This window comes from Manacus vitellinus, unplaced genomic scaffold, assembly GCF_001715985.3.
Source record: "Manacus vitellinus isolate BGI_N305 unplaced genomic scaffold, ASM171598v3 scaffold_34_pilon, whole genome shotgun sequence".
NCBI classification, from domain to species: domain Eukaryota; kingdom Metazoa; phylum Chordata; class Aves; order Passeriformes; family Pipridae; genus Manacus; species Manacus vitellinus.
Window position 1 is genome coordinate 1,093,012 of NW_021940488.1, and position 126,604 is coordinate 1,219,615.

A 126,604-nucleotide genomic window follows, 5' to 3' on the forward strand; every position below is an offset into this window, starting at 1 on the left:
TTAATGCACTCTGGCCTAGTAATATTCTTCTGTTAAGATATCCTTACTAGTAAGTTTACAAACATCTGAAGCTAAGAAGTAAATTTAATACAGTACCATGCCAGTTGTAACCAAGCTATCAGGAAGCATTATCACTTCTCTCATATTAACAAAAACTCATTGTAAGCTTGTTTCTACTGCATCAAAAGCACTTACACAGGTGTCCCAGAAGGCTAATTATTTTCTGTAACAACCTTCTGCATTGTTACTACTTAAAAGCCTTGATATACATTAGAATAACACTGAGGGGTATAGTATGTGTTTGGGAGAAGGGGGTTCATGTTTACTCTCCTAGCTCTACTGCTTAGAGGAGGATTTCCTCTGCAGATGATGAACAACATCTCACTGAAAGCTGTGGACTCAGTTTGACAGCAAGAATGAGCTAAGATCCCTCACACACACACTGCCTATAATCCTGTTTGAAGCTTGACTATAATGAAATCAGCTATCCCAGCTTTAGAATAGAATAGAATAGAATAGAATAGAATAGAATAGAATAGAATAGAATAGAATATTTTGGTGAGAAAGTGCTTTAAATATCACCCCCCCCTTCAATAATGGTACCACAGAGATACCCATCGTAGCAGGCTGGACCAGAAACACCTTAAATATTGCTACCCTTGAGCTTCAGTTTGACATACCTGTACACAAGTAAATGACATTTATCTGCCTAAATAAAGGTTTTGAGACCATGACCTCATTATGTACAATTGCTTAGTAACTTCTTTTTACCATTAAGGTGGCATCTGATGGCCTTTGGAAAGGATGCTCAACACGTGTGAGGGAGAAAACCAAATGCAAGAGTGTAGGATCCAGGTTTATCCTCATGTATAAGGAGAGCAGAAAGAAAATACAAAGAAAGTCAGTATTAAGTCTAGCCAGTTCAATTAAGCAGGAGCTTGAGGACTGTCAGGCTAACATAACGTGGTGTGTTTTAAATGAAAACTAATGAGAGTGAACGGCATGAAGAGGCTTTGCTCTTCAGTAAATTAGCCCGAAACATCACTTTTTAAGATGCCTCTTCTAAACAGCATCCCCCACACTCAGCAGGGATGAGAGGAGAAGGAAGGTGCTGCTGGCAGCAGCGGGCACCATCAGCCCTGTCCCTCTCATCTGGGAGCTGCCTGCATGGACTGTTCACACACTGGCCACAATGCATTCAGACTAAGCTGTTTTGTAGGCCAAAACAGAGCCACCAAGGAGCAAGGATAAGGACTCAGGACACCAGAGTTTCATTTTCATTTCTGTAATTGATTGCATTTGGCTCTGTCTGCATTGTTTGGATTTGCTACCTCCATTCCTCTAATGGGAAGGCTAATACTGATAGTGATGATTTGAACAGATCAGACATTAATAGCATCACTGATATGGTAATGTCTCCTAACTAGAAATAAGCTTTAAATATGTTGAGAAGGGGAGTGAGCACCTTTAGAGGAAAGAAATTCAACCATTTACTCTAAGCTTGTTCCGTGACTGCCATGGTAGGTCCTGAGCCAGGGAGCGAGGAGTTACCAAGGCTACTGATAAGCCTGTGTACACAGACCTTCCTCCAGCTATTTTGCATTCTATAAACTTAAAAAGAAATGTAGAAGCTGATATTTTTAATGCACGCATAAGCTACCAAGGCAAACAATCTGCAACACCCTAAATTTAAGACTGGCACCAAACAGACAGACAGAGGAACAGACAATTTTGTCAGCATGAATTTTACACACAGTATGCTTTTGACTGGAAACAAAACTGTTTTCCCCTTTGTGGGACTGGCTGTCCTGCAGAAACGGCAAGTGGCAGAGGCAAGAAGACAACACAAGTGACTGCTAGGAAAACATGCAGAGGCAGTCACTACTCCCCACCCTAACAAATCAATGTACCTATTTAAACTTCGCTGAGGTTGTTCTTCCCACATGAATTTCCAAAATAAAACCACCATAGGTCTGTGACTAAGCTTGAGCAGTAGAAAACCATGAGATAAAATGGCAGAGGGGAGAGAAAAAAAGTATATTAACTATTACCAAAGGGGGAAAATCACAGCTTTGGATGGAAGGAAATTTTTCTGCTCTCATCTTGCAGTGTTTACGCAACAGCAGAGTGCATGATGCTGTGACATTCAAGTGAAGTTCTAATGCCATTCCTCAGATGTAGAAATAGATTTGTCAGTGGTTCTATTGGATTTATAGGGGAAATTAGAGAGGTGAACTTTCTCCCTAATGAAATTCTGTTAAATGGCTCAGTTTGGTAGAAATGTTAAAGGCGTAAATCCTATGCTCCAGTGAGTCAGTGCTCTGCAGACCACGTGGCAGCTTCAATCCTTAGGTTCAGAAGTGATGTCCAGAAATGCAGGAGAGGTCTCTGCTCTGCTCTGAGTTCTGCAGGGCCCAGCTTGCCTGGCAAGGGTAGAGGCAGTGCTGGAGGGAAGGAGCAGGTACCCCCAGGCACGTGGTTTGCGGGGGCTTGAAGCAGCACGTGTCTGAGACAGACTGATAACTGCTGAATATTTCCAAACTGAGTTTTAAGAAAAGGTATGCATTGTCATCTTGTCGATAAAGATGTGAGGTGGATGAAAGCTCTTTTGTTTGCACAGAAATCAACTAAATGTTCTGTTTCTCTCATTTCTTGTCAAGGCATGGAAAGGACAACAAAAATGAACAGGGACTGCTTTTAGGAGCAGGCTTTGTGTTAGTGTCATTATGAGTCAACACTTCATTCTAAGTTTCTTTGTATTAGCTCCCACACATAATGTAAATGTATGGGTAACTCTGCTGCTTCCAGCTCCTACCAGCACACAACCAAAGAGTTGTTTTGACCAGGTTCTCAAAGATGCTGGAGGAGTGCTTCCCTCCGTGGATGTGCCCTAACACCCCCAGAGCTGCTGAGCACAGGACCTGGTCTTTGTGGCTTTGGCTCTTGGTAAAAGGGGACAAAACCCCTTCCTCATCTCTCAGAAGAATGGTCACATAAATTCAGGTCTGACTTTTAGGTGCTTGGATACCATGGCAACATTGGTTTTCCCAGTGAATAGAAAAACCTTTTGATTCAAGGAGGAAAAATCAATAAATCAGATAGCAAATTTGGAAGGCGCAAGTGGAATATCCAGGGAATCTGTGCATGTGCCCAGTGCATTCATCATCCCCTGACATCCTTAAGGAGCCCTGTTCTCGTGTTCTGCCCCGACAGTTCAGATGCATTAAGCACTGTGCCAAAGTTCTGCCACTGGTGCTAAATTAAAGCAGTATTTCTTGTATTCCCCTACCTCAAAAGTGTATTTTGGAATATGGATAATGGTTGGAGTCAATTAGAGGTCTCAGTAAGGTTCTTTTTCAACCTAAATGATTCTATGACTTTATGAAGATGAGCTACAGCTGGGTGCCCACATGAGTAGCAGCTGGAGAGGGTTTTGCTACTGAAAAGCAACAGCTTGTTGCTAGATTGCACGAGGGAACTGGAGTGAAAGGTTCAGGCCTTGCTCGAGGAGAGAGAAGGTGAGGAAAACAAAACTCATGCTCATGTGCATAAACTAAAGTGCACTTTGCTTTCCTGTTGTGGGAGATTTTGTTCTGGGGCAGTGTTCCTAAAATGGCTCAGAATTGTCAGGTGCTGCTGGGACTGTGGCAAAGCAGCTATTAACCCTTTTCTTGGCTGTTTATTTGTAAGTGTGTTGCAGGGTGTTGATGGAGCTGTTGTTAGCAGGGGCAGTGTGGCCACAGCTGAAAGCAGACTGTGCAGGCGTGTAGCTGTATGAAGGTGCCTGTCTCCCGAGTGCAGGACAGCTGGATCACTTGGGAGAGCCCCACAGCCCAGATGTGCTGACTGCCACCATGAGGGTCAATATAGTGAGTTTTAAGGAACAGACCTGCAGTTTCTAACTACTGGAAATTGCTTTGTGGACTCCTGTGCATTCAGTTTCATTTTGTATTATTTGTCTTGGAGATCTTCTCTGTAGGATTTCTTAGTGCAATTAGAAGGCATTTCTACTCAGGTCTCAAAAGGATCCACTGAAATCACAATGTGTTTTGTAAGATGTTTTGTGAGATGTTGCTTAAAAATGAAAGTCTTCTCTTTGTGCTGGGACACATTTAATTATGTGAATCCTTTCCCCAAAAGCATTACCATCTTACAAGCTGTTTTGTGGGGTGCCAAATACAACAGCTAGAACAGAGATGATTTTTCTGGGGTGTATGTGTTATAAGTCAAGCTTTGCCATAACCTTCCCAGAGGGAATACAAGAAGAAGTGTTGTGGTAGGTTTCTGGGTTTTCTGGGTGTGAGACACCTGTAATGTGTTAAGTCAAAATAAGTAGAAGAAAGAGTAGTGCATTTACAGTAATAAACTTTTTTTTTTTCTGATTTATTTCTTCTGTCTTTTCCACTTTCTTTTTATGTACTTGGTATAGATAAGGATCAAAAGCAAAATTACTGTTTACAGCCAGATTCAGCAGTCTCTGTATTCTGTAAAATGAATCCATGAATGATTAAACAGTTTTTGTGCTGCTTGGTTTATAAGTGGGAGTTGTGAAATAAAAGCAAGCCGTAGTACTGCCACATCACTGAAGCGGGCTGCACGAGTGAAGCTCACTTTGGCAGAATATGTTCTGTATTTAAAGTGCCTGTCTCTGTGTAATATGATGAGTCCCCTAAGAACTACCTTCTGCATTTGCTCTGTGAATTGCCCTCCCACTGGAGGCAAGTACATCCAGGCAAATTGGATTATTAGCTGGAGATAAATGGGCCCAGGGAGCACTTAACTGCAGGAGCAATGATGTTCATGCCCTTCAGCTAAGTATAAATGCCAGCTCTTTAAAAAGTGGGAGGTATAGAGGAAGGAGTTTTCAGTCCTGAACATTGTCTGCTTTCTTTAAGAGATTCTCTACTAGGTATAATGGGATGAATCATAAGTTTTGAAGACAATGAATTTCAGAAAATGTTACATTCTTTACAGTGATTTTGAAATAAAAGGAGTAATTTTGCTTTGTTTTTAAGACAATCTCCTTAAGGATATTGTTAGTTTAATTGTACTGTAGGTATAACATGTGTGATCAAGGCCAGCACAGAATGGTTAGCATGCTTTAAACTTCAAAACTTTGCGGTGATATTTTTAGAGTATCAGAATATGCAGGATGGAAACAGCTGGATTTATTTGTTTGCTTGCAGTGTCATGGGGGTGAGATGTGAGCCCCAACAGAGCACTGTGTGGTCAGCAAAGTCTGCAAGGAACTGAACTGTGGTGGTGGTGGCTGGCCTAAGTGGGGGGCGATGCATATAACACTCTCCAATGAGCAGAGAAAACAAGGGGGGAGGGTTGTTTGTTTGTTTATTGTGTTTTTGTTTTTTTTCTTTTTGTTTTATTCCTGGACTCCTTGTTTCAATCTGGAAAGGGGAGGGGATGCGATCTGATAGAAAATAAAAACTAAAAGCAAACATTTCCTACCTGCTGCTAACTTACTTGTTTTACGCAAGTGGTGGGTCTTTAGGGGGGAAAAAGAAAAAAGCAAATTAGAAAGAAAAATGAATTAGAAGAATAGATGGATATAAAGCTGTCTTTCCTGTGAGCAGACTTGAAATAACCCATGAAATACAGGATAAGATGGACAGAACAAAATAAGTTCTTGGGGGGAAAAAAGAAGACTACAGTAGAGGAGAACCAGCTGTTCTCATAGAAAAAAGTAAGATCACCCTCATTTGGGAGAAGAGGGACAGGATGACCTCTACAAATGGAAACATAAAACAGTCATACTTAACATCACCAATACCCCTTCTGTCATTATAGGGTCACCAGAAGTCTCAAATTTTAGTTGTTCCTTTGGTCAGTGTTTGTATATTCTCAGTTAATATTTCTAATTTAAATCCATATATAGCAAGTGAAGCTGAAAGTCCCGTTGTCTTGGCTGGGAATGAGGGAAGGCAGATCTTTATTCACATTAGTGGGAAGCTGTTCATAGTGGAGACCAGTAGTGTACGTTGCTCAAAGAGAAATGGCATTTGCTTGTTTACTTGGCTGTCTAAAAATAAGACTGAATGAACATCAAAATGCACATGCTCTCTCCAGATCCTCACCTCTGTGCAGCAGCAGAGCTGCTGTGCTGGGACAAACTGTTCCTGTGTCCAGTAGGAGCTACTGAAAGAACAAAGAAACTAAAGACAGTGCTCCTACTGATATGTTTTTATTCCAGGATGGGTGAGTGTCTATCCATCAAAAGGCAACCAGGACCTCTAAAAGAACATTTTTAAAATCTATTTTTTTAAAAAAACTGCTTTGCTCCTTTGAGCGAGGAAAACTAACTCCAAAAACAGTTTTTTACAGAACATTACTTATGAGCTGTGTGCTTGTAACTACACTTTGTCCTTTGAGGTAAAGGATGTGGCTATTGCCACTTGCTTGGCGTTTTACAGAATGAATCATATTTCCTCCCTCAGGATTCATTAGAAAGGCAAAGCATTTTTGAGACTTATCGTTGTCTGGGACTTCTTTAAAATCCTCAGGAGGAGGGCTGCACTGAAAATGCAATGTATTATGAAGAGTCATTGAAAAATACGATTTCTATCATCAATTTAAAACCATAGGAATCATCTACATAGTCATGTGTTTATGTCCTGATCTCCCTGTGTCGTGACCCATCCCCCCCAACTGCCCTTCCCCAAAGAAATGGGGAAATTAGAGTCTAAATCTATTTTTAAAAATGTTATGAGAGAAAAGTTTGAGAAATGATAAGGCTGAGGCAAGTTCAGAGACTTAATGTCTTGAACAGGGTCCCAATAATGTGATGGGTTCAGTGTAAGGTATTAGGGACTTTAGAGCTGCCTCCTCGCAATGGTTCTGGAAGAGAAATAGTGACAGCCCTGTATGTCACTTGCAAAATTGAGAGCCAAGACATGATGAGGCTGCACAAGATCCTAAGCTATGTGAAGAGGGGTCCAGGCTGTCCATGTAGAAGTGTAGTTTGTCTTGTTTCTATTTTTATATGGCCGTGGCAGTAAAAATAGGTGGCTCTGCCAGCATCCCATATGATCCTAAATTAGCTTTCCCCTCCTTTTGACTCAAAGCACCATGAGGAATCCATCTCGCCTGTTAAAATAAATCCACTACAAGTCTGGACAGGCAAAAGGTAGATAGATGACCAGCCAACGTGGAAGTGGATATAGGGAGCTCCCTGTGTCTGAAGGTCAAGACACACAGACATTCAGCACTACTCTGTTACATGGAGGAAGTGCAGTCTTTGCAGGTTCTGACATTACTGTACACAAAGGATTTAGTTTGGGGATCTTATCCCATGCTTTCCAGACAACAAAGGATACTGAAATTTCACTGCAGTAGGCAAGTGCAGCTAATGTGACCAGCTATCCTTACTAGGCACTGTACTTGTACATGTGTGATCAGCTTATGTTTGCTGTGATATCCACCTGTTCCTCAAGTACTGATCCTTAAACAAATCTCAGGTGGCTTGCCTAGTTTGGCAAATTGCTGACCAGACTGACTTGTCTTGATTAGCTCCATATTATCCTTTATGAGGTGATTGGCTCTAACATCAGGAGAGTTGAGCTCCTTGAAAAGAAGAGCCTGCTTGTGGTAAAGCTTTTGTTCACACAGCTGGCTCAAGTGGTGTTGCTGTGAGATGCTGACTGATGGAGCTGGATACCATGATGGTGCTAAAGAAAGGTTCATAAGTTCTTTGATTTGAGGCTGCAGACCCAACACTGGAAATGCTGCTTCTCTCTGCTGAACTTCCACACGGCAGACACACAAGGTGTCTGTCCTGTTTGGTCAAAACCTGTAACTGTGGTAAGAAATTTATTTTTTTTTTAGCAATGACACTGTAAATGGAACGGACAAGGCTGTACCTCCCTCCTGTTACTAGGTCTTTGGTTCTTTATTTCTTGCAATTTCTTCACAGGGCAGTGAATGTATAAAGATACTGCCATGTGCAGATCATGTTCACATCCAACCCTTGAAGTCCTACTTCTCTAACCAACACACAAACAGCAATTTCTGTAATGTAGAACCCAGAAGCAGGCAGGGGAAAAAAATGCAGCTTATGTGGATCACAGTAACAAGTTTTATATTTAGACTTTCATTTGTTTCCATCAGTCCAGATCCTCTTAACTTCTGCCTGTTATTTCCCTGCACTCAGCCCAAGGGCATGAGCAGATATTCAAGCTGGTGATCAACCCCTAATGAAGATTAGTGTCCCTGCAGCTGAGATAGAGCAGTTGCCTGGCAGTACCCAAAGATGTCAAGGTCAGAGGGGATTGTGTTGACCTAGCTAGAACATCAAAAGCATCTCTGAAAAAAAGATTTCAACAGGGGACTGTGCAATTTGGTGAAAAAGAGTAATTGCAGTTCTTGGTCAGTTGTATTCATGGTTAACAGCCCTCACTAGTGGTTCTTCTCAACTGGTTTGTCTGTGCTTATGTGTGCTTTTTATTCTGAACATCAGATTTTCTTTGTAAGTTATCTCTTTGCATTGCCCTGCTTCTGCTGGCACTTAGGATTTTCTTTGTCTTGGTGATGAGCCTGCCAACAAGAGAGGTATGTTATTTGAACACTAAAAATACTTCTGTTTAAACTTTTCCTTATCAAATTAGGTGGATTAACTTCCTGGTGCCCCTTCCTGTCAAGTATGTTTTTTTCAGTTCTTTAATTAATCACTATAGGTCTTCTGGGTACTCTACTTATCAAAATCTTTGATGGGTGAGAGATGAGAACAGCAGTGTCAGTCACTTCTAGGGATGAAATGTTGAGCTGCCCCATAACTCCTGAACAGAGAAACTGAAACCCCAAATTCACCAGACTGAGTGAAACAGCTTGTTCAATACTTGAAAGTGTAAATAATCTGTTTAATAGTAGGTTAGTTTGAGTTACTTGCTTTAAAATTGAAGTTTAAAAAAGAAACCAAAACAACAAAAACCAAACAACAACCAAACAAACAAAAAACCAAAACAACAAAACTCTGCTCTGCTCCTTAACAGTTTGAGGTTGTCTGTGCTTGCTGTAGTCTCACTGCCTGGATGATAACATCAAACGATTGTGAGAGTGGAGATAAAAGTATCACAGGTGGCCTTAATGCCCTGCTGGAGTCTTTTAAGAGAAAGTAATAAAGGCAGAAAAAGCTCTAGGATTTGGGGGTTGTGTCATTTTTTTTTTTCTTCCCAGGATTTCTTGGTCTGTCCTTCTACTTAGAAGATGATTAGAGAAATAGAAATGAGGTGAAAGATCAAGACTGAAAGGAAGAGGCATGAGTAGTTTTTGAAAGACGGAGGAGGGAAGACAAGAAGTTAAACTTCCAGTGCTGGTTTTCTTCCAGGTTATGCAAGATATTCTCTGCCTAATTACAAGGAAAATACAACTGTGGAAAGGCAGAACCAGTAGATTATACTAGCATTTTATAGGTGAATTTATTTCTGGCAAACACTGAGGCTAGGCTGGCATGAGGCCTTGGGCACAGTGTTTCCTGGGGAGATGATTTAATCCTGCAAGCATGAATAAGATATCTTTGGTTTGCTTGCACTTAATATTAGCCTTGCTTCAGCTGGGCATCCACAATGGGAATAGATGTGACTGCTAAGAAAGTGAGGGAAGAGAGATGTTTTCCTCTTTGTGTTCCATGTGGCACATAGAGTTTGATGATCAAGAACAGGGTATCCATTAACCAGAACAGTGTCTGGATGTCTTGGCCTCATGGCCCAGTGCTTTTTTACAGCACTGCTTGTAAGCTGAAGCCACGCCTGTATAAATCTCATATTTGTTCACTTTTAATAGGTCACTAGTTAAGGACCAGGTCACCATCTCAGTGTGATTTGCAGGGATGAACACAGACACGTTCACCAGTAAAAGTACTTTGAACTTGGCTTGTCAGACCCCGCTCAGGCCTGACCTATCCAAGTACATGTGATAGACGGAAGTTTGCACATCAGCAAATCATCTGAAAAACTACAAGCATTGTTTTTGCTTGGCTGAAGAGCTGCCCTGCCTTGGATTCTGTAGAGGATGTTATCTTTGGCTTCAGCACTAGTTCAACTGGGTCAACCTCATTATTGTAGAAATCCTTTTTTTTTTTTAGTAGTATTTATTTTATTAGAAATGCAGCAGGTTTCATAAGTCTGTCATTGTCCTAAAAAGTCATATTTAATCTAGTAGTATTATTATGCTGTGTTAATATTGCTTGTCTTGCTCCTCGCCCTGCCACACACACAGCAGTCCAGTTTCATACAAGCAAGAGAGAAATTGAGAGTAAAATGCTGGCCCCAATGAGCATCAAGTAATGCAAGACCATTAACTGATGGAGTAGCAGGGCTTGCTGTTCTTAAAATGCCACAGACTTATAAAGGGATGTTGTGTCCAAAGCATGTGCTCACTTAGCCTTTTAAATTTAATTTAAATTGATGGGGATGCAAATAACTAAGCTGTCCTTAGTCTGAGTCTCAGAGGTGAAATAGCTCTATTAGCTCTATATTCTGCTTCATTTCGGATGATGTGCTCTTCAATGGCAGATATATTGTTTCTCGATCCTTGAAGACAGCTCAATTGCCTGTAATTTCCAAGGTGATTTTGTCTGTTGGAAAATGTTTTGCTACATCAGAGACCTCTAGTGCATAGTCAAGGATTGTCAACAGTCAGAAACTGAGTGAGCTCAAGGAGAAAAAAATAAATACAAGTGATTCGAAGCTGGATCTCTAGATGACAAAGATCTTGAAAGTAGGCAGCATGATATTCATTCAGTGGGGGAGGGGAAAAAAGGTTCGAAGTTGATATTGAAACGTGTTAGAAGACAGATATTAATAATTTAGTATTAAGTAATCAATTACCACTCACTTTCATACTTTGATGAAAGCCTCACCTCTACTTGCTTACCATTTTAGCTTTAAAAAAATGGAAGTAATATCTATTGTGGGCTGGTTCTGTCTTCTGTGGTGGAAGAGCTGTATCAAAAATGTTAATGTCTTGCCTGTGTATGCAGACCTTTGCAGACTACTAATACCATAGTAGTTACTAGTACGTGCTTATTGAAGGTATAGGTGTTTGACCTGGCATATATTCAAAATGAAACTGAATTACAAATTCAGCTGGTTTATTAGGAAGGACAGCCAAAACCTTTCCTTCCCCTGTTAGAAGTAATCTTGACTGTAATTTGAAGAAATTATTTGGGGTACAAAGTATGCAATCAGACAGTGTGACTCTGTACCAACAAAAATTGATTGATTTAGGAATGTTTATGAATGCCTTCTGAAATGTCATTATAAACTGTCACTTAAACTCTTGTTTATTTTTCACAGACATGTTAAAACATGTGCTTTACCTGAGTTTTGATTAAAGAAAAAACAGATAAAAGCAATATGCAGGAGAATTCTTATAGGTACTAAAACCAGGTTGTCGTAGAATTACCTTTGCATTGTGCAGGGACTTTCCTCCAATGATTTTGTGTAGCTTCTTAGACATTGCTGGTTAGCAAAGGGACATCCTGCAATACAAGCAAACTCTGTCACTTTTAATGTTCAGTTTGGAAGAAGTGTCATGCTGAGGTTAGTAGCTCTCTGGAGCACCCTGCTGTGTTAGTGGGCTGATGCTGTCAAGCTGGTTCTAGTCTCCCGTCATTTAAAGGGCAAGGACTGTCTCTGAGCTGATCATGAAGGCAGCTTTGGTCAGAAGGGAAAATTTTCTGTTACACAAAGATGATTTTGTAGATGGCAGGTTTGCTAAGATAACAACCTCTTTCCTATCTGTACTCAGTTGTGAAAGTGTGATTCATCGTTTCAGTTTTGAAATGCTTCTCTGTCACCATCGTGTATAGACTGAGTCTAGAAAACAAACTTGGATTTACGTGCCTAACATCTAGGCAGTCTGAGACAGGTGAGCTGAGCCCTACCTCTCCCCTGGCAGAGCACTAGGTTTGTGCAGCACAAGACAAACTTTTTCTCCTACAAGGCTGAATTGCTGGTATCCCAGCTTCCTCCACGATATATCCATGTAATACAGGCAGACATCTCCGCTGTGGCTTGAGGCTGTTGCGTAGATCTGCTGTAACCTTTCCCTTAATGAGGGACTCAGTGGGCTGGGGGGGTGTAGCAGAGTAGTTGAGAGAAGGTTCTCAGCCAGGTACAAGAAGTAGGACACAATCATCACATGGATGATTATGATTGGATTTATTGCCAGTACAGTATATAAATATTGCCAATGCAGCATCTAAATAACAACTCTGTGATCTATGACAATGGATTACAGTGTCTAAAGGGTTATAATATGAGAAAGTTTGATTAAAAATGTACAGATTTACAGTCTTCAGTCTTGCAGAATTCACAGTTACAAAGCAACAAAGCACTTACGTAGCTAGTTCAGATTTTAGCTCTGTATTTATCGGGATCTTAGCACATTTAGTCACTCATCCAAAAGTGACTGTTCTCTGTCTTCCCTGCTAAAGGAATCCACCCAGATTGTGCTGACAGCTTCGGGACATCAGTTTACCCTGATTGGCTGGTCTCCAGCAGCATTTTATACCCTTTTGCAAGCCAGTGTGCACCAACAACAATGCAAACATCATGACTCCCCCATCTCTGGAATGCATTCATTATGTGAGCCTCCAGACAGTTTCTCCTGCAAATACCCACCTGGTGGTCTTATCTTGGGACAAACCACATTGCCCAGAAGACTGGAAAGGGAGAGACTTGTTTGGGTGTGTAGGGAAGGATGCATCAAAGACCAGACTATCTTTCCTTGACTGTCTTTCATCACCATCATGGGGGGCACAGATTAGATGGACAAGCTGCCCCTGGTTGTGTGAGTGTCTTGTGCGAGATGGGAAACAGAAAGTCAGGCTGCCAAACAGATGTACATGAGGAAGCTATGCCCCTAAGAGAGAATGATGTGAGTAAAACCAAGTGCCACTATCAGTGTGTGAATGATCTGAGAAGTCTGTGATTTGTGGGAGTGGGTTTTGCAGAAGAAAAGCATGAGGAAGTGGAACTGGTCAGGAAGCTATGACAAGGGCAAGAAAATGGGACACTTTTGAAATGGTTATGTTGATTTGGGTCAGCAAGAGATGTCATGTTTTCTTATGCATTACTTACAGGAGATAAAACTCAAGGTGCTTAATACCAGCACATTCATACCAAGTAATGGCTTAAAGCCAATAACCCTTTCAGGTGGACCTAAGTCAAAATGCATTTCTCCAAAAGCTCAGAACTGGAATACTTGGGTCATGGTAACTTTTCAGGCTAAACTGGAATTGTTGGTATCTATCAGGGAACCTGAGAGATTGAGCCTACGATTTGTGTTGGCTTTGAATTTTTTTAGTCTTCAGACTTTTTTTTATATAGGGAACATGCAATAATTAAGCAGAAGGAAACAACAGTGCTCACTTTCATAAGATGATTTTATTTCTAATGAGTTTCATGTTTCATTTCAGTTTGTCAAACTCTTTATTCTTGGTGCATTCTCTTTCAAAGTAAAGCTATCTTGAGCAAAACTCAAACCCTTGCTTTTTAAGAGAAGGAGAGGGGGAAGTAAGTACCATATACTGCAACACTGGTTCTGGTTAGCCATGACTATCAGCCAAACTCCCACCCAGCTGCTCAGGCTCTACCTCCTTTTCTCAGCAGGACTGGGGGAAGAAATGGGAGCAAAAAGAAGGAGAGAAAAATAGTGGTTTCTGCTGAAGACAGGGACATTATTTGTCAATTACTGTCACAGGCAAAACATACTCAACTTGGGGAAAAATTATTGAACTTATTGCAAATTTAAATACGGAAGTATTAACGTGGGTATTGGGAAACCAAAGGGCAAACATGGAAAAAATGTTGTTCCTCCTCCTTCCTCAGGCCCATTTCTTCACTTGCCTCTCTTCTATTTACCCTCTCCCTTCACCTTCCAAACTCTGAGTAGTGCAGGAGAATGGGGGCTTTTGGTCAGTGTTCAGTAACTTCTCTCTGCTGCCCCTTCTTTCTCACGTTTTTCCTCTGCTTCAACATCTGCTTTCTGTGGGCCACAGTTCTTCAGGAAAATCTGCTCCAACATGATCTCCCTCACAGGCTGAAGTATTTATATGTACAATGCTCTTTCAATCTATGGACCAGCTTCTGAAGTACCACTTATATCACAGGATCTCCCCGGGCACAGGGTAGTTGGAGGCTTTTGGGAATTAGATGAGCACTTTAAGAGACCAGAGTAATCCCCAAAAAATTACTCATAATTAAAAAAACCCAAAAAGTGGGACTCGGAAGGAGTTATATATAGTCATTCTTCGATTTTCCTATGCGACTAAGCATTAATAAGGCCCAGAGCTTAACGTATCACTTGATATGGTTAAATTACCTTGCAGTTCTAGAACAAACAACAACTGGGGACAAAATTGTTGTACTTCAGGGCATAAGCCAAAGACTACTGCAGATAAGAAATAGTTTTCTAGTACTTTATCTAACTCTAGGATTTTTTGCCTTGCAGTTGAAGTAATTTATTGCTGCTTACATAGAGCATAGATCACGCCTGGAGCTCACCTGAGTTCTGACTACACCTTTTCTATTCTATGTCTCTGCTGTATTGCTAATTTTTTTTGATTGATAGTCTAGGGTTTATATCTTCAAAGATAAATTCATAGAAGGGTTATTATTTTAATAAAAATGGTATTTCTCCAGTGCCATTTCTCCAGTTGATTCAAGAAAGGCATCGAGATTGTTAATCACTTAAAAGTAAAGACAGCTCTATAGTTAGCATCCATTGAGGAAAGTACTGGTTTACATCCTCTATTAATATTTAATTAACAAAGAAAATAGGATGGAACTGTTATAATACAAGTGACTTCCTGCATCTGATTACAAAAAGGATTCTCTATTTGAAGCCTGATCTATTTTAACAATATTAAATAAGTAGCCTGCAGCAGTTTATTTCTCAGTTACAATAAAATAACCAAATTTTAGTGTTCAACAGATCCGTTATAAAATTCTAGAAGAGAGTCAAAATGCTCCTCTTGGTTTGCAGTTATCTACTATTTGCAATACACTTACCCAAGGTGCCTGTATTTATTTTCCTTCTTTTGGCATGTTTTTGCTTTCATATTTATGTTTTGCTTGCTACTTTTCTTGTTCATGAAACTAATTTTGTGAAATTTTAGTGTAGTATAGATTTTGGCACTGTGATTTTATCTTTTAACAAGATGGAGTCTATTTCAGCATTGAAAAAACCGTGAAAAGCCTATTTTAAGCAGTCTAACTTGGAAGGCTAAAGTTACATGATAGCAGCCTTCTAACATTCACAAAGGTGCAATAGGGCAGATGAGATTACAATTGGAAACTCATCAAAGTAAATTGATGCCTCTTTTGGTCCTGGACATTGATGTTAGTTGTCTTCAGCTTCAGAAGTAGAAGTGGTGCTTGAAGAAAGGTGCAAGGCTCTTTTTCAGCTCAGACAAGTGATAAAATTAATTCTGCTGGAATGGATGGAAAAAATGATGACCCAACAGCTAAACCTGAGGATGAAGGAAGTGTAAGTAGGTGACTTAAGCATTCTTGATTTTATGTGCTTCTTGACACTATTAGATCTCTTGTGATCTGATTATCAAGTATTAACCTTAACATCATGGCTAGATTTGACATTTGAAAATGTCAACGTGTGTTTGCATATCTTTAGATTGCTAATAATATGAATTTTTAGACAATTGAAATAATGAACATGTCAGTGTGACAATATGAAAAGTTTATATTGGTGTCATGGCAGCAGATTTTCAACAAAGAAGTCAAATTCTAGACAAAAAGGCAACATTAAAGTAGGCAAAGTGTTTTGCTTTTCCCTGAGAAAATGCAGCAGGGGATTATTGCACAAGTGTTAACTCATGACAAAGAAGTAATTAAATAATTCAGTGTATGGTGATAGTCAAATTACAGCTTTAGATGGAAACCAATTCTAGAATACAAGAACTAAGTTGCAGTAGAGAGGAAAGGTGAATTAGGAATTATGGCCCTTACTGAGGGAAGGGAGCAGCTTAACTTTGCCTTGGTTTCCTTTCTATAAGATGTCTATGGCAGACTATTATTACCTAGGAAAATATAGATAATGTAGCCCACAGCATTCAGTATTCCTGTGAATCCTGCATAGCAGAGAACTTTACCATGCAAACTTTGATACATGAAGTGCATTTTTTTTAAAAAATGAAGTTAGAATTGCAGTAATGGCAATGAAGATGTTAGTTGTTTCAAGTTCATACTTATAGTCCAGTTATGTCAATCTAGTGCAGTTTTTAACGGCCCTTGACACAACCCAGTTTTTAAGAAGAAGTCTGACTGGTTAGGTCCATAGCTGCAAAGAGGACTGAAATGGGAAAACTTAGATATAAAATATTATTGGGGGAATCTTGATCAAAGTGGCCCAAAGTTCAGATGTCAGAGCCAAGCATTCATTGAGCTGCCTCGAGCTGTCCTATCGGACACCTGAGTGTATACAGGAACTTTACCTGACAGTGAGGAGCCTTAAACAAACCGGTAGTTTGATTTGCATTCTTAAAGAGGCCTGTACTTGATAAGGTTTTTAAAAATTATGGCAGATGGGTAAATTGAGTGGAGAACACACCAAACAAGTGCAGTTAATTAGCCAGATAGAAGATATTAGTCTGAAATCTTCCAGTTCTGTGTTTTCAGGTTTTGCTTGAGGAAATTTTAAAGGGTATTACTGGGTCTTGTTACTCGTTATTACTTATTGCCAAACTTTCTTTGGACATCCTCCATTCTGAGGTCAAAGACTGCTATCTGCTGTATTTTTGACTATGGGATCAGTAGGATATTTCTGGTGATGTTTCTTTTGCTACCTCTGTAAGGATACACAGAGCTCTCTTCTTGAGACCATTGCTAGTGCATAATATCAGAGAAATATTAGAAAAATTTATGATGAGGATTTCTGAATGTTTTTAATTTTTTTAAAAAACAGGGCTAACATCAGAGCCAACAGATTTCTTGGGACATTGATCCACTGAGTTTTGAATACCCCTAGGGATGGAGGTTCCCTGAGCTCTCTGGGCATGGCTCATATGTGTGGCCCTCATGATGAAATACATTCTTCCCCCTCCTCCACTCTAGCTGGAATTTCCCCTGCTGCTGTATGTGACTGTTGTGGCTGTCTCTTCACTGTTCTTCAGTGAGAAAAGTGTGTCTCTGTCTTTTCCATAACCCACTTTAGATAAGGAAATCTGTCATTAGGTTTACTCAGACTGTGTTTGCCTTCTTGCCTCTAACTGAACAACTCCGGGGCTCTCAACTTTTTGCTGCACATCCCTTCAGCCCCTTACTGCTTGGTGACCTTCTCCTGGAATCACACTGGATTATCTTATACTCATGGGCCAAAAACTGGACACGGATGTGGATCTTCTACTTTTGGGCAAAAGGAAAAAACCACTTATTGTGAAATAACCTACAATGCTACTTTTGCAAATGGCTAGTAGTTATGCTTGTCATCTCCTGTGTGACAAGCTCCATCAACACATGGATTTTGTAGCCACTGTATTAAACTTGACATCCCACAATGATGTCAACTTAGGAGTGAAATGCAAGTGTCTTGAAGGAAGGCCCTTGCTTTCTGACTGGAGTCTTAAACTGCTGCTAAGTTAGTTACAGTTATGTACATGCAGTAACAGGCAAATATATGTGGGAATCTCTTCTAGTTGTTGGTCCATCAATTGCTGATAGAAATGTTCCACATTTTGTCTTTCACCTTATTTTAGGTAGCCAACATTTCAGTCCAAATGGTATCTGCAGAAGATAAGTTGGCAAAGAGGATTCTGGCAAGGAAAAAACATGCCAAATTGAAGAAAAAAGATAAGTTGCTGTGGAATTTTCAAAACAAAATAATTCTCTTTACCCTCATTCTATTCATTTTAGGAGTTGTAACCTGGACATTACTGTGGCTCTTCATTGGTGAGTTCCTGAAAGCTCAAGCCAATTTCATACATCGCTATCCTCAGTAGTACTTTCAACTGTTTCTAAAAAAAACCATAGGACTTTTTGTGCGTCTTTGTTAAAGACTTAAAAAGTAATTATAAGAGCAGGCATAACTGATGGCTTTAGGGAGTGTGACTTTTTTTTTTTTTAAAGTGGCATGCAAAACATTTTTATGTGCAAGTTGATTGTGCAGACTTGATAGTTTCTAGGAGCTTGATTGCTCAGAAATTTTGCCTTTCACTGTGTTTCTTGACCTTATGAAATCCAAGTCCTTTATCTTGTATGCAAAATAGAATTAAAGAAATAAAAGGGGATTAAAAAGCACATGTCTAATTGGGCATTAAAAACCATGTTTTCCTCTTTAGACTCCTGATGCTAATACTGCCTCAGGTTCCTTAGAGATGCTTCAGAATCTGGATGTTGATACTGCCTTCATTATGCTGGCTCATTTCTATGGTGGTATCTTATCTTCTGTGTAGGGAACAGGTACTCCATAAACTATATTTTGTACACATCTATAGCAGTTTGGCTATAAAAAGTGCAGTGTTCTTTTGGTAGCTGTTTCCACTGTAAGGCCAAATAGATTCATTTGGGTTAGAAGTTAATAAAAAAACCCACCTCATTGTTATTGGGAGGAAAAAAAAAAGGTTGTCTTCTTTGTTTCTTGCAGTTCAGGCAGAAAACAAAGATGCACTGTATTTTGTTGGACTGTTTCGTGTTGCCAACATAGAGTTTCTCCCAGAATATAGGCAAAAAGAGTCAAAGGAATTCCTCTCCATGGCACAGACTGTGCAACATGTGGTAAGATGAGCGTGTTGCTTGGTTAGTAGAGATGAGAGCTGTGAACAAAAGGTGGGACATTCGGGTGCCATTGAGTCTGTTGTGGTGTTCTGCTTTCCACCTTTTCCCCCTCAGAGGACTATGTACAAAGAGTGGTTATCTGGAGGTATGAAGGAACTGTCTGCTTTCAGCTTGTTAATCACAAACTGAGGTCTGAATAAGTCTCTTTGACTTCTACATTTTACTAAAAATTTTCTGTATTTTCCCCCACAAATCAGGATCTATGAAGAGAACTCTGCAAAAGTCTTTTAAAATTTAATTACCACTTTTGAGACATTGAACTGATGAAGTCTTTTGCATTTAAATTGATATCTTCTGCCAGTCTTCTGCCTTAAAGCATCCATAATTACCCCAGAGCTCCCAAACATATTTACATTTACATTTCCTTCTGATGCTAGGTATTCTAAAGGCCATTATTTTTCCCAAATGCCTTGCATCAGTCAATGCAGAGATAGCACTCTGTTGGTAGGCAGTTAAAACTGATCCACAGTGGGAAGAAAGGGATGGGAATCTTAGTTAAAAGGGAATGTGACTTTGAAGACATTTGGTGTAGGGATCAAAAATACTTTAATGCAGCAGGAAATGCAGCACTGTCCACATAAGGATTCAAACAATGGTATGAAAACTGCTAAACAAATAACAAAGAAATGTCAGATGCAACTAAGAAATTTTTTAATAATTGCTAAGTTTTTGTCATAATATCAACTCATTTTCTCGTTTTCCCGCTCTATTTCTCCTCCCTCCCCCTAGCTGGTTCACAAAAGACTTGAAAATTGACTGTCTAGTTTTCCCAGTCCTGCATGTTAATGACTGAAGTGCTTTCAGGAGGGGTAGCAGATAACCAGTGCAGGGCACATCCTTCCCCTGCACTCCATGGAGCAGCTCTAACCTGATGTAAGCCCTGTGTCTTGCTCTTGTCCCAGAGCATCCTGCCCTTGTCACACAGAGGTGTCAGAAAGAAGGTGTTGAGCTGCCGGTGTCACCACCTCCTACTTGAATGTAACTTGAAGTCTATTTTTTATGTGTAAATTTTGCCTGAACTCACCAATGGATTTTGCAAAGCTGAAACTGAGCTTTGTGCCAACCTTTAATATTGACTTAAGTTGTTAGTAGGGAAGTGGGGGATTTGGGATTTTGTTTGGTTTTTCGCCTTGAAACATTTTTGTTCATGGTTACTGGCCCAGAGACCAAAAGTGGTAGTAGAAGAATGTCTCAAGATAGATTCCTTTTCTCTTTTGTAGTGACAGTAATATATAAAATCCCTTGTAGCGTTATCTGGAGAAAAAAATTGAAGTCCACCCATTTTATTTAGGCCATTAAAAGTATTGTTCAAACTTCCTGTGTCAAACATTAATAGGGATTTATATTGATGTGATTTTTGCTTCAAAATAACCCAAAGCCATCCCACAGCATGATCAGGCAGAGATTTTGCTTCTCCACACATTTTATGCTGTGTGTATTGGAAAGAAATACACTAGTACTGAACTGTCGATGAAGAAAATAGACACAAACTTAATCAAAATGCAAGAAATTCCACACAAACAGAGAAAAAGAGCTCTTTAGCCGTGAGGGTAATCAAACACTAAAGCAGTTTTCCAGGGAGGCTGTGGAGTCTCCATTCTTGGAGATATTCAACTGGAAACATCCCTGAGCAACGAGGTGTAGTTGACCCTGCTTTGAGCACTGAGATGGTCTCCAGAGGTCCCTTCTCTGATTCAGTGGAAAAAACCCTGTGCTGTTCATTGCACTTCAGTAGCAACACAAAGAATGATACAAGCGTGTGCACATTTCTTGAAGTTTGGCCCTAAGTTTCAGCATCAGCACAGGGAAGCCCTTTGTGTTTGGAATTTGCTGGGCAAAGAATGTGCACCTTTTTCAAAACTCATTTATTTGGAAAAAACATTGCTGTACCCTTCAGCTGGCCATGGGCAGATGATCTGATGTTTCCTGGGAATATTGGACTTGTTATAAACAGCTGGTCTTCTGCTCTGCCTGGCTTGGCTGATGTATGTCTGGAAATACTTGCATGTTGCATAGTCTTGGAGGAAAATAGGATGTTCTTAGGAAAGGCCAGACATATACCATTTCTAGATAGGACTGACTTTCAGAAATCCTAAATCTTTATACCTTCTCTTTCAGATGAACTTGGTCTACACAACCTCTTCTTTCTCCAAATTTTATAAGCAGTCCACTGTTTCAGAAGTCAGGTAAAACTGCAGTTAATGTAATTGCCTTTCTGCCAGGTAGGATATAATGTAATGAGCCCACAAGAGAAGCCTATTTTTGGTGGTTATGATATAATGTCTTTGCTATGTACTTGTACTGATAGCAAAATACGCTGATAACCTATACGAATTCACTTAACAAAAGTAAGGGCAAACTAAAGTCATATAAGCAGTTCCTTGTCTGCCAGGAGTACGATCTAAGATGAACAGAAATAATGTCTTTAAAGAGGATTGGTGATACTTTGGCCGATAGCTCACATGGAATTTTAACCAGTTAAACATGCTATTGAAGTACAACTCTGTGCTATTGACTAAGTCACACATATTTTGTAAGAAATTTATTGATATAAAACTCTTTTCTACTGACAGAAGGGGAAAATCTCTATACTGCAATAGAGTACCCTTACTCTAATATTAGGTTTGCAATTAATATTAAAAGTTTAGTTATTACCATCCTCTTGAATCAAATACAATTTTGGTTCAGGTAGAGGAGTTTCTAGGGTACATTTGTTTTAATGATTTTTCTTCCCACCTGAAGGTAAAGATTGGGGTGACTGTACATCTCTAATGTGTTACCTAAATAGTCTAGAAACTGTTTCTCATATACCACAGCACACAGTACAGGGTGAAATGCATACCAGTGCAGAGTTCTGCATTTCTGGAGATAATTCCATTTCTGTTCTACTATTTCTGTTTTGATTTTTAGGAGATAATTCAGCCCTAATTCAAGTAGATAATATCATTTCCATAGATCTCAAAAGTCAGGAGCCCTCAGGAAATCAACGTACTGAAGATTCCCAACTGGATATGAAGAGTGTGTTTTGGGCTTCTTTCCCCCTCCCCCTCCAAGAGGAAAATACACGTTCAGTGTGTTAATGTAATTAGGAAAGATGAAAATGAGCCATACACTTCTAAATTTGTACTTCAGAAGTCTGGGCGAAAAGTCTAGTCTTCAGAGAACTTTCAACATGATGATAACCTGTAGGACCTCTTTCTTTCAGTAACAACAACAATGGAGGCCTTCTTATTCATTTCTGGATCGTATTTGTGGTACCACAGGCGAAGGGCCAAGTGCTGTGTGAGGATTGTGTGGCTGCCATTTTAAAGGATTCTATTCAGACAAGTATCATTAACAGGACTTCGGTGGGAAGCCTTCAGGGCCTTGCAGTCGACATGGACTCTATTGTACTAAGTGGTTAGTATTAGCACATTCCCATATCCCAGAGGAAACACTTTGTTAAGCAAACATTTCTACCTTGGAGTAGCAAATTCTATAAATAAACTAAAAGTTTTATCCTACATTTTTAGCTTCTAATACTAAATTTATAATTAAAAAAAAAAGAGAGAGAGAGAGAAAAGGAAAATAAAACCCCAGATTTGAGGTCAAAAATTGTCCTTGTAAACAGTGATTGTAAAACTTCCTTTGAGTACTTGGAGTACTTATGTTCATAGTCAGGAGCTAAGACTGACACTTTGTAGGCAGTTCACTCTGTGACTTTAAAAGTATAAACAGATGAAGGGTTAAGGTTTCCAAATGGATCAAACTTTAGTCCCCACACTGTAAATGAGACTCTTGTCATCCCTTTATTAAAAACTAGAAAACAGATAAAAAACCTGCCCCTTCATTAAACAACTCTTGTGCAATTCCTGTCTGGGGAACAAATTAACAGTGTGAGATTCAAGTATCTGTTTGATGTATTTAGCTACCAAACGGTTTATGATTTTCAGTTCTATGAACATAGGATGGAACAGCTCTGTCCAGCTGAAAGCTGATTAAGACTTTGTGGTCAAGGATGAGGAAATGACCCCCTGGGGTACCTCTGTCTTAGTTCTTTAATTGAATATGACTGCTTAATTGACATGCAGTCTCTTCTTGCCTCAGGCACTGAGATGTCTGGGGACATGATACCTTTGAAGCTGCTTGCAGAACTTGCAGAAATAAAGGGTAGCCCCCCCTCATTGAGACATCTGTTTTGTCCTGTGTGTTTAGTGTTAGGACTGAACTGTGATTGAATTAAACCCTGAATTCTGGATTTCAGGCAAACAAGAAGACTCACACAACTCTTTTTCTATGCAGCAGGTCTTCGGTCAGATTATTGGTCGACAACAGGAACAGGTAATTCAGCATTTTGGCAACTTCCTGACAGTGGAGAGGTGGAAAACAAAGCTTTCAGTTCATGACTTAGACTCAAAGACACTGTTCAGTGTTAATTTAAGAGGGCTAAATTCAGCCTTGGTATTTAAGTCCTGACTTGCTATAAGAATGACCAAGAGTCTTACACGTGACAAATATGGAAGCTATCTACCCTTAATCTACCTGGTAAATTTTTTAGATGTACCTGGTGGCATGGTAGGAAATAAACTCAGGCATTTGTTTGCTATTCACTGTGTTGAGCAAAGGATTAACCTTTTCTAAAGTGGACAGTAATGAATATAATATGCTGAACAGTGGTAATGCTTTTGTCCACACTTTATCCTCCTTAATTCTCTTTCTCCAAGGTTAATGATGAGTTTTTCTTTTGAATTAATTTCCTAACAGTAATTAGTTTAAGCAGTCGAGTTTTGCAAGGGTTGTGGGAGACATAACTTGTATACCTGCTTGGTTTCATATTGTAAACCTCCCAGTAGGGTTCTTTGCCAGTGTGCGGAAACTTTACAAGTTCAAAAGCACAGCACATCTATCTTCACTGTTATGTGGAGTTGGAACCTAGAAAAAAATGTGCTACTAGGCTAAGCCACAGTATGCTGATCAGCTTTGATGCAGACACCTGATAGGTTTCTGTTGGGCCAGCAGTTGCCAAGCAGCTCAGTGTGTTGACCTCCCTTGCTCTTTGACAAAGACTGACTCTTCGTCTTGAGAAGTTGCATGGTTTCAGTTTTTTGAGGGCTTTACACCCTTCTATGATTGTATTTTTCTTTTCTGAGACATTAACTTTTTGCACTTCTATCTGTGATTTTCACTCCTGTTATCTTGAACTGTTTTAGCTTGCATACTTCTTCAGAATTCAACAACTGCTTTTGCCCATGCAGCCAAGTCAAGGTCTCTGAGTTCTGTGGTCCACAGGTGGACTTTGGGTCACACACCCTGGGCCATGGTTTGCAACATTTAGATTGCTATCAGCCCACGACTTCTCAAAACTCAGGTCAAGTTTGCTACAGCCTTCTCTTGTTCAAAACCTTTCCTGACTTAAATTGCAAAGCATAACAATATTGATGTTTATCACATCTCATGACATGCATTTTACTTATATAAGAAAATTTTGCATATTGGTGGTTACTTGCATAGTGATTTAATTTCCCAGTTCAGTGTTCCAGTGCAGAGGAATTAGTACATTCAAAGCTTGTGTTTCAATTTATTGCAAAGTGCAGTTCCTAAAACAGAAGAAATTAAGAGGAGGATTTCAACACAAGTATGGATGCTAAGGTTTTTTTAGGACTTATGTGGTATCTGTCACACAAAGGGAGAAGGATGTCCTGCCATATTCTAGACATCTTTCAGAGACTTGCTGTAGCCAACCACAAATGTCAGCTGGTATCTGTGGGAAGCATAGAGCTGGTATGCAATGAAGTTGCTAGGGAACAACAACATAGTAGAGAAAATCTCATATTTGTGCAATTTCATTTTCTGTGGTCCTTTAACTATGTCTGCTTAGGACTATAGAATATGGTGCAGTGGTGAAAGTGCTCATGCAACAGCATACAAGGAATGTGTATTGCCTGGTTGTATTTTGAGAGCAGTGGAGTTAATTTTGGTATGAAGATGCACCTAGTCATTGGTTCAGGCACAGCACTGGAGTGCAGATTTTTTGAAGAATCTTGTTGGAGAATATGCTTGTAGAGATTCAGCTGATGCAAGAGACTTGCATTGCCATGGCATCTGGCTGTGCAGGGTTTGCTTGGGTAAAGATTTTTATCCAGCTTTCTTTTCAAGCTAACATGCTTGCTCTACTTGTAGTTCCAGAGCTAGCTCTGAATTTTCTTCGCCCTGCTCCATACCAACAGTGAACTCATCATTACTTACTTAGTAGAAATAATGGTAGTCACATAATTCTAGAGATTATGATCAAAGCTGGTTTTGTTAAGGGTGACTAAATAAGCACAAATAACTATTATAAAAAGAACGTTATTGGGAAGAGATAAGAACAAGGAATAAGGAAGAACAATGGCCCAACCAAAGCTTTAAATAGTTATAACCGTAATTCAGTTGAACGGTATGTGACCCTTAGAGATTGTTCATAAACATTCATAGCATTAGTTTCAAGATTGTAAATTAGAAGTGGAAGTCAAACAAAGCCTGCCACTTCCTGTCTTGATTACTTGCTGGTTAAAAGACCAGCATTTAATTTGAGTCAACAATTGGTAGGAAACATTCACAGTGTTCTAATTGAGGTTCCATGATAGTAACTATTTCAGAGACTTGTCTTCTTAATAGGCAGAAATTAATGCAAATATTTACTTTGGATCTTATTCTCCCTAATTTGCATTTTCCAAAACAAAAAAATCTGTAAGATTTTTGCTGACTGTGGGTTACAATATTGAATTTTAAAAAAAGACCTCACTGTATTTGACTTGGAAGTTACAACTGTTTCAGCTTGATTGGAAAACTGGATACAAGTAGCACAGTTTCCTGGTATCCTTATCTTAATTATGACACAACTTTTTACCATCTTTTTTTAATGTAAGTGTTTTGTAGGCCAGGTTGCCTCATTAGTATTTCAAAGCACTTCTGTTTCTAACAGTGATATCTAATGCTGCAAATGTTTTCAAGACTCGACAGGACAAAGTCCTGGTTTGAATTAATTCTGATCCTGCTTTGAGCAGGACGATGAACAAGAAAGTCCTAGCAGTCCTTCCAAACTGAAGGAATTGGTGAATCCGAATTTATTGGTAGCACTTACAGCTCAAGTCACGATAAAACATTGAAAACCTTGACAGTTGAACAATAAAAAAGCTGAAGTAATACAGTCATGTGGCTGCATTTTTATTTTGTCTTTATTTTATTGATTATAAATATCCTAATGTCTGTAGGGGCAAGCAGTTGGTTTATGCCTTGAAAGTAGATGAACATTTCCCAGCAAACAGTTTTTTAAGTTATTTATCCTATAGAGACTCTGCAGAACTTTGTTAGCTGCAAATTGTACAACATGGCATTGCTTTAGTGCAAATCCACTGCAAGAACTGAGTTACAGCACTGTTGGCCATGTTCTGTACTTTTATGAATAGACTTTTCCTTGACCACAGATGTGTAACTAAGGTGAAAACAGTGAGTGGCAGAGAAAACGAGAGAGAGATTCTTTACAAGGACAAGGGGGAATGGCTTTAAGCTGGAAAAGGGTAGGTCTGGGTTTAGGGTAAGAAGAAATTCTTTAGTGTGAGGGTGGTAAGGCACTGGCACAGGTTGCCCAGAGAAGCTGTAGATTCCCCCATCCCTGGAAGTGTCCGAGGCCAGGTTAGAAGGGGCTTGGAGTGACCTGATTGAGTGGAAGGTGTCCCCTCTCCATGGCAGGAACTAGATCATCTCTTGTAACACAAACCACCTTATGATTCTGCAATTACGTTGTTTTCTGAGTTAGATATGCTTTCATATGTTACTTTAGTTTAACATATGTTTTAGGTTTTTGATTGTTTTGGGGTTTTTTTTTTTTAATGCCATGTGGATTTACGTGTTTTGGAGTGAGTGTGTCCAGTGTTGAAAATGTGACGTTTTCACAGGAACAAACTGTATGTATGATCTGTATGGTGATCGTCTACATGAGCACTTTCCTCTGGATATGCGGGCTGCCTCAGAGGGAACAATCTGCTATTTTAAGCTTATTGCATCTGTGGGCCATCTTATTCGCCTTTCAATAGTATCCCTCCAGATTGAAGCAGATAACTGCATCACTGACTCACTAACCATTTATGACTCTCTGATGCCAATCAAAGATAAGATACTGTACCGGTGAGTACAAAAGTTTCATTCATTGACTTTTTTTTTCCTTTCTTTCTTTTTTTTTCCCCCTGAAGACTTGTCATTCGTATTTTTGGTAGTTTTTGTTTTGTTACAATTATTCTGATCTTCACGTATTACTCACATGACACCTGGGAATTTTAAGTTTCTTACAAAAGTGGAAAACATGACATTAGTAATAAAAGAAATGGTAAAATATTCTTCAATTTTTTTTTTATTCTTCAACTAGAGTGCAGCTACAGAATTGTGAAAGTCACACATTACTGAGTGGAATTTTCTGTTTCTTATCAGGAAATAGATGTTAACTGAAAGTGAATGTCAAAATTTCCTCCCTTAAGCAAACTCTTCTTTTAGATAAAGATTAGTGCTCTTCATATGAAGACTGAAGTTCTAAAACTCAGTCTCATGATTTTTTACTTACTGGCACTAGTCAGTGCTTTTTTTAATCTGCTTTATTTGTTTAGAGTTAAAGCTGTGATGGGTTGAGGGATGTGGACTACTACTTTTTTCTTCTCCTTCTGTCTTTTTAATGATCCGATATGCTTGTTTAGGGACTTTTTGCTTGAAATTCCTGATAACTAATTCCACAGGGCTCTGTCAGTCCAAAAGGAGAAGACAGCATTTCCATGAAGTAGATGGAGAGCTCAGTGTTTTCACCCCTGAAATCCTTTTCTCTGACCTGTCAGTCTGTTTATAAGCTTCAAAAACAGAGCATTGGCTTTTCAGTCCTCTTTGAGAGCTGCCCTCTACTAATCTCTCTCACCAATTGACTTGTCTATGATACAGCAGATGGCGTTCACTTACATGTTAGTATCTGTAGAAGAGTGAAGATGTCTGCTAGGTAATGCATGTGGAAAGTAACTTTCTTAATGAGACTAGTTGATTGGCTCAAGTTTTTAATTTGACTTGAAGAATAACTTTCTTGTCTTTTCCACTCCCCAAAAAGTGGATAAATCTGTTGGTCTAAATAAATAAGCTTTCTCTTCTCAACCCTTTCTTTAGTATTGGCTTCATTTATTTTTACTTGGAGTGAAGGCTGAAAGTCATTATCTCCTAGAGCAAACCGTTCCATATTAGTTTTCATGTTTACAATTTCTTTTTTTGGTAAGAAGTGATTTCCAATATTGGGTTTCTAACTGGCCTTGTAACAGGTACTTTTGCGTTTAAGAGCATGGAGAATTTTACTAGATTTTCAAGTAGGTAAGATCTGAACCAGTGGAAAACTCATGCATAGAATGAGAGTAATGTGTTAGGCTTTTTACTTTTTAGCTGATTTCTTATGTGTGTGCTGTTCTCTCTTCCCCCTCAGAGCTTGTGAACCAGCTGATTCATTGGTGTCACTTGTGTCTACAAATAATCTCATGCTGGTAATGTTTAAGGCAGCACAAGTAAAGGAGCATAAGGAATTCCATGGCTATTTTGAGGTCATTACACAAGAAAGTAGGTTTGTTCTGTGTTTGGAAATGCGTTTATTGTTTCTATCTAAGATCCTGATGAGGGTGTCATGTGTCCAACTACAGATAAATGACTCCTATATTTTATATCCAGTTTTTTATAAATGTGTGTCTCTCTTCTTTGTCTCCTCTGCATTATTGAGCATCTCCCTTCCTCTTTAGTAATTTAATCTCAGCAGACTAGCTGTGAAGTGAAATATGAAAGTAAAAGGCTGAAACCAGACCTGAATTCATTTGGTGAGCACCGCGGTGTTCCAGTAGATGGAGCTGTTATTTCAGGTGTAGCACTGGCTTCTCTCCTGCGTTGCGACTCCGGGATCACGTTAAAGGTGGAGGGAGTTCAGCGCTAAAAACTGCTCTCAGAAAATAAAACTTCGGTAGCTTTGTCTGCATTTGCTATCGGTCCCTGACTCCTCATGAACACAAAGGAGTCAGTTAAGTTTGTCCATCAGGTCCATCACTTGCTTTTTATTACTTTAGTCGTTAAGAAGTGGTTAGATCATAATTACAAACAGTACAAGGAATATCACCTAGTAGCACAAGGAGAAAAATCTAATACAATCCAGTGCAAGGAAATTCAAGTTGCTCAAAAAGGTACTGCATACTTTCCATGTTGACAGTAATTAAGCATTAAAACACCATTATAAAAGCCTGTGATAAAATCTCCATCTTGAGTAACTTCAAGTTCAGGTCTGGGTGGGTTTGGTTCCTTGTTCATTTGTTTGGGTTTTGTTTGTTTAAAGTCAGATCTGGGTTTTCTTTGTTGGTTTCTCTGGATGTGCTTTGTTTTTAATGAATTCTGTAAATCCATAAAAAAGACAATTTTGACTTCAGGAGACTAGTTTAGTACATTGTCCATTCCTCTTCTCGCTGGCTGCATTTCAAGACTAAAGATCCTTGTGTACTACTGCAGTGTGGACATATTGATATGCTTGTTTGCAGCAAAATAACCAATATAAAACTTCACAATATTTTCTCCTGGTCTTGCAGAGCCCAGCAAGCACCCCTGGACTTTAAATTCCTTGTCTTCTGTGTGCATCAATGGGAAGGGTCTCTTTTTACAAGTTGAACCCAGATAAATGTAACTCCTTACCTGCTCTGCTTTGCAGTGAAAGACTTCTGATAAATGTGGATGCTTTAGCCCACTGAGTAGCTTTACTGGAAGTAAATTTTAAATTTTGCCTCCTTTTTTTTTTTTCTCCTAGGGTGTGGAAAAGCAATAGTGACAAAAGAGAAAATTGGCTACGAAGGGAGCATCACAAGTCCCTATTACCCAAGCTATTATCCTCCAAAATGTCTTTGTGCATGGAACTTTCAGGTAACATGAATATCTCTCTCCCTCAGGCACTTTTGTGTATTTTGGGCACACGGGGGTCAAGCAGAATCAATTGAGTAGGCAGTAACTACATCCTTACAAGTGTAGCAGTTTATAGAAACACCATAGCTGAATAGCTGGCTGTGCTCAGGTGTTTTGTATCAGTTTTTTCTTTTTTCTTTTTCTGTGCATTTGTTCTTAAGAGAGAGAACATAGTTCCCAAGATGTCTAGTTATAAAGGTGAAGAACTGAGATAAGTTTTGATGTTCAGCCTGCAGAATTACTTCACGTCAGCAAATATAAGACTTGACTGTTTTTAACTCTCCTCTTCCCACTCTCAGAAATTTGGATGAAACTTGTGTACAAAAAACTCCTCTAACCTTGTTATTACTGCCACTTCTCTGATGTCTTCTCATATGTCTAATATGTTTAATTTGTCTTCAGGATAGTCTGTCCTATCAGCACAATCCCACAGACTTTTTTTAACTTGGTGTCCTTTTTTCGGTGTCTTTTCAGGTACTTTCCTGAAAGCAAATTGTGAAAATTTCCATCAGTTTAAAAAGGTTTTGTCATGCCTTCTCTGTCATGAATATTTTTCTATTAGTGCTGCTAAAATTAGGGCTTGCCCTTCAGTGTTTTCTTCTCTAAGGAATATGGCAATAGATATGATGATGTCCACTATTTACTCATCTTTCTGCTTATGTTACTCATGACTTGTAAAGCTAGTGGTTGCCCACATTGAAGCACACCAATAGAAATCAAGTCCAGCTAGCCATGACCTACAGCCTTTCCTAGAATGATAAGGTGTGGTTTTTGGTTTTGGGGGATTTTTGCTAAATGTAATGTCTTTAGTTCACCTTGGACTTCTGAGGGAAAGGTTTCTAGGCGCTTAACATGGGCAACTTGCAAGAGTTATTGCTCAAACCAGTTTAATTTTCCAGTCATTCAATAACAAAACTTCCCTCCTTTGCCAAATTATGTTTTCTGCAAGAGAGGAGGAGAAAAATTTTCATTTCTGGATTTTTGCCCTGAACCAGCCCTTGTTTTTAAATGAACATTGCCTTGTCTTGCAAAAAGGTCCTGTTCCTTTTAATAGAGGAACTTCTAACTAATTATGAACACTCATGATATTGCTGGGCTTAAAAATGTTTTGTAAAGTACTAAAGAATGCTTGGCTGAGCAGGTACTAGAAGAAGACTACAGTATTGTGCTAGAGGTAACACAACACAGTTATTCCATGCAGTATCTTAGCTCTTAAAGTCCAGTGGGTCTCTGTGTCCCTACACAAGTAAACTTGGATGTGTTTGAGTGTTTTGGTCTTGATACAAATGCTGCTTTCTTTGGCCAGTGGCTTTCTGAAGATGAAAAGGCGATTGGCTAGAGGGGGAGAAAGCCTGCAGCTGTGGTGGGGCTGTGCCAGCCTTTGCTTTTACTCAAGGCTGAATAGCTGGCATGTGTCTCAAGTGCTGGCTGCTGAGCTGGCTCAGAGCTCCCAGAGTGTGGCACTGCCAAGGTCTGTGATTGCTGAGATAAGTTTATAGACTTTTGTGGTTTATGTCCACAAAAGGAAAAAGACTCCTTTCACTGTCCTTCTTGTTCACAACAGACTCCACAGAAGAGCCTTGGTATAGCTCTGAAGTTTCATAACTATACCATCAGTGAGAAGAATATTAAAGGCTGTGAGCGAGGGTGGTGGAAAATTAATGAACACATGTAAGTATTTTGATACTGTTACATTAATAATCCATGCAGAAGTAAACCTTCCCGTTACTACTGCAGCTCACTCAGAAGGTTTCCACAAAAACAGAAATAACTCACTGCCTTGTCCTAGCATTCTTTCATTTTAGCTGATGATGTAACAGAATCTTTATTTTATATATATTTATTTATTTATATATATATATATTTATTATTTTATATATATTTCTATTGAAAAGTACCAGGAACTTGAAAACAAGAGCCTTTGGTACTCTCTGGAGAGAGAGAAATTGAAAGAATTGGGTGAAGATGGATGTCCTGTGAACCCTAAAATAATTCTGGGTTTTCTGGGGTCATTGAACTGGGTCTGCTACAGACCTTTTAAGTGTAACTTAATTCTATAATTGCTCAAGAGGACGGCGAATCTAATTAACTTCTTGGTGAAAGCTGTTGCAATGAGATGATTGGGAATAGAAGAGTAACTTCTTCCTCATTCCAGTCACTGGCTCTTGAAAGAGAAACTGCACATAGGATTTTTTATATTTTTTTTAACTTTGTTCAAATGGAAACCTCTGTAAGATTATTCTTGAAACTGAGTTTCTGAACTCATTACCGAAACTAAGAAAAGTCAATTAGGCCTCTGATTATAACTGAAAGAATTGCAAAGAGGAGAAAAACTTTCTCTACTCTTTGATACCATCTTCTAATTAGACAGATAAATTTTAATTTGAAGCTCTTAAAATTGTGCCTTGGTGGAGATTGGTTGCTGGACTAGATGGGCACATAAAAACACCAGTCAAAACACAACACATTTGATGTGCTTGTGGGATTTTTTGGTGTTCTTTTTATGACGCAATTGTAAGGACTCAGGATATTTGGGAGGGCTGAGATATTAAATAAAGGCAAAAGATGGATGAGAAAATGATAATGGGTTCGTATTGTAAGGATTCTCTATCTAAAAGAGAAGTTTTTCAATAAGCCTACCAATTATACCTTCCATAGAACGAAATATCAGAGTATAACACTTAGAAGTGCACTTGTGGCTACTTTTGAAGTACTGCACAAGAGCACATGTTCCTGATTTCTGTTTTAAGTTGCTGATGATATGTGTAGACTAAGACAAGATTTCCTTTGAAAGTGTCTCTTTCACTGAAAATAGGGCTTTTGAACTTCTGACTTTCTGTTCTGTGTTTACTTCTCAAGGAAAAATAGTATGATTTACAGCATGAAATGTGTTATTTTATTTTCTTTTTTCCCCATTTTAATGGTTAATGAAATGGGGGCTGGGGGGACCCCACCTTTCAGCTCTCTGCAATTGCAGCTTATTGAATGCTGTTATCTCAGGTAAAAAAGGTTAAGAAGCTTCAGGATACTGATATTAGTAAAGACTGCTACTGAGAAGATGCTGCAGATAAGGTTCCTTCAGACCTTCAGGGACAGCTTTATCTACCCAGAGACACTGAACACAACCATACAGTTCTCCCTCATTTTTCTTCCAGTGGACATAGAGATGTTCCACTGCCTATCCAAAGAAGTTAAAGCTGATGAACTGCTTTTGCTAAAATTCTCAGGGGCAGAAATATCAATGAGTCTCTGTAAGCAAAACATTAGAGGTTTATGTGAACACAGAGTTTGACAGTGCTTTACTGTTCTTAAAACTGTTGTTCCGACATCCCGTTGTTTCTGCTACAGGATGCCTGTATCTGCTCATCCCCTGAAATAGTATCCCATTCCCTCCTTCAGCATATGGGACAGAATCCCCTTCATTAGTTTCTCTCGGTATCAACAGCACAGAGTTACAGATGGTGCGTTGCAACCTCCATTTGCCTTGGACATGGAGATATGGTTAGTAAAACTCCAGCAGAAGGCTCCTAAGGATCAGTGGCTTTGTCTTACAAATCCCATGAGCATATGGCATTTTTCACTGTGTATAGGAGATGGTTCCCTCAGTGTACCTGTTTCAACTCTTTCACAGACGGGCACAGATGTCCTCTGCTTCTGGCGAGATGAGGTTGTTTTATGTGGCTGACAAGTGGTCAGTGCAGACTGCAACTGTTTTTAAAATGGTGCTAAGGTTTGTTGGAGGGAAGGTGTCAAAGTCATTGATAGAAGGAGAAATGCAGAAAATGTCCGTGGGCTAATTGAGAGCAATGAGATGGTTAGGTGGCATTCTGCTATGTACTTTGACAAGCTGGTTTAGGTTGGGAGCATTGGTGATGGACGTTAAAATGAGTGAGAATTAGACTTCCTGTAGTAGGAAGTCTGCACTCTGAGATTAGCCCAGTTGGTTAGAGCATGGTGCTAATAACAGCAAGGTTGTGGGTTTGATTCCTCTATGGACCATTCACTTAAGAGTTGGACCTGGTGATATTTGTGGGTCCTTTCCAACTCAGAATATTCTGTGTTCAACTCATAGCCCTGCTAGATCTGGTGTTTTGGCTATGGGTTTTTTTGGCTTGGTTTTGCCTCTTCTGTTTGCTTGTTTGTTTGGTGGCTTGGTTTTTTTGTTGTTTGGGTTTTGTTTGTTTGTTGTTTTTTGTTTTTTGGATTTTTTTACAATTAATTTTTCTATAGTAGAAAGCTGTAAAAATAACTGGGTTTTTTTGCATCTGCATTCAGGATGTCTAGGAGGAGTCTACTTTTTAAATTATTTTCTTCCTTTATTTTTTTGCACTGCTGGAGCAGAATCTCCTACATCTGTTAACAGGATGTTTCATTTTTGAAATCCCACCTCACTGGGATGCACAGGACACGTAGGCAACACCCATCCACATGGAAATCACTGACCAATTTGTCTGCATTCGTTGACATGAAGAGTAGTCCTGGTGCAATGCCTGATGTGGCCAAAATACATGAGGGAAATATTTACCTCTGATTAATAGTCCGCTAGTCCATTTAACAATACAACAATCCATTTTCATGTTCTTTGTGTTTATTCTAGCAGCAATGTGTGTCCTTGCAGTGCTGTCGAGCGAGGGTGTGTGCCAAGTGTGCTAAAAATCAATACTGCTGCTTCTGCTCTGAAGTCTGTTTAGACTCATAAGTACTTTTTTTTTTTTTTTTTTTGGCAGGAATCTGAAAGATGTTCTTCTTATAAGTGCTGTATTTTTGAGGCAGTTTGAGGAGAGGGTTCTTATTTCTGCTTCTAAACAACCTGTACTGTCAATGTTCACTGGTTTAAAACTGTCTCCAATTTTTAAATAACAATCCAGCAACCTTTTCCTTGTTAAACAAACAAACAAAGCCTGTTTTCATTTTGGGGTTTTGTGGTTTTTTTGTGGTTTTGTTTGCTTGGGGTTTTTTTGTTGGGGGTTTTGTGGGGTTTTTTGTTTGTTTGTTTTGGGTTTTTTTTGTATCCCCCCCCCATCTAGAGCTGCATCAAAATGCTAGTTGCAACATCTTTGATGGGAAGGGATATTAGAATTCATTAGCAGTGGATGAATTAAATGTTTACTGATATCAGGGAACATTTAGGTTTCTCTCAACCAGGTGGTGCCTAGGCTGAAGTCCAAGGAACTTCTTTGCCAAAATGACAGCTTTAAGTAGATTATTTTTGAGACTAGTTATTTGAAGGCATGACATTCAAAGGTAAATTTCCAGAATGTTTATAGTGGAGGAAAGCTGGGTGACTACTTAAGAATATTTTCAGTTTCTGTAAATCTATTCTCCTCTGCCTTAAATGAAGTTGGACCAATTTTATGCCAATCTCTTTCTGTGCTATTCTTTAGGAGCAATCCTCAAAATCAGAGAAGCTAAATTTGCTGTCCCACTGCACTGACATTTACCCTCACACCAAACTTACTTGAGTCTTCTTAAAAAATCAAAATCCTTTGGAAACAGATATAAGAAATGGTGACAAAAGTACCCATGTTTGTTACATCTCTGTTCTTCTAGACTTTTTGGCAAAACTTTGTGCTTGCGTGCGTGTGGTCACAAAGGATTATGACCAGCATTTTGGGGAATTTGTGTACTGCTTCAGGTTTTGGTTCTTAATTAATGAATGGCAGCTGACTGTACTGCTGAATTTCAGTGTTGTTGACATTTAAATTGCATGTAAGGCAATTTTCACGTGAAGGCTGCTTAGAACTCTGCTGAACGTTTTTAGGTACTGCGGTTACTATGTTGATCACCAAACAGTCTTCCACATTACAAGTTCTGCTGTCCATGTCGAGCTTCAGTGCAGTTCGAAGGTCTCTGAGAAACCACTTCTGGTGGAGTATGGCAGCTACAACATCAGCCAGCGTAAGATGGATTTTATCTTTTCAACCCTGCTTTGCATTTCAGACCTGTGAATCATTGTTTTCTTGGGGTCCACTAGGACTTAATTAAGGAACTTACCTGTTGGGTTTTAGTTCATTTTCCTTTCTGATCTTACTACATCAGATGACTAGCAAACAAAGAGCCTTTTCTAGCTCATCAGGGCTGTGCATCTAAGGTTTGTGGGCATGTGCAGCATGCTCTGGTTTCCTGCATGTACAGTCTGCTCTCTTCTGCACAGTCCTTAAAGTTTCCTGTGTGGCTATGACCATGGTGTAGTCAACTGAAGTCTGCTGCTCCTCTTTGTTTTCATCCCCAACATTTTTTTTGTGATGTTTCTCTTACTACAAAGGCTTCCAGGTAATGAAGAGAGAGTACCAAATAATCAACTGCTTATTTCTTTTTTATTTTAAAAGGAAGCATTGATATAGTTCATACCTCAGCACCATGCAGGTTACTTATCAAAGTTGTGAAGTGCTGCAAATTTTGGTTATTGGAAGCAAGACTGTCCTTTAGAAGAAGATGGCATTCTAAGCAGTCTCACGTTGTGTCATAAAACACTGGCTGATTTGGTCCAGCCCTAGTGAGCCTGTGATACCTATTCCAGGAACAGCTGAATTGGAACTTTAAGGATGTTTTTTCCTCTTCTTCAAATCCCAGTTTTCAACATTTGAATTTAGTTTAAGCGCTGGCAATGTATACAGTTCTATTAGATTTAGATTAACGTTGTCATTCCTTGAAATAGCTTAACGACTGTAAAATGAAATGAGCTGGCAATATTTGGGAAAAGAAAATTTTGAAGTTGTTTTTTTCTTTTTTTAACCTGCAGCATGTCCACCTGGATATTTCAAGTGTTCTACTGGCTTGTGCATCCAGCAGCTACAGCGCTGTGATGGCATAAACAACTGCTTTGATGAAAGCGATGAACTCTTTTGTGGTTTGTATTCACTTACTAGAGATCTTGACTGGAAATGAATGAATTATCTTGTCTTAGGAAGGCAGCTGAAACAGGGTGAAATTTTTTAGGGGAAAAAAATAAAGATGTTTTCAGCTTCCTTTGTATGTCCAGGTACAGACTATAAGTCAGTCTCCAGTGCTTAAGTAATAGTTAATTGGCAAGAGACAAAACCAAGAATGAAGAAATATGGCACTGGAGAGCACAAGGAAGCAATTTGGATGTGCAAAACCAGCTGTAATAGACTATATTTTAGTTTTTCTTCATGTCATAAATGCTGGCAATTATTAGTTAAGTTCTGTTTCATTTTGAGATTAGTTATTTTTGTGGGGGAAGTGACAAATGGAGGTGAATAGAGTATATGAAAGTGATACTAAATGTCCATGATGAACTTGTTAGAACTTGTCCAACTCTGCCCGGGGCAATGTGTGAATTGGGGAAGTCACTGAACTCCCGCACTTTATTTATTTCCCGCACTTTATTTATTTCCCGCACTTTATTTATTTCCCGCCCTTTATTTATTTCCCGCCCTTTATTTCCCACACACATAATGTGGCACTGACCCCCATCCTTGTACCATGCAGTGAAGGTATGAAGTGGTACTCAGACATAGTCAGAAGAGTAGTGTCAGCATTGACAAGCATGCTTCTATACCTGATTTGACTTATGTTTTTAAAGTTGTCCCCGAGTGGAACTGTAACTCCAGCTTCGCAATACAGGATAATTTGGTTGCCTGCAATGGAGTAAGTGATTGTGAGAATGGAAAAGATGAGCAGAACTGCACCCACAGTAAGGCTGCTCTCTTAAATATTTTATTTTTTCTCTTCTATTATCTGTCTCCCCCTGACTTGAATTCTGGATGCTACATTCAAAGAGTTGAGAGGCACTATCAAATTTCACTCAGGCTATGTAATTCTGTTTAATTTTTTAAAATACTTAGAAACAAGTCCTTATTGATTTTAAACTATTTATTTTTTTTAATGAGCTCACGAACACCTGTTTCAGCAAAATACTGGCAAAAGAATTAAGTACTTTGGGTGCAGGATGGGGATCTAGGAATTTGAAGCTTGAATCCCTGCTTTTATCTCTTTAAAGCATAAACTGTTCAATTTATTTCCTGGATCTGTTTTACCATCTGTAAAATAACTATAAAAATGATAGCTTCTCTGGAGCAGTTTTCAGGGTTATAAGGTTAATGTGTTTAAAATTCTATGGAAGCTGTAAATTTAGCAGTAGGCCCATGAAAGTCTTGAATCAGACCTTTCTTGGACTTTTTAGAATAAATTAACACCATGACATGAAAGGGAGCACAATTGGTAAGTGCTGCAAGTGACCTTTTTGAAGGCAAGGTTTTGACCTGTCTGACTAGACAGTCTGTGTAAATGGTTACATGATACTTCTGTGTATTGACAAGAAAAATAGATTGGGTTTGAGTGGCCACAGGGAAATAGGAAAATGCAAAGGCTGGGGTTTGCAGTTTTACTGAATATAGTTAATAATACTGCTTTCACTACAATCTTTCATTTCACATTTAATACTGAAATATAAAGGAGAGCTTCTTTCCAGAACCCTGGATGTTTTCTCTTTCTAGCCTCACGCTGTACATCTAAATTTTTGCTACTGTATCCATGTTCATTAGTGCTATGGGAAAGGATGGGACAAAACCTTAGTTCAAACTTGTCCAAATTGATCTACACCTTGATATTGTTGCAGTTTTACTTGAAAAGTTTATTCTAAGTAGAGGTTGACTTAAGCCATCCCATTCAAAGTGCTTTTTTTTGCTCTGTTCCCTCCTATCAATTAATACATGTATGAATCTTCTATCTGTGCACACATTTCTTCACATGTTAAGCTGAACCAACAGTATTCTTTTTTTTTTTTTTCTCCACAACTATTTCAGGTATTCCTTGCACAAACCACACATTTAAGTGCAGGAATAATATTTGCATTAGGAAACAATATGCAAAATGTGATGGGACTGTGGACTGTGTTGATGGAAGCGATGAGAACAGCTGCAGTAAGTTCCTCTCAAACATTCATCTTTTTGAACTTTGAACTTTTTGCACAATAAAGCCCTTTATTCCTGTTTTGGAGTGGGTACAACTCATGCTGCAGGTACTGAGTTTTTATTGCATTCTCTCTATGGTAGTGGGGTAATGATCAGCTATCAGTTCACTTCTGGTCTGCTTGCAGAATTTCCTAAGTTCTTGTGAGAGGGTGAGTTTACAGTCTAAGACATGGGGAGTCTTAGACAGCTGTACTGCTTATTGTAGCTGTGTTAAGGGAAGCAAGGTTGATTGCAGAGTGAACTTAGCTAGCTGGTGAGGCAGCGTTTTTGCTGCCTGCAGTGATGTCAGGTACTTCTGTTGAAGTCAGACTGTATTTGGATTTAGGGATGATACAGCTGCAACGAGATAAAACCCACAAATTTTTCACTTTCTCTCACTCCTCCTGATGGTGAAAACCCCAGTATTTCATAGTATCAAGCTATGTTCTCGTCTCAAATCTTCCTAAAGTAACCTCTGTACAACCTCTTCAGTTTGCTTTGCTCTAAAGTGAACAGATTATTGTTACTACAGTAGCAATAAAAGTGGGATTAGGATTAGTTGCTTAAACTGAATGCTTTCAGGTATTTGAGGTATACAACATAGACCTGTTGAAACAAGTCCAAAGGAGGTCCACAAAGATGATCTAAAGGCTGGAGCCACCTCTCATATGAAGACAGGCTGAGAGCTGGGGTTTTTCAGCAAGAAGAGAGGGCTTTGGGGAGACCTTTTAGCACCTTCCAGTACCTGAAGGGGGCCTACAAGAGAGCTGGAGAGGAACTTTTTAAGGGTGTGTAGTGACAGCACAAGAGGGAATGGCTTTATACTGACAAATGATAGATTTAGATTAGGCATAAGGAAAAAATTCTTCACTGTGAGGGTCCTGAGGCACTGGAACAGGTTGCCTGGAGAAGAGGATGCCCCATTCCTGGAAGTGTTCAAGACCAGGTTGGATGGGGCCCTGAGCAACCTGGTCTAGTGGAAGATGTCCCTGAACATGACAGAGGGATTGAAACTAGATGATCTTCAAGGTCCGTTCCAACCCAAACCATTCTACGATTTTATGATTTTACCTGGCCCTCAGCTGCTTCTGGCATGTTACCTGTATTTCAAATCTGCCAGCACCCCCCTTGGATAGAGTAGGATATCTTAAAAGACTAGCCATATGACTACTTTTGTCTGGAAACATTAATGCTGCATTTGACTTTTTGTCTGTGTGCAGGAAACTGTTCAGAAAGATGAACACCTCTGTGTGGGACTAAAACTCTTGAGCAGAAGCTTTATGTGCAGGCACTAGGGATGGACACAAGGCCCTACAGAAGGGTCTTTCTTCCTTGCTTTTCAAATTAGAGTACAGCTTTTTGTGCTGAGATATGACTTCTTCACCTGTTACTAATAGACGGCATTGACAGGCTGTCAGTTTTTTCCATACAAATTAATGATTGGACCACCTTATTTCTGAAGTAACAAATGTCTAATCTCCACATACATTTTTCTTGTATCACTCCCACTGTTTTGGCAAGAAATAAGTGTTCTGATGACTCTGAACTTCCTTACTGATGGTGTCCTTTCAGGTCAAGGCTGACAGTATCAAAAAGAGATAAGGTACTGTCTGTTTTTATATATTTATTGGGATGCTTATTAAATCAATGGATCCTCTGACGTTGCTGACATAAGAAACATTCAGAGGTCAATTCCTGTGCCAGAGCTAGAAAAGGAATTTTTCTAGAGCGGTGCCTTTTTTGACTTGGAGTCACCCCTTGTTTCAGTAATAGAGTAGCCAAATAGATTACAGGGCAAGGAAATAGATTCCAAACATTTCAAAGTTCAAGATTCTTTCATGCCCTGTGTGGGAAGCCCTCTCACTAAAGAAAAAGCACTAGGGATGGGGTTTATAACCTGAAATATCCCTTGCAGGTTGTGGCAGTAGCAAGATCAGCAATCTCATCTCTAGGATTGTAGGTGGCTCAAACACCAAGGAAGGTGAATGGCCCTGGCAGGTCAGCCTTCATTTTGTGGGAGCTGCTTACTGTGGAGCATCAGTGATTTCAAAAGAATGGCTCGTGTCTGCAGCTCACTGCTTTCAAGGGAGCAAGTAAGCAATCTTCCCTCTGACTCTGTCCCAAACACGACCAGCATCCACAAATGCCTTTAGATCCCAGAGTTTGAATTGCATGGAGGTGCTGCCCTCACCTTTCGCCTGCCCTGCTGCCTGCAGGTGTTTTGGGGTACTTTTTAAAGACATGCCTTCACTGTGTGCTCCCAAGCAGGCTGGCTGACCCCAGAGCATGGCGAGCCCACATGGGGATGCAAATGCAAGGCCGTGCAAAGTTTGTATCTGCCGTGAGACGGATCATAGTCCATGAATACTACAACAGCAGGAACTACGACTACGACATTGCGCTGCTGCAGCTGAGCAAGCCGTGGCCGGACACAATGAGCCATGTCATCCAGCCAATCTGTGTGCCTCCCTTTTCCCATAAAGTCCGCAGTGGTGACAAGTGCTGGATAACAGGCTGGGGCCAAAAGCAGGAAACAGGTGAGTTTTAGCCCTTCAGTTGAGCTAATTTTTTCCCCCAGGTAAACAGCAGCCTTCACAGCTGGTATGTGCCTGTGGGTGTGCAGGACACCAGCTTTTGTGTGTTGCTGAGGTGGGCAGAAAATAATAGTGTTTTGAATTTTCTGTCCTATGCAAGTAGGTGCCTTGTGCATGTACCTCCGTGTGTTCAGGAAAATTGGCTACTGGTCCTATGGATCTGAAAGCCTTCTGGGTCATGTTGTTAGCTAAGACTTGCAAGGAGCTACACTTAATCTGAAATAATGTGGTGTTGTTTTTTGCCTTTGTTACCCTCGGAGCCTGTGCTGCTTGTTGCACAGAGATGAAATTGCTGTCTTTCTTCTCTCACCTTCAGCCTCTGCAGGCTGAGCAGCCCCGTGGTGCTGACCCTGTGAGGTGCCAGCTCCGTCCTCAGAGTGCAACTTGACAGAACAACCACACTGTAATCGTGGACTGCCCCATGGCAGGGGTAGGGCTGGCCTTCCCAGCAGCTTGTCCTGACCTGCCTCTTCCCTTGTGGGAATAGTGGTACCTTCCGCCCCTCCCATGGCCACCTTCCTAAAGCCCTTCCAGTGTGGGTGTGATGACTTCCCTTGGCATAACTCGTGGCACTGCAGGGACATGGGCCAGGTGGTTTGTCTGCACCTTCCCAGGGCCAGCCTCACCTGCCCTCTGGGGGCTGCTGCCACTGTGCTGGCCCAGACAGTGCAAGGTGAAAGGTGGCAGCAGCAGGTAATTAACCTCCAGTGTTTGGACTTGCTGCTCACAGCCAGGATTCCCACATGCTAACTTACATCCAGCCTCTCTATAAATAGCTGTGAGCAAATATATGGTTGAAAACCAAGAGCAACCACCTGACTGAGATAGGATGCATGGTGTGGTTTCTCTCTTTGGGCTGCTGGTTAGTCATATGTGCAATGTAAAAGCTGGTTACTTGAAATGCAATGCCTCAAAAAAAAAAAGTGGTTTTCCCCCCAAATTTTCCTTTATTCCCTTCATCATTCTACACTATACAAGTACCAAATCAATCTTTTAAGTAATGTTAAAGTATACATTGTACTAGCTTTATCAAATCCTGAAACAGAGCTTTGTTAGGTAAACCAACACTTTCATAATTGAATATATAGGGGAGGTTTCTTTGGCTCTACCCAGATTTTGAGAGGATCAGCTGGTGATGAGATTGGACCTTTTGCATTAGAAGGAGGGGACAATTAGATTTAATTCTGTTTTTCTGAAAGTATGTATCTTACAGCAAAGAGGTGTTTTACCAAATCTTTCAGACAGAGAGAACTGAATTTTGAGAAATGTCCAAGTTCTTAATGCTGCCAAAACTTGCATTCTGAAACTCTGACTCATAATCTTAATCTTGGATTTGGCTCCTTCAGGTATACTGCCCTAACTGCAAATCTGTCATGTGATGATCCAAATACCTTTGTAAAATCCTATTTCCTTTTAAAAATAAGAAGAGAACAAATAAGGAAGTCTTGAGGCATTTTTGCAAAAAGCAAAGAAAAAACTTTTTGGCCAACCCTAGCGATTATGCCGTTGTATTTGTCTAAAGGACCAAAACCACACTATACAATTGCCTATTAGAAGAAGCATTGTGCTCTATTGCAGTTGTTTGGAATCTGAAATAAACTCAGTGATCTAAAGTATCCGTGGATATTTTCTGAAGATTTGTTTTCTATTTCAATAGATGAGTAAAATGCAAAGCTCTGTTGAATCACCCTTCTTTGAATTTGTTTTCCAGATGATGAAGGTTCAGCAGTTCTTCAGAAAGCGGAGGTAGAAATTATTGACCAGACATTATGTCATTCCACATATGGGATTATCACAGCTAGGATGTTTTGTGCTGGGCTATTGTCTGGGAAAAGAGATGGGTGTAAAGTATGTATCTCAGCACACTTTGCATAGAGTGTATCTTGTCTTTCATTGTTTCATGATGAGGTGTAAGAATTGAGTGGCAGACCACTTTGTGGTCAGTATGTTTCAGTTCTGAAAAAGAGCAATATAAGAATTGTCTGTCAGCAAGTCTCTCCTCTGGGTGCTTTCAGAGTTCTGCTGCTTTATGTGCACAAGTAGCATCACTAAGTTTCAGTTGCAGGCCAAAAGCCAATCAATTTGCAAGACCCAATAACAACTTGAAATCAGGGAATTTTTGGCATAAGAAGCTCTCAGTTGAAGAAAAAAATGATAAACTAGGTTGTCTCTTTTCAGGATCCCTCCCTTCCAACTTGGAGTGTATAATGAGACAATGATAATTGGGCATAAATTTTCCAAATGTAAATTATTTCTGATCTAGAAAAGCTGAAAGATAATAAATGTGAGGTTCTGGATTTACTTCTGGAGAATGGTAGTAAAACTCTGCATGTGTCTGTGTGTGAATACATACAATATGTATTTATATAACATTTCATATTACAGATGTTATATTGAACTTATATAAACCTACTACTAAAATAGTAGTTAATTTTCTGCTAAAATAATAATAAAACCATTTTTTAATGATGGAGATCTGGAATGTTCTAGCTTTCAGTGATCTGTGTAGAAGTCAGAGAGACTACAATGGGTCTCAGGCAAGGAATGTCTGAGGGTTTTGAGGGAGTGTAATGTGCCAGCTGCTTTTTAGAGGTTAGCGAGACCATTTATATTAATTACTGTTTTCACTAACTGGAGGATTTGTTTCTGCAGCTACTTTGTTTCTGTAAGGCCACTCAAAATATAACCAGGCAAAAGCATAATTTACAGGTCTTCTGGCTGTGTTTTTGTAAGGGCAAAGGATTTGTGGCTGTGTCTGGCAGTTAGAGCTGATCAAAATGTGTGAAAAATGCTGGTGTTCCACTTCTCTTTTGTCCTAGGAATTGAAGAAAAAAAATTGAAAATTTGACCTCAGTAAATGTAAAATCTTAATTGTCGAGGAAGGAAAAAGTTTAATTCAAGTTAATCCTTCTTCGAGCAGAGGTGCCACCTTGGCACCTAGGAAGAGGTCCCTTCCAACCTGCCTTCCTAACATGCTATAACGTTAAAACAAAATAGTTTTCTGGCTCTGTCAAAATGTATGTCTGGAAGGAAGGCACTTCTCTTGCAAAACATTGAATTTTGCCAACTCACTTTTTGCTTTTGGAAATTGTTTCTTGCATTCAGTGTTTTGGTAAGGTTTAACTTGGTGTCTTTTTCAGAGATATTGTGTGTACAGCAGATTCTTACAGGAAAGTATAAGCTTGGTCCAAGCAATTTTCCCCAAATGGTGGCACATTTTTTTTTTTTTACCTGAAGCTCTGCCAATGTATTTGTACAAGAACATCCTATAAAAGAAGAGTCCTAGTTGCTTTGTCCTGCATTATGACATAGTGTATAAAACCTTGAAGTCTGTTACAGACTTCACTTTAACTGATCTAATTGCAAAGACATTACATACACCTAAACTTGTTAGTTGTTTGTTGACTTGTATCTACTAGAGGACAACACTTAGGCTCTTTTTCCTTCTTTAAACTAAAAAAACCCACAAACACAAAACAATTGAGGGATTCAAGCTGTTTCCATTTACCTTTAATTTGAGAGAAGTTATATAATTATTAAATATTTTATTTTATTTATTGTATTTATATTTTTTTTAAAAAAGCTGACTATTTTTTTGAGTTGTTTGTGCTCAATCTATGAATTTACATACATAGCAAGGAGCAGATTTGGGGTCTAGCTGTGAGTTTGAAACCAGGAAAAAAAAATTGAATTTCAAATCTAGTCCATGAAAAGTAATATCTTTAGTGTCTTTAGAGAGGGAGAGTTAGCCTTCTTTCTTGTGAAGGAGCAAACTTTGGTACAACTGTGCAGTCCTTCTGCTTACAAATAACAAAGTATCGATGGTTTGAACTATGTGAATGTGAAACTATAATCACTGTTGGAATTGCTCAGGCAAAACATCTGCTGTGGATTTTTCCCTAGTTTTTATATTTCATTGTAAACACATACAACTCAATCTGTTATTTTTAGGGTGATTCCGGTGGACCATTGTCGTGTCAAAGCAATGGAGACGGAAAATGGTTTTTGACTGGCATAGTGAGCTGGGGTTATGGATGTGGAAGACCAAATTTCCCAGGTGTCTACACAAGAGTGTCAAATTTTGCACCATGGATTCACAAATATGTGCCTTCAGTCTTGTAATGTGAAAACTGTTTTTGTGGAATAAAACATGTCCTGGATATCTCAATTAAAAATCATATTTGGAAGAACTGTTCAGTGGTGGAATTTCTTTGTGGGTCTCTTGCTGATTCTGGAATTCACATATGGAAGCAATAATTAGCCTTTTTTCAAACCTTCATGAATAAGGAAGAGGCTGTTCCTTGTGGTGGTTGTTCTATGCAGATGTCTGGAGACACAGGAGGAGGTGCAATAATAAACTTCTGGCACTTTACATTCATTTTCCAGGTACCACCTAAGTGCAGGTGCAATCCTCTGTCAGGAAGCTGAAGATACAATTGATCACATAAAGAGAGAGCTTAAGGCTTAGTCACTCCTTTCTTCTGAGATGTGTAAGGCCAATACAGAAGTAACTGTGGAGCAGCAATCAACTATTTGCACTCTTGCAAATACTACTTTCCCTGTCTCCTCCACCAAGAACAGCTGACAGGCAACAAGGAAGAATAGAGGTTGCAGAAGGTGAACTCAATCCTTTCAAATCTGTAGGGCCCTAATTTTTTAAGATCAGGAATTTTGAGTTGAGTAGTGATTTGCTCCATGCTTATTCCTCCTCCAACCTTCATTTAATTAACTGCATGATTTGGAGCTACTAACTCTTTAATTTCCTGCCTTCATTTCTTCATATTCAAGTTCATCCACCTAAGAATTTGAATTCTTTAGCTTCAGGCAATCTTAAGAAGGTGAGTAAATATAATGATGTAAGTTATTGCAATGATCTTGTCCTTGCCAAGTAAAGCTGGTGTTTCTGAAAGGTCCTGATACAATTTTTATGCAAAAGTGGTTTGTTTCTTCTAGGCTTTTTCTGTGTTTTTTTCTTTTCCGTAAAGGGAGGGACAATCAGCAGGTTGTGTGTGTAGCAGACAGGCTGTTAGAAAAAAAAAGGACTTGAACAAAGCCATCTGTCTGCAGCTGTAGTTTGAATTTCTGAGCTCTGAGGATTGCCTTCCAGTTAATCCCTTTTGCAGTCTGCGTGATCTGTGTTGGGGTTTGTTTCTTCCCTTTGTGTTTTTTTCGGAGGGTGGGGTTTTTTTGTTTTGGGTTCTTTCTGTGAAGCTCAGGTTCCTTGGGCCTGTTTTAGTTTTCAAGGTTTTGTTCTTTGTGCTGTCTCTCTCAGCATGTATAAAACATGTTATTATCCCTCTCACATCCTTGATTTTCTTATTTTACATGCAGAATATGTCAACTTGTTGATTTGCTGACTTAAAACTAGTTTTTCTTTCAAACAGGAAATGTGAACATGAATTACTTTGCAGTTACAGTTATTCTTTGGTACCAGCTTGAGACTGGAAAGTTCAAGTGGTCTGTGGAATTGAGCATTTCTTCTCTCTTCGGTATTTCTGTGGATTCCACTGGGCGTTTATTAGAAGTTACCTCGTTTATGTTGCTCTGGGATTTTTTTTATCTGTAAATTGCTTGCGTGACCTTTCCATTGTATAATAAATTATTTCTGTACTCTATTATTACTGAAAGAAGCGACCTCTTTTGAAATGGTGGGATCCATATCCTACTTAGCCAGTTAGGCAAACAAAGAGTTACAGTGATGGTAGCTTTTCCTCCCAGCCTTCTTTGATCACAGATCAGCTGGCTCCAACTTCAAGCAGTGTGGCAAAGGGGAAATAAGAGATGCCCGGGGTGTGCGGTGGGGAGAGTAGCATGCTATTCAGTTCTGTTTCAGAAGTGAGGGTTGTTCAGGGTTTTGGATAGTAGGTTTGTCAGAAGGTGTTTGTGTCACAGCATCATGCTACGGGCTCTCCCCTCCAGCCAGACTTCTGTGTACAGCATTCCAGCTCCAGACGCTGAGCGTGCTGCAGGGCAGGTAAGAGGCACCAGCTGAGCTTTATAGTAGGCACATAGTAAACGATCTCCTTGTCCACTCTGGTGTGCGTTGACCTCTGTTCTTCATAAATTGCTCTTAACCAAGGTGATAATAATTTCCCCACACACACGTTTCCGTAGATTGAAATGCATTAAGCAAGCAAGCAGCCAAGAAATCTGTGGGTTTCATGGGTGATGTAGCTGATAACGTGAAAGATATTATCTCAATTTTAATGTCTTTAAAACTAAAGAGTAAATATACTAAAATGTAATACGATAACTCTTCTTTGTTGCCTTACTAATTGGTGCCTTCCCGTGTCATTCTCTAGGAAAGTCCACATGTTTGCTACTACCCATCCTACCAAGATGGCTTATGTCAAAAGTATCATGTCTTCAAAAGGATGAAGTTGTCTTTCTGGAGGAGACGGCTTCTAGGAATATTATCTGTAGTTTCTTTAGCAGTTACAGTAATCGTGCTAGTCCTGCACTATTCTTTCTGTAAGTGTTACCCATCTCATCCAGACCATGCTGGGTTCACATTCTGCGCTGTGAAAAGCTCTGCACTAAGCAGCTGAGCACATAATGTGCACCTAAGCTACTTGGCTTTCCCTTCTCCTTCATGTCTTTGCTAAAGGAACAAAATGCACAATAGTTAGCAGTTTATAGCTGCACAAGAATATTGAAGGTATGCATTTTATCTCAATTGCTTGACTCTGTTTGTGAATACCATCATTATTATAATTGTCGTCTTTCCCAAGAACCTACAGGAATTAGATGTCTATCTTCTATTCCCCTTTTCCAAAAAACAGGACAGGTACCTAACTTGCATATATACCTTCCCAAATCTCAACACATAGCCGTTAAAACCATACCTCTTCAGGAGATAAGCACTGCAAAAAATGGAAGCTTAACAATTAAATCTTCCTAGTAAAAATGCCTGTCTGAACCTGTACCTCATTTCTCTCCTTTCCTGCTGGGCATTACTCTGTCAGTGAGAGTGATTCAGCATTTTGGCTATTACTGCATGTTTCTCCTAAGAATACCTACAGGCACCAAGGACAAATACATGCTTCTGCAAGCCTCTTGTTCTGGAAGCTTTTCTATGATGTTATTAGGTGTGATAATTTTTTTAATCTTTTTTTTCCCTCAGCTCCAGCTTTCTCCTTCATTTATGTTGGTGGAAGCCTAGAAATTCCTAATTTGACTTACACAAATGACCTCAATGATCCAACATCACAGAAATTCCTCCTGCAAGCAGAAGCAATCCAAAATTATGTAAGTTCCCACATAAATAGAGCAATAATTTATAAATATTTTTACAGAATCAGACTGGGAATGAGGAGGGGATTCCAGATAGTCGTAACTATTTTTTTTCCTTCAAAATTGCAAGTTTAAAGCTAGCAATTGCCTTGGCAGTTTTCAGATTTTGAAACATAGCTAGACAGATGGGGCTGTGAGTCTTATAGTAAGGTCAATGTTTTCTAGATAATAAACCTGTGGGTTTCAAGGTTATGGAAAAAATACTCAAAGGAAAGAGGAGACTGTTTTTGTTTTACTTCATTCAAACTCTCTTCCTTCTACATTTTTTCCCTTCATTTTTTTTAATTATATCTCCAATTCAGTGCTTGACTTTTTATTTTGTTTTCCTTTGTCGCTCACAACAATGCTTTCTTTCTTGCACTTCTTATGAGTTTCTGTTTGTGAGATCAATACTGTTTCCTAGGTACACGTGAACAGCAGCCTTAAACACAAAGCAGTTCTCTGTTAGCCTGTATTTCCCAGAAGAGCTAATCTAGTGCCTCAAAGCTGCTTTGTGCACTGCCAATACAAGTTGCTTATGCCCAGATTACGTGGCAGAAATTTAAAGACTGAAAGAAAAAATATAAATGTATTATTAAAGTCTTGTTTTTCATGGCTAGTTCAATCGTCTTGAAATGTGATGTGACTTGGAAGCAATTTTTTATTTTAGTGGAATTTAATGCAAAATTATGAGCCTAATTTGATACATTTTGTGAAAGTGATGGACAGTGCTTTTGATACATGTAGGGGTGTGAGGAAGAGGAAAGGAAGAAAAAGACAAATGTTTTATAACATAAGAGATTATATTGGCACTAAAATATAATGCTTTACATTTTCTTTTACCACCATTTGATTGTCAGTTGGCAGAAACATATGAGTCTTCCTTCTTGGGAAAGTACTATTTGAAGTCTGTGGTGGCTGCTTTCAGGTAGGTACTGTTTCAACATGTGGTATAAATTTAAAATACTCAACTGTGTTTCTCTTTTTTTTTTTCATGCATTTTAAATGAGTTACCTGGAAGAACATGCAGATGTCTGTCAGAGAATTAAAAATGTAGAAATGCACTTAAGTATATGAGTTAAGCTAATAGAGTGATTTCTGTCTTGCCCTGTAGAATCGGTGAGAGAAATGAAGTCTAATTAATTGTTCCTTGTTTTATGGGTTGTTTTATAGTCTATTCATCTATTTCTAATTTTTGAAATAACAATTTGGCACTTGCAGAATGCTATTTTGGTTTTGTCTATTCAAATGAAGTTCCTTTTTAACCTATCAAAACAAAAATTAAATGTATAATTTTGGGCAAGACATTCTGCTTAAGCTCCTGGTGAGAAGGATAAATACACTGAGCAGATGGCTACTACTATCCTGGTAGTTTCTGAAAACTCTGACAGGTCAGTCCACAGGCCATTTTGAAAGGAGGAGTGTGATGGATTGTCTCTTTGAATCACTGAGGTCGTACTTTCTATATGTACTCATAAAGATTGTTTCTTTCAGCAACAATTGTATGAAATGTTGTATCAAAGTATGGGCATAAAATTGTGTTGTCATAAGGTGTTAACCTCAGATAAAAAAAAAAAGTACAATGTTTCTGGAGCTGTAACATGATCTTAAAAGTGTATAATTATACAGCAGGGATGGAAATATCTGATTCCATGAAAATTATTGCAAGGATTTTGTGAGGTGTAGTTTTCAGTGTTAGTGTGTAACCTTTTAAGCAGCATATTTTCGAAGTATTTCTACTGTATAGCAAAAGCAATTGTTAAACAAGAGAACTTTTTGCCAGTGTGTTCAGCTGCAACTCTTTGCACAGCAGTTCAACTGGCTATGAAACTGTGCCAGCCAAAAATGTAGACCAGAGGAAATCACGTCCAAAATAGTAATTACAGTGTATTTATGATGCACCTTTTTCCTTTCACAGTGAAGGGGAATTTGGACTTCGAGCTTACTACTGGAATACATTCTGGGCACCACAAGACATAGTTGCTTCTCTTAAGAAATTAACCCCAGTGGAACAAAAAGAAATGTGTAGTAAACAGGCAACTCACTTGTTCAGTTCTTCTGGGGAGGAAGATTTTGACCTTGTTACAATGGAACTTTTTGGTAACAATGTACCTGTCGTTTAATTCCTATTCTGTCTATTTTTCTTCCTCCAGTTTGTGTCTTTGACTTGTGTAGCTGATAGTTAACAAATTTCAGTTTCAGATTCCACAGAATATGATGTGATGCTAAAATCAGGTAATTATGCTTCAATCCCAACTGATACCACTATGGGGCAGGGGGGAATCCTGTAACAGAAAAATGGCAGTTTGCCATTTATATCTGTAGGGCCTACAAACTAAACCAAACTAGGGAATCTCCCTGGCTTGTGCTCCAAATAGAGGCTGGATGAAAATACCTTACAGCTTTTATTCTGATGTTCTGACTAAAATGGTTGAAATTTAATAGTTCCCACTGCATTGCAATGAACTGGTTCCTATCCTTGGCATCTTTAAAAAAAAAAACCAACTCTACAAAATTATATATCACTCACTTATCTTGTGATTAGATAGCTTTGTAGTGATCAGTCAGACAGCGTAGAGCTTTAATTCACTTTGCTTGATTTCTCCACATCAAGCACACCTTGAGATTGGCTTTGTGTACTTGGTGTTCTCATTGCATGGAGAGGGGCAAAGAGAAAATGATGCAGGAAGCAGTCGGTGTGAAACAGAGATCGTAGCAATTGCAGCCAAATCACCTCCTGCTTGTGGAGTGTGTGATGAGCTGGTGGTGATGAGGCTTGTCCAGAGCTGGAGAAGGTGATGCAGTCTGGTAGGGAAAAGAGAATAGAACTGAAAAGGGAAGGGCAAAAAGGGATTAGAGTAGTCAAGAAGTGTGGGGAGGTGATGGTTTCTACCTTGTTTGAAATTTTATCCAAGAACTTAATTTATCTTTCAGCTTAACAGTTTTTCAGCCACTGATCTAGCTTCTTTTGTATAGCAGTATCCTTTGACCTGTATGCCAAGCCAGGTAACAACAGGACTCTAACTCTGATGAATCCCAAAAAGTCTTTTTATCAATGGAGGCTGCGAGTTCCTTCTAACTATGTGGTGAGACTGGTAGTTATCACTTTGCATGGTGTCACTCCAGGGAGCTGTGCATCACACCACTTATCAGCATATGATTTCCTTCTTCCACTGCAAAACAAGATCATTACCAGGTATGATAGAGATAGCAAAGGTGTTTTATTGAGCTGTACAGAAACTCTCTGAAACTGTACCAAATTGATAAAATGTAAGGCTGCAAGCAAAACTTAATTAAAAATATTGTGTCAGGCAATGAAAAGACCTTCTACAAAAGTTGGAAGGGAGCCATCAGCATCTTCAAGTGCAATTCCCTGCTCCTCATTGTACTAAAGCTAAACCATATGACTAAGAACCCTGTCCAGATGCTTCTTGAACTCTGACAGGCTTGGTGCCATGACCCCTTCCCTAGGGAACCTGCTATAAATTTCTGTGAGGCTTATTCTATTTTATGACTAATTTTTAATGGATTTGATTTCATACAGTTACTGTCACACCTCAAAAAGATACAGACTTTTTATAGTATTGTATTCTATCACTTTTAGAAAATACATGTTTTATAGTAGTCCAGTTTCAGTGCAGATAGGACTCAAATAGTTATTTTATAAAGGTTTTGTCAACTATTATGATAAAAGAGATTTAATAATGTCTGCAAGAGAGGCAAATCTAGTGTCTCACATGAAATGGGAACCAGGAATAGCCTGCTGGAAAGCAAAAGACATCTACTTTCAGTTTAAGGTTCAAAAATTTTATTTTTATGCTGCCAATGTGGATCTTGGTGACAGTGGCAGGGCTGTGGTGAAAAGACTGTTACTGAGAGGTCTTGTCTTAATTGCTTTCATTTGCTGTGCAAGGGAAAGAGAAAACTGCTAGAAATTTTTAACACAGATTTATGAATTAATGAAAAGAAATCCAAAATATGCTGTGTATTTCAAAATGGAATAAACATGAGTGAATTTACAGATGCAAGAGATAGCATCTCAAATTCCAAGTAGAAGTAAGTTTTCAAGCTTCAAGATTATAAATTAACTCATTATTCAAGTAGAAGATCAGTAAGAATTAATAGTTTCCATGCATAGACCTTCACATTTTGTGTAATAGCTCTTGTGACATGAAACCAAAGTGAATGTTAATAGATTGAAAATGTTTGGGCTTATCTGTTGCTTAGATTCTTCTCAACGCTGCTGCACTGGCACTTGTTGTCTTTTCAGACCTAACCAGTGCCCCTACCACTACTGAAATAACGTAGTCTGGCACTCCCTCTCTGAAGCTTGTGCAGGCCTGAAAACTCTGGGGCACTTGTTAAGCAAGAACAAGGGTGATTTGTCACCCTGAGTGACTAAGCCTCAGTGACGGGAAACTCTAGCGGCTTGTGTGCTGTCAGCGGGGTGGAAGAATAAAAGGGAAGTGGTAGCCAAAGGAATGCTTCAGAAGCGCAGATGACCAGATCAGTGTTATTTCTGCCTGGTTTCTCAGCAAAGATAACTGGAATATGGGATTTTTTTAATGCATTTTTTTTGTGTACTATTCCAGATGGTGTGGACCTGGGGCCTGGGCTCCTTCTGTTGTACGTTTAACTTCATCTAGTAATGTGATGTTGCTTACCTTCTCACTGGACCAAAGAGAAGGAAGCAGCATATTAAAAGCTCACTTTCAAGCCATTCCTAAAATCAGTAAGTAATTAATAGCAACAAGCATCTAACGTATTCCTGGTTTTGCCTCTAAAAAAGTTGATATTGCTTTGAACATACTTGTGGGAGGGAATGTTGGCGTATAAGTCAGGGCATTGTCATTCTGACCCACTTTGAAAAAAGTTTGAGAACTGAACAAAGAATAGAAAAATCCTTTAGTCTGGGAGATTTTTTTGTCTTTCTGATAACTACTCAAGCCATACTTGCCAGACGCTGGTCTTGCTACATGGAAAACACTGAGCAGTGGCAGCAGAGCAGCCAGCCAGATAGCCCTACAGGCACTATATGTCTAGGCAAGGCTGCATAGTTCCAGTCAAAGAACAGCACTTTTATCAGTTTTGGCAATCTATCCCCAGACTGTAGAATGTGTGTTTAAAGAAAATGGAAAACAAGAGCAAACAGTTCTAATAGGTCTTTGTTCCTTTACTGAAAGTACTGTTCAATGTAGTTAAATGTACAAGAAAAGTGTTTCAAGACCTATGAAGTATATTCCGAACCTATACAGTACTATGAATTTTACATGAGTTCTGGATGATTAGTGAAATATTATGAGTAATGATAAACTGTAGTATTGTAGAGGAGATGAAGGGGCTTCACCAGGTCAAGTTTAGTGACGCTAATTTGGTAAAGCCTAAGTGAAAGAATTTTGACAATAAAGCAAGTGACTATTTTCAAACTTGCGGAACAAATCACAGGGGATAAACTTTTCCAAATCTTACACACTTGAGCTTGTGTCTTTGTGGATGCTGCTTAGGCAAATACCTATTCCATGCACATTACTAACTAGAATGGCTTAATTTTTCTGAAGATTAGCATTCCAAATGATATTTAGATTGGGGGTTGCCACAAAATATTGTTATTTTCAAAATTGTCTTCATTTCTGTTATATTCATGTTTGCATTTGTGATGTTATCAAAAGGGAACTAAAAGCACTGAGGACTGGATGTCTAGGAGAGTCCTTGGTAGAAAATAAAACCTCAAAAGTACTGTTCAAATGTGGCATGAATTTTCAGACTGAGAACTTTCACATAAACTGGTTTACGTGAAATTAAACAGAGGTTTCACTTCATTGGGCTGATTGCTTTTTAATTTTTGATAATGCCTACAGAAAGGTCAGAAGCACATTGGAAGGGGGAGGTTTGTTGCATCCACATTTAGTTGCTTCTTCTACCTACCACGAAAGAACATTTTTTAAAAACTTCAGTCAAAGGTGTTTTGTACTTACCCTTAGCTGTAATTTAATAAGAGAAATCCAGTGTGATGGAGAGGTGGCAGTTGAGTGATTTCCTGTTAATATGGGCAAAATGTGAGTTTAATACTGTCACAACCCATTCTTCTAACTCAGTACATAGAGAAGGGTCCTAACAAGTGAAGTAGCCTCTGCCCTTTAACCAGGCTGAGATAATAACGGTGTTCCTTGCTGATATATTTCTCTCCCAGTGTGTGGTGGTCATTACATTTCCTGGAACGGGACACTGAGTTCCCCTTATTACCCAAGTTACTACCCACCAAACATTGACTGCAGCTGGATCATCAAAGTAAGTTCCGGGATCTCTTTTGAGTACTGATGACTTTGGTTTATGTTAATTAGACAAAAAATTGGGAGAAATTACTTTTGATGTGGGTGGAACAGAGAGAAAACTTAGTGGGACTCCTGCACCTGACTTCTTTTCAGGCACTCATTTCTTTCCTGTCTGATGTACAGATGCCAGCTATGGAAGGGAAACATTGCCAACTTCCAAAAGTTTGAGTATTATTCGTGACAAAACCAAATTAATGGGTGAGAGAACTCCTAGCAGCCAGAGAAAATTAATAATAATCAACACTTTTCTTCTATGTCAGAAAGAAAAAATGGTCATATAAATCATGCCTCATATGGTGGATACCACACTGTATTTCCCTGAATTCTGCAGAAACAGGATCTTCTCTGGCTCAAAAGTTAACTCTGAATGTCCAGCAAGTCCTTTGGCAGGACTTAAAATCTCCCCGTGATTTTTACCAACTCCCCAGATTGTTTGCCTGTTGCTCCATTAAACATTTAAGTACTTTTTTACTTTCCCTGGTAAAGGAAGCTTTTCATATATATATAACTTGGTAACAGTCTCTACCTTTCTTGTGCTCAGTGAAAATTATTAACAGCTTGTAGCATAAAACTCTCATCTCTGTTCACGAAAGGAATGGGAACACATGGCAGTACAAACATAGGATGAAGTTCTGATACAGTGCTTTATGCTGACTGCAGAAATCCTAACACTCCTTTATTTGGCAGAGTCTGGCCAAAGTTGGATCTAAAAAGATTTCTATAGATTTTTAAATCGGGAAAGTTTTTTGGTTCTTCGAAGGCACTAATTTGCACAATAGAAATGCAGTACTTTCAATCTAATAATATGTATACAAAGATTTGCCATCTTGGCAGCACAGGCCTTTTTTACCTTGTGAATATGTATGTCGGGGTATTTATCCTTTGATTTTTAGGCACCATTGCCTGGCTACAAGCTGTCACTAAAAATCCTTGTAATACAAATTCAAGAGAAGTCTCCAGGGTCCAGTAAATGTGATAAAGACTGGTTAGAAATTGATGGTGTTAGGTGAGTAAAGACATTATTTTCTGAGATATTAATTTGCATTTCGATGTTCTGCACAATGTACTGTACTTAAGAAAAAAATACATCACCACTTAAAGTGCAGAAAGATACATTTCAACAAAAAATTGGCATGCTTCCAAAGAACTTCAGCAGCAGAATGTTCTTAATCCTGCCCTAGTATTAAACATTTGTCATTACGTTAATTTAGGCATCCTGGTTTTTCTACAGGCACTTACTTACACTTTTGTTCCCCTTAAAAGCAATAATGTAGAAAACTACAGGATTTTATGCAGCTGCAGATGAACTGTAAATTCCTGGCAGTGGTCTTGATGCGGGTGAAGAGCTTGCATCCATCAGAACCTTCATTTTCTATACCACTTACTCTTTAGTGACTGTAATTGTTACACTAACACTAAAAAAAACCACTACTCTGAGTAATTTGCCTCTTGGAAGGTGCATATTGAAATGAGCAACACCTATTGGATTTGGTTGAATGATTTAATCCTTCACTGGATTTGCAGCTCTTGGATTTGCAAACCTAAATGGGAAATCTGAAATCAAACATGCTTGAAGCAGTTTGTATTTTTAAGGTAGATCCTGACATGGATCATCTTGCTGTATTTTGTTTCAAAGTCTGCTAGTTCCAGAAAAGTTGTGGAGGGGAAGGCGTTTGTAAATAGGCTTTCCAATGCTTCTGTCGGGCTGTTTTTAACACCAAAATATAACTGATCTTTACTGCATTGTTTTAAGAGCTTTTTGGTGTCATTACCTTTCAGTAAAAGTAGATGTAGCTGGGTGGTAATGGTCTGTTTGGTTAGAAATTAATAATTCTCACTTTTGCCTTGCTAGATACTGTAAAGCTCTTTCAGAAAACAACAGAAACAGGGAATATGGCTATTCTGTTGCAATCAATTTCCATTCTGATGAACTGGTCACCCACAGAGGGTTTTATATTGAATATAAAGCCTTCAGTCACACGGACCGTAAGTTATTGAGCACATACTTTAATTTTTAAGGACAAACCTTTGAGAAACCATGCTTGACAGGCCAACCACATACAAATCAACCTGCCTTTTATTCTTAACCTATTTCAAGAGATAAATGTTTAAAATATGATTCTGTCTTTAATTGAACAAATAGATGTACACATTTAGAATAAGATGCTTTAAGAAGCTTATTTTCTAGGTTTTATCAATACTTATGTAAAATGGGTAGTAAAAAAAAATTTCTCCATTTCTGTGGATCTAACTATATGGCACTTTGCTAACACCTTAAAATAGCCAAGCTGCAACATGAAAATAGTATGGCAGAGAGCCTCTAAGCATGACTCCTCTGCCAGCAGAAGTTAACCATGAATACTTAGTCTTCTCTCTAAATTCACAACTCAACTTGCTCTAAATCAGTTTCCAGGTTTAGGCAAACACTTTAGATTTTCACTGACAGTTGAAGAGGACCCCTTGCTAGCAGATGTTGCAGAAATATGACTGAGTTTCTTATAGCCCTCTCCCGATTCCCCAGTCTATGCACTTCTGGATCAGCGTTAGGTCTTGGGGAGCTTCTGAGGGTGAAACAGGAATTTTTGGGGGATAAACATATCTACATGTGATATTTCTTAGAAAAGATGGAATATCTTATTTTTTCTATGCCTTTTATTTCCTTTACCCAATTAACATCTAGGTAACTAAAGTTCTCTGCAATTTTAAGAGATCAGATGAGTTTTTGAAACCTCTTCAGATCCTCAGCTTGCTTGACCAAATGTAGTTCAGTGTTGACACAGAAGCATTCATGTATTAAGGTCTCTGATAAAGATTCTTGTTTCATGACTTCCATTATAAACAGGTGTTAGGTTTTATGGTTGGTCATTCTACAGGACTAACACAATTTTTAGGAATTTCTGCTTCCACCAATGTGTGTCTCTTTGTACTAGAAAAAGTTACAGACTATACCATGTACTGTGGTTATTCCAGTCACTGCCTCAAAAACGGGCTAAAGATGAGTCTAAGCCTAACAGAGAAAATCCCCAGTCTTTATTACAATCATAGAATATGCTGAGTTGGAAGGGACCCATCAGGATCATAGAGTCCAACTCCTGGCCTTGCACAGGACACCCCAAGAATCACACCATGTGCCTGAGAGCATTGTCTAAACGCCTCTTGAACTCTGTCAGGGTTAGTGCTGTGACCACTTCCCTGGGGAGCCTGTTCCAGTCCCCAGCCACCCTCTGGGTGAAGAACCTTTTCCTGATATCCAATGTAAACCTCCTCTGACTCAACTTCAGGCCATTCCTTTGGGCTCTGTTACAGAGAAGAGATCAGTGTCTGTCTCTCCTCTTCCTGTGAGGAGGAAGTTGTAACTGTAGTGAGGTCTCCCCTTCTCCAGGCTGAACAGACCAAGCTGCTCCTTATATGGCTCTCCCTCCAGATCCTTCACTATCTTTATTGCCCTCCTTTGAACACTCTCTAGTAGTTTAATGTCTCTTTTATATTGTGGTGCCCAAAACTGCACACAGTATTCCAGGTGAGGCTGCCCCAGTGCAGAGCAGAGTGGGACAATCCCCTCCCTTGACCAACTGGTGATGCTTTGCCTGATGCCCCCCAGGACATGGTTGGCCCTCCTGGCTGCCAGGGCACTGCTGACTCATATGCAACTTGCCATTGACCGAGACCCCCAGGTCCCTTTCTATGGCACTGCTTTCCAGTCTCTTGTTCTCCAGTCTATACACACAACCAGGGTTGCCCCATCCCAAGTGCAGAATCCAACACTTTCCCTTGTTAAGCTTCATATGGCTGGTGATTGCCCAGTCCTCTAATTTGTCGGGGTCTAGTACTATCCGTGTGCTCTGCTTCTAGCACTGAGGAGCAAGCAGATGGCTCCAAGTTATTTAATCAAGTCTTAGTCATGATCATAAGGATCTGTATTAAGACTCAGCAGGCGGGGTAAAATAGCTGTGATGTGTCAGTATCAAGTCATTACAGTGATTTGTGGAAGACCATCTGAGAGCGCAGCATGCATTAAGAGCACTGGTTTTCTAGGTCAGATGTGCCTGTAGAAGTAAAAAGGGGGAAAAAGAATTCATCTCCCGTATCTGTAGTACCTGCAGTCACTCACCTCAGATTAGTTTCTTTCCATTGTTGGGTACCTATTAAAAACACACTTATTAAAAATCACAGGCACTGCTCTGAGTTGACCTGGAAAGCAAATGCCAGCCATCATCTGAATAACTTTGGGAGTGGTGAAGAGAAAATGGAAACGCTGCTGGCTACCTAGTGTGTGCTTTCCTCCCACTGACATCACATGCAAGGCAATGAAGAGGACTAAATTACCCCAGATTGGAACTGATAAGACAACTGTGGGACAAATATGTTTGGTCCTTCAATCTGATGTAGCTCTTAATTTGCTTATGGTGCTAGATGAGAAAAAAGTTTCATTTGACTTGGGCAGAAAGAAGAGAACTTTCGACTACTTGTTCTTCCACAGATAAATTTTTCCCTGACACATCTGAAAAAGTGGAAGGCAACAAACATTTTTTTATTTATTGCAAACGAACAACTGACCATCTATACTAGTTGGTAGTTTAAGTGAATGTGAAAGAAATTCTTGGGGAAAGGCTGTTTCATAATGAAATTGGATTTGGAAAAGGTTTAATAAGGCACTTATTCACATAAGACCTTCAGTTGAATGTAGTAACACAGGTTAGTTTCTGCAACATTTTAATATCAGGAAATATTTATCTATAATATTAAAGAGAATGCCTAGTTTTGATTTTTTTCTTTTAATTTTCCTTCTCCTTTGATGCTCCTGTGTAGAATACATTCCCTTAACAAATTAAACAAGTGTTTGCTATCAGTACTTGTTATGTGTCTGTGCTGAATCACTCTCAACCCTCAGAGTGAGGTAGTTAATGTGAGATTAATTTGCTAATTTCCATTTAGATGAATATTGATTAATTTGATCCAGACTGATTGATAAAAATCTTTGACAGGTTGTGCCAAGTAAGATATTGTTTCCTTTTTTAACATTCAATTTATTGTATAAATGACACTAGCTTCAATTTTTAACAACCATTTTAGTATTTCTGCATGGTGTAGTCCTGCATTAATGCATTTAGACTGTAAAAGCATTTCTAGTGCCACTGATTTCTTATTTTTCTAGCTTGTCCTTAGATATGCAGATAGAACATGCATTCCTTCAAGCAATCTGTCTGAAGGCTGGAAAGGCTGCTCAAATGGTAGTGATGAACTAGATTGTGGTAGAGCAATTATTTCTTGTTTGTTGTCTTCTTTAAAGAGTTTGTTCCATGAAGTTTAGAGGCTGTCTGAAGTTCTCTAAAATACTGGTGGTGATCTTTAAGATCACATGAGGGATGTGGGTGAAGATATAAAAGTCTGGAGAAGAGGCTGTGTAATGCATCTCTTTTAAGAGTGGGAGAACAAAAAAATGAAGAGGGAATTCTACACCAACCTTTATAAGTTAATCTTCCAAAGGAAAAAAAAAGTATAGCACAACAAATAAACTATTTGTAAACAGTGAGGATATTAAAAACCAGCATGTAGTTTTAAAATATTGTTTTAATTCCCCGCTGTGATAGGATAAATAGAGGAGAAGCTGTACTTTCACGCTGTCTTGTGTGACAAGCTTGTCAGTAAGTGAAGAAAACATAGTGAGGAAAAAATACAGAAAACTGTTTCCAGAGAACAAATGACCAAGCGTAATTACCAAAGTGAAAGGATGTTTTCATTGTCACTCTGCCAATATCTGTTATGGAATGTCACATAATTTTTGTTCATGATCTAAATGATAGACTAGAGTAGATGCTTATGATATAGGGAAAGTGCTACACAATAGAAAGAGGGATGTATTTATAAATGCTCCTGAGAAGTTGGAGAACATATATGTAGAAAAATAAAGACAAGATCTGAACACAGGGAATCAAATAGACAAGTGGATTGCCTACATTGCTTTTTTGCTAAAAATGGCTGGGGGGGTAATAGTTGCTCAAAAGATGACTTATGAGTCAGTCATAAAATATTCTTTGTGTGTTTTGTGTGTACTTGGTGTTTTGTTTTTTGGTTGTCTTCTTTTGTTTTGGGGGGTTTTTAAGCATCACACTAGGATATAAAGCGGGAGTTTGAAAATATCTTCTCAGTCACTGGTGGGAAGGCCTCAGCTAGAGTATTGTATCCAAATTGGGTACTGCACATCAAAGAAGATAAGGAACACTGAAGAGATGCCGGAAAGACTGACCAGAAGGTAACACAAGGTCAGAGAGCACAGCACAAGTTAGGTAATGAAACAAGTCTCTCTGTCACTGGATGCTCTCAAAACCAGGGTAGATTAATGTCTGACAGAGATAGCACAGCAACGTCGAGGTGACCTCTGATAGGTTTGTAGCTTGTGGCAGATAGCCTGCTATTGGAATTATAAAGCATTTACAGACCTTTCTTCTTCAGGTTGTAATCCAGAATGGTTGAACTGTGGTGACAGAAGGTGTAAGCATCAGTATAAGTCTTGTAAAGAAGATGACAGCTGTGGGGAGGACAGTGATGAAAACAACTGCTGTAAGTATATATTTTTAGCTCCCTTCTGAAAGATGGTGGAAGGCAGAAGTGGGAATATGCTTATTTTAATGGATAAATGTGTTATTTCTAAATAAATTTTTTTCATGGCACAAAGTTTCATAATTGTGAAAATAAAACATGCAGAGTATAACTAGTTCTTGGGGGAATCTAGACAATTAATGAAGCAAAATCCAAGATAACAGTCATTTTAGAAAGATGAACAAAGCACATTTGCTGGCGATCTTGTTGGAAGAGCACTTTTTCCCCAGGTTCTGCCAGATCTGTACAAAATAATGTAAGGGAGAGAGATATGGTAGGTTGGGGGCTGTTGCCACAGTCATGGTCTTTTTACTGTAGATCCACAATGGTTACAGACATTGCCAGTACTACCAATGTCTCCCTAGTGACTTGCTGCATTTTTCCATTATAATTCTTGGCTTGTTTTGTATCTTAGGTCCTTGAGGTAGCCAGGAGTATGTCTTCATTTGCTGAAAAAAACTCCTTCCCACTGTTTAGAGGTGTAAGCAACTGGTAATAAGAACAATAGTGATGGAAACCTATTGCTGAGATGTGTCAGGGTTCTCACATAGTAAACTTTGATAGTCCTTAGAAAAAATTTCTTGGTGAGAGGTATAAAGTTCTTCCACAATTCTCTCTATTTCACTTAAAAATGCAGAGGTGCTGTGAAGATTTATAATTCATAATGCCAGTAGTGCATTAGGTGAAGGTAAAAGAACGGATCTGACAAACCTAGCTGATTCAGTGTAGAGTTAAGTAAAATGGTGGTGAAGACAGTTGGATGCTTTTATGTCTTTTTCCTCATGGATAGTGAAGACTGAAATTAGTGTGATTGTTATTCAGAGTAAAACATTCCACTGTACCTTCTCCATAGAGGGACCAGTTTACACCAGTACAGGCTGTGGCTTCCTGCAGACTGGAATGTGTAGTTTTGAAAAACTAGTGCAAGGGTTTTTTTAATAATTTGAAAGCCTGACTCCAAACCTGTGACACTATCTTCTCTCTCTTATTTCAGCCTACAAAAGTTGCTCCCCTTATGCATACAAATGCCTCAATGGAAAGTGCTTGCTGAAACCAAATCCTGAGTGTGATGGGAAGAGAGACTGTGCAGATGGATCTGATGAAATGAACTGTGGTGTGGTAACATTTATGTAAAAATTAGTTTATGACTAGGGAAACTGAGTCAGGAATTTGTGTTACGGTCAAGCACAATTGGATAAAGAATTGATTAAATCAAATGGAAGTTAAAAAAAAATAATTCCCAGCAACATCGGTATGAAAATGTACGTCTTGAATTATGCATGGTTTCTTTTAAATCCACTCATCCATTCTGTGTGTGACGACTTATTTCAAGCAATGAACACTTCCAGGAGTATTTGGAAGGTCTTAGTGCTTGTTGCAGCTGAATAAAATGCAGTTTAAGTGCTGTGTTTGGAAGGAGGGAAAAATGTGAGAATGTATTCAAGTGAACTTTCAGAAACAACCCAGCTTAGGTTTGTGCCTAAATGTCTTTTTGAAATTTTAACCTCTTTAGAAAGCTACAAGGGAGGATAAGCAATGATTGGCTTATATCTCACCTGCCCATTGAGTGAGAAGGAGCGATTTTACAATTTTTACAAATTGCACAATAAGAAAATACTCTTTTTTTTCCAACAGCTTTGTGGTCTGCGGATAAAAGTTTGTGTTAAGCATGGCAAAGTGAAATGACCTTGTGGGCTTTGTTACTATTGTATTCAATGATTTCTATTAGCTTGTGGAAGACACCAGATTAAGAAAAACAGAATCGTTGGAGGTGAAGATGCAAGATCTGGAAAGTGGCCTTGGCAAGCAAGTTTACAGATGGGAGCACAAGGTCATGTATGTGGTGCATCTGTTATTTCCAACAGATGGCTCATATCTGCTGCCCACTGCTTCCTGGACTCTGATTCTGTGAGGTATGAAGAAATTATATTTTCTCAGAGTATGTACAGTTTAATAACCTTACAGTGTTGCTTTCAAAAGTCTGCAGTAGCTATTCCTTGTCTAGAGAAATTGATTAAGGTTTTAATTCTGTGACATATCAGTACATCAACACTCAGTATTGTATTCTGCTGGCTTCAAAAATCTGAAGTATTCAAAGTTACTCCTTTGCTTCTATTGTCAGTCAATCCTGCAAGATAAAACATTGTTTTGTTAGATTTAGGGTAAACACCCTTTTTTTTTAATCTTTCTTTTTTTTTTTTTTCTTAAGGCAGTGATTTTCTGAATAGAATCTGTGACCTTTTTTCTCCAGAAAAGTTCCTATTTATTGAGTGTAAAACTCACTGATGTTCAGTTTAGGCAGTGCAAATTGAAAAGACATACCTCCTACATGCAACAAGGAGGAATTAGAATTTAATAATATGCTTTTCTGACTCCCAAAGCATGGTGCATTGCATGGAATTGATCTTAGAACTCTAGGAAATTAATTGTTTTCAAAATAGCAAGTAAAAACATTACTTAATGTTTTAGGAGACAGAGATTATAGTATATCTATCTTCTGAAGTACTATTCTACTCTATTCACTTTGGTTTTGATGAATCTCATCTAATACTGAAAAGTAGTTAAAATGGAGTGAACTAACACTACATTACTTTCCAGTGGGATCTTCTAAAACCATTTTCTTTACAGATACTCTGTTCCTTTGGGATGGAGAGCATATATGGGCTTACACACTATTAATGGAAAGAGCAATCATGTAGCTATGAGATCAATAAAAAGGATTATTGTCCACCCACAGTATGACCAATCTATCTCAGATTATGACATTGCCCTGTTGGAAATGGAGATGCCTGTATTCTTCAGTGAGCTGGTACAGCCCATTTGTTTACCCAGCACCTCTAGAGTATTTCTTTATGGAACTGTCTGCTATGTAACTGGCTGGGGAGCCATAAAAGAAAATAGTATGTTCATTTCTTGGATATACTTCTGACAAGTTTGGCTTAGTTTTAAACTCTAACAATGAAATATTTATACTTGTAAGCAAAATAAAACCCAACTCTGTGGTTTACTTAGTGGGTCTATAAAAAACTAGAAAAAATCTCCTTAGCTACAGTCTGTGAATTCTGAATGTTTGCTTGGGTGGCAGGTGATAAGTGACAAAATGCACAGTCAGGTGTCACAGATCATTGAAAAGCAAATGACCATAGATTTGCAAAAATGTGCCTGTGCTCATGGCTTATTTTATCTGGTGAATAGGTATTTTGCATGTAAAGTAAACAGTGACTTGCAGCTATTGCAGAGAAAGAATTTGTCTCTATATCTACATTTGTGACAGTAGGGGGCCATGAACAGCAGTAACTGCAAAAATATCATGGAGGATTTTTTGTTTTTTCTGTCTCAACTAAAGGCAGTTTAATGTAGGCCCCATGAAGAGTTTTGCCTCTGTGCTTGAAATAGCATGCTGCAGTAAGGAGGCAGAAAAAAAGCAAATTGAATTGGAGAGGGGAGGCAGGAGAGCCCATGGGATCATGGCCCTGTCTCAGCATTAAACAGGAGCCAGTGTTGAAACCTGGTCTTGGACAGCCCCTCAGCACTTCAGAGGTCCCCACAGTTGTGCTGAGACCTAGTTCCTCATGTTTGGTCAGAAGCCCCTAGGCTGTGTAGTTCTGGCTTACTTAATATGCCTTAAAAAAATAATTAAATCTCATTAATAACAGAACAACCTAATGAAGTGCAAACGGCTTTACAATTGATGCCTTGATACGTCTTGCTTTTTATCAAAATTACATGGGTAACATTCAAATTCAGTATAATGATATGTAAAAGGAACATATTTTTCCATCTGTTTCACTCCGAACCCACCCTCAAAGCTGACTAATCAAACAAACCAAAATTCTGCACTTCCTCTGATCATCCAAGTATCAAAAAGGTTATGTACACTATTGGGCCAAAACATGACTCGGGATTTTTAGTTCACAACGACAACTTATGTCAATACTATAGCACAGAATTAAGTTCTTAGCATCATGTGTGACTCACAGGCTGTTTTTTGTTGGTTTTTTTGTTGTTTTGGTTTTTTTTAATTATTTGGTTTTCCCCCTTTAGCTTTATTCCTCAGTATAGAGAGGATTGAAAACAACATATAAATTTCATTTTGTAGGACTTGGACATTTTTTGGAGCACAACTATAATGTGAATAACAACATATTGTCTTTGGACATAATTTGAAATGGCATTCAAAGATAGTTACTCTGTGTAGAATCTTATTTTACAGTTTGCATGGTGCTTTTACTACTTTCTGGCAGAACAGGCTCATTAGGATAAAGACTAGGGAAATGGAAAGGTGGTGCATTGGGACCTCTGTGTCTAGAGGGTAGTGTGGACAAGAACTTTTAAAAGTTGAGGGCAGGCACCATTTGAAGGGAACAGAATTACTCTGCTGTCATTAGCTGGATAGATTTAGAGCTTGAAGCAATTCTCTTTTGTGATATCTCTATTAGAAATTTGTACCACCTTAACCTCTGCAATACTATTTGTATTTTTTTTCTAGGTCATTTTGCCAAAACACTGCAAGAAGCTCGAGTGAGAATAATTAACCAAAGTGTTTGCAACAAGCTGTATGATGATCTTATTACATCACGTATGCTCTGTGCTGGGAATCTTAATGGTGGCATTGATGCATGCCAGGTAATCTGGAACTTGTAGAAGAACTACAGAGAAATATTTGGTTTCATTAGAAAGCTGTTCAGAGTTGTGGGTTGTTTGTGTGGTTTTTCTTTTTACCTTTTTTTTTTCTTTTTGTTTTTATTAGTAATAGAGAGAGATATCTTGAGTGTGCGTGTATGGTTAACTTAAAATGATAACTAAAGGCTCTCCAAAACAAGGAAGGAAATTTGGCACAGATAATCTCTGACTCTTGAGAAATGTTGTTTTGCAAAGACAAAGGGCCAAATGTGTCAAGAATTGTTTTTCATCTTCCCTTATATGAAATATAACTGTAGAAGAAAAATATAAGGATAAAAGGAATGAAGTTAGGTCCATCTGTATTAATTTGTATTAATTTCTTTTTTTCTTTTTTAGTGTCTGGGTGTGTAATTGCTAAAATACTGTAACAGTATGATGAGTGATGTATTGTTATAGTTACAAAGAAATACAAACAGAAAAGCTAAGCTAGGTTTGGGAACTGCAGCTGCAATGTTCCCTTTTAATACAACTTTTGACTACATCACTGTATTATAAGTTATATGACCTCACTTATTTATACGCACAATCAGAAACTGCTCTTTGGATGTACTTCAATTGTCCTGACTCTGCTTTCTTCCTCCATCTCAGTTATCAGACTAGTTGTGTACTTTTTTAATATTTCAACTTATGATAAATATCAACTTTTGAAATTACAAACATGTTTTTCATACCAGTTACTGTGTAAAGGGAGAGAAATGTGTTACTGATTTTTAGACTGTGGCAATTTGATATAATATTTGTGTAATATATAAATTCTACTATTTTAATGTAATAGCAAAATTTTTGCAAGATTGTAGCTCAAAATGGGTCAAACTTCTTTATATGGAATAGACTATTTGCAGGGTTTTCTTGCAGTCCTTAAGTTCTAATTCAATGAACTATTATTTTTGTTAATTTTATGTACAGTTTGTCTATAACCTTAGACCTTGGAATTGTTTTGTTAAAACATGTCGGTTTAGGAGTGTGATGTTCCTCCAAAGATGTATTGCTTAAGAAATGCCCTTGAATTTTCAGATGGACATTTTTAAGCAATTCAGCTATATCTCATACTGGCTAGTTTCCAATATAATATGCTGTGTTTGAATCCTAGCATGCTGGCCCTCTGGGCCTCTAAGTTCTTGGTCTGGGTAGCATCTTTGCTATTTTTTTTGTTTTCTGTCATTAGTATATTTCCTGTACAGTGCTAGAGAGGAATGACACTGGGAGTTCAGGAAACCCCCACAGCACCCTGAAACCCTCTTACTATAGTTCCAGACTTGTGGTCATCCTGTTTTGTTCATTTCTTCCTGGACATGTAAGCTGTGCATGTGTTGCACAAGTTATGCGAAACTTCCAAACGCTTTTCATCTTTAGAGGATCTGATACTTACAGTGAAAAATGAAACAATTATTCTTCCACACTGTTTTCTTATCACTCCAGGATGTTCTTTGGTCTTAGTTCATCTGTGTAGGATCCTTCCTCTGCCACCATCATACTGCCCTTTCGGTCTTTCAGAACAGGCTGTGTAATCAGCTGGACTGTGTATCCTCCTTTCTCAAGTCACTTTGGGATCAGCCTCTTAGATCATTAAAATTGCTCATAGGACAGCAACCTGAGAGAGTGGAAGAACTGCTTTGTCGTCTTCTCTTATCTCTAGATAATTTTGTTTGGTTGGGTGATGAAGGCTTTTCTGTTATTACTCTTTTCTTGGTACATGGCTTTCTTCTGACCTTTTACATGTTTTAGCTCCAACTGGGGGCAGCAAACAAATCCCAGGGTCACTTTGGAGGCTGCTGACTGCCTTGTGTGCGTAAGGAACAGCTGCAGAGAGGAACTGCACTGTAGCTGCTCAGAGTTCTGTGAACAGACCAGTTCACGGAAGACATACGAGGTTAAAACAATGAAGGGCACAAAAGCATTGATGAGCCTGAATGCATTTGGATCCTGTGAACTGAACCAAATGGAATTTTTTATTTTCCTACCTTGCTGTGCAGAGCTGCATGTTCCATTTGAGGACTGGGTGGTTATTTGTGTGTTCCTTAGTCTTTATTCCTTCCTTTCCATCTACAAATGTAGACACAGTCTTGACTATGAAACTAATGATAATCCTTAATTGTGCCTGGTTTGTCTTGGGGTTTGGTTTAGTTTGTTGGGTTTTGTTGTTGTTTGTTTGGGGCGTTGTTTGTTTGTTTTTTAATTGAGGGTGTGTGGTATCTTTCTGTTCCTATTTAACACACACCATGAGAATTCTGCCTTCAACCTGTGAACAATTTATGGTCAAATGGTAGTAGAATTCCCCATTTCTGTCCCTGTCATCATCTCTCCCCATTTTGGCTGTGTTGAGTTGTTTTATGAATCCTGTAGTGGGAATTAGCAAGGGGTACTTTCACAAACTACTTCTTGCCAGCGATTTATATTGCTTTATGTGCTACCTCCACAAGTTAAGATAATTGAAAAAATTTGGTGTCTAGCTGGGTACATTCTATCCAGAATTTAGACTCTAGTATTAAGTTTTAATTTGAGAAACAGAAAGGTAGGTATTTACTGTTCTTAAATAACCTAACTTTTGTTACAGTGCTTTGTGTGTGTGTATACTAATGGCTGGACTCCCTTCATTTTAGGGAGATTCTGGAGGTCCCTTGGCCTGCACAGGAAAGGGAAATAGATGGTACCTTGCTGGCATTGTGAGCTGGGGTGAAGGATGTGCTCGGCGCAATCGTCCTGGTGTGTACACTAAGGTGACAGCACTCTACGACTGGATCCATCACAACACAAACTGATCAGCCAAGGAGAAAATGCACATCATCTCCATATGAAAGGCACTTCCTCCTGTAGTCTACCTGATGGTATAACAGGAAAATGCCAGTGACTGTTTCTTTGTGAAAGAATACACTTTCTTAATGGAGAAACTATAATTTGTGGTTCACCTAGAAATAACTGTTCAGATCCAGAGCAACTTCAGGTTCCTTATGGATTCATCTTCTTTATCCCCATTACCAGAAACAGCACTGCCTTAAGAACAAAACAAAATGGATTAGAACCTGTAACAAAAATCCAGCCCAAACTCTCTTGTGCAAGTCTTCTCTTCTTCCATGTCTCTTGTTATCTCTATATATCTAAATGTTTCCACATACACATATCTGCATATTCATAGCCACATTCCATATATATTCAATTCATGTATATTGCCTTAGTGATGTTACAGGATTCTAAACATAAATGATTATTTCATATTTCTCAAAAATACAAATAGTGTATAGTGTACAAAGCTTAGATTAATTCAACCTCTAGTTATGCTCCCACTGCCCGACTGTTACTTTCTGGGCTGTAACTTTTAGGTTCTCTACTGTGTTTTCTTAAAAATATAAGATATATTGCTCACAAACGTTAGGGTGCAAGATATTTCTCTTAAAGAACTGGAAGAGGATGACGTCTAGGTAAATGGAAAGAATTAATCACTCGTAATTAATTAAACTAAAAAACTCTAATGCTTTTTCTTACATTATCTTTACAATTTCAACATAACTGAAGGGTTTAATGTTTTCAGTTTGTTACAGGTGTATTTCCCCAGCTCTGTCTCTGGCATGCATTGTGAATTTTAAGCATGGGTTCACTGTTTTTCCTGATTTCCTTGGTCCATAGCAAGCAGAGTTTCAGGTTCAGGAGTTTTGTTTTGTGTATCTTTCTGAGCTGTGCCCATGTGGCCACACTTTGTTGAAAGGGACATGAAAGGAAAATAGATTTATGTGATTGGATGCATCCTTGCATCCAAAGTAGAAAAGGAAATGGCAACCACATTCCTTTCACCCTGTCAGTAACTCTAGTTTTGATAATTACAATCTCCTGATGAGCGGATCATCCCAAATCTAGCTGATTTAAGATTTCCAAAACTGCTTATGAGACTTAAGAATACTGATATTTAGCTAAATAAAAGATTTATTTAGATGGCTTTAAGACCATGCAGATGGTCTTTAAATTGTGCTCGATGTTCAAAACATTTAGCTTTCACCTTTAATGTATTTAAAAAAAAAAATTAAGTTGACAATTTGAATGCCTGTCATTGCTGTCCACAGAGCATGCTTACTCTGCGGCACATAAACACGTGATCTTTAGTTTTAGACCCACCTTGGCAGCATGTGGGGAAAATGCTGGAATGAGCTACCACTGTAATCTGCATGCACTGAGATACTTCTTTCTAACACTGATATTGCTTTTCCTTCTTTTCTCACTTTAGTGTTGGGTACCTTACCTTGGCTTCTGCCGAACTTACAGCATAAGCTATACTCAAAGCCTATATTTTAGGAGGTTACTATCTCTAATGGCTAGTCAGTCATTCAGATCTTCCTTTTCAATAAACACATGCTAAAACTGCAAGTGGATATGTTTTATTTGTTTGTGCCTCTGAAACCCTAATCCCCAGGTGCAATCAGACTACATGTGTGTACCTTGGAGTTTCCTCTTTTTGTAAAGCTGAGCCTAGCATAACCCTATTACTAAAGTGCACATTTAAAGGCACAAGTTTCTTTTCCTTATATTGAAACCAGAGATGTCTTGGCTAGGGAAGAAAACAGTTTTCCTGCTGTTCTGTTTTAGATAAAAACTTAACCCAGAAAGTTCAGGTCAGTTCTCGACTTCTCATTTTATTTAAGAGTTTCTCAGCAACACATGTCAGAAGGGCTGGTACTTCACATGCAAGAAGGGCACCAAGTGTGGAAGTTAGATTCCCCCAGATGAAAGAAACTCAAGACTTTAGGGAGCTCCTTCACAGATATAAAGAAAATAAGGACTTTGACCTGTGCATGGTGAGATCTATAATCATTAACTCATTTGACTTAGAAAAACCTTTTTGGTTTCAGACAATTCTGTAGGAAGGTAATGTCTTTTACTGTGATTGGAAATTAAATAAATGAAGCCGGTCTCCAGCCAGAGTACTGAGAAACAGCTCATAAAGGTTTTTCTAGTGAAGATGTCCCAGGTAAAATCTTGTGGATCCAGGCACGTTATAATCTTGATGACTACTCAGCTTCATCCTCAGTCCTCAGGATTCTCAGAACCAAAGGTGGGGTTATACAATTTGTATTTCTTTTTACTTGCTTAATAAACATAAGACATGTGCTGGCATCAGTAGCCAGATGAGTTGCACAAAGAAAAAAATCAAAGTGGCAGGATGGGGAGAGACAGCGTCCCAAGCTTTTGGTAGGAAAAAGAAGTAACAGTGCTCTGAGTGGATACCCAGGCAGCAGAGAAGGGAGTTGCTGAGAGAGGCTTTGTTTGGCTCTTAATGCATGATCCTCCCTGTGCTGGAACAAAAGAGTAAGCAAGAATGCAGTAAACAGCTACCTGTCCAGCCCTTTAGATCCAGAGGGGAGAGAGATGCTCTGTGGGGAGGAAGGAGAAACGTGAGGGTGGAGTCAGAACAGGAGAAATAAGAGGAGGTAGGATGCTGGATAGTGGAGAGGTTGGGGGAGGAATCAGCCCTGGCTGCAGAAAGCAGCGGTGAGTGACTTTAAGTGCACAAGAGCGTTCACGTGGGAAGTTAATGCAAACCAGATCACCATGACTGCTTCATAAAAACATGCCCTGTAGATCATAGGTTGAAATTGAAGGTCATCTTCCTCTTCTCCTCAGATTGGTACTTTGTGGTTTTGCATTTTTTTTTGTTTTACCTGAAAGCAGCTTCTCAGGTTTAGGTTGGATAGTATGTTAATAGACAGAAATGGTTCTTTAACATCAGATGTGATTTTAGGGAGTAAAACAGCTAGAGAAAGGACAATTCACAGCCCAAAGATCAGTAGCATTCATTTCTTTATTGTCTATACAGGGAGACTAAAATTACAAGCGTTGCTAGAGTCACAGCCTAAGCAGACCACAATCTATATGATCCTTTACTCAGTTTGTGCTGCTCAGAACCACATCTGTTTAGCTGCATGGAAAACATTAATAGTAATTTATTGCTTTGCCTGACAGCAGCAGGGAAAGCATTCTGGTTCCTTTCAAAATTGCCTCAGCGAATGATAACGTTGCTGAAGGTTTAGTCACTTGCTTGTCAAGGGCTGGTACAGGAAGGCAGGCAAACTGGAAAACCTAGTATTGCACAGCAGAGAGCTGTAGTTCTCACGACTGGGCAAATTATACTTCCTCCACCTCCTGTTTCTCTGTAGCTAGTGCAGCCGATGTCATTTGTTCTTCCAAGGAATTCCCCTTATTAATCAGTGTTTTGAGATCACTTCTGTGAAAACTATCCCAACTCTCCCTGTTAGTGTCTCCAGCCTCATATCAGAGCTATTACTGACCTGAAACCAGAAGGAAATGAGTTGCCTCTGTGCTTGCTTTAGAGTCAGAGGTCCTCGCACAGAGACAGAAGAAATAAAAAGGCAAAACTCTGCTCAGGAGCATGAGATTATTGAATTAAAAGAAAACGTGGAGGAAAGCGAGGCTGATCATGACAAGCCTCTAAATGCTCCAACGAGAAAGGTAAGAATTTTACTTGCTCATTAGATCTTTGCTGTTGGGAAAAACACTACATAGCAAGAGAAATGACACTTTGCAGAAACATCTTGCTGGGGTGGTTCAATTGATTGTTCAAGGGAGAGGGAAAGGAACTGAAAACGTACTTTTTTTCTTCTTATCCGTGAGATGTTCTGATATTGGAGTGGTATTTTAAGTTTTAACTTGGGAACTAAAGTTGCAATTGATACTCTGAGTTTTGCTTTCTATTTTCATGTGCCATCAGTGGGATTGGGCTCAAAATCAGAAAGGAGAAAAGTTGAAATCGGTTTTAAACACAGGCTTCCCTTCAGCACAAATTAACCAGAAAACAGTGCTGCCAAAACAAGAATGTCCTCCAACAGAGCATGCAGGACTCTTTCTTTTTATCTTTGAGTAATTCAGAGTTACTAACCATTATGAATTTGTATTAATAGAATGCTCCAAAGCCTCAGTCCAGACCAACTATGAGTCCTGAGGAAGGTAGCTTCCAGTACTTAGCTTAAAGCTATGGAGCAGACTAATGCTGGCAGAGGTATAATATATGTTCACGGGTGACTGTTGTACAATTATTTACATTACTCACTCAAGGAATATTTGTGACAGAGCAAAGATGTTTCCCACTTTTCTCTAGGCATGGCTGAGCCCCCCGAGAGCTGTCTGTATTAGTCACACCACCCCTCCCTTCCTGCTCCTAGTGGAGTAACTGCAACTGCTTCCTTGTGCAAGCCCCACTGATCATCTCTGTGTGCTGTTCCATTCCACTGGCTGGGCAAAACCCCCATTTATTCTACTATATCAGGGGTCAGCTACTTCTCCTCTGGTCTGGTAAGCTGAATCAGCTTGCTGCAGGGTGAGACAAATTTGAGGGAGGTGCAAAGAGGAACGGGAGAGGGTGGAAGAGAGGCAGGGGTGAGCTAGATCTGCTTGGCTATATTGCAAAACTTTACCCTTAAGTTTATCCTTCCCCTTCTCAGAACTGAGTTTTCATTCAAGCTCTGTTTCTGCTGATTCTGGCAATTGGCTTCCTTTCCTATAGCGACTGCTGGAAAATTATCATGCTCTGCTTTCTGCTTAGGTGGCAGGTTAATCAGAGCTGCCCTGCCCATCAGGGAGATATTTTTCTCTGCTGCTGTTGCTTCCCCTCAGCAGTCTTGTGATGCCTATGGGCAATGTCCAGAGGCTCTTGGACTAGTTGTGGAGCTGAAGGGTTTCTTGAGATCAAGGCAGTATGCTATGTGTGATTAAGAATTACATTTTGTGGTAATCTAAATATGTGGTGGCTCAATAGAAACCTGGACTTGACAGCTGTCTGTCTCAACCAATATTACTATGTCTGATTTCAAAGTTGCACTCTAGGTAGTAGTTACTGACTTTTAAAAATTTTTTAAATACAAAATGATATGCTAGTGTTAAGTATTAAATTGAAGCTTCAGTCTTCTAACACATTTAAAAATTAAATTAAAAAATTTATAGGTAAACATAATAACACCTGAAAGTATGCTGTAAGTCAAACCATATTCAGTTTCTGCTCTTTGTTCTCCACCAAAGCAAAGTTCTGTGTGCAGAGATGTCTGCAGAGAGTGTTTCCCTTTTTCTGCCCCTGCTCCTGGAGAAATGACTCTTGTAAGATCTTTCTGTAAGTGTTTGTTTTCTCTCCCTGTCCCCTTGGCACCCTCACAAAAACTTTTAGCCAGCTGGTGGATTCAGTAAAATTCAGTGAAAACCTTTCTGTTATGCTGGATTCTTAGAAAGTTAAAAAAGTAAAGGACAGTAGCCTGGATTAGTGTCTCCCACCAATCTGCACATGTGTCCCAGACAACCTTTTCTTTACTTATACTAATGTCAAAAAGGATGTGGAGTTTACTACTGGGTTTATGATGGATGGAGAGGGGGAAGGAGAAGGAATAAAAAGGCAGCATGGTCTACTTATGAATTCAAGCCCTTCCTTCAGTCTTCTGTCTGTGGAACAAAGCAGTTGAAGTTTTCTGTTTTGCTGTGTCACCTAAGTGAGGTTTTAATTGTTTGGTTGGTTTGGGGGTTTTGTTTGTTTGTTTGTTTTATAATATTCATACCACTAAGTTAACGAATTAAAAGATTAATTTTTTCTATGGTCTTAAATAGTATTAAAAATTAAACATCAGGCAAGTACTGTCCTTTCTCTCCCATATGAACGTATATGTGTACAATCGCTTTGGAGACAGTTTTCTTGTGCTCTCCTAGAATAGGTGAGGTTCCCATTAAACTCTGTTAAATATATTCAATAACCTTCAAGTTTCCCATCTTCTTCAGAAAAAGGCAGTCAGCTATAAAGGTCTCAGTTATTTTATTGTGGATTTAATGCAATAGCATCTATTGAATAGCAGCCCCTTTGCTTTGATGCTGGCACCCAGTAGCTATGCAGATTGACATCATCAACATTGCAAAGGTGAATGATTTTGGAAATATCTCTATAAACACCCTTTTGGTTGGGAGGGATGACAAACATTAAAAGGACAGCTTGTGGAACGTGCAACTCAAATTCCTGTAGTTAAAAATAAAGAGGGAGCCAAGAATGCACCTTTGTAGTACTTTGACTTTAAGGGCAACTCAGTTGGAAATTCTGCACAAATGGGAATTAAACGTTTTTATTTCAAGTAATCACCTGACTGTGAAAGTTCTTTGCCTTCTGCAGGTCCACATTCCCACCTGCAGCAGCAGTCAAGGGTGGGAACCCCTGGTGTAGGGCATTTGCTTACCAATGTGGCTTTCTCATCTATGCGGGGTTTTTGTTTCTAAATGTGACAGTAGAGACTCACTTCAATATTTTTTTTCTTGCCTTATTTCATTAATCAATATGTCCTTCCCTTTTATACCTAGGAGAGAGATCATTGGAAGTCCTGCAGGAGTGTAGTTTTCTGGAAGTGTAAACTATGGATGGTTATAACTGCAATATTTCTAGTAATCTTCCTCGTCATTCTCATCAGCCTAATTCTTTATTCTAGTAAGTATCTCACTCTTGGTTAGAGTAATACAAATGTACAATATGTACAGTCTAATATAACACAAATGCAAGAGTAGCATCCTTTAAACTCCTTCATTAAACTGCTGAAGGGACTGGGACACTGAGTGCAGAGGCTGGTATGTTGAGTAGTGGATGTGAGTGGTTTTGTCTTAGCATGCAGCAAGCAACGTGTATCCTGATCAGGTGGCAATTCCAGTTTGTAGGTAGCTAAGTGAGAAAAAGTTATAAGAGATACAGGGATGAGGATGGAAATTATGTTTGTCATGTTGCAACAAGCGTCATGGATCACTCAGATCCCCTCAAGTGGTGTCATTGTCACTCAGGCTCCCAGAGCAGCTGACTTTTCCTAATGGGGGTGGGTGTTTGACCTCCACGTGCTGTCACTTCTCTTCGGGTGACTTGCTGTAAGACTCCAAGCCCAGGGAACTGCTGGCTCACAGATTTGGCTAGGAATTTTGCTTTAATATATAGATGTAGGGGTTCATTAATATCTCAAGATGGCGTCAAGAGAATAAGCCACGGGCTTGTTCCCAAGGAATTTCTTTATTTATTTAGGGGAGCAAATAAGGGAACTTGGCCAAAGTTCAAAAGGACACCACACAAGCTAAACAAAAATGTTTCACCACAATACTGACTCAGCATATATTATTAATCCACAACACTTAAGTAAAAATCCAGTAAACCAACAACACTTAAATCAAAATACAATCACTCCAGCTCCAAAACACCCTAAGCATCAAGAAAGGAGCAGAGAAAGAGAAGCAGAGGGATCAAGAAGAGAGGAGAAAGAGGGAGAGACAGATCATATAGCTACCACTGCAGCCTTGTAGAAGACCAGCTCTCACAAGTCCAGTGGCAGGACTGCAACATGAGGCAAACACATGCCCTTGGTTTTATCTGCTCTGGTCCTCATGGACAACCCCCTAGGCAGGGTCTCTGACCCACCAGCCACTCTGGGGGTTCCAGATCATGGTGAGGGGCAGTGTTCTCACTGTCCCTGCCAATCTGAGTTGGGTGAGGGGCTGCAGGAGCTCTGGGGTGTTATAGTTTTCCTGGGCTGTTTGTGACTGACAGTTCCTCCAGAGCTTCCCCCTGTGGGCTCCAGAGGCCTGCTATGAGGGACACGACACCACCCCAACTCCATGAGGTTCGAGCCATCCCTTCCCCCTCCACACACACACACACACACACACACTCACTCCCACAAGGTGGTTCTGACCCAATAATAACTGACCTGGTGTCTAACACTTGCACTTTCTTTCTGTCACTCCCAGCCAGTCCTTACCTAGGAAATTTCACCATGGAGCAAGCCAAGAAGGTTTTTTTCAATACTTCAGCTAACTGGAACTTTTTCCTTTTCTTTCTATCTCCTTTTATTATTAGATGTTTACACAGATGAGGATGACTATTGGGATCCTGATGCACTACTAAACAGTGGAAATTTTCACAATTTTTCGGGAACATTGGAGTTAATGTGTGGTCTCCCACACTTTTTCTCTGAGGACATTACTAAGAGGGTATGTCTTGATGAGGTTCTTGGCAAAGTTGATTCTGCTTACAACATAGTTTCAGTGTTTTTCCTTTCAAGAAGTTTCTGTTTCTCTGTGTAGCAAGTCCACAAAAAAATTGAGTTGTACTTCTTAAAGTCCTGATCTAGAAAAAAAGTGTTGTCTGCTTTCATGAGTACACAATGACAGCCTGAGTTTATAGCTGCAATTTCCATCAAGCCATCATGGCTCTGAGTTACAGCTGAAATAAGCTCAGCAGGCATGACAGTGCTCATTTAGACATTGTGGAAAGGGAGTATCAGTAGAGAAACCCTTCCCTCTACCATTTAAAAGTTAGAAGAGCTTTTGGGCACTAATTAAATCACAAACCTAGCGATGTGAATTGTACATGGCAACATGAGCATACACTTTTACATCACCCTGAATGCCTCTATTGTGTTAAGGTTATATAGCAATCACTCAAATGTGCAATTAACTTTTCTGTCAAATTTAAAAGGACCGTGTACCTCTTCCAGGGCAGATATTTGCTGAAATTTGACCTTCAGTAGCTGTGTTTATGCCCATGAGATACCTTCTAGGAATGAATTGCTGTGCTTTCTTTTGTGCAGAAAAGAGAGATTGAATAGAAGAAATATGTTTTACTTTTTTTCTTTTTTTTTTTCTATCCCAGCTAACAGAGGTCTACAGTTCATCTCCAGCTTTAGGACGTTACTTTAGGTCAGCTCAAGTGATTTCTTTCAGGTAAGCAATTTGTCACCAAAATTATCTGAAAATTATAGGCTTTTGATGAAATAAACACATAAGCATGTGTATATATAGGTTGTTTAGGGGAAAGTTAGGTTTATAGGTAGGCAAAACTGGTCAAAGGATTCTCTGGTGTAAACAGAAAATGCTGCTAATAGTATATGACAGTAGCATTTTGTTGCTGTAAAGTATTCATCTCTGTTATTTTTGGTTCTAATTGCAGCCCTTAATAAACATATTCAAGGATATTCATTAAAGGGAAAATTAATTGATGGAGACGCTTAAAATTGAAGTGGCTTAAATAGTCTTAAATAAATAAAACAGGGTTCATGGGGAGGAGAGAACTGTTTTGTTTCCAAAAGAGGTAAAGGCAACAGGAAGATACATGCCTTCTGTCATGAAGAAATAGCATAGAGGCAAGGGAAGACAGTCAGAGAGCTTCCCCGAGGAGTTCTGAAAAGCTCAATTACAAAAGAAATTAGAAAGATGGGAGAAAATCAAGGAAAGTAGATTCACAAAGTCCCAACCCTTGCGAGGGCAAGGACAGAGAAAGAGCTACCCTGGGATGTGGCAAGGGGCAGTCCTGTGGTCACTTTGCTCACTTGAGGGAATATGCTCCCTTGCACTGCCAGCCTTGGGCGTGCCAGCTCTGTTCCATGGTGAACTGTAGCTTCTAAGCCTTATTTCCTCTGTGCCTAAAAATTATGATTTAGACCATCAAGTACAAAGGTCTAGTTCTGCATATATATTGATCAGCTGATCTCTCCCTCTCTGCCTCTTTGTGTGTCTCTCTTGCTGCCTCTGTTTTCTTTTATTTTCTCACATTCAACTACTTTTTGTAATGTTTAAGTTCTGTGAGCACAAAATGTAGCTGTTGAATTGTAGACAGTGGATGTAGAATGAAATCTCCAGAGGTGGTCTCCCGTTCACTGGTTTGTGTAATCCACTCCAGAGCTGAGTTAGGAGCACAGCTGGGTGGTCCCAGGTACTGCCGGCAGGAGAGCAGACCTTTCTGCAGGTTCCTAGCTAAGCTATGTACATGCTATTGCAACATCTCTTATCAGTGTGTACTTGTGAAGCAGGGGTGCTGAAAACCACACCCCATTAGGACACGTGTCCAACTGCCCTTTGTGCATTTGAAAACATGTCCCTGGTTGGCTTCAAGTACATACCCAGTTTCAAGAGCTGTTCTGAGAAGGGAGGAGGTCGGAGGAGGAAACTGGAAGCTTTGATGACAGTTTTCTTTTATAATGCTTTTCTTTAGAAAACATTCTAAAAAAAAAAAATCCATGTCAACATTGATATGTAAAGACAGTCTTCTCAAAGAAATAAAACATCCAGGGGGAGCTTGAAGGCATTCATACCTGACTTTGTTTTTCAGTAATGAAAGCTCCACTGTAATTTATCAGCTAGTGTTTTCTGTACCACCAACAACAGAAGGATTTATGGAAAACATTATGAACCCAGATTTTATAAGGAACATTTTACGTCAAAATATTTATGATGAAGATGACACTTTTAATCCTGAAACATCTGAATGTGACAAGTTAAAGCTTGACCGAACTTCTCTCACATGTAAGTGCTGTACATTATAGAAACTGTTTCTTTACAAAGAGCAGAAGCATTTTATGGTAAAGAAGGGAAATAATTCTAAAAAAGTGTTGATATGTGTTAGGAAATATATTTTGCACAACAACATTAAGAACACCGTAAAATAGTTTTGAGAAAGTCCTGCTATGCATAACTTATTACCGCGGATTCAATGTCAGGTGCTCTGATGAGAAAGGGAATAGTGATGAGACTGGTCAGCTATGGACTCCAACCAAACTCCTTAAATCTATTCTTACATTTTTTCTATACAAAGAAATTCTCCTCATATGTGTGTGTACCATAACAGGGAGACAAAAAATGAAAAATATTTATCCTTATTGTATATTGATTTCTGAATGTTTACAAACTAAATTTTAATCCAAGTAAAACAGGATAGGTAATTTGAGATTCAATTTCTCGATTTTCTTTTTCTCAATCAAGGGTGAAAAAGACTCCTGATTTTTGTCTCTTTGGAAGTTTGGGTTTTTTTGAAAATTTATTATGCACAGAAATACCTTTTAAAATCACCAAATATTCATTCTCCTAGGTTTTCTAAGCAGTGATTCCGATGACTACCAGTGACTAGCCAGCGATTCCAACAAATTTATATTTGTCTTGATAGAAATGCCAGTATAAAAGTCCCATGAGCTTTGCAGTTATAATGAAAACAATGCACGGAGCTTCTTCCCGCACCCCCAGTTTGCTAAGCCAAACTTATGTGCTTTCAGAATAATCCTAGGCCAAAACTTCAGCATGCAGTGTATATTGTGATTAACTCATATTAAAGTTTCATTTTAATATTGTACTGTTTTAACTTTCAGAGAAATGATGGAAAAGTTCCTCGTCTTCATCACCACCTAGAAGAGATGAGATCTCCTATCTGTTAGTAATCCCAGGGCAGGGAGCTATTCATTAGGTAGAAACACTTCTAAATACTGCCTGTGATGCAATATTGTAAATGGAACATGTGGCATATTTATAACAGTGTTGCACTCCTACACCACCACTACCTCCTTCTTAATTGTCCTGATACCTCAATAATCCATTTTGCTCTTGTGAAAATCATATATCTTCTCTGATGCATGTTCTGTTGACTTTGAAAGCTCTGCTTTGTCTTGCCTTTTGTTTAAATCTGAATGTTCTGTGCAAGCTTTAAAAGTGGTCTTGCACATGGCTTTCTTCTTCTCTTGGTTTATCCAAAATTATCTGCATGGCTTCACCCTTAATGCTCACTTTCACCCATACTGTTACTTTTTTCTCTCCTAGCTTCATATGCCATGTTTTCCCACTGCTCCTTTCTTGTAAAACAGCCTGAAAACATATATATATATATATATATATATGTATATGTATTCTCTAATTACATCAAAGACCTTTGCACTAGATTCTCAAGAAAGCTTTAACTCTCCTTATTCATCCTAGAGTCTTCCTGGATAAGGTGATATCTGCTCTATTTTTCTCTTCTTCTGTGTGAAATAGAAAAGAAGGAAGAAACATCGTGAAGAAACATGTCTTGTTCACTAACACATCTGAATGTCACAGGAATCTATCAAAGGTCAAATTAGCCGTGTGCTTTAATAATTAACTACTGCTATTAGTGAGTAGACAGATATTTCACCTACATTTGTAAATCTGAAGACAAACTAGTCCACTCCCTTAGCTATAGTCCCTGTCCCTGCACTGGGGATAAAAATGAACAGATGCAAGATATTTGCCTTAATAAGGCAGCAAATAGTTGTTCTTGTTGATGAAAGATCAGATGAGATGGATCAAAGCCAAGAGGAAGATGCTGAAGCAGACCATGTAGATCAGCATGGCATGAGAGTTATAAACAGTACCTGACTATGACCTGAAAATGAAGCATTAACCTTATGCAGAGTGGAATGTATTCACTACCATGTTAGTGAAGTATACCTTCTTGTCATTTATTTATAGCCTGTTGGATAGACAGACACATTTTGTATTTTAAGAAATACCTTATGGTAAATTGTGTTTTCTAATATTACTAGTTTATTTAAGGAGTAATCTGTCAATGTTATTGTGCATTAAATTATTTTTAGTCCTAAAGTGATTGTTTTCAAGCTCCATTCTTTCAGGTGTTTGAACTGGAAAATAACCTCTGGAATTCTAAATGCTGAGAGCTGTACGAAGGTTCTGTCTGACAGAGCTGTACACTCACACCCACAGTTGTTCTTACATTAGTTTTATCTGAACTTGGCAAACATTCTGGACCAAATTAGTAGTTCACATAACTCTCCTATTTGTGGGTAATTCTGATCCCATCTTGAGTTGTAAAATGTAGCATTGGCTGTAAGAACCATAATTTCTCTTGCTGTAATTTTCTATGCAGCATAGAGCTAGAAGAGGTATTCCTCTTGATTCTTATACTGGGGAAGGATAAACTTCATGGCCTGCATGGTTTGTCCCAAAAGCAGCAGGCTATGAAAGTACCAGCAGCAAAGAAATAAGTTACTGTTGAGATGCTGCTCAAACTTACTGCTCTTACTAAGACGCCTGAACATATCCTTGAACACTTCATCTCAATTCTAAGAACTGAAAAATAATGTAATGATTAGACTTCTTTATGGTGATACCCCTATGAACATTAAGAGTTGAGAGGAAAAAAAGGAGATAAGCATTCATTTTTTAGCCAGCCATCCTCCTCTGCCCCAGTACCTTAACCCCAAGGAAAGAAGGAGGTGGAGTTGTCGTAAGACGTGATATTAAACAGAAAATATCCAACTTTACAGTTCACATCCAGTCAGATTGTATTAATTATGATTCAGTTCATTAGGAACACAGCAGTATGAAAACACATTATTTCATCAAGTTAGATATTTTGTGCGGATGTTTAATGTGAATTTTAATAGAAGGGATGTGGGTAACACTTTAATGACTGAGACAACTGAGACACTGTGAAAAAGCATCTTATGGAGTGTGCAACCAGCCCTTTAAAACCCCATAGCAGGTAGTCATCTGTGCAGCCACAGCAGCCAGTACCAGTTTTGGGCGGGTTCAGCTGCCTGTCACAGCAGTGGTACCTGCAGGCAGTCTGTGTCCTTCCATGCTACGTGCAACCATTGACCCGTGGGACTGCCTCCGGCACCGAAATGGCAGGTGGGAGTGGCAAAGGCACCACACCACAAAGCCAGGGCTGCAACCAGCCATCACAGACAAAGGAAGACTTAAATTCGGGAAAACCGTGCAAGATTTTCTTCCAAATTGCATTGTCACAAAAATGGAGGGAGCAAAAAAAACATGCTCAAGCAAGAAAACAGGCACATAATCACTTTGTGAGCTCTGGTAAACAGTTGAATAACCAGTTTCAGTCCTTTGCGCATGTCCAGAAATACTGCTTGCAGAGGGGTGATGGGCTCTGAGGAGGTTATATTCCAGCACTGCAGAAAGCCAAACCTGAGACTCCAGCAGGAGTGAGCTGCAAGAGTTGTGTCATGGAAACAACACCTGGGCTTCTACTACTGAGATGTAGTTGTCACCTGGGCAGCATCAGTACTCACACTCTTCTGAGTGGGTGTAATAGTTGTTTTGCATGCAGTTTATTGGGTTTTTTTATTTAATTCCAACTTCATTAAGACTTGACTCTTAGACGAGTAGTACATTAAAAGGGGAAGGGGGGAATTTGAGAAATGAGTTATTTATAAAAGTTGTGCATTGTATAATAGTATTAATCAAGCAGGACAGAAAAACTTTGGAAAAGTGTAAGTGCATCTAATACAAGGTTTATGCTCTCATTTAAAACATAAAAGATGCCCCAAACAAACAAAATAACCCTGTTATTATTGCATTTTTGAGATTTGTATCAGTAGCTCTTTAACACACCCTTAAAAAGTATTATAAAAGTCCAGAAAAATGTGCAGCCTCAGTTGCTTCTAACATTGAAGCTCCTCATTTTCTATAGAGGAACGTTGTCTTTATGATAGCAGTTGCTACTGATTCCTCCTGGTTTAGTTGTCAAGTCCTGTACCCTGTCCATGTTTCTTTCTCTGATCACCTTTTCATGGACAGGTTTGTCTCACAGGAAATGACTGGTAGATGTATCCTAATATGTAAGCTTGGGAGAGAGAGAGAGAGAGAGAGAGAGAGTTGTTTGTTTGAAGACCTGACAGCAGAGGTAAGATGGTTATCACGGCTGCATACACTGAAGTAAAAGAGTGCCTTCTAAGTTACCAGGACATCATCATATTCACTATATTCTTCAGGGCTGGTGATAGTTTTCTTCGCCTTGGGCACTTTGACAAGTGCGTATTCTGTCTGATTATTGCCATCAATCTCGGAGGCTTCATGTTTTACATTGTGGCTGAGAGTCGAGTACCACAGTTCACTGGAATTCATAGAATCTCTTTTGGCAGCATGTTCCTGAGGGTGGAAGTGGGAAAGAGAGAAGGAGTGAAGTTCAACACGATTATACCCTGAAGAAGCTGAACGAGCCTAGTATAGCCTATACACTCACGCAGTGCTATTGACCAATATACACAGTACCAAGAAGGGTTTGTAAATCCACAGTCATTTCCCTACTACACAGGCTATGGTGGCACACCTGGAGCTCCCAACAACACATGGACACCTGGTGTGGGTGGAGGGCGAAGGCCTGACTCTTGTCCTGAGGTACCACCACTGCCAGCAGTGGCTTGCATGGTGAAAGCTCATCACCACATGAGGGAGCACAGCAGCACAATTGCAGCCAGCAGCCCTGCCCCAGCTCCCCCCAGGGCTGTTCCATAAGGGAGATCATCCCGGTGAGCCTAAGGTGATATCCACCCAACCAATGAATGGGAGCTGATTGGAGTGGAGGGAGAATTACATGTGACATTGATACAATGTATGTGAAGGGAGCGCACTTGGGATTTGCACAGGATTTAACATGGGGTGTTTAGAGGAGGAACTAAAGGGAGGGTTCAGGGTGATTTGCAAAGTAAGGTGCATAAGAAAACAGAGGAATAAAGGGAGGGATAGAGGAGTCACAGCCAGGTGGCAGAGAGACTGTAGGGTCTAAGACCCCAAGTGTGCGTGTTGTGTGTGTCTGTGCAGGAGACATGCTGTCCTGGAAGGGGCCCTGGCCTCACTGGAGATGAAGCGATGGCTAATCCCTTCCCTGGCAGTCCTCATCTAATGCTCTCTGTGAAAACAGAGGGAGGAGAAAGAAGAGTCCCTCCCAACTTAGAATATTCTCTAACTCCTGTCTGCTGTAATTTCTGTAAGAGCCATTAGCAGATGAGGTAAGACTGTGTGGGCAAATGCTTTCCCAACTCTGTTTAGACTTGTCCCTCCTTTTGCCTCTTGAAGGTGTTTGCTAATGGGTCGTGGGTGATTGTGCATCTAAATAGCTAGCAGGATGACTCATTAAATCTAAAGGGACAATGTGAAATGATTAAGTACTTGGAGCCAGAAGTTAAAAATTTCTTTGCTCTGGTGTTCTTGATTTGAACCCACTGGCTAATGAAGCCAGTGAGTAAGTACAGGCTTTATAGTGATTGTCCTCGGTAGTGGTAGTGTTTTAAAGTGAGTGTTGCTGGGTTCATGATGACATTTATAGCTACCTTTCACACTCTGTGAGTGTAACGGTGGTCTCTGCTTCATGGGTTAAAAACCCAAAAATGTTAGATTCTATTTTTCAAACCTAGAAGTGAGAAAGAATTCTTAGAACAAAATTCCTACAGAATTTGTCTTGGATTTTCCAAGTTTATGTAAATTGTATTGTCTGTATTGTCTGCTTGAATTTCTGTGTGAAAGATCTCCTGACCTTGAGGACACTTCACCAAAAGTAAATCCTGAGTTTTGATTTGGGGCTTTATAAAATTTTGAGATTTAGAAATTCCAGAAATTTTAAGGACCAAAGCAGTCAGGGTAAACTTGCCTAAGAAAAGGAATGTCCTACCTATCTGCAAGTGCATGGCTTTCTCACCTAGTCATGATTGCAAAGAACTGGGAGGACAGCAGTGCTTCTCTTAATGTGCCTATGAAATGAGAAAAGGTAGGCTCTTAATTTTCATGAGTTACTGGCTCCCAGTCCACTGAGTGAAGTCTGGAGCATCTCTTATATGTCAAACATACAAGTCTCTAACCAAGACTTGTTCATAGCCACATTTTCCAGAATCCTCCCAGTCTTCATGTTTTAAAAGGCTATTATCATCAACCTTCTCTTCTCAGTGGGGAGATCAAAGTGCAGAGGTGGAGTGATTTCTCCCGCATGCCAATGGTGCAGGAGGAGCAAGAGTGAAGACCATTATTCACAGGCCAAGTGTAACCTCAGAAGGGGCATCTCTCCTACTGCACTAACAATGCTCCTGGTACTGTCTTTGAACCATGCTCTAGAGCTTTTACTCAGGACACCAAAAACTCTCAAAACTTGACAGCTACTTGGCAGGTTCCCTGTTACAGTTCCACCCCCTTCTTTTCCCCCACAATCCATCCCACACTTACATGTACAAATGATGAACTCATTTAATCACACCATTTTCTGTCATCTTGCCCACCTTCTTCAAAATTTTCTGCTAAACACCCACTTATCTGCTGGACACCAACTTTTGTTTTACTGATGTCATCTTTATTGAAAAAAACCCTAAAACAACCCAGTTAGGCTGCTAAAAGGCAGTGCTTTGTTCTGTGGTACATAGGGCTCCTGGTGATCGCTGGTCATCGGGGACTTGAGGCAACTTCACTAACCCTCTGCTAAAATGAACTATTTACAAAGCAGGGGTAGCAAACCACAGGTACTCAGCTGCTGCTTCTCGGAGCCCGGTGTATTAACACAAGCAAGGACACAAGACTGAGGAGTGCAGCAGTTGAGAAGTGGCTGTTCCCCCACCCCTGCCTTCCAGGATGATAAGTTCAGGTACAGAGGCAGGGAACATACCAGCCTTTAGAGTTACCTCTTAAATTACTGTGGGTTGCATTGCCAGAATTCCTAAATCTAACCCTAAACTAGGGAGGCAATTAGGACTGGGCAAAGTGTTTATCAGTCTTTTCTGTGTTGCAATGCAACCATTTGCTCCATTCTGGTTTATAAGAAGCTAAATGCATGAGCTGAAGGGGCATTTTTGGTTGGTTATTTTTTTTCTTTTCTTCCTTCTACAGTCAGTGGGACATTGGAAAGGGAAACCTTATTCTGTTCCAACGGAGACTTAGCCATTTGTTGAGGCATCAACAAATTTACATTTAAATTACATTTACAGTGTAAAGATTAACCTTTAAGCCTCAAAGCATTAAAATTCCCATTGTTTTTCAGCTGAAGATTTCTTTTATTACTAAACCTGGTTGACCATAGTCCAGTTAAATGATTTTTAGAAAATGTCATGTTGAAACTGAAACTTTTTGTGGAAACATGTCAGTAGTCAAAGGAGGCTACTCTGGCTACCAGAAAGCTGAAGGGAGAAGGGAGGGGGGTAGAGGATAGAGAAGCACCCCCTCAGCTGCAACTTGTGCAGTGGCTGGGGACACTCACCCAGGACATGATCCCAAGGTTCAGCCTCCTGAATTGTCTGATTTGGGCCAGGCAGTATTACACTCAGCCTTGGAAATTATGAGTGAGTATTGCAGCCTGTTTGGCCGCTGGCTGCCCAAGACTGGGGCTGAGTATCAATGCTACAGTTGTCTATGCATACACTTATTTTGTACATAGGCTTAAACTGACGTTTTTCTGTGTCCCAAGCAAATACACTGATTATGGGCTTTTCTCTCTCCCACGGGAACATGACTGACACCACATCTTTCTGATACATTAATGTTTTGATTCAGTTACCCCGGAGAGCAGCAAAAAAAAAAAATTGCTTTTAGTCCTTACCTTGATGGTACTTGATGGATAGCTGTAGGTCTCTGCTGAGGAGAGAGGAAGAAAACACGTGATTGTCATGCTTTGGTGCAGCGACATGAGACAAGGATTTTCGGCAGCACAGGACTTAGCTACAGACGGAGCACAGGCTGTGCAAAAGCATGAGCTCACGTGGCATTAGCTGGGGAAAGAGCTGAATCTCTGAGGGCTAAATAAATCCGGTGATTTATCTTCTCTCTAGTTCAACACACACTTGTGTCATGCAGTAGTGCTCAACGACCTCAAGAAAACCTAGATTTGCAGCCTTATTGGGTTTTTCTTTTTGTTGTTTTGCTTTTGGGGGTTTAATTAACTGAAATCAGTTGTACATGTCTGCTTAGAAATGGATGATCTTGCTTGCTCATTCTCTGACTCTGCTTTAGCTTTAAGGCCAACGGAGCCTGAATTGTGCCTGGGATCACCGGCTGGGGGCTGGGGCTCGGAGGCACTACATGATGTGCCACATGCCTGACTGTGCTCTGGGTGTCCGTGTGCATGGGTCTGGTAGGCTTGAGCCTTTCTGGAAATTTGTCTCTCTGTCCCGTAAGTGTCTAAATGGCAGAGGGCTGTCATTTGCATCATGCTCTCAGCCTTGCTTTTATCAGTCTAGTTCGTTCTTGTTATGAGGTTGATTGAAATATGGATTGCTCCTGTAAAATTTTAGAGCTGAGTTTTCACTTTTGCCTAAGATAATGGGATTTTTAAGCATACTTGTTTTGTAACCTGACAGAAGGAGAGACATCTGTCTCTTGGTATTGTGTTAAAGCTGCTATCTTAGAGAATTTGAGGTGTTTTCAAACATTACTGTGCTGCCTTAAGACTGCCATGAAATTGCTGATGTAAATGACTAACAAGAAGCTGTTTTTTGCTAAGCAAATACTGCAGCTCATGAAAATGGTAAAAGTATTATATCTTTGCTACATGAATGGCTTTACCCACAGGGGAAAAATGTAGCAGCCTGAATCGAAACCAGGACCTCCTGATTCACATGAACACATGTGATCCTGGCTATCATGTGAGTCTTCCCTATTTGCATATTCAATATGCAGAAACTGTTTTATTAGGAGAATATGTCATACTGACATGTGTTTAGAGAAAGTTCTAAACTGTGCTTGTGTATGGGGAATGCGGGCTGGTGTGTGACCAAATGCAGGCTGTGCTGTGCTGGCAGCCCACTTCCTTCAGCAGCCCTCCACCTCATTTGCAGGGGATGAAGCAGAGGCATAGCAGAGGCTCCCCCGCTCTGGTTCAAGTGCTTGCAGTCCTGTTTGGGATGTAGGAAGGCCAGGTTCACCGCTGCAGGAGGCAGCTGCAAAGCGGTGGCTGAGGCACGCATGGTTTTGTAGCTGGAGAGGACAGCTGCCCCCTCATGCTGCCTTCTCCAGAAACAAAATAGACCAGAGGCCCCAAATAATCCAGCACAGTGGGGCATCAAGAGCGCAGATATCGCCCACTGGATGCAAGGAGGTTTCCCTCGGCTGGGGTGCAAAATGCCTGGTCATGGCTGCTGCCCACCACATCCGCAGCGATGCTGGATGCTGGCAGAGAGCTCCCCCTTGCCCCCACCCATGCGATGCCACATCACCCCTGAGGTGCTCAAGGAGCCTCTTTACTTACTTTGCTTGTGGGAATATCTTTTTCTCCTGATCGGGATGGGTATTTTCCACCTAGGGCATGAAAATAAAGGTGAGCAGGTAGGTCTGGCACTTCATAGTCCTCATCCCCACTGCCAACCCATGGGCACCTGTGTTCCCATAGGGAGACCCTTTCTCCGGCTTTTTGGATAAGGCACTTTATTCAGCTTCTCTGCTGCTGTTCTCCCCTGGAGGCAGTCCCTGGCAAGGCATCCAGTTCTGCCCTGGAAGCTGCAGGAGCAGGGGCTGTCGCAGGGGGGTAGAGGCACAAATCACCAGTCCGAGGATGGAGGGATGGCAGGGACAAGCTGGTGGCTGTTGGCAGGTGTTACAGCACGTAGCTATTCATGGGAAGCACAGCCTGTGTCCCGCTGTGGGGAGCCTGGCAGTACCTCTGCAAAGTTTGTGGATTTGAGGAGCAATCAGCCTTTCTGGGCTTGTCTGTATTAAGCACCTCTAGATGAGTGAGTGAGCAGTAAATATTGGAGAGAGATAGCGGAGAACCGGTCTCATGCTCCCACAAATGATCTACATCAATCTGACCTTTAGTGTGTCTTGGTGAAAAGCAAAAGGAAGAAAAACACAGCAGTTGTGCAACACAAATTGCAAACACACGGGTGAATGCAAGGCTAGCAGACACGACAGCTTCTGGGACATCTGTCTCCAGCAGCTGAAATAATCCTTGCTGTTTCAAGCAGAAGATTATACTTCCAGGTTTAGGTACTGAAATTATTTGGCAAATTCGGAGCCTTTACATTATGTTCAGATTGCTGTTACCGTGTTTCTTGGTAATAAGAACTAGGCTTGCTGAGGCGTGTGTTATCGCTTATGGTTTAAAATGTTGTGTTTGTACAATGCCTGTAATGTACAAGCATTTTGCAATGTAGTGTTAATATTTATATCTTAGTTTTATATATATAATAAAAACACACTAAGGGGTGTGAAGCTGCCAAGTCATATGAACTTGAGAAATATGCCCAACTTGCTGATGGAGGTACATTATGAGTGGGTCTCTAATTGCTTATTCGCATATTCTCTTTCTTTCCCAGTACTGAGGTAAATAGGTGATGCCATGATCTTTTGTTGTTGATACTTTCCCTGATAAATGTGTGCTCTTTGGTCTCATTTCTTCTATATACTACCTACGTTCGGCAGCTCGCCTGAAATAATTTCTTTCTATATATGCCTCTGGTGCTTTTATAAGACTAGCAGAAAGTTTTGAAAATATTAGTAAACTTCCTAACTTTCTGTTTAGTGGGAGGATTTAGATTGCTTTCATTACAGCTGTGTATAAAAATAAAGTTATAATCCTACCTCCTTCCAGGTTGCCTACTTGATTTTCTCTGAATTATGTGTAGTGGTTTTCCTACACTGAGCACAAACTCCTTTACCCTAGTTGGAGATGCAAGGGGGACTGTTTCATGTAATTCAGTCCTAGAATTCCAATGAGATACATTTAAAATAAAATATGTATGTATATTTATAATACACGTAATTCACATTAGGAGTCTATTGTAACTGTCAAGCATCGTGAGTTTAAGTATTTTTGTTCTCTAATCTTTACTTATTCCACTTTTTCTTGTTTATATTGAGTTGGCTTCTGATTTTTTAGTCTCTGGCTCAGGGGGAAAGGCTGTTGGGCTTGGGTAACTCTTCCCCAGGACTGTCAAAAGATAAATAGCATATGTTGATCTAGCAAATTAGACCTGTAAATTGCTGCACAGCTCTCAGATAAATTCTAATTCAGTCAATCATATGTAATCCTGTGGGAAAATATGTTGCGTGGTCTGAGAATTGAAAGCATTTCTCAGCATCTGAATTCATGCTAGATATGGTGACTCTCTGAGGCAGGTCCCTAGAAGTTAGAGGAAGGGAGTCCAACTTGCCTATGGTTGGAGAGGTTCTAGGGATTGGCTCCTGATGGGGTTTTTTGGAGGCAATTAAAGGCATAGCCTTATCAGTGAAACTGCTGGGAAATAGTTCTGACCAGCAGTCTCAAAAGAGGAGAAATGTGACTCAACTATTAAAATGAAAACAAAGGCAGAATTCCTTTTCTTTCTTTCTATAGTTTCACTTTGCTCTTTGCAGAGCAGCTGCATGAGCTGTCATGCTCGGGAAGTGGTCAACCCAAATATAGAAGTGCTGCTTAAAAGTGAACTCTTCAAACAGAAGGGATGAAGTGGCAGACTTGGGGATGTATAGGAAGAAGGAAAGAAAGTCAAGAAATTAATTAGAGGAAGCAGCAGAGGCTATGGGTAAATGGTGGGGTCTGAACTCTGCAACATTTTCTCCCAGCAGCTGCAGGATTAAACACCTGCTATTAAGAGCTTGTGTTAGGTCTTCTTTGTACACCTGAAATTAAGATTGCTTTCAGTCTGACTTTACTTTGATCCAACTGCCAAGGGGCCAACAAACAAGGCAGTGGGTGCACTTTCTGTCCATGAAGGAGGATTTCTTGGGCAGAGGTGGTGGGACACTGCTGGTAAGGTCACACAGAGACCCATTGAGCCACCTTCATGAGCCACCAGCCCCCCCTGCTTCCAGAAATACGATGCTCCTCTGAACTGCTGTGGGACTTGACAGCACCAGCTTTAAGGAGCAAGGGCTTCAGTGGGGAGCCGCTGCAGCTCTTGTCTCCATCTAACTTGGTCTCCCTCAACAAGTGGTTACTGGTCCAGAAATAGCTGGACCTTCCTCCAGAAATATCCAGTTCCCGCTTGACTCCTTAAACCCACCACCTCTGACACAAAACTGCCAAACCTGAAAAAATCCCCACATCCAACCAAGCGAAAAAGTGTCATTCTTGCTCTGTGTCTGGCTGCTTGGCAAAGAAGGCCCAATGCCACATCACTTCAGTACATTTTAATTCCTGTCACCCCTGTAATTGGCTCTGGCCCCTCCTTCTTGGGACCCCACTGGTTGTGGCTGCTCAGCACCGACATACAGACTAATTCACCTGAAGCTGATGAACTTTCCCTGCCAGTCTCACAGGAGTGATAATTTGGGATTATTTCCTCCACCCAACTGTCAATTTTCCCAAGCCTTGTAGATACTGCACCACCTGCAGGTGCCCCTTTACTTTAATTTTTTTTCCAGGTCTGGCTAAGGTTACTCAGGAGAGATACTGACAGCTGGATGATGTATCTGCATGAGCCTCATTCCTTAGGACTTTGGTGTGGATGGGCTGACTTCCACAAGTTACATGTAAATTTTATGTTGCAACCTGAGCTATCTCTTTAGGCTGACTCTGAGCTTGCCCGGTGCTGTGGAGCAGAGGAGCCTTTCCCAGTTAACCCTCAGTCTCTGCAGCTCATGCTGCCTAGTGAGCAGCAGCAGCTAGGACTGAACCTCTGCAGCACCAGAGCTTTGCAAGGATGCTGAGTCGCTGCATAGGAATGGCTATTTCACTGAAAAAAAGCCACAAACAGACAAAAAACACCCTACCCTTGTTATTTCTCCATCCCTCTGAACTTCCACGAGGTGTACAATTTTTTTGAAAGACGCGACTTCATGACAGAGGAGTGACATGCTACACAAAAGTCACACCAAGCTGGCACAGCTCATTGACAGGAGCTGCAGTGAGATGAACTGCAGTTTCTGTCCTGCAAGGGCAGCTGGTCAATGCTCTCCCTGAGTTACTTCTCCTTGCAGTGATTTGTTAGAGTTTTTGGCAGTGATTTGTTGGTGTTTTTGACAGTGAAGAAAACAGACTGTGGATGAGCACAGGCTGGGACACAGCACCATGCTGGTGCTGCCTTTTACAGCAGTGGCCCTTCCTCCCCTCTGCTCTCATGAGGCATATGGGGTTCATGGCCTTGTCAAGCTAGAAGGAAAAATCTGCTTTACACAAACCTTGCTCACAGTTCTGATTCCTTCTCCCAAAAAGCAGTCAGGAATGATTTCAAAAGGATCAGAAGTCCCACCTGTAAGTGTGACACAGCCACTTAAAGTGGTGGGTATTCTGCCAGCCTGGGAGCAAAGAGCCTGGAGCTGAGTCCTTGAAGGTGTGTGAGCTCATCTCTGCTCCTTGCTACCAGAGGAGAGGACCCACCAGCTTCACATGGATTTTGCTGGCCTTGACTCAAAGTGCTTTTGAGAGTAAGGCTTCATGCTTTGGGGACTTTTGCCCTTTCCCTCAAGGCCAGGTAAAGTGGTCATGACTTAGATGTCTGGACACAGACCTGCAAGGAGATGAGGGGTGGATTCTCTTTGGAAACCAGCAGAACATTTAATTTTGGCAATGGAGTGCCTCATCTGAGCACCGCAAGACCAAGTAAGCAGTCAGGATACAATATTCAGAGATTGCAGGACCTTTTCTCTGACTTACCAAGAAAACAAGGGCAAAGAAAGGGAATTTTCCACCTCTCCTAGGTGGCTCCTGCTGAGCATCCTCCTCTGTCTTCACAGCTCCTTAGGAGACAATCTATTCCTAACCACTGTTGTCCTTAACTGTAGCACACTTACATATCTCATGTACAGCATTTAAATACATTGTACAGTTTAATCTATTTTTTTTATTGTGTATATAAAAGCTCGTCTTTACGAGACGTGGTGCTAACAGATAAGAGATGGCAAGGTGAACCTCTACATGTAATTTTCCTTCCTGGAAACTTGGAGCAGATGACAAGTACTGTCTGTTCCTTGCATTCCTCACCAGGACGAACACCCATCCTCCCTTCAGTATGCTCTCCATGCTGGGAGCCTACAGATGAAGTCACCTCCCTAAGAATCATCCTGAGGTAATACTCTTTGACATACTGAGAACTATATTGTTCATCTTAATTTGCTTTCTAAATTACCTTTCTTTAATCAAGAGGCTCCTCTCGGTGCCTTACATTGTCTCTTAAGTCTGATTCACTGAAGGTATTATTTGCTCCAGTTTTAATGGAATCGCTCTCTTAATCCTCTTGTTTAGTAATTAAATATAAAATTGTATTGGACCTACCTTATTTTTGGTGGGCAGTTTCCCATCCTTCCACTGGATCTCTGCACCTTGGGTAGCCAATTTTGGTGCGGTTTCCTTTCTGGCTAGATTGTTTTCTATACTGTCTGCGTTACAGAATGAAACTCAGTGACCAAAGCAGCTCTCACACTGTAAAACATATGCAGGACCTAGATGTTGTTCACCTACAAAAAAAACCCCACCCCAAAGCCTCCACTGCATGAAAACCTTATGAGTGGGGGTGGGAGAGGAAGAAGGGTGGAATGGGTGAGTGATGTGGTTTCCTGGGACACTGGCATGTGTGCTGGTGCTGATGACCTTAATGAAGTGATTAGGGGGCTGCAGCATGGACTCCCTCTAGGTTCCCTTGACCAAAAATAGTAACTTAGGGTGCTTTTGGCAAGAGGAAACCACATGCCTGGCCATCTCCCTCTTCTGAGAAATGGTGTGACGCATTGAATGGTAAAAACCAAACACTTCAAACCCCAATGAAGCACAGCCTTTCCTACTGAAGCTTTCCAGTGCAGTCTTTTTTTGCTTCTTCCTCTCCTTTTTGTCTTTTTTTTTTTTAATTATTATCATTTTTATCCCTTTCTCTTCCTACTCAGCTACAAGGAAGAAATAAAATAGAAGAACCAGAAATACTATTTGCAGGGTCGGTGGTCTGGGGAATGAGCAAGTTTTTGTTCACACATTCTAATTGTGGTACATTGCTGGAAAAGAAAAACAAATCTCTGTAAGACTTTAGGTGTCTGCAACAATTTCATCAAAACTCAGAGGTAAGAAGGGTTGGGCACTTAACAGGACAGTTTGACAGCATGTGCTGTCCCCTGGGAACATGTCGTTTTGCAGATAGATGTATACCACCACAAGCTAGGTCTCAGCTTATTAGCCACCTCCTTTTCTTCTCTTTTGCACTTTACTAGGCAGTCCCACACTGGATTTCAGCAGCAGCAGCTGTAACTTTTAGCTGACAGCAGTGTGTTAGCAGAGGGAGGAAGTCCAGTTTGGGGAGAGATCACAGATCAAATACCTCCAATCCAAACATGACATGATAAACAGCTGTGTCTGTGGATAAACTACCCTTGTGTTCTCTGATCTAAAACTTGTGCACAAACATGACAACTTGTCTGTAACTCAGCCCAGATGAGCACCACTCAGTCCTGCAGCATCCCTTGGCTGTGGATTACAGGTCCTGCTGCAGCTCCCCCTGGTGCAGTGACATAGGCTGGAGCATATGTTGGTAGATGCAGATACTGTCTTTACCCCAGTACTGCAGCTCTCCAAACTCAGTGATGTGGAGGGATTTGCCGTATGCAGGCATTACCTACAAACACGTTATAAAGTTCCAGGCCTGTTCATTTGCATTTGACCAGCTGCTTCCCAGCAGCAGTACCTACTACTAGTACTGGGGAACCACCCTCCAAAAGTCAGTGCAAATCAGGAGTGGATGAAACCATCCCCACCTGTTTTGTTCTCTTTACAGGCAATGCCTTGAGAGGTGGCACTGAATTCTGCTGATGAGGTAGGTAGCTGCCCAGTTGTTAACCTGGGTTTGGGTGGTTAAAAAAACAAGTGGTTTAGATTGATGGTTGACAAAACAATGTTTTAGACTCCAATTGTGCCCGAGTGGTTCCCATTGGGAACATTTTCTGGAAGTTCATCCGTATGAGTCACTCCATTAGTCATTTGGGCTGTGGGGAAAAGTTGGCATTTCATGACTGTGCAATTAATTCTTGTATGTCCTTTTTTGATTTACTGGGAACTAGAGAGAACATCCTGGTGAAGCAGAAATGAAGAAATGAATGTGAACCACCGGGTTTTTCAAGAGTAGCTGCAGAACAATCTTCTGCCTGATTTATTCCCAAGCTTTCACTGACTTTAAAATGTGACTGAAGCTCAGGCATGGTGTGCAGTTCTCAGAAATGAAGATGCTGTGCAACTGAAGCAGAGGAGCATGAGATTTGACTGACAAGGAAGGAAGAGGTCTGTAATCCACCAAAAGTCTATGTAAAGATGAACAGAGCAGGAACTGTCTGAATATATGCACTTAAAGATACACTCACAAAATTTAAATAAGTGGTGGGGTTAATGAGTGGATCTCATATTTCTGCCTGCCTTGTGTTTAAAGTAATTAATCAAGAGCTGATGTTGCCCGGTCCCTGGAGAAAGGGAAGGGATCAGACAGAGATGCTGCAGCAGTCAGGTGTGCATGCAGACACCCACCCAGGTAGGCTGGTAGGGAGGTCTCCACATGCTCGGAACGTGGAAAAAGGCAGAGCTTGGAAAGAGCAGCCAGAACAGATGGCTTTTATCACCAGTTGTGCTGGGTATACAGGGGTACTGCAAATGGAGCCAAGAAATTTTTCCCACCATTTTTCTTCATCCTTTGCTAAGACTGAAGGTTTGATCTTTATCAAGAAGTGTTTGCTCTAGCAGCACACAGATTTCAGGCTATTGGAAGATTACAGTGTTTCTGGCAGAAAATAAGATGGTTAAAGTCGACACGAACATTTCCTATATATCAACTGGGTTTGCAATTCTTTTTAAAATCAAGTGCAGTTCCTTTTGTGATCACTAAGTGGTGTCAGCTACAAGGACAGCGTCTGCAAGCTCGTGGGAAGTTCTATTAAACTGTTGTTTTAAAATTGTAGCAGAACTAAGAGGAGGACATCATCAAAGACTGTAATGAATCTTTTCAGAGGTCATTTGCACCCTGCTAAGAGACTCTGCTGCAAAAGGACATGCAGCAAATCTTCAATGGGTTGTGGGTTTTGGGGGGTTTTCTTTTCAGTTTTGAAAGTTCTGAGAGGCTGACAATCAGGAATTAAATATTTGCTTGTGACTCTCCATTTCAAGGCTGGCAGTTTACTGTCTGACTTGTTCCTGAGTCTTGGTCCAGAGTCTGTTGGAGCTGCTTAATAGCTGTAAAAGGTCTGGCAAACCCCACAAGAACCATTTTTACATTGATTTCACATTTTGATCAGGCCAGAATGCCCTTCCAGAAATTTTGCATGAAAATGCAACTATGAAAATAAGGAAAGGAAAACAAGATACCTCAAATGAAAAAGACAATAGTATGAAGCAATTGCAGTTTTGAAGACTGATAGGAATCAATTATTGAACCTACTCAAAAGCACATCCAAAATGTTTCTTTAGAGGCATATTGATACCTGAGCTGTTTCTATGTTCAGACTAATTACCTCTTGGGAAGAGAAAAGGAACTGTAAATGTGTAAGCACGTCTGAGAATTTTTTGTGTAAAGTTATGACTTGGACCCACTGGCTTCCCCCAAACTATTTGCATGATTCAAGGCTGATCTGTGCAGCCATTCGACTGAAAGAAAACATTTTAATTGCAATCGTAGTCATTTGGAGTAGTGAGAACTTGCAAAAGTGTAAGCCACCTCATCAGGAAGCAGAAATATGAAACACAGTTTACCAGTAGAAGTTTGATTAGCAAATGAGGTGTCACTGGCTGGCTGCCCCACTATGTGGTGTGTGAGCCACCCATGGGCTGAGGGTTTGGCTGGTTTCGGCAATATGATCACAACCCACAGAAAAAAGGGAAACACAGGAGTAACAATGACAAAGCAAAAATGCACAAAAACAATGGCTCAAACCAGCTGTGTCACCTATTTTAATGTCATCTCAAGTGAAGGTGGAGAGGAAGGCGTGTGCTTGCGGGACAGCAGCCCTGTCTTTCCTAGGGACAGGCCTGGGGAGGGATCATGGACCTCTGGAGATGGGGGCAACCTCAATGGAAGGAAGGGGAGACCAAAGCTCTGCTTTTTCTCTGAGGCAACATATGACCTAGGTCCTGGGTCTGGCCCTTGGCTTGCTCTGGTCTCCTTAACTTAGAAAAAGAGTTGTGTTACAGCAGCATCAGCAACTCCTGGGTGTCCACTGACTTACACAAAGGGTGCAGACCTCTAACTGGGTCCTCTGAGTTGGGGACATTTGCACTACTGATTGCAGCATGACTGGTGACCCGAACTCCTTTCCTAGAGCTCAGGTCAGGACCAGGGTGGCCTTCCATCCTGCAACTCACAGGCACTGCTCAGCTGGCTTAGAAATCTGTGTTTGCATTTAGGCACTTGTGAAAACCCAACCTTATGGAAGAGGTGCTTGTGAAAAACCCATTCCCCCTGGCTGTCTAGCAGCTCAACCGGGAAATTGCCAGTTTCTGACTCTGACGTTTGTTGTCATGTCCCCCAAAAATTTTGTTATTCAGCTGATTGTCAGAGGGGTAGGAAGTTTTTATGAGGTCCCTCTTACTGTAGTTGAAGGGTGTGGGAATGTCCCTAGAGTAAGAGTGCAGTGAATAAAAAGGGGAAGTCACACTCGAGGCATCAGTCGCTCTTTCGTCCCGCTGAGCGTACAGCTGAGATGATGATGGTCGCTTGCCTGCTCCTCTCCAGCATCTGGACCATTACATCAGGTAACTCCTTCTGTCTCTCTATGTGTCTGTGTCATTACTGTAATGGCCTTAGGGACCTCGGTGGCCCTGCCAGCCTTTTGCACTGCTGGATGCTACAGTCCTCATCTCTCACCCCCCTGGGGCAAGTCCCTAGGTGACACAGCAATTGTGGCACTGCACACGACTGCAGTGCTCAGTCTGCAATGCCTGGAGCTTCAGGCATGTCACTGCTGGTTCTGTTGACAGCATCTGCTGCTTGATTTACCACCAGTGCATTTATAAGCTCCGGAGAGATGTACATATTTATTGCAACCACCCAAACATTGCTTGTAGGTATCTGCTTAGGCCACCAAAAGTATGTGTGTGTGTTACGCTGGTTTTGTATTTAAAAATCATATATAAAAGGCTGACTTAGTTTCAAACTAGCTTTCATGATCATGATTTGTATTCTGCCTATGGCACAGCAAAATGACTGGTACAGCTTCACAGCTGGGTTCTTGCTCTCTGGTGGAGATCTGCCTGGCCATGCAGCGAAAACCTGAGAGCACTTTGTTGGGTGGGTTAGCCAAGTGTACCTCTGGGCACTGCAGACAGCCTCACTCCTCTTTAAAGCCTGCAAAGATATTTAGTGTTCTTATACATTGAATTATATGTCTTCAGTGATGCACCTGTCCTTGCTGATATCTTCCTCTCCCTGCTGATGTACACAAATAAACTTTGAAAACTATTACCCTAAGAGGACTGCAGAGCTGAGCTGTCAGCCTGGAAGCATCCCTTTTCCTTAACAGTTTTTTCACAGGTCTATAAATTGGAAGAGGAGATTGTTTTTTCTTTTCCCTGGAGACCTTTAATACCATGGCATTTATGCTGTGGAAGTTTTCTATCTGTGGACCTTCAGCAAGGTCTCTTCAGCAGCTGCTTCCCAGCTGCATGGCCTCAAGCCTGAGATAGCAGGACAAATACAGTTTGCTTCTGATCTCCCTACTTTGCTGTTTCCTTCTTGTTTTCTGTTCTCTTGCCAGTCTCTGACAAGTGTGAATGCATGGTGTAAAGTGAGACACATAATTTTTAGCAGTTTTACAGATTTCCTTCACTCTGCACCGCAGAAGGGCTAAGAGAGAGGTAATGGCCTGATGTCTGTTTGGTCACTAGCACAACTGAAACTTTAGGGAACCTCTCCGTGGGTGCCCATGGCATAGCAGTCCTAACAGACAGAAATCAGTGGCTCCCAGCACCAGAGCTGCCTTTCTCAGGGGTGCTCTCTGCAGCACAGGTATCAGGCTGGTGAGATGCCTGGTGTGAGAGGTGGCAGGTCCAGTGAAACTCTTGGAGTAGTTCTTTAAAACTGCATTTTAATTTTTTCCCTGGATGGAGGGGCAGAGAAATCCTCTGGAGTTGCTCTGGTTGGAAGTGAGGGTGAAGGGCTATGGGGGCCTCTGCTGGGAGTGGGCTGCAGACGAGTGTGAGAAATGCTGAGTGTGGCACCTGCTTCTCTCACAGCCTCTGTGCAGGTGATGAACAGAAGAGTCCAGTCGGTCCAGGCGGGAGGAAACGTTACTTTTTCATGCCAGTCAGTCACAAAAGAAGATGTGATACAGGTGACCTGGCAGAAGGAGACGGATGGGCCTGAAGACAACATAGCGACTTACAGTACAATGAACGGCCAGAAGATAGCCAAGGGCTATGTCAGCCACGTGAGCTTCGCCCACAGCGAGTTACAAGCCTCAGCCATCTCCCTCCATGGAGTCACCCTCCAAGACGAAGGATGCTACAAATGCATCTTCAACACGTTTCCCTCGGGGGCTGTCACTGGCAGGATGTGTCTCAAGGTTTACGGTAAGGCATTGTAATTGTGTACAGACTTTCTTCTGAGGACCAAGTAATTTTTCCCGTGAAAAACCTTCCCCGACATTGCTACATTGCTATGGGAAAAGTGGCTCAGCTTCCTCTCTGGCTCTCTCTCCCTCTCTGGTTTTACCTCTGACTGGAAACCAGTGTCCAACATTTATTTAATTTTCTTCCCCTTCAAGTCAGCAACAGTGAGATTCAAAAGCTGATGTGCAACCCATGAACTTCCTCCAAGTTTCCCTAGTCCTGTGGTGACAGCTGGCTGGCCACAGCCATGAACCCTGCACTCCTCTGCTTAACTTCACTGCTGCTCTCACATCCCAAGCCTGGAACTCAGGCAATTGTTTCCTTGGTCTTAAAAAAATCGCAAAGTATTCAAAAGGCAAAGAAGCACATGCATGACCAGACTATCTGAAAGATGATTTTGAAGCAATAGTAAAAATTACAGTAGTTGTGCTGGGGTCAGGAAAAGGGCTCGTGAGATTTGCCACATGAATCTTGTGCAAGTCAGCATTAACTACCTTAAAGAAGATAGTTGAAACAAATCACGAGTCGAGGTGGCAATATTTGTCACCTTCATACCTGATCATCAACTAGCAAGTACAAGCTGAAATAAAGATAAATAGATGAACTCAACTGAAACAAGTGAAAAGCTGCTTATCTTTTGAGGAAGGCTGCAGCTTTGCTGCCTGTGAGAAAGCTGAGACATTAAACGTGCTCTGAGGCCAACCTGTTGGCTCCTGACTTCCTCATGGAATGCTCTGCTGTGAGGACATTGGCCAAAGATCATGTCCCATGTGGAGAATATCTGTGTCTGTGACCTGTCGCTGGTGATATGACCTCTGCAGAGTATTTTGCTTATCCCTAGTACCTTCAGCTGACAAAGACACAGATCCATGTGTCCACACACATGTCTGGAGTCCTCTGTGTGGAGAAAAGACGCTCCTCGATTATAGGGGAAAGGTGGAGGGAAATACAGGGGAAAATCAAGTCTGGAACAAAAGTGCTTTTTCCCTTCTTTTGGGAAAACTCCTAGACCAGAAAAGACAAATGACAACAAATTCATACAATATTTCATACATGGAGAGGAAGGTGTTTCTTAAAGACACCCAGCTCTGAGTCACTTGGAGGGTAAACACTGGCTATACATTACAGGAAAAACATGGAAGTGCCATGCAGCGGGATCCCATTCTTCTTTATCATGTAAATTGAAAACAAAGTTAGATTTCTTTTGTTTCTGTTTTTGTTTTTTGGTTTTTTTTTTTTAATCCAAGTGGGGGAATTTCTTACCAAAACCACCAGCCTTGTGGCTCTGGTTCATCCTTCACCAGAGTACTACTTCTAAAAAAAGAAGTTGTTTTTCTGCTGCCACACACCCACTCATGCAAGTGTCTTTTCCTGCATCTCAGATGAAAATGTATCAACTGAGAAGGGTTTCAGTTCTCTCATGGCCTTGTGGGCCACTGCCAGGGGCTGCCTCATGGGGATCATGGTGGCCTTCCTGGAACGTGCTGCATCAAACTTGTCCCTGGGGAGGTCAGCACGAACAATCTGAGTATTTGGCACTGTGACAGAAGATTTTGGTTCATATATGGTATCTTTCGTTGAAGCTAATGCATGTGATGCTACTGAAAAGCTATGGTCTTGCTCCCTTATCCCCTTACTCATAATGATGGAAACAACTTGTCTGAACAAGTCCAGAGGGTGCCCCATGATGGAGTGTGAAGCCAGCAGGAATCTCCCAAGGCTCAGGGGCACAGGGCAAAGTAAGCAAGCCAGAGTCACCAGCTGAAAATGAAACGCTGCCATGTCTTCGCCCTCAAGAGGGGACTGCCAGGGGGTTTACAAGCTGGTAATTGCCCTATTACACAGCCCTCACAAGAGAGGCTGTTCCGGGACGGGCACCATCGCTGTGTGGTAAGGGGAAGTGAAACCCTGTAAGAACTGGATATAACACTGTGAAAAAAGAAACAGGTATGACTAGAGGGATCTCAGACTTGCCTGTTGGGAACAGCAAACCCAGGAAGAAGCAGAAATTTCTTGACCCTTTAGCATAATCCATTTTGGAATAGAACAGTTTCAATCATGCTTGACTGGTCTCTTTTGAACAGTCTGTTCCCCTTCCCCTTCCACTTTACTTTGGAAATGTTTTGTCAACCTTCATTGCCAAAGAGTATTAGAATGAAATCCAGGAAGAGGATTGAGGGAGCAGGTGTGGAGAAAGAGGAATGTGACACACGAGAATGGGCAAGACTTGCTGGGTCAGAAAAATCCCTGGGCATTTGCTGGGCCATCTTCAGAGACTTGCCTTTATCATAGACACCACCATTTGCCTGGAAGTCTTGAGCATACTGGAGAAATGCCATCACTCTTTCTTAGACAGGGAAACTGAGGCACGGGGCTGCTGGTGAACACCCATAGGGTTGGAAAAGGCTTGATGTCATCATGAGGCATACTATAATGCCTATAATGTCTCCATGACACCACTGTCAAGAGTTTTTAAACATAAAAAGCAAATCATGACCTGATAGTCTCCCTCTAATTACAGAAGCCATTACAGATAATCAAAGTGATGTACCTCATCAGAAACTCCCTTTTTCAAATATTTGGGAATGCTGACAGAGCTCGAACTTGGGAACATCTGCATTACTTCTCTTCAAGAGCAACTAAAGCAAGCACTTGCACACAACCTTTTTGCAAAGACTTTTTCACTGGAAACAAATATTTTAATGAAAGGCAAAAGAAGCAGTTAATTTAAGTGTGTGTATCAAACACCAACAGCGGGCACACAGTAGCAAACAGCATAGCGGGACTTTAACGCAAAAGCAAGCACTTACAGGTTTTGAGAGTGCATCTATTACAGACATTTGCTAGCGAGAAATTTGGCCCTGCAGGAAAATGCTTTGGGGTCCAACATGAGAAGAAAGAAAACTGCTTAGTCTGGAGAAGAGCAGGCATGGAGTGCGCGTGTTTCTGGCAAGATACTAAGCAATTTTGCTCATCCTCTATGGAAACATCTGTGACTACTCTCTTTGACTGCTTTTGAATTTTGCAACCTAATGTTTGAATGCCGTGCTAATGCTGGGGGTGGATATGTTATTTTTATGCATCCCATGAGTGAAAGAAGAAGTTCAGAGATCGTTTATTAGTTGAAACATAAACTGTTTGTGACACTAGTCTTTTCATACATAGGAGATTTTGAGAAGTTCCAGCTGAAATCCCCCTACACACTTTCCTTGTTGCTCTCAGAGGTTTCAGCAGCCCTGTGGGGTTTGAGTTTCTGTCTATTGGTCATACAAAAAATGAGAAATACACACTTATTTTTCCTAGGCAGCCGCAACCATAGTAAATGAATGAGCTCGGGCTTTATTTAGTCCTGTGATCCACAACTCTACACACCTCAAACAGCAGTAAAGCTAATCCTGCAGGTAAGTTTAAGGGAAAAGAACAAGAATTTTAACTCATTCAAGCAGATCAGCTCTTCCAGAGAGAGGAAGACGTATAGTTTCATAGTTTCACTACCCACTGATTTTAACCTATCCATAATCACCAATTCTCAGCTGGGATGCTGCAGTGCAGCTGTTAATAACAATGGAAACACAGATGTTTCTGCCCCTTGCCCTTTATTTTTGTCTAGCTCTTCACTTCTACACTGCTGCCTGATCACTTTCATGTTTATTTGTCACTGCTGGGGCTTTGGGGGGGGGGGAAGTAAGATGAGATACCAAGCTTGTCCTCCAAGATAATTGTAAATACAGATGCTCTTTGCTCAAATGTGGGCAGAAACTAACGCATTTTGTCATTTTGTCGTTTACAGCCATCTTGGACCCCAAAGTGGAAGCTAAACTTATACCCAATCCAGATAAAGCTGAGGACTCTGAGAAAGTGGTGGGGATAAGCTGCTCAGCAACAGGGAAACCAGCTCCAAAAATAACCTGGCACCTTCCCAGCATCCTGCAGCAGAAGCCAAGGGAATATCACATCAAGTTCAGCAACCAGACCGTGACTGTCATCAGCAATTTCACCCACACTCCTTCCAAAATCCTCCATAAGTACCCCATCGCCTGTGTGATCCAACACCCTTCTCTAAATGTGACCCTGGTCCTGCCCACGGACAGCCTGGAGCAAGGTAAGTGTGTAACTCTGCTCCTGCTCTGAAGTGGGGTGGAGAAACACTCCCTGGGATAGACCACAAAACTACTCAGAGGGTTGGGGACAGGTGGGGAAGGCATCCTGAAGAGCAGCCAGGACTGGGCTTGGGAGTGATGGAGGAGGTGCCTGGGAACATCCAGATGCCCTGGGCTATGGCATACAATGTCTTACTCCTCCCTAGGTCCCCCTATATGCCATGATGTGCCCCAGGCTCCCTTCCTCTGTGACAGGTTTCCCTCTCACATAGCCTGACACACCAAGACGTGCCAGTGTTGGGTAGCTTGGAGGGCTGGGTTCCTCACACCTGATCATGACATCAGACCCCGAGCACAGGTCTGCTGGCACTTCTGCTTGTGTGTGTGTCATGATGGCATGTGGTCCCACTGCCCCTATTCACCCCATCTCACCCCAGGGAGTAGCCAAGAGATGTTTGAAATGGGGTTTGGGCTGGTTTTCTACTTTTTTTTACTGAGTACCTGCTGCCTTCCCCACAGGTCCGGACAGCACCGTGGCACCCACTACTGCCATTGCAGTGGGAGTACTGGTCCCCTTGACTTCCCTCCTCCTTCTCACCTGTCTCCTCTGCCACTGCCTCAGGCACTCACGTGACCCAGAGAGAAACCCAGCCTGGCCATGCTGGGTAGGTCTACCTTTCCCCAGGGTGCAGCAGGGCTCAACCCCACCGTCACAGGGCTCAGTACCATGATCGAGCTCTGCCCAGCCATACCAGGGCTGCCTACACACTGCTCAGCCCAGGCTGCTCCTGGGCTGGAGAGGGACACAGGGAGCAGCCCCCAGCCAGAGAGCTGGGCAGCAGCACACTGGGAAGGAGAAACCTGATTCTGCGTAGCCAGGCCATATGCACCTGACAGCACTGGCAGCTAGAAAATACTCACTGTGTCAATGACAAGGCACGCTGTGGCAGAAGAGTCACTCTACTACTATATTTATGCACAAAATAGTCGTGCAAGCAGTGGCCAGACCCTTGGGCCATTCTTCTGCAGCTCCTAAAATAACCTCCCTCAGCGCTCCTAGCGCAGCTCACAAAGGCAGCAGCTTTGAGGATGTGTCTCAAACAAAACGGGGTCTTAGAGGAAAACTGTGCCTCTGTGAGGAAAGCCCAGGGTGCCATGCTGTGGTAGGGGCTGAGGCACTGCTGGTTGTCCACTGAGGCCATCCTGATGATGACGGGTGCAAGCCTGAGGTGAGGGGTCCACTGAGTGAGGTGGCATCGTTTCAGAAAATCACAGCCCGGTTTTGAGAAGGTTCCTCCTCTTCCCTGCAGGATATGCCTAGCCTGTACACCCTGACTTTTGATAAGCATTTTGGACAAAAAGAAGCAGTGGAGGAAATACAATACATGTCTTCCATGGGCATTATGCCCATAGGTCCAAGCTAAAGACTGCTGGTGGGATTGCAAGGGGAAAACTTGAGGCTCCCCTCACACAGAGAGATGCAAGGACCCATTTGACAATACATATAGCCAGGATCTTTGCCCTTGTACTTCAAACATCCATGCATTTTTAAGAAATAAACAAAACAACCTCTCTTCCATCAGGTACTTCCTGCCTGTAGCAAGGCCAAGAAGTGCAGGCAGTATGGAGCTGCAGGCAGGTGGGATCCTGTGGTGTCCCCCAGCCCCAGTGCACCACTGAACACCTGAGAAACTACCCACACTACACATGCAAGAGGGAAACTCTTACAATGGCACCTCAAGCTTCCAGGCAAACCTGCTGTGACTCTTTCCAAGAGTAATACAGAAAAGGACAATTTATAATAGATATTTATTTATTTTGTTACACTATAATATTCCGTTTTGTAGGAAAAAAGATGTAAAGTATTTATTTGAGATTCAGGCTGGATGTGTGGATCCACTTAATTAAACTTGTTCTTCATATTTTCTGGGAGTTTGAACATTACATTTATTCCTTTTTGATATTTTGATATTTTAACATTGCAAGCTCAAAAGGAGGTGGGGGAATTGTCTGAAAGAGGGCAGCATTTTGTAGGGCTTTTGGCCTGGGAAGTGCTGCTGATGGGCCAGAGGAGACCTCTGCAAGGAGCTGGGCTGCAGAAAACCCGTGGAGCAGCCCAGCACACTGCTGTGAGCTTCAAGTGTTGAACTTGTTCCCCAAAGGGCACAAGAGATCAGGCCAAGACTGCAGCCAGCCTGAACTTGCAACCCAGCCGCCAGGAGCAACAGGCTTTAAGCCAAGAGTCATCAGGCACGTGGAAGTGCCAACTCTGACTTCCACCAGCCTTTCCTGGAAAGTAAAGCAAAAGCAAAAGGCACAGATGTGTTTTCTTCTCCCCTCTTCTTCAGTGGTTTCCACAGCCCCCTTCGTAATTTCCCTGATCCATCACAGCTGCCTTGTGTTTCCGGGCAGCCCACCCACCTGCAGGAAGAAGCAGGGCAATAAAAGAGCAGTTGGAGGGGTAGTAGGGCTGCTTGGTGTGGTTTGTTTTTGTTCTGGTGTAGCAGCGAGTGCAGGGGGATGCAGGTGGCTGCTAGGCATAAGGAGGTGAGTGCTGCATATGGGCAGATATACATAATGACAGGGCAGCAAGTGTTATCTGTGGTGAAAATTCTTTGCTTATAGCCTGTAGGTCAGCTCTGAGCTGTAATCTCCTGTAATTCTCTGAGTTGCACTATATGCTCATGAAACCTCATAGACCCAGGGAAGGAGAAATGAGACCACCTGGCTGATGTTGGGCTTGTGGGGACCATGAAGACTGCAAGTGCAGGATTTTTCCTCTCTTTCTGGCTTCCTGGAGCAAGTGCATGTCATCTGGTTTTTCCTCATCCATCTATTTCAAATGGGCATCCCAGATGAATCAGACTGAGTTGTAGTCGAAAAGCAAGTAACCTAAAATGAAACCAAGTGGGTGAGTTGAGAATGAATAAATCTGGTCCTTGCCATAAAATGCTTTTTTAGGCTCCCTAACACTTAGTAATAGAGAAGCTGGTGACTGAGAGGAAAGGGGAACTGGCTGCAGCTGTCACAATTGAGATTTTTTCTCCTCAGCTCCCTAATTTTCAAAGGAGGAAGCAATGTTTTTTCCAAATTTTTCCATCATTGCAGCTTTATTTCTTCCTCTGTGAGGGATGAGGCCAGGGGAGAAGCAGGTTTTACCCCTGGGTTCCTGGAGAACAGGAAGGGGGTGAGAGCCCCTGGCACCCCGCCTGAGCAGGCTGTGCAGCTTCAGCCTGCATTCTGCACAGTCTGCACTTGCAATTTAGAGAGGCTTACTTGAGTTTGAACATAGGGTTTCTGCTACTGTTTAGACTAAGAGGTCCTTAAAAGAAAAGAAAAAAGAGAGAAAGGATTCTCTCAGAGAAACAGGGAGTCTGGACAAAGGTAATTAAAACAAATTTCTGAGGGAAGAAAGAAAGGAACAAAGTTGCAAAGAAACCTTTTCAAACCCAGGAAGACAGCATAGATTACCTACTATTCTTTTCTACAAGCTGATCACCTGGAGTGGGGGAAAGGAGGGTTTGGAGTCATGAAAGTATCTGTTTATCTGTGGGATTGCAATTTCTTTTGCTTTTTAGCTGAATGCTAAATTGTGAGAAGCTTTTGTGGCATGATAGGTCCAGAGACTGAGCAAAAGAGAGGGATGAGGCAGTTTACCCATAAGCAAAATTCTGTACGAGATTTATTTTTCTTTCACAGTACTGGACTGAGAACAGCAAATGACATCCAAAGGCAGAACACTTAAAACCAATACATGTATTTACCTTCATGCTATACAAAGCCACCTGCTAAGATGCAGTGCCATAAAATGCTCTATGCTAGTGCAGTGGAGTTTGGCTTCACATAGCAACAAATTGAATGCAAGCATACAGATTATGGATAATTAACTAGCTCTTAGCTGCTGGGGGTGGGGGGGGAAGAGTATGAAATAAAGAGGAACAAGCACGTGACTGAGGAGATCAGAAGGAGTTTGTCTCTTTTGGGACTGGACAGTTGTTGGTCTCACCTAACTCTGCCTTTGGCCACCTCTTGTCACTGCCACTTGTCCAGGGCAACAGTGGTGTCGACGCAGGGCATAATTTCTCCTAACAGATGGAAAGAAGGCAAGTGAGAACTTCACCCTCCTGCTTGCCTCTTACATGGGTAAAATTGGCTCTGGGTAATGTGTTTCTCTTCATAAAGCAAATTTAGCCTGCACCTCTCAGCTCTGGGATCCTTTGATCTTGACATTAACTAGTTTGGGTTAAGGTTTTAACTCATGTAAGGAGTGTCCTTTTTAACTGATGGTATACTATATCTATCTATATATATATGTTGACATATAATGAAGGGTCCTCAGGCTGTATAATATGCCCATGTTCCTGTTTTGGCATGTCAGGCTATTTCAAAAATGTATTGTGTTGGTATTTTTCTCTGCCCAGGTACTGGGTTCCTGGTTCTAAGAGAGCAGTAAGGTGTAAATGAATTGCCCCAACAGCTCTGGCTGAAGATGTGACTTTGAAATGTAGCTGAAATGCTGGCCTTAGATATTTTACAAGTCATGGTTGAAATAGGAGGAATATTCTTCTTCTGAAACCACTACTCACAGTGGGCTGAGACTAAATTCATACAGTGAAAAGGAACTTTGTTTTGGGACTAAATTCATGTAGTGAAAACAAACCTTATTTTGATGATAGAAGCTTGAAAGCATCATTCATCAATTCTCTATTGCATGACCCTAGGGGAATGATTCATCTAAATACCACACCAGTAAATTTTCCTATGAACTCATAAATGGAAGAAAATATGACCTATTGTTTTTCATTCAGTTTTCAACACTTGAGCCCTGGAAATAGCTGAAATAAGAGAATTGCACTAATTGCGTACATTTTTCTCTTTCATAAATAAGACTATCAAACCAGGCAGACACAAATTAAGTATATTTTTGTTTTCACTCTCAGTATACCAGTAATTACTCACATTTTGGAAGCCATACAAAGGGCTTTTTCATATCTCTGCTTCTTTCATCTTTGCACATATAAAGCTGTGTGTGAAAGGAGCGCTGAACTCTTGTCCAAGTGTTTGTGGACAAGAGTTTGGTTTGTGGACTCTGTCGTAGTCTGCTCATCTTTGAAAAAAGCTACCTGAAATTTCTGGGAAGACTGAGGGAATCCTCAGCCTAAAACCCATACACAATATAAACAGAGTCCTGAGTTCTCTACCTTGTCAGAAGCTGTGGTCTTTAACCACCCTAAAGAAAAAGGAGGAAAAGGAAGCTTTTCTAGTAAAACAGCACTTGAAATTATACATGAAGGACTAAGATGCAATGAAAAGTTAGCAGAAAAAAAAACGCGAAACTTTTAGTCAAAAAAAGTTAATTTTTTTTCAATCAGCATATTTTATTTGATATTTTCACTCAAATAAATTACAGAAAATCCAGTGTTTCATCATAAACACCCAGGCTTACACTTTAGATTTAAAGAAATCAGTCTGCCCTGAACCTTCCTTGTCTACAGGAATGTAGCTATTTTCATAAGTGACATTGTGGTGGATTTCAGTAACAAGAAATATCATTGTTTGCTGCAGGTTTTTCTCTAAATACCAGAACCTATACACAAAGAGGAGAAAAGGGGGAATGAAAATCTTTGCATACCTATTTTAGAATGGTTTCATTTTAAGGGTATTAAATGTAAGCTGTCTACTTTCTAGGATTTATCAGTAGAAACAAGGTGTCAGTTCTCTATTCAATACTTCAGTATTTATGTATTTAAATTCAACATTTCTTTCTGAAAATCTGCATTATAACAATTTCTGACCACATCAAGACAATCAGAAAACATTCCTTGGAGTCTAGCTCAAGGCTGCATAGGGAAACCAAGACTTTGCTGCATCACCAAGAGAAAGTGCTGAGCTCCCTGCAGGCTCCTCTGGGGTGGAAACCTTCTGACTGGGATGCAAAACAAAAGCAGGTGAAATCCTGGGTCACAGGTAATAACATCCCAAACTGAAGGGGTGTGATGTACCAGGCTCTCCAGTAGGCTCTGGCCCAGCAGAAGGATCTTGTGGTCATTGTGTAGTTTTAACTCCTCTGCTCTCAGATTTGTGGCTCTGTATCATTCTGCCATGGAACTGGCAGACATGGGTTGGGAGGCCAGCTTGGAAAAACTGAAGCCAGAGGCCACCAGTCATCAGTAGGGGAACAGATGTTTTTCCCTGTCAGGTGAGTGAGAAGGTCTGGGACCCTCTATTTGATTCTCTACAGCTTCCTTCATTCCCTTCTCACATTTATTCCTCCTTTGCTCTTCTTCTTGTCCATAGGATCCAGACCTGATGAACTATCAATCAGTGCAATACCTCTGCCACAAACAACAAGTTTCTCCTTTGCTTTGCTGTTGCTTTGACCCAGCCACCTCATTTGTCTCTCCTGGGTGGTTCAAGGTTGTTTCCTCTCCCTGATGTTATTCTGTCTCATCGTACCTTTGAAGATGCTGTCCTCCTGCCTGGATCACCTCTACCCTGCTGGGCACCTCTTGTTCTTCTCCATCTAGTGTTGTCATAGGGCTGATCTGGCAAGTGGGAGCTAGGGAGGGAGGAGGGAAGGAAAGATCAGAGCAAAAGGGCACACGCAGAGCCTGAAGATGGGGGAAGGGTTTGACTTTCTAAATGGAGTCAAATGCAGGAATAATTTTCACAGGAAATCTCTCAAGTTGGCAATTTATTAGAAAGTGGATGATTAGGCCTTTGGCTACTTCCAGGAGTGACACTTCTCACAAGATTAGCTTCGCATTGAGACCATTACCAGGGATCTGTATCTCTCTGTGGCCTCTGCGGTAGGCATTATCAGACTAATTGGCTTGAGGAGTTTGCCCAGTTTTGCAACCAAACCACATGTGCCAAGGGCTTGGCAAAAGAATTGAGGAGTGCTTGGAAAGCATAGCACTTAAGAGCACGAGCAAGTGTCCTATTTTGCAAAGTCTGCAGAGTTAATTAGCGATGGATGGTCTCTTTTTGACCCTTGATGACCAGCATGTGACGTAAGAGCGGGTACGGATGATGCAGCCAGGGAAGATGAGGGTTGGGCACAGCTGGGAGCTGACACACAACTGGGCAACTGGCAGTGGGTATTGCAAAACTCCATGTTCCTCAATTGGTTTGTGATCAAAAGAGTAAAATCCCCATAACTTCCGAACTGAAGAAAATCTGTTACCAGCAGGAAACCAGGGGGCTGAACCTTTTGGATGATAAGCTACTCTCGTGGCTTTTGCCAGGCTGATGTCTGACCCTCTCAGCTCAGCAGTGTGTCTGGGCTTGCAGCCAGGAGAGAGCCAAAATTTCCTTTCCCCCTCTCTCTTTCACCTAGGCTGTAAGCAGGAGCAGGGTGTCCCTTGGCCTGTGGCATAACTGAGAACAATAAACATGAACCAACTGAAAGAGTGGAGGGAAGTACAGTGTCATAAAACTGCTGATGAACTGTCTTTCTCTTTACTAGTAATTCTCCTGTTTGGCACCAGCACAAATAGCAAAACTAAAGCCTGAAAAAGGAATAAGCCCCCAGAACATTGTCTTTTCAACTCAAACCTAGCACACTTAGGCAGACTTTAAAACTTTTTTTCTTCAGAAAATAACAATTAAGTAATTAAGGTCACAGCCTTCAGTATTCACAGTCTGAGTACGCTGCTTTATCTGAAAGGTTGAAAGCATTGAGGTCTGGCTTGGACAAGCAGTCCTCTGGGATAGTTCTGTTTAAACAAATGAACTGCATCTTCTAGAAACTTTGATAAATTACTGAAAAGTGAAAAAAAGCTCCTTTCTGTGTACAAAGTTTAGGAACTATACAGAAAAAAGTAAAAGTTAGGGAAGGAGGATGTGGGAAACCATGTGAGAAGTTGGACCAGATTCTGTTTCAATAATCTGACCTGTTACCAGGCCCCTCTAGAGGTGCAAGTGCCATGTGCATTGAGCATATTCACCTTCACATGCTCTTTGGCCCTTCTAAGCCAGGAAAGCTCCCTGTGTGACCTCTGCAGCAATAGTTGCATCCTCTCTTGTCCTTTCCCATCATTTCTTGCCTTGAGCTGCTTCTGCAAGAGTCTCTGATGCTTGTTTTTGTTGAGGTTTTTGAGTTTGTCAGTGTAGTGAATTTGGTTGGCAATTCTGCCCCTGGGAAGGGGAAAATAAGCGAGTTGTCTTGACTTTCTCTGTCGTAGAGTTTGCTGTGGAGCATCACTTAGCCAGCCCCTGGGAGCTCGCTCTGAGCCCCAAATGCTTCTGCATGGCTGGCAGTACGGCCACCACTTCTGCACAGAGCAGAAGTCTGGGAAACAGGAGGCTCAGATAGGAGCCTGCATGGGAGGAGAGAGATGAAAGGACCAAGAAAGGGAAAAGAACCTGAAAATTCCTGGGGGGTCCTCTGGAAAGGCTCTGACACAGTGCACTGGTTTCACTTCCCTGCTCTTTGCCTGCAGTGCAAGCTGGTGTTATGAGGCTAAAGGAGAGGCTGGACAGAGCCCCTTCCTCTAGTGGAGGTTCCAGGAGGGGTGTTCTGGAGTCCATCTCATCTTTTTATGACTTAGGATGCAAACTCATGTAGACCTGCAAGAAATCACAGAACTGATGAGCATTAGAGAACTTAATGATGCTGCTCCTGATGGATGGAAGAGTCAAATTTATAAGCAGCAAAGACAAACACAGAGTGTACATGGTATTTGCTTCTCATATTCTCCTGTAAGACAGCTTTCTCCCTTTCTTACTGAAAACATGTGCTGAGCATGGTGGGTATCCTTTTGCAAGTACAATTAGGAACTTCACAATGCCAGGTTACCCTGTGCTGTGTGGGTTTACAGCAAAACCCTTGGGCACAAGACATCACCTCGGAGCCCAGGAGCACAATCACACCCCGGCTTTCCCTTTCTGGAACTATACACAAACACATTTGGGGTGAGGAGGCTTCAGGCAAACCTGCCCCCTGCAGTGACTCATCTCCTAATCCAATTGGTGGGTTTGGTTTGCTTGTGGGTTGGAGCAAAGTGGTGGCATCTGCAGGTGTCTTCACACTGCCCTCTTGGTGGGGAAGGATCTGTTCTTGCTTGTGATTTCTCTCTGCCAGATCCAGGGGAGTAAAGTGATCTTGCTCAGGAGTCTGGTATTGGCACTCAGCGTGGTGTCCAGCAAGCAGCAGAAGCAGTGATCCACAGGCAGCATCTCCCTGCCCACACTTCCTTTCCTGCCAAAGAGAAACAGAGGAGGGGCTGTCAGGGCTTGTCAGGGCCTGTGGTCCCTCATTTCTTCCCTCTCCACCAGCCACCACTCCTGCTCACCAGGAAAATCCCACAATTACACCCTGTGAGGCGCAAGTCCGTCAGATGGCTCGTGGCAGAGCCCAGATGCAGTGGGCTAGCGAGGGACAACACCAAGCTTTGCTGCTGGGGGAGAAAAAAAAGTGGGTGCTGTTTGTTTCCAGCTTTGGAGCCAGTGCTGCCAGAAGACAATGATTAATGATTCACCAGGGTCCTGAAACAGTTGCTGCCTGGTGCTGCCTATTGGCCTCCGAGGAGCGTGCTGAAAAAGGCGCGAAAATCTTCAACTTTACCCCTGGGCGCACCAGCCGCCCTCATGGATATGAGGAAAGAGATGAGCTTTCTCAGGCAATTGCTTTGTCCCACGGTGCTTTCCTCCCTGCTTTTCTGGGCTGAAAGCTGCCACCTGCTGCTCTGTGGAGGCTGCCAGCCAGAGGAACCAGCGATGGGTGAGTGGAGTGTCCTTTACCCATACCAGGTTAACTCTAGAGCAACACCAGCCTTTTCTGGTGAGCAGAGAGATCCAGACCCCATCCTGACTAAAAAATAATAATTGGTGTCTGGAATAACAGCTAGAAACCTGGGGGTTGTTCAGGTTGAGAAATGCAGGTCAGAGAGGGAACCTCAGATGATCTTTGCACTCAAGCTGTATTTTCTGCCTATATATTCCCCTTCTTTCTAATTGTTGCTAAGCTCCTCAGTACAAAGGATAGTGCAGGTTTGGATACAAAGGATAGTGCATTTCTAATGTACATGTCTGGGTGGTGCACACTTCTCTGGGGACAGGCTGGAGCAGAGGGATAACCCCCTGCAGCCCTTTGCACAGCCCTTTGTCTGCGGGATGCATGGGACTGCTCTGCCTCCCCCCACAGCCCTGCAGGTGCCAGTAACAGGGGAGCAGGGACGCTCTTGGGAGTGACAGATGTTTTCTCTGGTGGTTGCTGTGCTTCCTAAGGAGCCTGCCCACCCTCCATTCCCATGCTGCCTTCCTCTCTCTGCAGGATATGTACAGCACAGGCTAAAGATGCGACAGCCACTTGGGAGCCCAAGCTGTCTGAGTCCTCACAGCGTGCCACACAGCCACGTGGTGGAGTTCCTTGCTCCAGAGCTCTGCAAGATAAGAGCTCTGTGAAGGGATGCTGCAAGGCACTATAGCCTTCCCAGTAGAGTAGCATAGTGTCTGTCAGGAGATGAGGACAAGGCTGAGTTACTTAATGCCTTTTTTCCTATGTCTTTAATACCAAAACCAGTTGTCCTCAAGATACCCAGCTCCCAGAGCTGAAAGTTAGTGACAGGGAGCTGAATGAAGCCCCCATAATCCAGGAGGAAATGGTCAGTGACCTGCTATGCTAATTAGACAACCACGAGTCTATGGACCTGGATGAGAATGATGAGGGAGCTGGTGAGAGAGCTTGACAAGCCACTTTAAATCATTCACCAGCAGTCCTGCTTAATGGGAGAAGTGCTACAGGCTGGGTGAGGAGTGGCTTGAGGGATGCTCAGCAGAAAGGGCCTTGGGGGTGCTGGTTGACAGTCAGCTGGATAGGATCTGGCTGTGTGGCCAAGAAGGCCAATGGCATCCCAGCCTGTATCAAGAACAATGTGGCCAGCAGGACTAGGGAAATGATTGTCCCTCTGTACTCAGCACTAGTGAGGCCACACCTCAAGTACTCTGTTCAGTTTTGAGCCCCTCACTTCAAGAAAGACATTGAAGTGCTGGAGCATGTTCAGAGAAGAGCAACAAAGCTGATGAAGAGTCTAGAGAATAAGTCACGTGCAGAGTGTCTGAGGGATCTGGGGGTGTTTATCCTGGAGTAAAGGAGGCTGAAGGGAAACCTCATTGCTTTCTACAACTACTTGAAGGGAGGTTGTAGTGAGGTGGGAGTTGGTCTCTTCTGCCCTGTCCCAAGTGAAAGAACAAGAAAAATTGATCTCAAGTTTTAGCATGGGGGTTTCAGATTAGACATTAGAAAACAAAATTGAATGAAAGAGGGGTTAGACATTGTAATAAGTTGCCCAGGGCAGTGGTGCCCTGGAATTGTTCAGGAGGCATCTGGATGTGGGTGGCACTTGTGGATATGGTTTAAGGGGATTATGGTGGTGCTATGTTGACAGTTTGACAAGATGATATTGAAGGTCTCCTCCAACTCTGATGATTCTGTGAGTGAATTGTTTTTCCTCTTGCTCTGATTTGGCGTTTGCTTTGTTCCTAGGTTTCGAGGAAGTCATCAAATCTGATAGTGTCATCCTAGCAGCCTTTGGTGGAGAGGCAAATTTATATTGCAACTTCTCGCTCTCGATGGAGGTTTTGCAAGTCACCTGGCAGAAGACAAATGGGTCTTTCTTTCAGAACATAGCCACCTACAGCTCAATACACGGTCTGAGGCTGATAGGGTCATTTCAGAAGAAGGTGCGTTTCACAGGAGCAACCTCAAAGGCCTCAGCTATCACCCTCCAAAATCTCACATTTGAGGATGAGTCCTATTACAGATGCATTTTCAATGTGTTCCGTCACGGCTCTTTCAGCAAAGACATACGCCTCAACATCCAAAGTAAGTTTTACGCTAATATCTTCTTACTCTCTGGCACTCAGCACAGGTCTGGTGTAGTCAGGAGGTGGGTGGGTCATTATCCCCTCCAGTGCTGCATGGAGACATTCCATGCTGCAGCATCTCCTTGGTGGATAGCCTCCAGACTGACACCATTCCTCAGAGAAGGTGAAGGTAAGTAAGCCAGGAGATGCTTTTGGATAAGAAACCCTGCACAGAGAGGTGATCCATCCAGCTTTGACCATAAACTCACTACAGATTGTAAAAAGTACCTTCTCTTTTTGCTCTCAGCAATTTCTGAGCTCACTGTTGAATTTGATTCACACCTGCCCACCAAGGGTCTCCTTGCTGCAGTTTGCTCAGCAACAGGAAAGCCTGCTCCCAACATCACTTGGCTGGATGACAGAGGCCTGGATGAGTCCCCTGAAATACACCACATCCAGAACCCAAATGGAACTGTAACAGTGGCAAGCAGACTTACCTTCTCTGCCAACCACCTCCATGCCTTGCATTGCCTGCTTGAACACCCACAAGGAAGGAAAATAAAGTCACTTCATGTGGAGAAAAAAGGAGAGGAAGGTAGGCTGCAGTTGTATGGAGAGGTGCACTGGGGAGTGGTTGGGGAGGGATATGCAATTGCGGGAGAGCAGCTTGTACTTATGTAGGTCCTGCTGGACAATCTTCTGTGAGTTCAGATCTCATGCTAGACAGAGACTTTGTGATTTGAAACCATGCAGAAGGCTCTTCTCTGTGGTACCTTTGTGTCTGTGTGGTGGCTGTGTGCACATATAGATCTAATAAATACGTCGTTTTGTGCAACATAGGTATATATGCCTCTGTATGTTTACATTTCTATATAATCATTGATCTAGGGGAGATGCAATCAGCCTTCCAGCAGTATCCACAGATGGAGGTTATCAGCAGACGAGGTTCCTGGCTGTCAAATGGAAGATCTTACTGGGCAATGTGCCTCAGGGAGGATGGGAGACTTCTGTCATGATAAAGCGTCTTCCTACAGAAAGAGGAACACAAATAGATCAAGAGCTAAAATGCTGGGGTTTGGTTTCCCTGATACCGGGGAAATGTGAGACACTACCAGCATTTATTTAAAAAACAAAATAATTTCTTACATTCCATAGTATAACGTTGTTACACTGTTCCTTTCCCTCCTTCAAGGAATAAATGAGCACAAAATGCTGAATGTTTCACCTCAGTCCCAACCTTTTGAAGAGGACACAAGACACATGTTGGCATCACTTCATGTTCTGTGTGAACTTACCGGTTTCTTTTCGCAGGTGTTCAGAAGATCATAATCATCACACTGGTTGTAATAGTTGCGTTGCTCTTGACAATCTTGATGATACGTTGTGCCACAAGACTAAACAACACAAAGGAAAAGTAAGAATACTTTCCATTTTCTTGCAAATGATGTGGCTTGCCTGTGTTCACCTGGCAATTTCCCTGCCTGTTTCTTCTTGGTGTTTTTATATACCTGCCCTGGAAACTCACCCAGGTAGTAACAGCATCTTTAGCACAATTCAGTCTAAATGCCAGGAGGTATCTGAGCATTATGTGACTAATTAATGGTGTTGGTTTTTTTCCTAGACAGAAGATCCATAGTGCACCCAGAACACCTGCAAAGGAGACAGGCTTACACCAAGACCTAGGCAAGAAGGCCTCTGTGAGCCTGCACACACCCACAGACCAGCACATTGTTTATCAAAATGAGGTAACACCAACACCCAAGGCTTCTAGTAATTATTCACATCCTCCACTTAGGAAGAATGTGACAAAACCCTTCCATGGAGACCTGGGGTCTGCTTCTGCTGCCGTATCTTTGCTGCATGGGGCAGCCACACTGGGTAGATGACACACATGCCCCATTTCACCTCTAGCAATGCTAAGGAAAAACTATTTAGTGTTTTAAACTGCTGGCTTGGAGCGTGCAGGAGAAAAGGTACTCAATGGTCAGGTGGAAAGGCAAAGAATAGGTACTGGAAGTGCCCAGAAGGGCAGATGGGGTGTGCCTTCTGGACAAAGGCAAGGGAGCACTGCAGAGCTCAGGCACTGTAACCTGCAGCCTCACACAGAAGTTTCCCCAGGAAAGTCTGCCCTGCCCTCCCAGTCATGCAGACACAAAGGTGCACAGCGGGGGGCTGGTGGCATCCACAGGCAAAAACAGTAAGTGATCACAGCTGAGTCACCCCCACTAGACACTTTGCTTTGATCTCCCTATTTCCCTTGCAAGCTCTTGCTAGTCCTGGGCTGTGAATGGGAACTCTCTTGTCTTCCCATCACTTCTCTATGCGAGGTAGGGTGGAGCTTTGTTGTGATGACCACACCACTGTGCTGGGTCTCTTGCAGGAGCAGACACCAGGCAGCTCACTTCACAAAAGGCAGAAGAGAAACTCAAGAAAGCAAAAGAATCACAGGGGCTTGTTTTCAGAGGAAACTGAAAACCTGAACAGCAACTTCCAAATTGCATTTGAGAGTGGATCTGCTGGGTTATCCATGAAGGAGCTTGGCTGCTCACCCATGAATGAGGACAGTGAGGCAAAGGCAGGTGATGGAGTCCAAGGAATATCCCACCACACCTGCTCCCCAGCCCAGCAGAGGAAGGAGAGACATCAGCCATCTCCACAAAGAGGAGCACAGGGGCCCAAGGGCAGGTGGGGGACCCCGACTAAGGACTCAGAGGAAGGAGCAGCTTGCCCAAGCCTCTCCCAGAGATGTCTCAGAAGATCCTAAGCCATGGGGTCTGTGTGGGAAACCCATCCAGATGAGTCCATCAGTAGAACATCTTTTGAACTGAGGGGCATCACTGCCCAAAATAAAAGGGTACGAACACATCATGCCATGCAAAAGAAGTGCACTTTGGGATAGTACTGGACGGTTATGCGATGCTTTGGGAGGAGACAAAGGTGAGAAAGGGGAGGAATCAAAGGGATCTGGGAATAAAAAGAGAGGGAAAATGGATGGATAAAGGAATAAAAGGATATATAGGAGGCTGGTCAGTACATTTGTCTGGACATGCCCAGCACCTGTTCACCATGGTGTGTCCCAGCTACCCGATAAACTCCATTTCTGACTCTTTTCCCGGGTGAGGGATGCCCTAGCTGGTGTGCATATGTGTATGGGGGACTGGTGCCAGCAGCTGGGCCAGAACCACAGGCCACATGTGCCTGGGTGCTGGCAACTGGGGAGACCTGAGTGAGGGAAGCCAAGTGCCAGCCACCAGCCTGGACCAGGGTCAGAGCCTCTGTCCCTGCTGCAGCACCTGGAGCAGGCATGTGTGGAAATGCCTGTGTGCAACAGCAAGAATCAAGCCAGGCAAGCTAGTGAGTAGGTGACATGTCCCAGGATGCTCTTTGATGTCTCACAAGAAATCAGGCAGAAGGATCTATGCTGTGAACGTGGCAAGACCCACAGAACTATACCAAGACTGGTATTTGAAAAAAAAAAAGTTACATTTTTAAGGGCTTGAGCTGGAAAAGTTCCCCCCAGCTCTCTGTATTGTTATATGATGTGTGTTAGAGATGTGCTTCCAGTGTATTTTTGTAAAGGCCCCCCAAAGAAGCTTGTGTTGAGTGCAGCTTCAGCACAGAGCACTGTCTTTGGTAGCCACAGAGTACCCTCTAGTGGGAGAGATCACCAGTGGAAGGGAAAGCGCCTCCGGTGAGTCTTTCATTAAATAGTAACTCATTAGTACTGTGTTTTCTCTCTTTTGACTTTCAAATACCCTTTGGGTATCCAGCAACCTCATCCCAGCTATCAAGAAGTTACAACAATCGTATCCAAAGTTGTTCCATGATTAAATGATTCTATGAGCACTTTCCTGCAGCAGAGACTGACTGTGGTTGGTGATTGAAATGGACTGACAGAAAGAACTGGGCTTTGAGTTTCAGTGCTTCCTTGCTCCCCTGGAGAAAGAGCTCTCACAAAGGACCAGGGAAGGGAATACAGACATGTTCCCAAGGCTGTTCTCCACACTGCCAGGCTGGCTGGCAATGGATAAAAGAAGGTGCAGTGCTAGTGGGACCTTTAGAAATCAATCTTGGGTGATGTTTCAAGCAAGAGTTGCTCAGTATTTAGAAGACAACCGTTCCTTGCATTCTGAAAATCATGTGCTGATTCAACTTGCCTTGAAACCTGTCATGTCCCATCATGTATGTTACAAAGAGGTCTTCAACTTGGCATTCCTCAAATTAGAGTTTCCTGAGACTAAATGCCCATTAATATAATTTTTTTCAGTTAAATTATCTGTGGGTTTTTTCCATGGTAGTCACAGGTGCTTTTGTGATCTTCAGTTGTGGCTTTGATTGGAAGCCATCAATGTATTTGTATAAACATAACAAAACAAGAGATGAGTGAGTTTAACTACTGCTTTTTAAAGTTAACTTTTTCCCAGGAAATGGAAATTGTAAAGAGAAAATGTGCAGGCTCAGTACTGAGAGAGAGCAACCAGTGGTGCTCCAGCTGAGTGGTTCAGAGACTGCTGAAGGAGGGGGAGAGGAATGGCCTCACCTCCACATTTCTGGCAGCAAGAGCACGAGAACAGTGCAAAGGTGTAATTTCAAAGAGTAGAAGTTAGCTTTGGTGACTGAGAAGGAAACTGAATATATGATTAAATGCTCCCCAAGGACTTGGGAAACAAATAGGCAGGAAAAGTTGAATCAGCTGAGCCAATGTCCTGATATAAACCTCCAACAGGCAGCACACCTTAGTGGGTTTGGTTTTATTTTATTTTGTTGGAATTTGTGTCACAGACTCCAGTCAGCCTTTTTTTCTTTCCCTGTTAAATAATGGCAACTTGGGTCAGCTGTATCGTATCCTTTTCCTTAAACCTGTACAGGTTTCACTGGTTAGTGGCTCAAACTCCTCTGCTTACAATAGGCTATTAGTCCAGAAACCCAGGGAAGAGTGATGAAATATATTAACTGCAGAGTGTGTCCATCCAGAAGGCAGAGGAAAGAATAGACCTCATGACAGAAAGAATTTCAGATTGCCTTTTCCACCAGCACGCAGGATTTATTACAGGTGAATAAATAAAAGGAGAGGAACAAAGAACCCTGGATTTTAGGACAAGAGGTCTCTACTTACTCTCTTTCTCACTAACTTCAAAGGCTTTGTCACTCCAAAGAATCCATGTCAGCTCAGCCACCACAAGCTCCAGAGAAGGTAATGTACAAAGAACTTTGTAAAGCTTGGCAAAGATTGCTGAGATGAGCCAGGTCCCTGTAAAAAGAAAGAGTTGACATGAGAACACAGAATAGGGCAGAAGAGGAATTTTGTCTCTCGTTTGCCTCTGAATACAAAAGGCTTTGAATCTTCTGCCATTGCTGGTCTGCCTAGAGTACCTTCCATTTGCCTATCTGCCCTGAGGTTACCTCTGGTCTTCCCCTACTACTTCAGTACTGTCCTTTCCCTGCTCAGCTCTAGTTTACTCATTCTCTTCCCAAGAACCAGCCCTCTTACTTTCCCAGACTCTTTCATAATTTTCTTCTTTCTTCTCTAGGTTTCTCCAGCCCATTGAAGAAGTAGTAACATTTGCCTAAATACAGAACCTTTCCATGTCAGCAGATGTGAGTTACTATAAAATATTGCTCAAATTCCCCAAATGTCCCCTTTATTTTCATTATATAAGAGCAGGAAGGTGTCCCTGGGACTTCCCTTCCTTTGTTGCTTTGATGGCATAGCACACTTCTGGAAAACTTTATTTTAATCTGTGCAGTTGGCAGTTCTCTGGAGTTCCCTCTGAAATCCCCTCAACTATAGTGAAGGCAGGTGAGCACAGGAGACTTCCTAACACATTTTTCTCGTTAAAAGAAAAAAGTGTGTGAAGGGTGTAGGTACGTCAGTCTCAAACAACAAGTAGGTTAGTTGCTAGAGACATGACCTGCTTCAGAAGGAATAAAAAAGGGAATGCTGGCAGAGTGAAATTTAAGTGATTCAAGACCTACCTATTGATCCTAGGAGATAGAAGGAAACGTTGAAATAAAGGTAGTGGTAGTGTTGAAATTTTGTTGAAAAGCCAAGTAGCTTTGGTTTGTTGGTTGGCAGGGAAAGGGCTGCACTAAATCAAGCACAGTAGTGGAGANGAGTCCAAGGAATATCCCACCACACCTGCTCCCCAGCCCAGCAGAGGAAGGAGAGTCATCAGCCATCCCCACAAAGATGAGCACAGGGGCCCAAGGGCAGATGGGGGACCCCGACTAAGGACTCAGAGGAAGGAGCAGCTTGCCCAAGCCTCTCCCAGTGATGTCTCAGAAGATCCTAAGCCATGGGGTCTGTGTGGGAAACCCATCCAGATGAGTCCATCAGTAGAACACCTTTTGAACTGAGGGACATCACTGCCTAAAGAAAAGGGTATGGACACGTCATGCCATGCAAAAGAAGTGCACTTTGGGATAGTACTGGACTGTTATGCGATGCTTTGGGAGGAGACAAAGGTGAGAAAGGGAGGAATCAAAGGGATCTGGGAATAAAAAGAGAGGGAAAATGGATGGATAAAGGAATAAAAGGATATATAGGAGGCTGGTCAGTATATTTGTCTGGGCATGCCCAGCACCTGTTCACCATGGTGTGTCCCAGCTCCCAGATAAACTCCATTTCTGACTCTTTTCCCGGGTGAGGGATGCCCTAGCTGGTGTGCATATGTGTATGGGGGACTGGTGCCAGCAGCTGGGCCAGAACCACAGGCCACATGTGCCTGGGTGCTGGCAACTGGGGAGACCTGAGTGAGGGAAGCCAAGTGCCAGCCACCAGCCTGGACCAGGGTCAGAGCCTCTGTCCCTGCTGCAGCACCTGGAGCAGGCATGTGTGGAAATGCCTGTGTGCAACAGCAAGAATCAAGCCAGGCAAGCTAGTGAGTAGGTGACATGTCCCAGGATGCTCTTTGATGTCTCACAAGAAATCAGGCAGAAGGATCTATGCTGTGAACGTGGCAAGACCCACAGAACTATACCAAGACCGATATTTGAAAAAAAAAAGTTACATTTTTAAGGGCTTGAGCTGGAAAAATTCCCCCCAGCTCTCTGTGTTGTTATATGATGTGTGTTAGAGATGTGCTTCCAGTGTAAAGGCCCCCCAAAGAAGCTTGTGTTGAGTGCAGCTTCAGCACAGAGCACTGTCTTTGGTAGCCACAGAGTACCCTCTAGTGGGAGAGATCACCAGTGGAAGGGAAAGTGCCTCCAGTGAGTCTTTCATTAAAACAGTAACTCACTAGTACTGTGTTTTCTCTCTTTTGACTTTCAAATACCCTTTGGGTATCCAGCAACCTCATCCCAGCTATCAAGAAGTTACAACAATCATATACAAAGTTGTTCCATGATTAAATGATTCTATGAGCATTTTTCTGCAGCAGAGACTGACTGTGGTTGCTGATTGAAATGGACTGACAGAAAGAACTGGGCTTTGAGTTTCAGTGCTTCCTTGCTCCCCTGGAGAAAGAGCTCTCAGAAAGGACCAGGGAAGGGAATACAGACATGTTCCCAAGGCTGTTCTCCACACTGCCAGGCTGGCTGGCAATGGATAAAAGAAGGTGCAGTGCTAGAGGGACCTTTAGAAATCAATCTTGGGTGATGTTTCAAGCAAGAGTTGCTCAGTATTTAGAAGACAACCATTCTTGCATTCTGAAAATCATGTGCTGATTCAACTTGCCTTGAAACCTGTCATGTCCCATCATGTATGTTACAAAGAGGTCTTCAACTTGGCATTCCTCAAATTAGAGTTTCCTGAGACTAAATGCCCATTAATATAATTTTTTCAGTTAAATTATCTGTGGGTTTTTTCCATGGTAGTCACAGGTGCTTTTGTGATCTTCAGTTGTGGCTTTGATTGGAAGCCATCAATGTATTTGTATAAACATAACAAAAAAAGAGATGAGTGAGTTTAACTACTGCTTTTTAAAGTTAACTTTTTCCCAGGAAATGGAAATTGTAAAGAGAAAATGTGCAGGCTCAGTACTGAGAGAGACCAACCAGTGGTGCTCCAGCTGAGTGGTTCAGAGACTGCTGAAGGAGGGGGAGAGGAATGGCCTCACCTCCACATTTCTGGCAGCAAGAGCACGAGAACAGTGCAAAGCTGTAATTTCAAAGAGTAGAAGTTAGCTTTGGTGATTGAGAAGGAAACTGAATATATGATGAAATGCTCCCCAAGGACTTGGAAAACAAATAGGCAGGAAAAGTTGAATCAGCTGAGCCAATGTCCTGATATAAGCCTCCAACAGGCAGCACACCTTAGTGGGTTTGGTTTTATTTTATTTTGTTGGAATTTGTGTCACAGACTCCAGTCAGCCTTTTTTTCTTTCCCTGTTAAATAATGGCAACTTGGGTCAGCTGTATCGTATCCTTTTCCTTAAAACTGTACAGGTTTCACTGGTTAGTGGCTCAAACTCCTCTGCTTACAATAGGCTATTAGTCCAGAAATCCAGGGAAGAGTGATGAAATATATTAACTGCAGAATGTGTCCATCCAGAAGGCAGAGGAAAGAATAGACCTCATGACAGAAGGAATTTCAGATTGCCTTTTCCACCAGCATGCAGGATTTATTACAGGTGAATAAATAAAAGGAGAGGAACAAAGAACCCTGGATTTTAGGACAAGAGGTCTCTACTTACTCTCTTTCTCACTAACTTCAAAGGCTTTGTCACTCCAAAGAATCCATGTCAGCTCAGCCACCACAAGCTCCAGAGAAGGTAATGTACAAAGAACTTTGTAAAGCTTGGCAAAGATTGCTGAGATGAGCCAGGTCCCTGTAAAAAGAAAGAGTTGACATGAGAACACAGAATAGGGCAGAAGAGGAATTTTGTCTCTCGTTTGCCTCTGAATACAAAAGGCTTTGAATCTTCTGCCATTGCTGGTCTGCCTAGAGTACCTTCCATTTGCCTATCTGCCCTGAGGTTACCTCTGGTCTTCCCCTACTACTTCAGTACTGTCCTTTCCCTGCTCAGCTCTAGTTTACTCATTCTCTTCCCAAGAACCAGTCCTCTTACTTTCCCAGACTCTTTCATAATTTTCTTCTTTCTTCTCTAGGTTTCTCCAGCCCATTGAAGAAGTAGTAACATTTGCCTAAATACAGAACCTTTCCATGTCAGCAGATGTGAGTTACTATAAAATATTGCTCAAATTCCCCAAATGTCCCCTTTATTTTCATTATATAAGAGCAGGAAGGTGTCCCTGGGACTTCCCTTCCTTTGTTGCTTTGATGGCACAGCACACTTCTGGAAAACTTTATTTTAATCTGTGCAGTTGGCAGTTCTCTGGAGTTCCCTCTGAAATCCCCTCAACTATAGTGAAGGCAGGTGAGCACAGGAGACTTCCTAACACATTTTTCTCGTTAAAAGAAAAAAGTGTGTGAAGGGTGTAGGTACGTCAGTCTCAAACAACAAGTAGGTTAGTTGCTAGAGACATGACCTGCTTCAGAAGGAATAAAAAAGGGAATGCTGGCAGAGTGAAATTTAAGTGATTCAAGACCTACCTATTGATCCTAGGAGAGAGAAGGAAACGTTGAAATAAAGGTAGTGGTAGTGTTGAAATTTTGTTGAAAAGCCAAGTAGCTTTGGTTTGTTGGTTGGCAGGGAAAGGGCTGCACTAAATCAAGCACAGTAGTGGAGAGGGTGTTTCCAAGGACAGCTGTATCCATCTGGAAGAGACCCTGCCCTGCCCTCCAGACTCCAGCAACAAGTTAGACCTAATCTGTTGGGGGGACAGCAGGAGCTTTCTGTTTTCACGGGAGAAAAGGCACTGCTTTGTGCACTGAGGTACTGAGAGCAGTGGAACAGGCAAGGTTAACCCACGGTGAGCCTGGGATGACTTGTGAAAGGTTCAAACACCACTCTGTTCCTTAAGACAGTTTAGTAGCAATGCTTCAAATATTCCCACACATCTGTGTCTTAAATAAGAAAGGGTTTCTCGGTTTATGTGGGCACTTGGCCACTACCTGGGTGTCTTTGTCAATTAACTTTGGCAGGGGCTTGAAATTGTGCCAGTTTTGATATTCCCATGAGCAATGATGGTTTAAAGCAAGAGACCTTTTAAGACCTTGAAAGGCAAATATTGCAGCTGATATGAATGGTGTATAAACATGTGCATGTGTATGAAAGCAACTGAATGACCTGTATTGATTGATAAGGATGCTGTTTCTAACTAATCACATTGGGAAATGGGTTGTTTCTGTCAAGCCTGGAACAAGCCTGACAAAACTACAACGGAGACAACTTGTCAGTTCAAGAAATTGATCTGGTCTGAAAAAATCCCAAATATTTTTTGGAATACTAAGTATTTACAGTCCAGTATATGGATGGTGAATGTCACAGCTCTTGGCCATTACTATAAATTATTATCATTCATTATTATTATTACATTGTATTCTGCTATTGGATTCTAGTTTCAGTGGTTTATGATAGTACAGAAGTCTTTCATAAAAATCCATTGTCAATGTGACTGACACTACCCTTGAACTAAAACCACAGAAGGATATGTTTTGAACATAAAAGGAATTTCTCTGT

At 41.2% G+C, this 126,604-nt stretch overlaps 4 protein-coding genes across 6 annotated transcripts; all 4 read left to right on the forward strand.

Moving 5' to 3' along the window:
• The first annotated feature begins 15,290 nt into the window (after positions 1–15,290).
• TMPRSS7 (transmembrane serine protease 7) lies at positions 15,291–45,399 on the forward strand. The gene is given in 19 exon segments (XM_008920858.2): positions 15,291–15,407; positions 15,409–15,501; positions 17,726–17,918; positions 18,613–18,743; positions 20,922–20,989; positions 22,009–22,202; positions 23,085–23,123; positions 26,720–26,948; positions 28,267–28,397; positions 29,617–29,729; positions 31,333–31,439; positions 35,530–35,666; positions 36,511–36,618; positions 37,315–37,425; positions 38,537–38,653; positions 40,599–40,776; positions 40,952–41,220; positions 42,989–43,125; positions 45,229–45,399. Coding segments are annotated over 19 exon segments (2,643 nt in total).
• A 1,774-nt stretch (positions 45,400–47,173) lies between these two features.
• Positions 47,174–69,181, forward strand: LOC103754981 (suppressor of tumorigenicity 14 protein homolog). The gene is made up of 17 exons (XM_018076921.1): positions 47,174–47,251; positions 47,580–47,748; positions 48,401–48,525; positions 49,410–49,477; positions 50,468–50,649; positions 50,746–50,784; positions 51,526–51,745; positions 53,142–53,281; positions 54,740–54,837; positions 55,775–55,887; positions 56,734–56,867; positions 61,335–61,442; positions 62,476–62,607; positions 63,211–63,394; positions 64,110–64,381; positions 65,971–66,107; positions 68,765–69,181. Exons 1-17 carry the CDS (start codon positions 47,174–47,176, stop codon positions 68,921–68,923), a joined length of 2,358 nt encoding a protein of 785 aa, XP_017932410.1. The 3' UTR covers positions 68,924–69,181.
• A 1,823-nt stretch (positions 69,182–71,004) lies between these two features.
• Positions 71,005–81,442, forward strand: CUNH3orf52 (chromosome unknown C3orf52 homolog). 3 transcript variants are annotated; one of them, XM_018076924.1, is made up of 7 exons: positions 71,005–71,202; positions 72,404–72,617; positions 75,489–75,612; positions 77,017–77,150; positions 77,812–77,882; positions 79,267–79,460; positions 80,297–81,442. In XM_018076924.1, coding segments are annotated over exons 2-7 (690 nt in total). In that variant the 5' UTR covers positions 71,005–71,202; positions 72,404–72,452; the 3' UTR covers positions 80,299–81,442. The 3 variants fall into 3 exon arrangements, 2 of the variants coding, with proteins under 2 accessions (XP_017932413.1, XP_017932412.1); XR_001921194.1 differs by lacking the exon at positions 71,005–71,202 and having other exon boundaries at positions 72,281–72,617; positions 80,297–80,391; positions 80,898–81,442; XM_018076923.1 differs by lacking the exon at positions 71,005–71,202 and having other exon boundaries at positions 72,281–72,617.
• Positions 81,443–98,254: 16,812 nt separating this feature from the next.
• CD200 (CD200 molecule) lies at positions 98,255–105,697 on the forward strand. Its single transcript, XM_029961429.1, has 5 exons — positions 98,255–98,319; positions 99,799–100,134; positions 103,964–104,275; positions 104,793–104,938; positions 105,584–105,697. Exons 1-5 carry the CDS (start codon positions 98,268–98,270, stop codon positions 105,695–105,697), a joined length of 960 nt encoding a protein of 319 aa, XP_029817289.1. The 5' UTR covers positions 98,255–98,267.
• Positions 105,698–126,604: the final 20,907 nt, after the last annotated feature.

Excerpts from the sequence above, each read along its gene's own strand:
- LOC103754981 (XM_018076921.1), top strand. The coding sequence starts at position 47,174 with ATGCTACGGGCTCTCCCCTCCAGCCAGACTTCTGTGTACAGCATTCCA. Across the intron at positions 47,749-48,400 it reads AGTCCTGCACTATTCTTTCT|CTCCAGCTTTCTCCTTCATT; the intron begins GTAAGTGTTACC and ends TTTTTCCCTCAG. Across the intron at positions 50,785-51,525 it reads TGATGTGATGCTAAAATCAG|CAGTATCCTTTGACCTGTAT; the intron begins GTAATTATGCTT and ends TCTTTTGTATAG.
- CUNH3orf52 (XM_018076924.1), top strand. The coding sequence starts at position 72,453 with ATGAGTTGCCTCTGTGCTTGCTTTAGAGTCAGAGGTCCTCGCACAGAG. Across the intron at positions 72,618-75,488 it reads TAAATGCTCCAACGAGAAAG|GAGAGAGATCATTGGAAGTC; the intron begins GTAAGAATTTTA and ends TTTTATACCTAG. Across the intron at positions 77,151-77,811 it reads CTGAGGACATTACTAAGAGG|CTAACAGAGGTCTACAGTTC; the intron begins GTATGTCTTGAT and ends TTTCTATCCCAG.
- CD200 (XM_029961429.1), top strand. The coding sequence starts at position 98,268 with ATGATGATGGTCGCTTGCCTGCTCCTCTCCAGCATCTGGACCATTACA. Across the intron at positions 98,320-99,798 it reads CATCTGGACCATTACATCAG|CCTCTGTGCAGGTGATGAAC; the intron begins GTAACTCCTTCT and ends CTTCTCTCACAG. Across the intron at positions 100,135-103,963 it reads GATGTGTCTCAAGGTTTACG|CCATCTTGGACCCCAAAGTG; the intron begins GTAAGGCATTGT and ends TGTCGTTTACAG.